The 117,761-nt window shown below is 39.6% G+C and overlaps 4 protein-coding genes across 7 annotated transcripts in view; 1 reads left to right on the forward strand and 3 right to left on the reverse strand.

Moving 5' to 3' along the window:
• Positions 1-1,886: 1,886 nt before the first annotated feature.
• Positions 1,887-13,393, reverse strand: pdpn (podoplanin). Of its 2 annotated transcripts, XM_008414777.3 has the most exons (5): positions 12,971-13,393; positions 6,536-6,949; positions 6,316-6,424; positions 5,216-5,264; positions 1,887-4,530 (listed from the first exon to the last, which is right to left on the reverse strand). In XM_008414777.3, exons 1-5 carry the CDS (start codon positions 13,032-13,034, stop codon positions 4,474-4,476), a joined length of 693 nt encoding a protein of 230 aa, XP_008412999.2. In that variant the 5' UTR covers positions 13,035-13,393; the 3' UTR covers positions 1,887-4,473. The 2 variants fall into 2 exon arrangements, with proteins under 2 accessions (XP_008412999.2, XP_008413001.2); XM_008414779.3 differs by lacking the exon at positions 5,216-5,264 and having other exon boundaries at positions 12,971-13,391.
• Positions 13,394-14,425: 1,032 nt separating this feature from the next.
• On the reverse strand, positions 14,426-88,492 carry LOC103467996 (forkhead box protein J3). Of its 2 annotated transcripts, XM_008414780.3 has the most exons (13): positions 88,054-88,491; positions 73,920-74,055; positions 73,144-73,628; positions 48,848-48,922; positions 43,860-43,943; positions 37,891-37,992; positions 34,111-34,269; positions 30,108-30,312; positions 27,381-27,617; positions 22,424-22,525; positions 19,130-19,381; positions 18,054-18,155; positions 14,426-17,164 (listed from the first exon to the last, which is right to left on the reverse strand). In XM_008414780.3, exons 3-13 carry the CDS (start codon positions 73,507-73,509, stop codon positions 17,046-17,048), a joined length of 1,803 nt encoding a protein of 600 aa, XP_008413002.2. In that variant the 5' UTR covers positions 73,510-73,628; positions 73,920-74,055; positions 88,054-88,491; the 3' UTR covers positions 14,426-17,045. The 2 variants fall into 2 exon arrangements, with proteins under 2 accessions (XP_008413002.2, XP_081465014.1); XM_081608888.1 differs by lacking the exon at positions 73,920-74,055 and having other exon boundaries at positions 88,054-88,492.
• A 9,114-nt stretch (positions 88,493-97,606) lies between these two features.
• Positions 97,607-113,163, forward strand: rimkla (ribosomal modification protein rimK-like family member A). The gene is made up of 5 exons (XM_008414781.3): positions 97,607-98,429; positions 105,619-105,849; positions 107,437-107,523; positions 108,572-108,775; positions 110,606-113,163. The coding sequence occupies exons 1-5, from the start codon at positions 98,267-98,269 to the stop codon at positions 111,124-111,126; spliced, it is 1,206 nt and encodes a 401-aa protein (XP_008413003.1). The 5' UTR covers positions 97,607-98,266; the 3' UTR covers positions 111,127-113,163.
• Positions 113,164-116,366: 3,203 nt separating this feature from the next.
• Positions 116,367-117,761, reverse strand: part of zmynd12 (zinc finger, MYND-type containing 12) — an 8,400-nt gene continuing 7,005 nt past the window's right edge. For both annotated transcript variants that reach the window (XM_008414783.3, XM_008414782.3), the window contains exon 8: positions 116,367-116,633. In XM_008414783.3, the coding sequence (XP_008413005.1) occupies positions 116,578-116,633 (56 nt within the window). In that variant the 3' untranslated portion in view covers positions 116,367-116,577. The remainder of the gene's footprint in view (positions 116,634-117,761) is intronic.

Raw genomic sequence — 117,761 nt, forward strand, 5'->3', positions numbered from 1 at the left:
CCAGGTTCCCAGTTCTCCCCTTTCCCAAGTCTGCTCTCGGTCTCACTCAAAGGTGCTAGCAACACTTTTTGTCGTTATAACCCAAACTCCTGCAAAACTCCTGCATGTTATCCAAGCATGCGGGTGAACATGGACTACGACTGCAGAGCTCGAGTCAACCCACGACAGTCTTGCTGCCAATTCTGTGGGATGAGCTTCAGCAGCAGATTGAGAACAAGTTACTGGTAAACAGTATGTCAAAAGCTTCTGCTTGTGAACAATGTCGAGTCTTATTGCGTTCTCCTGGCAACTGACACAAACATTGGTTTTATTTTTTGATAGGGGAACTGAATTGTGGGCGTGTTCTCAAGCTGCTCCTGACAAGATTAGCTGTAGACTGAATGAGCCCATTGCCCTTTTGAGCGCATCCCTGGTGGCAGCAGTTCAGTGTGGCACTTCCATGTTCTCTTTGCATTTTCCTTGTGCTTTCTTCACTCTCCCCATCTTCTTCCCACAGGTGGAAACATCCAGTGGCAACTCTTTATTACTACAGTCACTCATGACATGTCTGATATGGAAAAGTCTAAGCGAGACATTACCCATTCAAGCTTCGGCAGATTAGGTTCGTAAACAAACGCCTGCTTATCATCTACGCTATTCTCCTATTGTTTCACAATCTGTGCTTCGATTGTTCAGTTGGGATTAATTTTAGCCGAATGGGCATCAACTGAATTTTTCTGATGATTAGAAAAGCTTACTTTGGGTCCGAGTGTAATCCAGTACACAAACTGAACGATCATCTGATAAATCTTCCAATACCAGCTTAAGAGAAATAATCTCGCATATCTTTATACATCTGTGTACAAGACCTCGGGTGGGGTTCCTCCTTCCTCTCAGAGTATGTTTTAGTCACCTTTAGTTGAGTAAGAATGTGTCTCTGACTAATGTTATGTCACAAGTAGGCCTGTTTTTAGAGGTCATTAAAGATGATTTAGAACAATTGTGCAGTTAAGACCTTGTGGCTTGAATCTTTGTAAATTCCTCCGTTTGTGTGTTGTAATAGCTGCTTTCAGGCCTTTCGCCGACAAATGACTCTTAAAAGTTTTAGTGGGTCTTTTTCATCAGCAAAGCTTATAATTTAAATCTTTATTGGAACATGTTGTATGATGTGTGTGTGGATGTGAAAACACACGATGGAAGAAGGGCCCACCCAGGAAGTGACTCCACCCTGCAAGGACGCACAGAATCCCCCCGCGAGCCCCTCCTTGCCAAAGTGAGGAGAGAGCGAGCCGCGGCTCATGTAGTGTCTCCGTTTGCCCCCTCTCAAAAGCCTCCATTGTTCCCGGCAGTCAGCGCCCAGAGAGTGAGCTAAAGGGAGTTATGAAGCTCGCCAACGGGGCAGAGGCTGGGGCGGGGTGGGAGGTGTTGGGTTGGTGCCTAAAACCACACGGAGGACAGGGAGCCAGACATAGAGCATCTCTGTGCAACTCGCAGCCTACTGCTGGAGGTTTGCCTGAGCTTAACAGCACCGTATGAAAAACTCCACAACATGACGCAAAAAAACACACCTAACTGTCAGAGGCACCAACCGACCCGACGATCCCAAGTTGTAGGGCTTTCCATATTTGGTGCTGCTTGTTTGCCAGTTTGAAAAGGGTTTTGTTCTCGCTCCCTCTCGTTAATTTGAAGCGCTGCTTGAACTGGCCAATCGGAGAGAAGGCAGCTGGACGGAGCCCTGGGCAACTTGTTAACATTTGTATACTTCAGTTGGAAACAGAAAATAAGTGTCATGGGACCGTAACGGTCACAAGTATATAAGAGGGGAAGTACAGTGCTGGTCAACAAAGAGCTCAGTTGTGTCCATTTTTATGGCCGGTTTCTAATATAAATAGAGGGAGATGAGCAAGTTTTTTGTGAAATGTTTCCCATTTTATTGAAACTGTATGAACAAAAACGATGCTGCAATTAAATAAGAGGTTTGCATGAAACACATGGCACAAATGGACGACATCATGGCAAAGCAAAAGAAATGGATCATTGCAAACATTTGCAGTGTCTAACGTCTAAATCATCAAACATTCCTCCTCGTTCAGTGCACATATTAAACAAGTTTTAAAAACAGGCAGGGTAAGATAAGAGTATTTATACACCCAGTTAGCACAGTTACATTTGGAACAAAACATAAAAAAAAAGAAAAAAGCCTGCTTAACACTGAGCACTAAAGCTAAGTGCAGCTATGTAATGTTATCCTGTGTGTAATATGCAGTTAACAACTGGACGGCTGTTCTGGTAACATAAACAGAAGAATACGCTGTTAAGCTGATACTTTTATCACGTCTAGCAACCTACGGCAGCACGGAGACCCGAAGTAGAGCAGGGGCCAGCTGAAGAAGTCCATTCAAGACACACACTTCAAGGCACACTTCAAAACTTTGAAATACTCTGCGCTAGCGAGAGAATACCAGAAACAGTGGCACAAACCCTTCTGCTAAATTTCACAGATGTGTATCAGGTTTTAATGTGTCAGTGTTAAAGTGGGCAGAATGTAACGGTGCTCCTGCAAACGAGGGCTGCCGTTTCTGCTGCGCTCGTCCTGAAAGAGGACGCCCATGGTCTGGACTAGGTCTGCACGCTGTGCTTCGTGCAATTGGCCCGAGATGTCGGGTATTTTGGCCGCGTGGGGAACTGCTCTAACTTGTGCTCTAGAACTACTTCACTACAGTGCTGTGGAAAAGTATTTGCCCCATTACAGGTTTCTTCTGTTCTTGCTGGTTTTGTCACATTCAAATGTTTGATGTTTTTTAAAAAAAAATTATAGCAGACTGACATAAAGTGAGTAATTTCCAAAGATCAGTTGTCTTATGATCATTTTTTGTGTTTATTGAGGGGAAATAAACTATCCAAACCAACCCAGTCCTATGTACGCAAAAATATGATCACTAACCCTGGTAAATCACAACTTATGTGTGTTCTTTTGAAAACAGTTTAATTTTTCAAGCCACATCCAGGTCTGAATACAACCAGGGATATAGTATCAATAAATTGTTTAAATAAAACCTGCCTGACAACATATAGTAGGCTAAAAAGCAAGAAACATGACACAGTGGCGAACCTCTCCAGGAGTGGCTTCTCTACTAAAATTACTCCAAGAGGGCATCAGTGACTCCATCCAGGATGGCACAAAAGAACACAGAATAACATCCAAAGCACTGCAGACCTCACTTGCCTCAGTTAAGGTCAGAGTTCATGATTCAGCGATAGTAAAGAAAGTGGGCAAAAGTGTGTTTAATAGTAAAAACCACTGCTGAGCAAAATGAACAAAAGAGCCTGTTTGAGATTCCCCCCCCCAAAAACCATTTCCAAGATACCCAAAATTTTGGCTAAAATATTTTGTGGACTGCTGACCCCAAACGTTCTTTGATTGTATGTGTCTTCTCATATCTGGTAATAAACTAGCATAGCAATTCAGAAAAAACAAACAAGAAAACGATATACTGGAAGTTAAACTTGGTGGTGGAAGTGGGGTGGTCTGGCTACTTCAGAACCTGGATGACTGGCCGTAACTGAACTCAAGCAGCCTGGTTGAAGAAAGCATTTGAGCAAGTCTGCCTTTCAATGCCTAGTAAAAACAGAAAGGCTTTGGAGTGGCATTGTCAAAGTCTAGATTTAAAACCAATTTATGTGCAGTGGAATGACCATAGACAGCCTGCTTATGCTAAAGCAACCCTCCAACAGGGCTAAACTAAAACAATCCTACAACAAAATTTTTCTAGCAGCGACTAACTGCCATTTATTGCAACATTTAAGTGCAAAAAAAAAAAAAAACTATAATGGGGCATAATATTTTTGAGGCACTGTACAACACCATCCTATGATTGCCTGTTCATACTGTATACTGAATATTGTCAAATTCTAGCCTATGCAACTGCAAGAGAATGAGAAAGTTGCTCGCTCTATCCTATGTAGCGCCACTGAATTCAATATATTTACATACATCCTGTGGATTTGCAACAGTATTTTCTATTTCCTACCCTCCCGTCCCCCTTTTTGTATTTAATACATTTCTCCATTACGTTGATTTCTCAAAGTTCAACAGTAATTTTGCTTAGCTACTTCCCTTTAATGGAGGAGAGCAATGCCTTCTTCCTGGTGTCAGATAATTGTTTGTTTACTCAATCAACAAAATGCATTTAAAAAGCACAACAAAAGAATTTGCTGTCCCATTGTTTTTTTTTTCTCGTTCGCTTCAGGAACACGAGGGAAGAGAGAGTTTTTTTCCAGGGAGGTAAGCAGGGGAAAACGAAGATGTTGACTTGTGCACCCCCTCTTGTCTCACACACGTTACAGTACACACTGTATATACACACAACAACAAAACACTCGACCCTCGCTGCACCCCTTGGTTTGGCATCACTTCAAGTCCAGGTTAGATTAGTTTAGTTCTGGCATTGTGCTCGTTTTAATTATCAAACTCAAAAGTCACAGTTCAGTAGTTTAGGATTTCCAGAACTTTCCACGCTCCTGCTGCTTGGTTGACTTTTTCTTCAAGGGCTGCAGAGGACAGAAGGAAAGAAACAGAAAACAAAAAAACAAATCAGTAAGGGTTTTTAAATTGAACATTATCCTGCTGGACTCAGAGTATTTAAGCTTTCTGTTATTGGGACGTTAATTCGCTGCTGGTGGTAATTTGATTTTTTTTATTAGGCACATGTTGGGATAAATACGGATGGAGAAAAAAATAACAGCTGTAGATTTTAATAACAGATCGAAAGGGGTTACATAAGCTTTTAGTTTGCTTATTCCCTTTTAGTATATCTTACCATCAAGTTTTTGGAATGACAGTGAAGCAATCAGACAAAACTGAACCATTAGTCGCTGAAATAACAAACAAAAATGGCTGATTCCAACTCCCAGCTCCAGGCCCAGCAAACACAAATCTCCTGTTCCTAGGGATTAAATCAAGCTGCCATTATGAAACCTGCCCTCCTGATGACCACTGCTCATGTACACTGACACTGAGTCAACAAACAGAGTAATTTGGAGGCAAGAGAGAGTCACTTGTCACCATGAATGCCTAATTTTTACACCCTGAAGCACGGGACTGTGTGTCAGTAAAAGGAGCAGCTTTCACCGGAGTGTCAGGAGTGTTTTAATGGGGAGAAAATGTTTGTTACAATGAGAGTAAAAAGGGTAGGTGGAGGGTTCAAATCGTCAGAATTAAGTTGGAGAACTTTACAGAGACAACAACGCTGTCTTTTTTTGCAGGTTTTCTGCTCTTGGTAGACCTATGACAAACACACACACACACACACACACAAAAAAGACACTTACTACGATCCAATGCCATCATATTTTCATAATAGAATGTATGTTCTGTGGGAACACTGTCGTTTGGAAGAGATTTTGCTTATTTCTCCGAGGGAAGTAAGGCTTTCAAAATGGGTTCGAATACCTTTAGACCATTTATGGCTGCAACGCTGCAGTGCTGGGAATCCAATGTCAACTTATCACCACAGACCAACAAGTCCCATTACATCACTGTACATGATGTAATGGGACTGTGTAATTAATGACTAAAGGTTTGGCTCAACTTTTAGAGAAAGCAAGAAGTGATGACTCTGGGCACAACTTTGTTTGAACATTCGCAGTATTGTCAACAATTTATACTCTCAGAGCTGCACATGGCTTGCAGTGAAAGTAGGTTATGAAGATTTGAGCACATTTTGTCGAGTTCAGACGACAAACATTCAACTTTTTGTGGCTTCAAATGAAACAACACATGTATCCAGGCTTTTTGACACTGCCCCTAAAATACAGTGTAACCTGCTGCCTTCAGAGTCACCTAATTAGGTCATAATGCATTTAACTTTATTTCACTACAAATGTTCATTGTGAAACACTGTCATTGCAGCATTGTGCTTCTCTTTGTTAGAATCTGTTTCAAGATTCAAAATTGATGTTTAGATGTTCTCCATCTAATATGACATTGAAAAATGAAAAACATAACACTTTCTGTCTCTAGATTTCAAAATCTGGAAGAGACAGACTCTAAAAGACTAATAAGTGTCTCTTATTGGTAAGAGACAGACACTAAAAGACTTGCAGCTGTGAAGTATGAACTCAGTGGGGCTAGATTAAAATGCATCTAACATTTTGTTTGATTTTCATTTTCTTTCATTATCTTTGAAAATTGTGCACCATTTCCTTTCTATTACACCTTTATGTACTTCCTCCTGCATTAAAGTTTGGCATTCTAACATAATAAAAAAAAAATCGGAAACGTTCGACATGTAAAATTTAGCAAGACAGGTGATATACAGACGGAGATAGACTTACGAGTATTTGCCCATCCTCCTCAACACTGCGATCACCACAGCGATGACAATTACCACGGCCACGATGGCGCCAATCACAATTCCCACTATTTGTCCGGTGCTCAGGCCCTCTGGAAGACAATGGTTATTGTTTTGTTTTGTTTTTTTTCATCTACAAATCATCATTTTTACTATTATTGTTCTGGAAAAATTGCAGGCTATTGGACTGAGTCTTCAGTCACCTTCAGTTTCCACCGTTACGTCGCCACTGTCGGTCCCCGTAACTTCGTCCGCACTCGAGGTCGGATCAATCGGTGCTTCGGTCTCGTCATTGAAGGGGCTACTGGCCTCTTCAGAAGCTGTGGTTTGGAAACCGGGAGCTGCAGTGGTCTCGGGAGGAGGCGAGGCCGTCTCAGCGAAGGCTGAAGTGTGCATGGTGGGAGCTTCGGTTACTCCCACAGTAGTTGTATCGAGGATCTGATTTGATCCTGTAGTAGGGACGTCAGTGTCGGCCTCAGTTGCAGCCACCGGTTCAGCAGTACTGAGCGCTGCATCTTGAGGGGCAACTTGTGGGTCGGTGGGAGAAGGACCGGTGATGATTGTTGTTTCTGCTTCTTCTGTTACCAAAGAGGAGAATGAGGTGACTGTCGTAGGACCTGAGGGGAGCAATTATAAAAGATCTCAAATAAGTTATGCTGATTTTCAAACAAACATCCAATAATCTACATTTTCTCTGCCACAGAATACAAATCCACTTTATAAAGGGCTTTCTCTCTCCCAAATAAGTTTTATGCTTATCCCGCCTCCCACCCAGGGGCGCAACTACACATTATTCAGGTGGATGCGAAAACATAAATCGGTAAAGCTTGTAAAGAAAGGACACTGATGCTCTTTATTACAATATCTGGTTGTGGAAACCTCTTGGCATCACAAAGAGACAGTGAATCAGAATTTCAAATGATTCCAAGTCCCCCACAAACGCAAGCAGATGCATTGTACTCTCCCTTTTTGGACTGGTCCCACGGAGTGAGGTTGTTAAATCAAACTGACACTCGACAAAGAGGTTCTCCCGTTTGTTTAGAAGCGTGCCGCCAAAGGCTTATGCAGCATTTCTCATTACTATTGTCCCATCATTAGTGCACAGTTACCAAACCATTGAGTCTGCCACACCCAGTGACCTCATAAAATGTACATCCTCTCCCCCTCTCTCCATCCTGCCTTTAGATTCGCGTCTTTTCTCTGTGTAGGAGAATGCCACATCCTCTGTCTCATTTCCTGTGGAAGGAGCCGCAGTGTCAGGACGGCACGGGAAGGCTTGTTAACCCTGAGCTGCAAGCCCACTTCAGACCTGATGCAACATCTAAGAACGCGGGAACTTATAATTTGGTTTTTCCAAGTCCTACGTAGTACATTTTGGGCAGTTATCAAAATGTGAGGACACATGCTTGATACTTTCATAAACGAGAAAGCCCAAATTTGTCAATCATGTCAAGAAAATGTCACATTTAATCCTCTCTTGAATAATTGGCATCTAAAATTAAGCATTTTTAGAGCCTACACGTCTGTCTGTGCTGCTGATTGACTTGTAAATATTTAAGAAAATAAACATGTATTTATCCTCCCGCTGACTGTGGGCCAGCCTAATTTCATTGCAGTCATTCCCCACCAGTAGCGCTTGCTTCATCTCCCCAAGGTCTATATCCTTCCAGCCACAACTGAAAGTTTAGCCTGAATAGTACCACTTGAAAATTAAGGAGCCAGCCTTCAGCGGGGCACCAAAATTACAGCCTGCAATCAACTTTCCACTGACAAAGAGTTGGCGTACAAACTACTCCTTCTCTACTGGAAAAGTGAAATCTGCTGGTTAGAAATCCTCCTATGCCCCAAAACTTTATTTCTACCGAGAGCCAAAAAAAGTCTTTTTTTAAGCTCAGCCACTGTCATTAATGTCCGTCCATTTCCACTTTATTAGACTTCTATTAAATACGTGAGATGATAACGAATCCTTTCAAAAAAACCAAAAATAACCCTGGATGGCCTTCGCTGCCTTCATTATGACCAGGCCATTATGACCAGGCGGGCGAAATATAACAAAACATTTGTTCCCGCTGCCTCCGACCACTGAACGGGGGGGCGGAGGGGCTTCAATCTGTTTGTTTGGACCGTCTGTAAATGATGATAAAATGGTCTGTGAGTAGAGTACAGAGTACGGCTACACACTATGTGTAATCACCTCCCCTAAACTCCTCTAACAATTGTTTCATTATGTGCTCAGTTCCCACAATTAGCTCGGAGTAGTATTTCCTCCCCACAAAAATAACCCTTCTGGGTTAATGCAGCTGCATTAGTGAGCAACTCTGGTGAAATCTGCGCCCCCCCCCCTCTTTTAATCTGCTCCATCTCTCTCCCTCCGTGACCATGCCACTCCCTGAGGAGAACAACAAACCGATCCCGGAGGATAAGTTTGTCAGGGCCAAAAACTTTTGAAAGCACTGAATCATTGTACGTAGGGGTGGAGATAGGAAGGTCGGACAGATTGAAATCGCGAGGGTGGGTGGGATCTTCCTTGGGTATTCAGTGATTCAAAACTGAGAAGCTGGGGGGAACATGATGTCATGATGAATGCGGTCGGCTTTTTGGACATGTAGGGTATAATACTGAATCTGAACATCTAATCCAGAGCAGGTCCAGGCCTGGTACCAAAACCCCAGAGAAAAGGTTTGGACTCCTACCATCACATTTGAGCTAACCGTTGAAAGGGCGTGTTAATTTTGTCAGCTCCCAAGCGCACCCGAGTTTAAAACATTTCTGTAATAGTGCCGTCGTCATTGTTGTCTCAAAAATGCGAGTGCCACACTTTGGGTAGTTAATAAGATTTGATTTGATTCCAGGTTAGCGATAAGAAACTATCCCCCAATCTGACATTCATGCTTGAAAACCAGTTGTGTCTTTTTGAGGCCGACAAGGCTGCGAAAGGACTCCAAATATACACCCTTTATCCTATATCACATCGATCTGACCACACACATATACACACTCACTTGCCTCCAATTCAGCATCAAGCAAGCTTGAAACAGCATCTAACTGCCTGAAATGTTAGCAGATGCCCTTTTGTTAGAGTTTGAGAATGCCTGCATGCCTGTTGGTTACAGTTGGCTCCACATGATTCAATCAAGGGGTTACATGTGGCCTTCGGTGATGTGTGATGTACGGTGAACAGCTTTTTTTTGGAAGAGGAATTGCATTAGCAGCTGCTGAGGTTCCGGTTGGCCGAACGTCCACAGCGAAGATGCATGGAAAGTGGTTTGATTGTAGGAAGAGACGGCGGAAGCAGAGCTGTTGGCTTTTAGCTTAGAGTTTTATCTTTTTAAACATCTGACCTCAGTCTATTGTGACACATGCCGGATTGGGAAGTGTTGGAGTAGAATGGAATAGAAATTCATTTATTGTCCCACAATGGGGAAATATCTGTCCATCAACAGCAAAATGACTTTACCAAAACTTAATGTTATGGAAAAGATTAAATTCTCTAGATTCCACATGAAACATTGACATTTTCAGATAGTTTTTTGTGTCAACTGTGAAGATGCTAGAATCATTTTTAAAATGGGAACTTTGTAAAAAGAAAAAATGTTAATGCTGTCTGATACACAGGGAGAAAAGACGTCATTAAATACTAAACAACTAATCTTGGCTAGAAAAGAATATTTGCCAAAATGTCCCTCATCCTTCCTACCTTATATATTGAAGTACTAGATCTGAAATTTTAATTGACCAGTTTGTAGCATCAACTCAAAGCTTAATAAAAACCAAAGATGAGAAATCCACTGCAAATCTCTGAATGGTTCATCTCCACTTGGTGCTGTGGTGAATGTCTGATTTAAAGTCACACACACACACGCACACGCACACACACACACACACACACACACACACACACACACACACACACACACACACACACACACACACACACACACACACACACACACACACGCACACACACACACACACACACAAATAAAAAACAATGTTCAAGATATATATTTTTTATATATTCTGACAGGAACTCGCAATAAATTATGCATCTGAATCTAAACCTATATCCAGTACTGACCACAGTTTATTAGGAGGAAAGACATAAGCTTGTGTGTAAATATGACAAAAGGTAAAAAAAATTTTTTTTTACTACAAACCAGTCTGGTTCATGACTTCGGTTGACATGCATCAAGTGCTGCAGATAGACAGAGACGGTAAAAAAGGCTGTGTGAAGACAGAGAGCCGCGCTTTCTGCCTGACAAAAATAAAACCTCTTTCATGGGAGTTATTGTGCGAAGCAGGTACACAACAACACGCAGGGTGAGACGAGAACAAAGGGAGTAGCAGCTTCCATCACAATCAGCTGCCACAGCGGGCCTCTGTTTACGCATGTCTGTACGTTCTAATTCACAGCTTAGTGTGGGAGGGAGAGACGATGTGAGGGGAGTGAGAGACCATGTCCACCTTTGGGGTGCGGAATGTGTCAAGACGCTAAAGGAGGGAACCGAGAGAGACACTCTGCTCATCTGGCAGAACTCCCCCACAAAACCAGCAGGCGATATCGCTGGTGATAATGCTACCCTGTGCTATGTAGAGGTTTGAAACCTGAGTTCAGGGGGGAATATTTGCAGACAGCGTTATCACTAACTCCACACAAAGAGTGTCCAAATGCCTGATGTTTTTCTTTTTTTAACTCTGATAAAGAGACAGAGCAGGGCCCATCTGGACTTCATCACCGGGGGGGGGGCAGATACTGGCATCACAACGAGTTATTCATTATTCTCATGGCCTGCAGGTTCGATCGCTGCACCCCTAAAAGTCTGTTCCCAAATTTCTTCTGCAACGTTCTTCTCCTAAACTCCTAATCTTTCTAACCTTTGGTTGCACGTAGCTACCGATTTCTTTTGTCAGCGGCTTCTCATTTACGTGCATTCTCAAGGCACACGATGCTATCCTTACAGAGGTTTGCACACTTCTCCGCCTCAGCTCTCAGCTCCGTTTGTGGATTTCCTCTCAGGTCTGAGAGAGGCTGCTGCAGACTCAGGACGTCAGCGCTAAAACAGCCTCTCTGCCTCCTATTCCTAAAACAGATGTTTCTCTCTCTCTCTCTCACTGTGGAAAATTTCAAAAGCATGACTGTGTCGTTTTTGCTTCTTCAAAATGAGACTCATGAGCTGACATGAAAATATGCGTGCAGCTCATATATTTATGTTTCGCCATTACTGGTTTGGTTTCTCATATTTAAGAGCGTGATGTTAAGTTTGACCCACTTTTGAGTAGCCAGATGTGATCGGGGTGTTACTGGGCCAGCAAGGCAAGGCAGACAAAACTCATTAGCAGCGAGAACAGGGGTGGGGGAATGAATGGAAGGAAGCTTTTACAGGATTCCTGACCCTTGTAAACTTAGCAGATAAGATGGAGAAAAACGTGCCCACTTCCATTTGTTTTTTTGAAACGTAAAGACACTTTCTGAAGTTGAAATATATATAAATTTCCCTTGTTAAGGGTTAAACTCATCAGACTGGTAGGGTTGTAAAAAGGAGGGGAGCTGTTACGAGGCAGGGGGGTGAGGCATGACAGGGGGATTTTAAGCAGCTAAAGCTTTGACACCCCAACCAAAGATGGGTAGACGCCAAGGGGGTTGGCGAGTCCAACAGTTTACCAACACACAGGGACGGATAGGGCGCGTCTCCTGCTCCCTCTCCCTTCCACATGACCCTCTTAAATATAGAGGCTCTCTCTATTAATACCGAAAGCAGCCCGGCCCTTCCCTACCGTTGGTGCCGGCTGTTTCTTATGGGTACTTTTCTTTCTTAAAGGCAAAGATACGAACCTAGGAGATCAAGAGATGAATGATACTCCTATTTAGGAATGAGAAAGGGGGATTGGAGTCAAAATGAAAAGTTGCAAAAAATATATATACATATAGAAAGAAAGTGTAGGACAGCATTTTGGAGAAATATGTACAGTGTACGTTACAATTTACATTGCCTCCACCCCCCACCCAACCTTCTTCCTTGCCTACTTGCGTATGAGAAGTGTTTTGGGACGCTTCCAAAGGATATTCCCTTTCTTCTCTTTAGCTGTGCCAAGAGTTTACAGACATGAGGCAGCTGAGCTCCCGCTATTACATCATTTTTTTCCCTCTCATGGCAGAAAATCAAACTCTTCCTGTTGTCTGGACTCAGCACCAGTGGCAGACGATAATATGAAAACAGATCAGGAGTATAACAAAGGCAGGAGAGGTGGTTGTTAAAAAAATAAATCTGTATTTCTCATGGAAAGCTATTGCTCAATAAAAAAAACAAAGGGAGAGAGAAAAAAAAAGGAAAACCGCTAGAACCAGTTACAGACAATGGTTGCCAGACTAAAATTTTGCAGTAATTTTGAAATAAAAATTATTTTAAAAAAAATATTTCAAGATTTCAATATAAAAAAATCAACAAAAAAACATGTCAGATTAATTTCTTATCAAAAAACTTTTTGCTTCCATCTCAAGCCACCGTTTTCATTGTTGTTGTTAGATCAGCACAGGTTAAAGCAGACAAAGAGTGGAGTATGCAGGGCACATGGAGGCAGAGGCACACAGGGGGGACAGAGTGTGCTAACGGCAGGACTGTGATAAAGAGTACACTTACTTGCACGTGTGAAGGAGCAGAGAGGGCCGGCCAGGGCCAGGAGGAGCAGCAGCTGAACTTTCATTGTGGTGGGAAATTCTTCTAAGCACTTTTTCTCCTGCCAAAAACCGTTGGGAGACTCAAATCAGAGAGATCTTGTACAGTTCAGGGTTGTACACCGGAATGAGAGAGGATAAGGGACCAACCTCCAAAAAAAAAAAAAAAAGGGTGAAGAAATTTTTAAAATTTTTTTTAAAATAGTTAAAGAAAAAGATCAGGATTTAAAAAAAAGTGGCCTGAGAATTAGGCAAAATGGATACAAATCTGTACAGGACAGGATGTGGAGAGGATAGAAGAGGAGCTCTGGCCACTTTGAGGAAGTGTAAGACGGGAGAGGGAGGGAATGGCACACAGCATGAGTGAGAAAAGATGGTGAATAAACTGAGCGGGGAGGAGGTGGGTGGTTGGGTTGGTGGTAGGGCGGGCAGTTTGGGGAGCAGGTTGTGCTGGGAGGAGGCTCCTCTGAGTAAGGACTGTAAGGTGGCTAATGCGGTCCAGCCCTGAATGAGGCTCTGCAACTCAGGCCAGCAAAGCCTGCGGCGGTATCAGTAGCTTGCACACATTCACGCGTGGAAGCGTTCACACGTTAAACAGATAAATAGCTGATATCAAGACATGACAGAAACTGAATGAACGTGCTGTAAAAAAAAAAAACAATGAATTTAGTTTTTAAGCAAGTTTAGGAATGAATGAAAAAAAAAAACTATAAACTTAACTTCAGGCAGCAAGAGTTTTACCTTAAGTCTGAATCCTTCGTTAATTGTCTAAATAAGAATAGTAATAAATTAAGCATATATAAATCAGCTGCATTGATAGCTTAAAGTGTAGCTCTTTTTCTTGAAAAGATAAGATTAGCAGCAGGGGTTTTAAGGACCTGAACCCAATGAAAGGCACCTTTAAGAGCAGTTTCAACACTGTGTGACTTTTACACAACGAAGCACGGGTGGTCTGTCGAGTTTACATGCAACCGAAAACTAGATGTTGCTCGGCACTTGGCTGACACCTATTGGAGAACAAGCTACAAGTGTGGATGAAAGCAAGGTGACAAGCACTTCTTACAAAAAAAGAAAGAAACTTGGTTGTTCCTTAGGTTTCGTTTCACCACCAAAAATATATCTTAACATATCTACAGTTCAGCTCAAAATTATTAATATCCCAGGCAGATTTAGATTTGAAATTATTCTTATTCCCTAGAGAAGTTGCTTCTGATACAAAAGCTGCCACACATCTGGGGGAAAAAAAGTGTAAAAGGAGTGTTAATTCTAAAAACAGCAATATATCCGTTTACTTTATCAACTGTGACGAACTGAAAGTGTTGAAAGGCCTCCGTCCCATCACCCTAATCTACTGCAGGCCTTTGGCTCAAAGTCCAAAGACGGAATAATGGTGGAATGACGGCAGCAGACGCAGGATTGGTGCAGTAAAAATGGCTTGTGACATTTTAATAAACACTTAACATATTTTAACCGCCATACACTGAATATTTTTGGACACACAGCTTGCCAATCCCAATTTTTTTCTTTTCTAGATCACTTCTTTACAGTATACTGAATTTATGTACATGATGCAAATCCAGAAGGACGCGTAACAAAATACCGTCTCCATTTGCAGCTTCCTTTGCTTTTCAGTCTGTGTTTTTCAAGGGCAAAAACAGAGGATTAACACAGTTATTTACAAAGACGACAACATACAAACAGAGAAGATATACATATGCTGGTCACTGTAACACAGCACTGAATGGCAATAAGGAGCATTTCCCTTTTTTTTTTGTTGTTGTTGTCCATACAATGATTGTTTTGTGACCGCCTAATTAATAATCGAGCTCCTCTGAAACAAATTACACTTTAAGTTTCAATATTTCGCAGAAGGAAATATAAGCTCAAAATGTTACTACAAAGAAATTCCTTTATTTTTTAGTGTATTTTTTTAGCCTTATGAAGCTGTACACTAATGAAAATCGGAGACGATAGAGAACTGTACACAGACAAAAGAAACATCACAATGAACAAACCAGAGCATTTTGTCTCTTCTTTTTAGTTCTGCAAAAAGAAAAAAAAACATCTTTCTTTTATTAAGTAGATGCTCTCAGAGTTAGTGTTGTGCAAAACCTGCTATTTCTTTTTCCCTAATTCAGGCATCACAAATGATCAGTCGACTCCTTCAGTCTGCTCAGAAACTCTGCACAGTTTTCCCTCAGAAATATAGAGGCTCCACCTGGTAAATTATACATCTAAAACTGGGCACCAATCTTAGGGAAGTCCAAGTCTGGCCTGCAACTTGCTTCCCAATTTGATAAGTTGCTGCTCTCTCACCTGCCGCAAACCTCGCTCCACAACGATAATGAACTCTTCAGCATATGGAGATGACCATTTCCCGTTAGCCGAAACTAAACGGGACCTAAACACATGGCACAGAGTCGAACCGACGCAGACCCCACAGAGACCTGACACTAACACCTGTCCTGGGTGACCAGGTCGCTCTCAAATGACCCTAAACAGACGTGTGGACGAGCTCAGGACACGCTGCACTCAGGTAGGATGTGAGTTCCCTCTGTAGTGTTTGTTTTTGGCAAAAATGGGTAAAAAGGTCTAAAATAAATTTATATTGTATAGCTGTACCAAAGTCTCATTAAAAAAAACAAACAAAAAAAAAAAACAACTTAATTCTAGGTGGGGGAATAAAAAACCAAGTGAAGTATTTTTTTTTTCACAGAATCCTATAAATAAATAAATACATATAAATAAATAGTATAAATACAATTTCAATACAAGAAATGCAGGTAAGGCATTTTTTTCTAACTTATAAGCATGATCATAGCCACAATATACTTTTAATTAGAGGGGTATAGATGTACACATTACTGAACTCCCTGCTCCATGATGGTAGACAGGTTCTATTTGAAGTATTTCTTGATCTGCTCTACATTTGAAATTCAACTCAGCTTTCCCGTTAATCCTGTTAAACAGTGTTAATTCATATTCAATGAAGGCAACAATTAAGTTTTTCACAAATGCCCAGATTGGTTTTTACTCTGGCTGTCTCTGTCTGACACAAAAATTGCTTTGATTATTCAAATTGCATTTTTTTTTTTTTTTTAAAAGACAAAAACTGAAATCTTTAAGGAAATTTAGATTTTTTTGAAGCACTATATAAATGACGTTGGTCCATCTCGTGATATATTTGACTAATAAGAGTGAAAACTTAAAACTGAGACCAAACCAGCCAGGATACATGTTAGTGCCAGGTCAGAGGAGGGACATTTTCATTCAGAAACGACACAAAAGTGGAGAAGGGCGTGAGCATTTCACCCTGAGAGCATGAAAACCGAGCACACCAGATTATTATACAAAATAAATTTTTAGAAACAAATATGTCTGAAAAAGGCAGAGAAAATATCCCAGAAGATTGTATTGTGGCGCATGAAAAGTATTCCTGTTTTGACCAGTAGATGGCGCTCCACTCAATCACATTTTCCTGCATCTTCTTTTGTTCAGATCCACAGCAGCATAAAGAGAGGCCCGGTAAAAGGGCAAAAGAAATGTTTACACCAAGAAAAAAGTTGAAATATCTGAACATGCTCGTTGTGTTTGCAAGAAATATGATTCATGTGCAGCATTTTGCTGCAGGCTTAGAGTTTTCTGTCCATTTCTTTTATCAGCGAGAACTGTAACATGACATCAGCTGTTGCAGGAAACGCGTCTGAGGGAAAAGAAAAATGAAAATACACAGAGGATTTGACAATACTTTGGCGACCTGTGACTCTTTAAACATTGTGTTTACAACTTGGCACTGCCCCACACAATAAAAGTCTGTCCTGTCATTTTTTTTTTTTCCAATAATGATTGTCTTTTGGACCCCACAGCCACTTGTATTAGAAAAAAAGGCCAACAAGATTTTAGAAAATTACTTTCCATTACTTCCTGGATTGTCGTCCGTTTCTTCACTTCGGTGAACAGAGGAGGTTGTCCACCACAAAACTCACATCAGCATTGTCCCGCCGGGTCTCTTTTCTCATATTTTGACTCACAGTTCAGCTTTAGACAATGGAGTCCCAGTCAAAGTCATCCTGGATGTCCTCGGCAGCGAGGATGCGTCTCACCTGAAAGTGCCCCGCAGGCAGAGTGTGCTGCTGCTGGCTCAGCTGGCTGTGATGACCTGTGTGTGGAGAAAAACATCACTAACTCAGGACTACTTGTGTGTCAGCGGGAATTTAGATTGGATGAAGTTAATTACATATTAGGGGTTTCCTGTTTGGCTACTTGAGCTCTTTCTAATATATCAACAACACCGAGACACTTAGGAAACAGTGTGCTTTTATAAGAAGTACTGGAAAAACACTGTCAACATGATTGGTCAGTATTATTAAATTATTTGACAATTAATACAATGCGAGTGACAATGTGTAGACGTCATCAATTTCTGAGAAAAAAGTGATTTTCATCTTTTTTGTTAAAATAACAAAACTAGTTGAAGTCATGAATAAACCACCCCATGTTTTAATAGCAATTTGGAGAATTTAAAATGGTAAACTTTGCGTTTGAATTCAGCTTGCTTGCACAGTAAATACAAGTTGTTTTGGGATGTGGGGCTTAGGGGGGAACTCACCTCTGGTTAACATTCCGGTTTTATTTCACACACTTTATTATTGGTTTCGGCCAGTTAGATGAAAGCTTGAAAGGAACACGCCTGAATCCTGCCCTGTGTCAAACGCTCACCTATATCTGATCGAGAGCTGGCGGAGAAAACTTTTGCTCCTCTTGTAAATGCTACAAGAGGAGAAAAGAGAATTCTCCACACCTTCAAGAAGCAAAATTTCTACAGAGCAAAACACAGTAGGGCTGCTTATTCCCTTTTTAGCCACAAAAACGTAACCGTTTTGTTCCATGTACTTAAACATCACCGAGCCGGTTTTGTTCGTCTCATGAGACCAACAAGAAAATGACTTTTTAATGAGACGAGCGTCTTTACACGTGTTCGAAAAGCCAACACTTTGCTGCATTATCACGCCTTTAACAAGTTTCTCCCGTCCCACCGGAAGAGTCACCTGTCATGCTGGGCGCCGTGTTGCTCATTGGAGGCATGTGAGGGTATCCTGGTGGGCCCATCAGAGAAGAAATGTTCTGTCTCGAGTCCATGTACATGTTCCCTGCGAGAGAACAGACAAAAGGGCAATGACTAACTGTCAGATTAGTGTACCAACTTTCACACATTCGTCTCTGCAGAACACAAGCTGTTACCGCGCGTAGTACACAACTGCACTGCCGTCTTATGCTGGATGAGTAGTACCAAATCTCTGGTGAAAACAAGTCGCCTCACCTCCACGTCTACTAGAGTCGCCTTGAAACTGAAAACCGCTATAATTTCTTTGCAAATGTACAATGTTAAGTGGCGACAATTGCTCACTGAGCAAAGAGAGAAAAGGATTTAGCTTCAAGGCTCGACAGCAAGCACATGAAGAGATGCCCCTGAGCGTTATGCTGAATGCATACTGTTGGGGGCTGAAATTAAATAGGTGGTAATGATTGAAGGTGCATTTTTAATAAGGTTTGAAGGTACAAGTGTATTCTCCTCTAAAACTGATTACACTTATCTCTCTGATGATTTACAAGGGACATAAAGAAATATGCTTCAGTGGGTGGAAACATTCACATGAATCTCCAGAACGTTTCCATTCCAACATATGTCTTTTAGAGGTAGTGCTGAGCCAATTCATAGGGCACTTTAACAACAGCATGACTAAAACAACACAAAATGTGTTCCAATTTATTTCTTTTAATGCATTAAAACGATGTATAAAGACATGTTTGACAGAGATAAAATTGTAATTTGCAACAACAAGCAATAAACCAAAGACCTTATTAAGATAAAGGATGATGCAGATCTTGTTTCAGATGTTTTTTTTCCTGTTTTTTCATTGCTGACATTAAAAAACAGGAAAATGTCTTATGTCCATTTTACTCATATTTATTTGTATTTTCCTTTCTACCTCTCATTTTACTTTTACATTTCGACATTCTCCCAACTACCCTGTACACTGACTAGTGAACTCACCTCCACACACACACAAAATGATAACGTTATTCACTGAGTGTTTGTAGAAACGTGGCTGTGCAAACCAACCTGTTCCAATGTGTTGGTTGTGTTGCCCGTGCTGATTGTGGTGGCTGGGCTTCGGGTGCATGGGAGCAGGGTGCTGCGTTGCTGACGGCGCTGCTGGGTGTTGGACCTGAGGTTGCGGGTGGGTCGCGCTCTGAGGTGGGATGACCCCTGTGGCTGTGAAGAACTGGTTGATTGAAGAACACAGATCAGCCATCTGAGTAGCATCGAGGGTCCAGTTGTTGAGTTCGGCTTGCCTCATGGTCTCCTTCAGAGCTGATAGAGGAAAAGAAAAAAAAATGGAATTGACTTTGATGTCCTGAACACAGGAGTACCTCAAGGTTGTGTGCTTGGCCCAGCCCTTTTAGAACAAAACGTGCATCTGTGAAAACAACGGGATCCAGTTTAGGTTCAACATCTGCATAGTGGGTTTTAGACAAAAACCTGATTCTAAGCAAACAGGGAGGTTTTTCTAGATTGAGAAAGTCTAATTATATCATACAACCCACATTCTTCATCGCTGCGTTAGGTGACAAGATTTGGTTCCACCAGTCTCCTAGGAACTCACAAACCTACATGAACACTTAAGACTTTGAACATTTCCAGCCTAGTGAAGAGAGTCAAGCAGTGAATTTTCTTTCTGAGGAAATGAAAACAGGTTGGTCTATCCTCAGAGCTGCATACAAATTTAATAGGAACACAAAAGGGAACATCCTCTGGCAGAGCAGCAAAGTATGGCTCGCACAGGCTGGCCTGCAGATAACAGAGGAGACCTCTTTCAGGTGCTCAAATCTGCCCAAAATGTTGTAGGATCTCCACTTTGGAGCAGCCCATGGGTCAACCACCTGCAGCAGAAGGCGAAGTTGATCGGTGTGAACTAGACTCACCTGGGTCACTTTCTGTTTGTTCTCCTTCCATCAGGAAAAAAGCCCCGGCAACTCAAAAAAGATGAGGAGAAGCTTTATTTTACAGAGAATTGTGGCCTCCAAGAAAACATATAGTGAGTTTGACCTCCTGTTATGATCACATGGTTTTGGAACTTGGTTTTTGTTTGTTTCTGGTTTCATCGTATCCTGGTTCTTTTACTTTGATTTTGCCTTTGTTCGATCCTCTGTGTATTTAGATCTTAGTTTATTATTTATTGTGCATTTAGGTTTCTTTGATTAGTGTTTCTTCCTGTTACCGTTTTTGTTGGTTTCAGGGTTGAGCTCTACTTTCTCTTTTCCTCTCGCTCTAGTCATGTTTTCCGTGTTTATTACTTTCTCCGTTGTTCTGGTTCATCCACTCCCAGTTCTTCCAGCGATTATCTTTGTAAGATCTTTATGTTCTTTCATCAAAACTTCTCACTGTCCATAAAATTCTCAGCGCCCGAGTCTTCAACAAACTCATTTTCAGGTTTTTGAGGTGTATGAAAGTATTATTTTTGACATGCATCCCTTACAATTCAACCAACAACAATTTTCTCAAACGCCTCTGTCACGGAAGAGAAAATATATATTTTAGCTTAAAAAAAAGCTGAACATATATGCATAATCCTTCCACTAATACTTTACTAAAACAAGCTTTGATATAATTTAAGCATTCAGTCATTCCCACCTATAAGCGGAAGCTTAGGAGACAGAGCCTTCTCTGTTTGAAAACTTATTTTTACTCATTGGCCTTCAACCCAACTGAGACTTGAGATTTGTCACTTTATTTTTATGCTTTCTTTTATCCTGTTTATTTTGCTGATGTTCAGCGCTTTCTTTCAGCTATGGCTAGTGTTAAAGAGCTTCATAAATAAAGTTTATGATGACGAAAGCCATAGATTGTAGGCAGGTTTATAATGGCTCCAAAAAATATATCATTGTACAAATGTACCAATCAGGGGAAGTGTACAAAAAAGGAACCAGAGCCAAACTGTGTATTTGGAGAAACCATGGGACCACAGCAGCAAACAACAGATGATTTCTTTTCTTCATAATTGATCAAAAACATGAGATGGCAGATAGTAGCAAGGGTCCAACAGTAATACTGAAGAAGCTGCAGCAATTCCAACACACACTGGTTATGAATTATGTGTCTTCTGACATATTTCTGGACTAAATGGAAAAAATACTCTTCTCTTCCGATGGCGTTCATATGCTATCCATTTTCTGTGTTATGACTGATCCATACATTTTGTTTCATCAACCAAAAAGCCCAGTGGAAGCTTCAGAAACTTTAATTCGCTAAAGAAAAAGATCTAGTTCGATTGTTCTTCAGTTGTGTACATCATCACCATGAAGTTATGTTGGACTCAAAGAAGAAAGTAACTGAGAAAAGACAAACATCTCAACAACCCTTCCCATGTTGATGCAAATGCTCTTCAAACTTTCATTTAGAAACAGATTTTGTTTTAGTTTAATCATAGAAGTGTCAGTTTGACTAAATATAAAAATACCTAAAGTAAATCGCTGTGAATGCACAGTGAGAGATTAACCAAGCTAATAACACCTGACCCACCGTCCCCTCATCACATAACTGTTGACAGGTGAACAAAACACACAACTAGAGCTAAACCCAAAGTGTCTAATTTTCTATTTCAAAATATATAAGCAGCAAATAAAACATAGTAGAAAATACCTTCCCTAGTCAAATTTATGCACCTTGTAGCAACAGAAAAACAGGAGCTCTGTCCCTGATCCTCGGAAGCACGATGCAGAAAGTGAAGGATTGCGTTACGCCGGTGTGAGGGAGGTCAAGCATTGCGGAAACAGAGAGCTAGCAGCAGCCCGTATGCTGCAGGACCGGCCTTCTTCATCAGTCCTGTGTGGATGTTTGTTGGCTTTGTGCACTGACCGTGATAACAGGCTGTTACTGAGCTGGGACCTAATTGGATTATTCACATTATACAATTGAGAGGGGAGGGGGGCTGAGGGTGGGTGTGAGACAGCCTGTGATGGTGTGTGTGTGTGTGTGTGTGTGTGTGTGTGTGTGTGTGTGTGTGTGTGTGTGTGCGTGTGTGCGTGTGTGTGTGTGTGTGTGCGTGTGTGCGTGCGTGCGTGTGCGCGTGTGTGTGTGCGTGTGTGTGTGTGTGGGGGTGCGTGTGTGGGGGGTGCGTGTGAGGGGGTGCGCGTGTGTGTGTGTGTGGTGTGTGAGCTACAGCCAAAACAAGTGGCAACCTCACTGATGCAGGATAATGACTTTTATTAAGACAGTGTTATAACTATCTCGGTTATTATTACACTGTGTCTGAAGGGTGAAGTTACATAAAGGTGGAAACTTAATGGTCTAATCAAAGTAATCGATTGAAATGATCAGAATTGGGAAATAGTGATGTTCATGCGTGCGTGTTACCTTGAAACGGAGAGAGATCCACGTCAGCCCAGTTGTAGCTGGTTGCGATGCGGCAGCTCTCTTTCAGCCAGTCCAGGTTTGGGTACCAGTCGGATGACATGCCTGTTGAAACGCCAAGCAGAGACACAAACCTTCAGCCACGTTTCTGATTACTGGACTAATGTTCGGCATTTTAAGTGTTCCGACTCTGAGCTCAGAGTTTATGAGAGTCACTCCAAAATATAGATTTTCTGCTTCTGCTTTCAGCTCTTCCAACACAAAATATGACTTCCAAGCTCCAAACTGCATTTAAGTAATAACCTCAGACTCAAGGATAGACTCCCATGTGTAAACATATGTGACAAGCTGAGAGGCATTAATGGAGAATATCTAAAAAAAAAAGAAAAGAAAAAAATGACACTATGGACATTGGTAGTTATAATATTTTCATTTCAAACTTAGGTTTTACCGTTTCCAGAAGTGCTGTTATATTTAAGCTCACGATTATTTATATGACTGGAAGTTAATGACAAATTCATCTGTAACTCAATTTGTAAATAAATATATATGCAGCTTTTTTTGCTTAACCTGCGGTGATGTGTTCATTATATGCATCTTTTTTCATTTTTTACCGAAAATAGACATATTTTTCTACAGTGTTCAGGTCCTTAATGGATGACTACGGACAGACGGAAAAAGCTGTACAACTGTACTTTGACTTTTTCGGTCAAATACATTGATCATTATTCATTGGCAGTGTTTCTTAATCCGTTTACAAAACTTTCATTGATAATAATGGAACAATCAGAAAGTGACATTTGTTATCCAAAAATAATTTTTTTAATAAATTTGAATTCATTTTCCTGAAATTAAAATGATCTATTCTAGGTCAACAAAATCTTAAAACTGGAGCCAAAATGAAGTCTAAAATCAAGTGAACTAATTTCTGTTTAAATAACAAAATGTGTTAGCAAATCAAAATGAAAAATTAAAACATTTAGAAGGGAAAAAAACTCTCTGTCTATATTGTAAACAGCCACAAGGTGGTATGAGTTCACACAGGAACATTTGAGATGAAAACAAATAAATGGGAATGCAAATGCAGAATATTTTGCCGTCATCACACTCCAATTAAATAGCAGAATATCTCCAAGCCACGATAGAGTGGATGTTTTCATTCATCTACAGCTTAAAGAGGAAAACTGACCGAGACACAAAAATGCCTGAAAAGCCCTACTGCTGCCCTGAGAGCTCAGTTGCAGAGAGACAAAGAAGAAGAAAAACTAGACAGGAAATAAGAGCGAGAAAATCCATGAGCAAAAAAAAAACTGTTTGTACAAGCCCAGCTACACAATATGAAATGCAGTACTATGGGAGCATCATAGGAAAATATATAAATATAAATGCAATAATTCTGTGCAGAGACAATGTTGTGTCAGGTGAATTGCTCTACAACACAGTGGATGGGGGAAGTAGATGATGTAGAATCACTGTTTTAAAACGGTGAACGGGAAATCTTCACCTTTAGGTGTTTTTGGGAAGCAGTAATAAAGCCCCTACACATGCAATATCTTCTACAGTGCCTGAATACCTTTCACCAGAAAATACAATGTGTTTATTTTATGTGATGGAGCATCATAAATAGTGAATAATTGTGAAGTTGTTGGAAAAGATCACAAAGTTACCAAAACTTCTGTACATCTAACTCTAGAAAGTGTTTTGTTTGTTAGCTTGTTTTTATGGGTATGTTTCCTTCATGTTCCTGTTTTTTTTTTTGTAAAACAGATGAGGTTCAGTCTGATTAGATGAAGCGTGATCAAATTTCGGCGTCCATATCAAAGGGCTTTCGCAGAGTCTAACAAGCTTTCTTGCCAGATTGCCTGACATTTGTTACATTCATCTTTCTGTTAGGTCTGAGCAGCGTCTCGGTCCCTGCTGAGGAAAAGCCCTCCCCACATCATGACTCTGCAATCACCACAATTAGGATTACAAGTTCATGGTGTTGTGCAATGTTTTCCACCAGAAGGCTTTTTGACTGGCCCTGCAACAGACTGGCAACCTGTCCAGGGTGACCCCGCCTCTCGTCCGGAACGTTAGCTGGAGATGGGCACCAGCAACCCTCCTGACCCCACTGAGGGACAAGGGTGTACAGAGGATGGATGGATGGATGGATGGATGGATGGATGGATGGATGGATGGATGGATGGATGGATGGATGGATGGATGGATGGATGGATGGATGGATGGATGGATGGATGGATGGATGGATGGATGGATGGATGGATGGATGGATGGCTGGCTGGCTGTTGGCAAAATGTCTCGGTGTCACCTGACTATAGCACCTTCTTTGACACGTTGTCCCCTACAAGGCTTGTAGCAAACTGCAAATAAGACTTTTGTTCAACAATGGCTTTCTTCTTGCTACTCCAGCATAAGGGAGTAGCAAGTAGCACAATCCTCTTTGTACTCCTCCATGACCCTAGGCGCCAATGCAGAACCATCTGAATTTATATCAGCATTATTAAAACAAGATTTATAAGTTCACAAAATGCTTTAAGTTCAACTCAAACCACTTTGGAAAAAACAATTTATACTTCAACTTTTTCAGGCCGTCATGTGATCCTGTCCAGAGTGTTCCTGGGTCTTTATGATGCCGCTTCTTCACAAATGTCCTCGAACATAACATCTAAGGCTTTCACAGAGCAGCTGAATTCATATTGAGATGAAATTATACGAAGGTGTTCTTTCCCCCCCCCCAATTATGTGACCTCTGAGTGCCGCTGGTTTTGTCAGAGTGAAGCATAATTCGTGCTTCTTTGTCCGCCCTACTGTCCCCGTCGACTGAAAAGTCTGCACGCTGTAATTTTCATTACCTGTACCTGCCGACATCCATGTCCATCCTGTCCAGACTTTTGTGTCTGCGTTGGATGTTTTTGCCGACACCGGAAAAAAAAAATAGCCTCAGACAGAGGGTGGCACTAAACACAAGGCGAATGCATGAAAGCTGCTCAGATCAAACAGAGGAGAAAAACAACAATGATGCTTGTCTAAGAAAACATATATGAGTGAGTTGTTGTTTTGTCAGTGTGAATAATTTATCTCACAAGTACAAAATTTGCACTGATGGCTCTTTTTTTTTATTTTTTTATTTTCCTGTAAGTATGCAAGTGCATTTTTGAGACGACTCATCATGTTGGCCAAGACTTTAACAAATATGAAGCCATGCAACCCCACGTGGCTTGCCTTTAAAGTGGACTGATACCTGCCACACTTTTCAGACTTGTATCCTCTTCACAACTATGCACGACATTCTGTTGGTCTAACACATTAAAACAGCAGAAACGTCTTAATTGTGACATTACTTGTAATGTTTAAAGCTCTTGAGTAACATGTCAAAAGCAGCTGAATGCAGATTATTATACTGGATTCAACGGGATTATTATATTTTGGTTCTGATGCTTGTATTTCCTGTCTTGACAACATATACAATGAACACAATCCTCGGTCCGTAGGAGGGTGTTTTGCATTTTCACCAAAATCAAACTTCCAGAGAGTCATCTCAGATTGGTGAGCTACCTCAAACTGATGGTCAAAATACTGCAACATGCTTGAGCAGAGATTTTCCACTTCCATCGCTGTGGGTTTTCGTAAAAAAAATTGACCTCACAAAGCATCGTGTGTAAACAGAGCATCCTGAACTATTCCAAGGAAAACCACAACATAAGGAGTCTTTTATCACCTCCAAACAGATGGAGGTGTGTGTTTTCTTAATGATACATTCCTGGGTCGAGGCTTTGTGTCTTATTTGACAAGGTTATAACAACTACCAGATGAATGATTTAAAAAGAAAAAAACACTGGTGGGAATGTTTTCACAAAGGAGAAAACAGTCTACAAAAAACAGCTGAAACTGTGAAAATATTAAGCGAAAAAGAATGAGAAAAAGATGGTGAACATTTTTAGAATAGCACCAAATTATATAATAAAGGAGAATAATGTCAAACAACTGAAGAACACTGAATTAGCTTTTATAAAGTAAATTAAAGTACAGTTGAAGTAAATAGAAACACCAACCTGAAACATTTCAGTATATTTAAAATCAAGAAATTCGCCTTGAAAAAATTTCAGCAAATTTGCATCTTTAATGAGACGCTGATGGCCTGATTTATATTTATATATTTATATATTTTTTACATTTGACACCATTATGTCAATACCTAAAAAGCTCCAAAAAGGCATCCAGAAGAAAATTGTGAGATACCTTGATTTCAGATTTCAAAAATATTTCAGTTAAAATTAAAACACAAGAAATCTGCTGTTGTCAAAACTGACTGAGAAAATATTTAGGAGAGGAAAACCAGGACTGTCCTGCAACTAATTCATCTAAGCTCTTTGCATTCTGTGAGTATAAATTAAAATTAATCTCACGCATATGGGCATCTGCAAAGAAAATATTCAAAAACATAAAAAGAAAATCTCTGAAACACAGCTTACAAAACCATGTCAGAAAATTGAAAACTTGCTTAAGAATACTGTAAATAAAACCTTCCGCTTGCTGCAGTCCCCGAGGACAGAGATTCACTCATATTTTACGCCAAACATTCATAAATATGTTGATTTTTTTCCCCCCACATTTATAAGAAAAGAAAATCATTTCCAAGCTATGATTGGTTGAAAATGATTGAAATAACTTACATGAAAGTGCAATGGTACCTTTGACTTCAGAAGCCTCATATCTGTGCAACATCATTCAGCTTCCAAGTTTGCACTCAAGTGCTTCATTTCTGTGTCAACTGCAATATATTTGACATAATTTTCTCTTTCTTTTTTTTTTTTTTAACAAATTGTACAATTCTGCACAGTTAATGCTTCTTTTACTTTATCCCTGCATTGACGTGCGCCGTTTTCTTTTAACACCACACTTCCTTGTTCCCTAATGACAGTAAAATGAAAGCCGGAACAGGCGGCTATGTTCTCACCTGGAGCCTGGACAGCATGACTCTGGTGGGAGAGAGAGTTGTGTGGCCGGTGCTGGCCGTGCTGCCCGTGCACCTGGTGCCTGTGAGGGGACAGGTGAGGGTGGTGGGCGTGGTGCGACGCCTGGCCGTGGTTGTGTTGGTGGTGGTGGCCGACGCTGCCTCCTGCACCCGGAGAGTGCTGGTAGGAGCAGGCCGTCCGGGCCTGCTGGCTGGAGTCGTTTGGCATGCTCATCAAACCTGACACGATCAAGAGAAAGACCGGGATTGTGAGCTGACTGAGAGGGTTCAACTCTTACACTGTAAAAATACATTTTCTCTTAAGCATACGTCTAAAGACAAATGGACTAGATTTTATTTTGGACAGTCAGATTAAAGTTTTGTTACCTTTCACTTCACATTCATACCCTACTACCATTAAACAATATTCATAAAATGTAAGTTTGTGACTGTAATGCAAAATTAATTAAACAATTTCAAGGTTGTTTTTTTTTTGGAAGACACTGTATAAATGCACAATTACTGATTTTTTTTTTTTTTTTTATGATGATGATGATGATGATTAGTTCTTGAAAACAGCACCTAAACCTAAACAGCAGAAACAAATATAAACTATCCCAGGCTTGTAGCCTTATTAAGAAGGGGAAAACAATTTTTACATCTTCTCAAGACTGGCGCCTTGAGAATCTTACTTCTCAGAGACTTTAATTACTGACAGTATTGTACAGTGCAGCCTCTACCACCATAATGAGGTCACGCCAGTGGCCCTCTTGATGTTCCTGCTCATAATCTCCTTCAAACGCACACAGCCTTCCACATCAGCTTATTGATTCTATCGTTCCAGGGCAGTTCTAAGCTGAGATTCCTACAAAAAGTAGCCGCTGGAAAAAAAACACTAAACTGGTTTGTTTTTCAGAATGTATTTCGGTTGCCTTGGACGTCCCCGTGTTCACTTTGCTTTAGATGCATTTAAAACTTAGTCAAAGGTGAAATACCCAAGACAATGTGGAACTACTTTCTGTCAGATGCTTTATTCTTAAAAAAAAAAAAAAAAAAAACATAGCAAAAACTTCACCTTTTCTTCAGCTGTAGCTTTAAAACTTATCACTCAGTTTCAGAAATGACCTGCATGGAGATGACAGTTTCAAAACCAGTTGTAATTTAGAAGCTCACCAAGTCCATCTATACGTTAGTCATTGTGTAAGTGATTTTTTCAACTTCTTTAAACTATCCATTTACAGTAGAAGGGTTTTTGAAGAACGTCTTTGACACGCTGTGCCTTGAAAAAGTATTCATACTAGTCACAAAGTGGTGCATAACAGTGAAATGAAAAAGATAGCTTTAAAAAAAAACTGTGTGTATAAATATGCATTTATAATCATTGCACCCGTTACTCTGATACTCCACGAGTAAAATGTTGCACAATAAAGTTAAATTAAACATCAAAACATGTGGGAGAAAGGTTCCTGTGCTCAGATGAAATGTTCTGGCCACAATGCAAATAAATATTTGTGGAGGAAAAGTAACACTGAACATCACCGTCAGGACAACATCCCCACTCTGAAACATGGCGATGGCAGTAGCATGCTGTGGGGATAGTTTCCTTTAATAGGGAAGATTTTCACAGTTTCAAAGAATTACTCCATTCATCTTTTACTTTGCTAATGTGCTCTACCTTGGTTTGTGTGTCAAATAAAATAAAATACACAATTGTTTGAGAAAAAGTCAAGGGGTATGAATGCTGAAAAGCTCTCGGAGTCGAAGTTAATTTTTTTATCGTTCTCTTAAGTTTGTTGAATTATTCAATTTATTTATTTATTTTTTTTAACTAAGACAGATGTTATTTGTTGTATATTTTTGACATAGTAAGTCAGATATTAACAAATTCACTCCACAGTTATCTCTTAAATCATTTATAGTCATACCATATTTCACATTCTGCACTGTAGCAAAGTTGTTGTTCTTTTTTTTTTTCTCCGTTTTTTTTTATTTATTTTTTTTATCGGCTGGTATTTTCATTGTCTTATTTTATGTGCTTGCGATCACCCCTGACCACTCGCTGCTGGGGACCCAGTCAGACGGTGAGTCCAGACAGCAGTTTTGCAGAACTCAACAGAGCGCATCAATCTCCCTCAGTTACAACTTCCTGAATGTGTGCGGGGGAGGGGGAAGGGGAATGGGGGAAGTAAGTAAGAGGAGGAAGGTGATAGAGGGGTGGCAGGACGGCGTGAAGGAAGGAAGAGAGGAGGGGGGTCCAACAGGGAGAGCGCCTTGTGACCTGAAAGCTTCAGGAAGCAATTAGTGAGATGCTTCACAAACTTTAGAACCAATCTAATTAGCTGCTATCAAAGCCGAACTCCTTCCACTGCTCTGCTAAAGATGTGTTTTTCCTCCTGTTGAATTCTTCCTCTTAATTGCCTTTACTCGTTTGACTGTGCGAGCCATAAAATGCAGATATGCGGAACAACAGATTGTTTGTTTATTTAAATACAACAGAGTAGGAGTAGCGAGTGGTGGAGGTTAATACTGGAACGCCCGCTATGAAAGCAATGTTAAATTGTCTGAATTTCAATGCGAGTTAAAGCGTGCCAGTTAATTATGAGCATGAGGGCTGACAGAGGTTTCCGGTTGTTTCGCTCTCTCACACACACACACACACACACACACATCAAGTATTGTGTATTGTTGGACAGGCTGGCATCAACAACCCGCAGTGAGGCCGACACCCACCTTGTTGTGAAAAGGACTGCTCAAAGACGCACTTGTACAGGCTGCGGAAAGAAGCGCTGAGGTCCTCAAAGTCGGAGAAGCAGAGCTGCTTGTCCCGCGATTCCGGGACAGGTAAACCGTACTGGGGCTGCTGGGGCGGAGGTGGAGCCTGGGCCGACTGCTGCAGGCTCAAGGACTGAGACGAAGGCTCTGAGTGACTGCTCACCTTTAGAAAGACAAAGACAGATGTGAACGAAGTGTTCTTTAAAAAAAAAAAAAAAAAAAAAAAGAGGGGGAGGAAAAAGAAATCTGTGGATATAGTAAATATTTAAACGCTGACAAAATCTTCTGGAAGTCGGATCAGATTTCGTACAACTGAAGTGATACAAAAACAAAGTTGCTGTAGGTGAAGGGAAAATAAACAAAGTGTTCCAGACACAAAAACATTTGTTGTAGTGAAGAGATATTGTGGTTTAAAAAGACCACAGACACACAGCCGCCACTATTCAGTCACATTTAGGTTTTGCATCATCAGTAATCATTTACTCGTACTGTCAAACAAAAAGGGAAATGGCTAATAATATTAACATTAAAAACACTGACACTATTACTTACAATAATAAGATACTGAACTAGTTTGCATTTTTGCAATGATATTCAGATTTTTTTTCTTCTTTTTTTAATGGAAGAAGTGTTTCAGACTTGAAATATATCCATCAATGTCCCTCTAATTGAAATGTAAACTAATATCAAGACTTTCCTTAACGGTTAAAAGTAAAAGTAGACTTGGTCTATGAAACCTTTTGGCTGACAGAAATATTTTTGATCCTAATCCTTAAGCAGGAACACTTAGTCTGATTTGAAGGTATTTGGTTTTTATGGGCAGTGTTTGGCTGAAAATTGTTACTTGCACCAGTGTGAAAATTCTGGCCAATATCCATATCTGATAAATGTCCTGCAACCCTGTGCTGCGTCACCATCACTACCCAAACCAAGTACTCTGCCCTCCTGAAACACATGCACAAATACCTACAAAATGTGAAGAGACATTAATTGTTAGTATTATTACCCGAGTCTTTCTTCTAAAACCAACTGATGTGTTAAAACATGACTGACATTGGCCAATATTGGTGTTGTATCAGTTATGTTGTGCATCCCTGGTTATTTCTCTGTAAATGGTTTCCAGCTAAACATTTTAAATTCTGAATTTCAAAGTTGTTTATCTGAACGTTAGGTTGCACAGCGGCAAAACTTTTTCACCAGAATTCAGTATTTCTGCTGCTTGGGTAACACAAAATATATTTTTATTTTAAATAATTGAAACGCATGTTTTATTTTAAATAATTCTGCTGCGAATTTCTTGAGGCGCACATTTAAACTGCATCACAGTTTTCCGTCTTTCACCGGGTCATGCAGGTGAGGCCCATTGTCATTTTGACTGGGAGAAACGCTGTGCAAACCAGAAATGCAAAACTATGTAAAAATCCAGTTTATTTTAGAATAATAAAAAAAAACACACACTCACACACACATTTTACTGCGTCTTGCAAATGTCCTTTTATGACTTGTTTTTTAATTCTGCAGTTCACAATGACGATCAAACTTAATTTAATTTTGCCAAATGAAATAGAAAACCAATCATTTTCTTTTCTCCATAAATACACAGAAAAAAAACAAAAAAAAACGAAGCACGGCGCTTCCAATTTTTCTCATTTCGCGGCTGCGGCTCGTCTTCCTCCATCCTCAATCATCTCATCCCAGCTGTCATCCTCCTCGCCATCCAGCCGGTGAACACAAGCAATTTGCTGTGATCAGTGTGCCTCTGCCAATATGAGCCAACTTTCCATGACGCCATCACCCACACATCTACCTGCACACCCGGTAATGGGAGCCTCTCGGTAAACTCCGCTGGCGTGTGTGTGTGTGTGTGTGTGTGCGATCTCTGCCAACGGTGCCACCGGTAATCACTGTCAGTCAGGAGGATGTCACCTGCACCAGGTAATGAGACAGAACTAACCCCGATCCTCGGCGGACTAGACCGCAAATGAGGTCTGAAAGGATGGAGGAGCGGGAAGAGCGGAGGGGCGAGGGGCGGCCGAGGTGATGAAGGCAGAAGGAAAACAAAAGATGGCCTGCAGAAATGGGAGGTTAACGAGATGAGATTGCGCTGACCTTTTTGCTAATGCAGGTGGGAGGTAGCAGGAGAAAAGTGATTGATGGTAAAAAGGTGAGCAGCTGTTACAAAAGAGAAGCAATAAAGAGCAGTGGTGTTCCTGCTCAGCTGTAAACCCGTATCAAATGTTGTTGAACAAAGCAGTCTTTAATGCCGCGCTGCTAAATTTAACAGGACAGGCAGGAAGAGAATCGAAATTTGTCTCTGTGCTGCAGCAAAACAGAGTAAGAGCCTGACCCAAAAAAAAAAAAAAGACACACAAAACTGTAAAATACACTCAATACACATAATCTGCATCATTTAACTAGGAGATAATGACAAATTACTTGTGTATGTAAAAAAAAGAAAAAAGAACAATTTAGCAAATTTAGCAAATCAAGAAAAACTTAATCTACCACATGAATCTTCAGATTGTTCCATAAAAACAGATGTGTTATAACACTTTAGTAAGATGCCACACAGTGCCTGGCACATCTGATGGCATTCTTCCAAGCTGAAACGGACTAAATGATCTAGTCTTCATAAAAAAAAGGGTAAAAATGTCATGTAAAAAAAAAAAAAAACAATGTGGCTTTTATTTCTTTTTGCCGTGGTATCAACTGCGACCCTGAAGCTGAGGTTCAAACTGAATCGTGATTTATGTGTGGTGTTACACATTTCTATGTGAAGTGGGGTGATGATCTTCTAAAACAGTTTTTTTTATTTTATTTATTTATTTTTTCCAGAAGCTCTGACTGTGGAATAAATCCATACTGCTGCAAAGAAGACACTATTAGAAAGTATATAGCTGAAAAGAAAGCAACACTTGGTTTTGGTCCACACAGCTGACCAAAGCGCTAAGTGGTTGGAAATGTCCGCTGATTTGAAAAGCTGCTGAAATATCTGGACGGAGACATCCCTGACCAGATGTCTGAAATGTTTCGGCATTACAAGGCCATTTCGAAAAACGCCACGAAATCCGCATTTCTTAGCTTGCAAGATAATTTATTCTTTTATCGTTGCCTGCGTTTTAAATAGGTCAAATCTAGAGGGGTCAGGCACCATTTAAATACATCAGAGACGGCCCAGGTACGTTTCTTCCTCACCTGCTGTTTTATTTTTGCATGACAGGAGTGAGCCTCCTTCAAAGCGTCCTATTATTTCTCACAGATTTAAAATGCATTTTGTTGTGTTCAGCCCTGAGGGGTGTAGCGAGGCTGCGCCAACACCAGCGAAAGTCTGCTGCAAAACAAAAAAACTCAATTTACAGGGTAAATAATATTGCGTGTGATGGCTGCGTTCAACGAGACAAACGCATGCGCTTGTACTTTCACCTGCATCGCTGCTGAAATGCCTTCATACACAATGATTTTTTTTTTCCCTCTCAAAATTGTTTTTGCTAAACATGAAAATTTTATTTTGCACTCGGTATGTCTCCAATGTAAGACTTTTGAAAACAAATGCAAGTTGTCCACTCAAGAAATCCCATAAAAGTGAATTGAAAAAAAAAAACCAAACAAACCAAAAAAACAATCTGTTTGGCTTCGAACTTCAACGTCAAACACGAAGGGAGCGTTTCAGGAGTTAGCTGCGGATCCAACGCACACATCGTTAGCTGCTAAGGTGCAGCAGACACCTGCAGCACCTGCTGAATCACCAAGATGATGTCAGAATCAAGGAGGTCACAGAGGGACAGGTTTAATACAGGTCGCATAAAATTCCCCAGAGGTCGATGATGACAAACCAGATGAGAGGTGAGAGAAAACGTTGGCCCAGCTAAGGCATCTTTTTAATAAGACACACTCTGCGATAGGCGGACGTCCTCCTGCAACACTCACAACACTCGCAGGCATAACAAAGACGAGCTCTTACTGGTGTGTAGCTGTGCACGTTGCTGCCGCTGCTGACAGCGGGGTTCAGGCTGTTAAGGCTGACAGACGCCAAACTCTGCTCTGAAAGACTGCTGCTCAGGCTGCCACCCAGACTCCCAGGACTCTCGCCGCCTTCTGCTTCAGGGTTGTACAGAGCAACCTAAACACAACAAAGACAGCAAGGTTTCGCCTACTTCACTCATTGTTTTTAGGGTTTTTTGCTAAATCGACATCAAAGGGGCTGCACAGTGGTGCAGTTGTTAGAGCTGTTGCCTTGCAGCAAGAAGGTTCCGGGTTCGAATCCCAGCCCCGGTCTTTCTGCATGGAGTTTGCATGTTCTCCCTTTGCATGCGTGGGTTTTCTCCGGGTACTCCGGTTTCCTCCCACAGTCCAAAAATATGACTGTCAGGTTAATTGGTCTCTCTAAATTGCCCCTAGGTGTGAGTGTGTGTGTGCATGGTTGTGTGTCTCTGTGTTGCCCTGCGACAGACTGGCGACCTGTCCAGGGTGACCCCGCTTCTCATCCGGAATGTTAGCTGGAGAGGCACCAGCAACCATCCTGACCCCACTAAGGGACAAGGGTGTAAGGAAAATGGATGGATGGATGGACATCAAAGTGAGGGGAGGAGCTTAAACTTTTTTTTTTTTAATTAACACCTTAATTAACACCTAGTTAACATTTGTAATCCAGATAATTTTGTCTTTGCTCCGACTAAATAACAGTTAACTGGAACCACAACATTCACTCCTTGTGTCAACAGTATCATTTAGTAGTGGAAATTTTATGAAGGGCATACTAAAATTAGTCTTTTCTACAGCCTGCATATGTAGAATTATTGCTCATTTTATCAGTCTAATTTCTTTAGTGCCACTCAGAAGTGGCTAAATAGGCACATTTAGGCAGAAAAAGATACTCTATAGTGATAGGAAGCCAAATTTGAACAAAATATGAACCAAAAGCCACCAACACTATGAAATATGGTAGTAGCAGCATCATGCTGTGGATACGCTTTTCTTCAGTAGAGAAAAGGAAGTCAGTTAAAGTTGATGGGAAGATGGATGGTGCTAAAGACAAGAGCGATCAAAAATGAAAACTTGGAGCTGGGTCTCCCAATGGTACACAGACCCTAAGAAGTGCAGCCAGAGCTACAATCAAATTGCATTGCGATGGTCTAGTCAAAGCTCAGACCTAAATCCAATAGAAAATCTGGGCAAGACTTGATGCATAAGCTTTTTAGCAGACAATAGTGTGCAAAGTTTGAGACATAACTCCAAATACTTGTAGCACTAACTGAACCAAGAGGTGGTTCTAAGATGTACCGACTCAAATAATGTACAGTAAATGCATGCTCCTCTTTACAAATCTAGATTTGTTGGAAAAATGTCCTTCCACTTCACAATTCTGCACTTCCTTCTTTTGGTCCATCACATGAATTCCCAGTGCAACTCACTGCAGCTAAAGTTCACAGGATAATATTTTTGCAAGGCTCAGAGTCAAAGTAAAAACAGAAATTAAAGCATTAGTCAGTGCAATTTGTCTTATCCCTGCATCAACAGACAACTGCGGTGCCACAATTTTCATTAAAAAAATATAAATAAAAAAAGCACAAGAGGAAAAACCTAACCCAGAGAACTCCCTGTGTAGTGAAAGGAGCTGCACAGCGTAATGTCTCGTGTTGACACATCACAAAGCTTTTTAAAAAGCGGTGCCTCAGAATTATGTTGAATCATGTTTCTCTTGTTTTATTTGACTGTCAGGACTTGCGAGGCAGAGCGTCAGGTTTACCTCCGGGCTACGTTTAATTGTAAAGACAAATGTGAAAGCATAGCCTTCGGGTGAGACAACAGTAAAAGCTCTCTGGGGCAGCGCTCTACCCTGTGGAAAATCTAGTGGTAAGAAAAACAACAAAAAGAAAAAAAAAAAAAAAGCATTTCTGAGAAGTTTTCCCAGTTTTAGTGGGTGTGGAGAAATCTGCAGTGAAAGAAGATTTAATTCTCCTTACTGTGACATTGTCGCAACAGGGAAAACATTTTGCAGACTCGAAGACATTTACGGTTTGCACAGAAATACAGAACATGTGTTACGAAGCACATTTGTAGGTTGCAGTTTTTGATGCAACACAGCTTCAAGTGAAGATATTAGAGTAAAAGAAAAAACCAAAAAAACAATCCAATGTGCTAATAACAGCATACCAAGTATCTGATTAAGAAAACTGTTTTTCACTTTTCCCATGCTTTTCTGTCAAGTTTCAGAAATGCCTTTTAAAAAGCAATTACATCTTTTGAGCATAGCAGAAAATTAGTGAGAAAACATGTAAGACACGAGGCTCTGACACGCTGCTGCGCCTGCAGGACGCCACCTGTCTGGACGTGGGCGGATATCATTGACGTTGGCATCTGCATCATTATCGTCAAGGTCTTCCTCGCCCTGCTCTGAATCATTGTTTCAAAATGTAAAGTGATGTCTCAAAAGAGATGCGTTTGAGCTTCTGCTGGAGTTACACAGCGAGCGGAAGCTGACATGTTTAACGTAAATTGTGAAAAGTACATGTTGATTAAAATTGCTCAGAAACAGCTACTGTCGATATTATAATAATTCGAATCAAGGCTTTCTTGTTCCTTCCTCGAATGAAATGTATAATAAACTGGACATTTATTTTGAGTATCAATCAATATATTTGATTCCCAGTAGGTAACTTTAATAAAAAAATTAAAATTTTTTTTTACATATTTGTTAGAAACCGTCACTATAATTTCACAGTGTGTGGTATGATTCAGATCATCTGTGAAAAAAACTGAGCTCCACCGCCATCTCCCTCAGGTCCGACTGCCATCTGCAGAAATACACTGCTCAGTCAGAAACAACCAATCAGAGCCAAGAGGAGGGCCTTAGTGCTGTCAATCAAATATACACACAATGTGTAATCAAACCACAGTGTTTTCATCATCTAACATTACATTTGATACATTTTTTCCCAATTTCAGTAAATCAATTTTGCTTAATTTGCTTAATGCCAGAATAATGGGCAAATAAACTTTTTACTAAATGTTTAATACTCTCTACACAGTTAGAGGTTTGATTTGAACACTTCATTCAAAAGCACAGACAAGGAATCTGTGTCCTTCCTGAACAGTAAAATCCTACAGTATTTACATTTGCTTATAAATGTTTGAACGGATGAACACAGCATCTGAACATTTCACCCAAAGGATGAAACGGACCTAAAGTCCACAGTTCTCTCTCTCTCTAGATTGATTTCTGTTACTTCTTTCATCACATCACACAAGATTTCAATGTGTTTGATGCCTTTCTTTAAAATACATCCACAACTGGGCTTAAAACTAACCCATGTTGAATTGAGAGATCAAAAGGCCAGTAGGACACAACATCAACGTCTCAGCTTTTTAATTTTCTTAGTTAAAAGAAACTAAGTTTCTTATAGTATAAAAAACTGATTTTTATACTATAAATAGATACGTTTTTAAAAAAATAATAATAATCGACAACCTGAAAAAGACATGAAGTTTGAAAATAAAGAGTGAGGAACAGGAAGTACTAAATATTTACCGTTTTAAATTACCACATTGACTGAGCATTGGCCAACGTACAGTGAAAGTTTTCTTTGAGCAAAATTAAAACTGATTTCTTAGTTTAGATAAGAACCTAAACCAGTAGCATGCTGGGCATTTTAAGAACGTTTTCCATAATTATTCATAACTGGCTGTCTTGCAACAACAAAACCAACCAGTTTCCTTAAATCTGGACTGGATCTGGTCCTACCTTGTTATTTGCTGCACTGATGGCCAGAGTTGGGGATGCGCCTCCTGACATGATGCAGTCCATTCTCAGGGACTCCGACTCCAGGCTGTAAGGGGTTGATGCCTGCAAGCAAAGTGCAAATGACAACAGACACGGATATTATTAGACTTTATAGTCCAAGCTGAAGAGGAAATGCATAATTACATTGGTATACACCAAGTTACCTCAGAGCGTTTCCTACACACCCAAGTTACTCAATGTACTCTGTGTTTATGTATCAAAGAAACATTTTCTCTAGTCTTGTCAAATATCTGAAGTACGTGTGTCATTTTTAAAAGTGGAATATACGAGTAAAAATCTGTGGAGTGAAATTATGGAACAAATTAGACGTTCAGTTTCAGCAAATTAATAATATTCTACAGTCTAAAAGCGCACATAGGAAATATGTTCAATAAGATTAAAGATGAAGCCATGTATTCTGTATTTAAAATCTATTGGTTAGATTTAATAAATTTAAACATACACATTGCTGTAATATTTCTTCAGAGGTCGTATTCATTTATCTAACTGTCATTTATTAGACAATGGCATACTTACTACAGATATCCACATGATAATTCAATTCAAAATCAAAAATACTTTATTAATTAAAAAGGGAAATTAAATCAAGTTTATTTTTTACTTAGTTTATTATTAAAGTTAATTTATTATGTTTATACTGTTTTCTGCTCCTTTTGAAACTGATTTTTGCACATTTTTTCATTATTATTATTTTCTCTTCTTTTTTTCTTTATTAACTTTATTTTTTGTTGTCTATTGAGTAATGAAATAAACTTGCATGCATTCATTCATTTATTCATTCATTCATTGAGTAATAGAAAATGGTCAAGAAAAAAACTGTTTTGCACACTCTGCTCAAATAACAGTCAGCCTGGGCCCTTCACATTAAGTTTATTATATTACTCTGTGAATATCTTCTCTTTAAGGATTAATTAAGTACTATGCAATTTAAGAACACATTTATTTCCTCAGCAGCAGAAGAGCCTCTTCCAGAAGTCCTGCACAAAACCTTTAAACATTGTTTTTAAGTATCTATGAATGTTCGAATACAAATAATTAAATTCATTTATCTGGTATTTGTTTATTCTGCTGTAATTGCCTGCTGTTTGTGGCATAAAGAAACCCAAAAACATTTAACATAAGGAAAAGGCTCAATACACTAACATAGATCGGTGAATTGGAACACAACATGTGAAAATGGTCAAATATGAAGGCAAATAAACAAACAGGGCGTTGCTTTTTTGTTTCTTCTACATTGTGTTTGCACATATTTCCACTGTGCTGATGTTTTCACACATTGTTTTTTTTAATCATGCTCGTATAGATGCATGATTATTAAGTCTCCTGCAGTTGAGAAGAAACACTCTTTTACTCTCACTAGAATCACCTAAAAACACTTTGTTTTACATGGAAACATGCATTACTCCATTTATCTCTACTGTGCGTTACATTTTAAACAATATTTTCGTATATCCATATCACAGCTAATGACAATATTACATTTTAAAGTACATACCAACCTGAACGAATAACATGCAGATAGTATTAAGGAATATTACAAGTAAGACAATTTGAGATGAAAAAGTTCAAAATGCATATATCCATGTACTGTGCACACATATAAATGATACACAAACTTAATACATACTTACTGTTAATTATAACCAACATTTACTAATAAGCGAGCCTGGATAAATTCCTGTGGCAAAAATAAATAACTAAATGAATGAATAAATCCAGCAGAGTGGAGCCCATAATGTTACACTTCCTGAATTCCTTTTCTCCTCATTTAGATTCACTAGAAATCTAAATCCGGCTCACTCGCACTGATTGGGGATACCCAGAGGATTTTGGCAATGAGATGAGAAATTAAATGTGACAAAGGTTATGAAGAAATTTCTGTCCGCTTCAAGTTCATGATTCTTTCACGAGCCTCCCCTGATTCACCCCCGACGCTCCGGGCTGAGAACCGCGTGAACAAGTCGGCGCGCGTCTCGCGTAAATTGCCGGACACTTAGGCAGACTGGGAAGTGGACACATCACTTGCACTTGGTAAGATGAATCAAGCCGTCCTCATGAATTATTTACACATTTCAGGCGTATTCTGCAACGTTTCGTTTGCCGCCGTCTTCCCTGCGAGACGAAGCAGGGGCACAGCTCTATGAGATACAAGAAGCTACTCATGGATTGATTTTGGGGCAACACTGATGCCCCAAAAATGTAAAAAAAAAAAAAAAAAAAAAAAAAGGGAAAAAATTTGTCTTTTTTTCTCCTTGTTTGACTTTTTTTAAGGTTCAAGGCTGGCTTGGCTGACTTCCCAAACTGCTTACAGTAAGAGGATTGGTTGGTAACAATGCAATCTTTAATTTATGATAAACTCCCAGACAAACGGGTTGCCGGTTCCCCCGACGGAAGCTCTTAGAAAAATACCAACAAAGAGGAGACGGGGGGGTGGAGAGGAAAAAAAAAAGGAGGTTGGTGGAAGAAAGCGGGAAGACAGAAAGAATAGGTAGATAATTGAGCGGTGACAGACAGGCAGACGGAAAGGTATACACGAAATGAAAGGGCCGTAAATATCCTCACCGCAGCTAACAGCACAATGGATTTATGAGGCTGACGATTAGCCTCGCTGCCAACTTAAAACTCTTTACAAGCACACAGCCCAGGTGCAACTAAACACACCCCAATGAAAACACGAAGACATATTTAGTCCACCCACCTCCCCATCTCCCTTCCCCCCCTCAGACAGTAATGCCGCCATAAATCTCCACACTTGTAACCTCCCATTTTCTCCTTAGCCCATGTGACAGCCCACGGTGTGTCTGCCAGCGGTGCAAGTGAGGCATGAGAAAAGGGGTCGAAGGGCCCATCCATGTAAGACGAGATGACAAGGCTCTGAATTAATTAATGTTTGTAATAAAAAAAAAAAAATCATTGGTGAAGAAAATATGTCTAACGGCAGCCCCAGGGCCTTCTGTGGTAATTAACTGGAACACAAGCCCGGAATACTCTCTCCTCTCTCCAGCTCCTCTTTACTTCTTTTCCCCTCCTCGCAGCTCCGCTTTTTCCTCAACATTCTGTCTACCTTGACGTCTGTTTCTCTTTTCTGCATCCTTCCTTCCAAACTTCTCTCCTGCTTCTTTTCAGGCAACACTTTCTCTCTCTCTCTCTCTCCAGTCTTCCCCAAGTGAGCAACAGTGATTGTGCACTTTGCCGCTCCACGCCTGCCTGAGCTTTTCCCCGAGACTGAATGGGGGGATGGCAGGGGAGAGGGTAAGGCAGCGCCATGGACCAGGAGGTAGAGAGGAGAGTGGCAGGAAAACGGCGAGATAATGATTATGTTGCAACAAGCAGTGACAAGAGATGTTGGATAATAGGTAGAAAGGCAACCGTGATGAACGTCACAACACGGTCGGGTGTACGTTCAGAAAATCTCGCTGGAGTCTAGTGGAGTAAAAACAAGAGAATTACCTGCACAGTGAAGCTGGAGCTCCTGGAAATTAGATGTTTTGATGTAAATCATACGCAGTTAGGTAGAGCTGGTGACTTAAGCACACGTCTAAACAGTGTGAAGTTTTCGGAAGATCAGAACCGTACATTTTTATACATCATAAACTAAGTAAAACCACTATTTTCCAATGGTTAAATATTTGAACTGAATGGGAGCTGCTGAGAGGCGGAGTGTTGCAGGTAGAGTTCAGTAAAACTTTGAGTCATGCATTCCTTCTGTCCTTCAACACACACAGACATGCATCACTCCTGCTCAATATTGACTGTTTTGCACTTTGATGTCTGGTTAATCTTTGTTAAATAGACATTTTTACTGATCTGGAGAGATTCATTACACACAGAGTTAAATATTTTATGTGTTATGGCTTTCAGGTAAAGGAAACCTGAAAATTCAGTGTCTCAGAGGATTAGAAATATTACATTACACCAATCAAAAATGGATGTTTTAAGCATAAATGTCAGACTATTGAGAGGTATGTTCATTTCTATGAACTCAATACTTGGTTGCGGTTCCTCTTGGATGAATTAGTGCATCAATGCACCGTGGCACAGAGCCGATCAACTTGTGGCACTGCATAGGGGCAATGGTCAGATTGCTTCTCTGTTGGGCATTGCGTCTCATCTTCTTCACAACAACAGCCCACAGATTCTTTTTTAGGGGGTTAAAGGTCAGGGAAGTTTGCTGGTCTATCAAGAACAGGAACAACATGGTCAATAAACCATTTTTGGTGGCTTTGGCAGTGTGGACACATGACACGTCCTGCTGGAAAATAAAATCAGCATCTCCATACGGCTTGGCAGCAGAGGGAAGCATAAAAAGCTCCAGAGTTTCCAGGTAGACGATTGCATTGACCGTAGACTTTATAAAAAACACAGTGGACCAACACCAGCAGACGAGTTGGCACCTCAACCATCACTGATTGTTTCAAAAACACACTGGACATCAAGCAACATGGATTCTGTTCATCCGCTCTCTTCTCCAAAACCCTGGGATCTTGATTTCCAAATGAAATGCAGAATTTACTGTCATCTGAAAACAGGACTCCGTACCGTACTGCGCAAAAGTCCAGTTCCTTTTGTCCGGAGCTCAGGTAAGAATTTGTCTCTGGTTCAAGAGTGGCTTGATGCTGGGAATGTGACATTTGTAGTCCATGTCTAGTATCCGTCTGGATTTGATTTGATATTCAAATCCAGAATATCAATGAATATCAGCCTCTTACGGCTGCCGTTTTTCCCATTGCTGGTGCATCTTTTCCAAGTTCACTTCTTCCTTCCACTCACTGTTTTGTGGATATACTTGGATACAGAACTTTGTGAACAACCATCTTCTTCAGCAACCAGCTTCTTGGCTCACCCTCCTTCTGACTGATGTCTTCTGGACATCTGTCAAGTCAGCAGTTTTTCCCATGATTGCGTAGCTTTCTGTCCCAAAACAGTGAGAGACTAAAGAACCACGTGTTTTGAGTTAATTAGCTGATGAGGGTGTGACACCACAAGATTTTTTATTTTTTTTTACAGCATTTTAGGTTTTCATTTTCTATAACCATCACTCTAAGTGGGATGATTCAATATAATATGCGAGTTTCACTTTCTGAGATGGCTGACAAATATTTCGCTTTTACACAATATTCTAGTTTTTTGAAATGTACTATAAGGTGTCTGTTTGGTCTGAATGCGTTTTTTTTTTTTATCTAATTGCTTATGAGTATGCAAACCAAGTACTGAAGAAACAGAAACTTCATGCACAGTTTGTTGCACTAGAGCAGAAACAACAGAGGATTGTATAAGGGGTTTGTATGAGACCTGCAACTCATGGCGGAGCTACCCCGGCACCGCTTTGGTATTCAGATCTGCAGGGTTAATGACTGAACACCCAGCCGCATTCTGCCGAGCCGATGCTGGGTTACGTATATTTATAGCCTCCTCTGCTGTCAATCAGTGTTTTCAAAACCAATCTTCATTCCTGCGCCTGCATTCTCTCATCTTCCCTGTAACTTTTCTTCCCTGCTCCTCCTGTGAGATGCTGGAGAAGGCGCCCAACGAGCCTCTGGTGAACATCAGGGAGCACATATGTGCACAGCGTTGTTTAATCATGACTATGATTTGGTTCAGTTTAAATGAACCACACATGAAGCAGGTGAGTTTTTTTTTTTTTTCCATAAGCAAGTGGGGGTTTTAGATTTCTGCCCACATGAAGGGGTCAATGTAAGCCAAACCGTTTAGATCAGTAGCGGCGCTGCTAGTTTTGCTGCTTGGAATTTTAAAAATTGTTGGGGTTTTTTTAATATCTCTGCAGCAGCATCGCAAGAGTTCATCTTTTGTTGTCCTCATGTGCCCTCACCGAGTGTTTTGAATGCATTCCCGGGAATTATTCTCTGTGGCAACAAACTAAAGATTCTGGTCGGTCGGTCAAATCGTACCCGTTCTCCAGAACGTGGTCTCTTTTTCGGCCTGCTGGGCACAGAGTCCTCTTTAGGGTTGGTGTCTATCGCCCAGTAGGAGCCCTGAAAAGCAACCACAAAAAAAAACACACAGGTCAGCATTCAGGTTTTTACAAGCTTTTAGACTTCAGGTAAAGCTTTCATTTTTACCTTTTTACTTTCCCTTTTAAAGCAGAAGCAGTCTATGGAAATCTGGAGAGGGACGCTTCTTCCAGCTAAGAACAGGATTTTCACTCACTATTCTGTCAGTAGATTATATTTGGGGTCATGTGAATTATTTATAAGTAGTTGGGAGTATTCTGCAGCTGCAGACAGTAGTCACATTGGGGAAGCAGATAGGGTTTATCAGCAGATATCTAATATTAAGTTATAAATTTTTTTTTTTTTTAAAGCCTGCATTGTGAGTGCAACCAAAGCTGAGCTATTCCCAAGGCGGCCTTGAAATAATATCCTCAACTGGTCCTCATTTTCTTTGAGGTTTCTTCCCAAGAAGGGTTGTTGATGCATTTCTGCTTGCAGGCATTCTGACCAGAAGCACCACCATGGAAGACGCCATTTTGAAATGTTTTATTCCCAATCTCTCTGTTTTGGTCACTACCAACAGCTTAATAATAATAATAATAATAATAATAATAATAATAATAATAATAGCAACAATAAAAAAGCAGTTTTTTTGCCACATTAAAGACCAATGTGTCAGTTTATCACTCTGTTCAGGACCATGACCACAGTACACTTTTAGCCTTTACGAAGATGTGTAAAGTTTAATCAACGTTACGAACTTTTCCACTGCATTTACACATCAAGAGACACCTTCGGCTTTTCATCAGTCACTTTTACAAGCTGTTCATATGTGAGGCATGGTTTTATTTTCTTTATCTGTTCAACATCTTCTGGTAAAGAAGCAGGATTCTCAGGAGCCCTGTTCATATTGTTTTAAAGCGGAGTGTTTGTGGTGGATTATGGCACTCAACCCACCGGCACTCAACCCTAATTTTGGCTGTTTGAGATTTCTCTTCAAGAACTTTTGCAGAAAAAGTTAACCAAAGTTGTGTCATACTCTGTTTACCGTATATGGCGCCTTCAGAGACAAAGAAAAAGTTCAAACCAATCATGGCCAATCAAGCTGAAAATGATCTTATTCTGGTACACGAGAAATTTCTAGCCACATCTCTATGAAAAAAATAAAATAAAATACAGAAATCATCCTTTTAAACGTTTGCGTTATTTGCACAACTTTAATTTTCCTACATTAGTTGCACATCTTTAGATAATGTTCCCATCTATTTTAAATACATCTAAAGCATCTGCTTCTATTTTGAGCACAGTTCCCCTCTTTTGATCTTTTACAGCCACAGTTTTCCACATAAAATTCACTTAACCCTTTTAATACACAATGTTAAAACATTGCCGTTAAATTAACATCTATGGTTGAAAACGCTTGAGTATTTTTTTGTTGGTTGAGGCTACCACAGTTATTTCTATTTGATAGCCAGAATAATATGAGACTTTACTTTCTTCACTTTCTTTAACTTTAAGAGTTTACATGCATTTAACTTATTCTTTTTTTCCCCCCAAAGTTATTGGGTATTCTTCAACCAGGCCTGATCCAAGTCTAATTTTCTACAAGACCGACCTCAGGTTTTTGTGACGGCCTCTTGAAATGTTAAGTTTGTTGTTCTAAATGCACGGTCTTTGGCGGTGCGCTTTGGGTAATTATCCATTTGCTACCGAGCTTTAGCTTTTTTGGCTGAGACGTTGCTTAGCTGGGTTTTATGTTCTTGGACTCGCAAGCTTTTAATTTCCCCTTAAAATGTCACAATCGTCAAATGTAATCAAACAATTCAATTTCAGCTTCATTAAACCACACGATGCATCCAGAAATAAACGCCTTTGCGAAAAAAAAAAAGATATATATATATACTGCTCAAAAAAATAAAGGGAACACTTCAGTGTTCACTTAAATGTTAAAGTGTTCCCTTTATTTTTTTGAGCAGTGTATATATATATATATATATATATATATATATATATATATATTTGGATTTTATGCGGCTTTTGGAGTAATGACCTTTTTCGATTCATTTCCCTGCACCATTCTCTTCACATCTTCACAAGGTCTTTTCTTATTGTCTTGGGGTTGATATGAACATTTTGTACCAAATCACATCCAGAATCTGTCTTCCCCCTAAACAGTATAAACATCAAATGGCCTTTACACTTGCAACAGATTGTAGGAAAAGATGAACATTGCAACATTTGAGTTGTGGCTCAAAGTACAACAACAGTTGGGACCCCATTAACCTCAAATTTTGTAAGTTAACCTATCAAAAGCCTACAAAGTCATGACATCATCATCTTGACTTCCTTGAACCGTTTACATCCGTTTGAATCTTCTGGACATAAAGTTACAAAACCTCTAAAATGTTCTCCCTCTCACTATTCTGGTACTTGGCACGCAGAAATAATTTTATAGATTTGAACTTACCTAAAACGTGAACATTTTTAGTGAGAAATAGCAATGCTGTTTTTGTTTTTCTAAAGCATGTCAATATCTCATCTTAACTGCGCAATGAGGGATAACATTTTGCCTTTTCATAGGTCCTTAATTTCCTCCTGGTTTCAGTTTGTGCAACATATTTCCTCCTCCCTCACCAGGAGAGCTGAAGCTGTAGGATAAATCTAAGAGGTTCTTCTTGGCCACACGTAGACGCAGCTCGGCTCCAACCCGCCTCCACCCTCCTCGCCGCCCTCATATTTCTTTCCTCTTCTCCTCCCCTTGTCTCTCAGTCCCACATCACTGAGCTGTACACAGCCAATTAACGTTAGCACATGCATGATTTAGCTTCACCCCTCTCTCTGCGGCTTCAAGCAGAACATGTACATTCAACTTCTCCACACACAGATGACCCCCTCACACACACACACACACCCTCTACCCTCCGTTCCCGGTGCCGAGGTATCGACCGCTTCGATCTTGGTAGTAAATTAAGGTGCTGCTCAGGTCCAAGTCAGGCTAATCAGGAGGGGAGCCACTCTCTTTGTGTCTTTCCAGACTATAGGCCTCCACTCAAGCTGAAGGATTTCCTCTGAATTATTTAAAGCTTCTTCCCCCCTAATTCATTTTTCAATGGCTCCAAAATCCCCACAGTCAGAAGAAACTCCTTCCACCAGCCCTCCTCCCCAAAACGAAATGAGCAGAGTTTTGAGAGTTCATTGAAAAGTTTTGGCTTTTTAGTTTTTTTTTTCTTTCTCTCTCTCTCTATAAAAGTTGTAGGTCAGCTCTTGCATTAATCCTGCGAAGGGTGGAAGTTTGAACATTTGAGCGTTTATTAAAAAATAATGTAAAGGCAAGCTTCAGTGATCAACCTTAATTATATACTCTCCCTCCCCGTCACCCCCCATCTGAGCCCAAGTCTTTCGATTCAGCACAAACAAGGACTTGACAAATTGTTGTTATCAAACTGCCGCTGCAGAAGTGGCTGTGGTAAAAAAAAAAAAAAAAAAGTAGTCTGCCTCGTAACCACAACAGCAGGAGCAGCAGGAGCAGCAAGAGCAGCAGCGCCAGGCGTGAAACATATCTAAAGCTTCCTGTGATTGTGTCCAGGAGAGAAAAGTCAGAGAAGAGAACTCTAATAAAGCATAACAGATGCATGAAAGGCCTTGGATATGAAGGTGTGTACCTACATATACTTATTATTCATTACTCCCCGTGCCACATTATTACTCGGCAGAATCAATATTGGAGGAGAAGCAGAACACAGAGAAAACCGCATTAGGCATTCACCACAGCTGGTTATGGAGTCACAAACTGCTTTTAAGTGCACAGGGCATGTGTGTGTGGGGGGGGTGTGTGTGTGTGTGTGTGCGTGTGCGGGGGAATGTGCGTGTGTGTGTGCCTGTGGGTATTCCTATGTAAAATGTAGGCAGAAATTTTTTCGGGGTCGCTGTCCATTTTTCTCCACCGAAAGTCAAAATTCCATATTTATTCGCATAAATATGGAAGTTCCCAATTTTGTTTAAGCTAATTTTTATGAATAAATCAAAAAGTTTGGTATGGATTCATTTCAGAAATTTCAAATGTAGTTCAGATTTGGATGGATAGATGGAAATTAGTTTTCTACTCAGAAAAAGTTCAACATTTCAAATACAATGCAATATTTACTGTCCCTCAGTGCTTCAGTATGTATATTATATTTGAACATACTCCATTCGTTTTTTCCATCCTCATCAACAAGACTAAATTGGTAAAAGCCTCCGTATAGAGCTCTTGTTTAATTAGCCTCATCATAAATATCACAGATCTGATTCTTCCATATGTTTCAGACAAAGTTCTGATGGTTCCAAGAATTTCTAAAAGTAGAATGGCAAGCAGATTTTTTTTTTTTTTTAAGTTATCAGGCTGGTCTCCTGTCAAACCAACTCAGTTTTCTTTGTGAGGCAGACCAGGTTCGAAGCTTTCTTTTTTGACAAAGTTTTTAGTTACAGTGGCTTATGAAAATCCTCTGCAACTTTCTGTAGCTATGCTGATATGGGCCAAGGACACCGGCGAACATACTGGCCAATTGTCTTCACTCTGCCGCTTCCTACTACTCTCCAATTGTGCATTATCTAGAATAATTGATGTTTCATTATCTCCGTTTTTGCTCTTTACAGAAGTTACTTGTGACCCAAAGTAATAAATTAGAACATCAAATATGAGCCTGAATTTAAATCTGACTGAATGATTGAACTGATCTAATTACACACAGTAAATTGGATTTGTCTTAAAAAAAAAAAAAAAGTTTCTTGAAATTACGCATGTTTTTAATTGAATGCAATTGAATTTATTTTTCCAGACTTAGCCCTGTTTGTACCACATTTAAGATCATTTCCCAAAATGTACTTCTTTTTCTTTTTCAATTACACAATGAACCGAATTCAACAGGACCTTTTAAGTCACATCATGCTGGTCTGACCATACTTACTTTCCCAGGGTCGTCTTTGGAGCGAGGCACTTTGAGAAAACACTTGTTCAATGACAAGTTGTGTCGGATAGAATTCTGTAGGAAAAAAAGAGAGAAAAGAAATAAATGACAAAGTGGTAAATTAACATCAACTGCACCTTTTTAGTGCTGATAACTTTGTGCTTTTAGAGTTTTGGTGGTTCTACCAGGAGACGGGCACATAGTTACTTTGACTTGATCAAGAGTCTTAATTTGTCATATTTTTTATGCTGTCATATTTCTTGCTTATAGATTCACAAGAAAGATTTGAAATCAAGAATGCTTTTGCAAATGCACTTGTTTTCTCAACTTAGGACCTTCAAAAATGTCCAAGATGGCGCAGGCGTAAGATCCTGATCCTGATCGTTTCCATCATTTCCCACTGCAAACCATCTTGGCTGCACTCAAAGTGGAGCAATATAGGCTGCCATTATTCAATCAGGGAGTTTTGCTAACCCAATTTGAGCATTTTCATTATCAAATTTATTACCGCAGAGTCCAAACAAACAGCTATTTGAAAACCCATATGTCATTTATAATTTGATTGCTTTTCAGCAGCCGACAAAAACAAGCAACAATAATAAAGTCAAAAATATTTGGACAGTTGAAACAATTTTCTGGAGTCAGTATAAAAGTTAGTTTTTGTTGTTTTTGTTTTTTTAAATTAGCCCTCACATCTTCCAGTGTTCCTCTTTTCATTTAATTTTTTCTAAGTAATCAAAATATCACTTAGGGAAATCTAGCGAGACTGTAAAGAAGAAAAACTTGTTTGCATTATTAGAAATGTAAGTTGGTCAAAGGAAACCCAGCAGTTAAAAGGCAGCTTTACAGTATAAGGACACATGCTAATGAGCATCAGAGAGCTAAAGCATGATTCACTGCTGTATTTCGAGACAATGTGGGTATTAAACACTTCTGATGGAGCTGAGTCAGAGAGCACTGCAAGGTCAAATGAGTCTTCTTATGTTGCGCATCTAGTTGCAATGAAAAAAGGCATAGCTTATGATTATGCAATGTAATACCAGGCCATGAAAGGCACACACACACACACACACAGAGATAAAGCTCTTACAAACACAAGTTACACAGGACCAAATAAAAGAAATTAATCAGCTTATAAATTTGAGAAACTACATATTCATTTTCAACACGACACAAGGCTCATATAGAGATTTTAGTCGTGTGTTTTTGCTTGATGCAAAATGACAAGTCACACAAAGGTGAAATCCAAGCAATTACTGCAGCAAAATGAAAACAGCTGGACTGTCGCAAACTGAATTAGATTCGTCTCCCGGACACATCTGAAACATATACTTGAAAAGGGGGAAGCTAAAACGCAAACTGCCACAGATAATTGACAAGCAAATACAATACCGGAGCCACGATTTGCAGTAATTGTGAGGCTGGACGCTTATATGATTTTCCAGTCTCGGGCGATACCTGGGTTTGAATGCGTTCTTTGAATACGCGAGGAGCTGTGGTAAAAGTAAAGCTTCGATCTCACTGGAATTATTGCAGCTTCTGCTTATTAAGTGTGCGTGTGTGTGTGTGTGTGTGTGCGTGTGTGTGTGTGTGCAGTGATGAGAGCGAGCTGATACTTCTGTTGGTGAGATCTCATAATATGTGAATTTTTGCGCGTGCGCGTGGGAGGAATGAGAGGAGAAAGGGAAAGGCAGAAGACCAGAGAGGGGGGCCAACAACAGTATACACTAACCTGACATGAACCTGTTCTCCCTTCAGGCTTCTGTTCTCCACTCATCTGCTGCTGCTAATTAATACCACTGGGGAGGAGGGGAGAAGATAGACGGATCGGAGGAGGGTTTTCTCTTTTTTTTTTCCTTCTCCATCTCCCTTGTTCTTCCGGCTCTACACAAGCCTTGTCTCTCCGGCAAAACCCATCTTCTCCCCGAGTCCGCAGCATATCGTAGCAGCCTGGTCCGCCTTTGCTTTGCCCCAAACCTCCCGAAGAAATGCTTCACCAGTTTTTGCTTTACTTGACAGGTCGCTGGCCGTCCATCAAGGAAAAGCGTGGCAATCAGGTGACTGAAAAAGGCAAACAGGAATTTTCTCTGCTCTTCCCACAGCCGCTGCAAACCCCCCATCTCCCAAAAAAAATTATATATACTATATATATATATATATCTCACGGACGGTGCCGCTTGATCAATCACAGAAAGTCCCTTCATTTCAGCAGCAAGCTTGACTTTGCTAACTTCTACCAACTTCTTTTTATGTTTTTATTTTTGTTGTTTATTTATGCACTATTTTTATAACCCAAGCAGTTTATGCACACCTGTGCACGTCTTGCAGCGTCTGCACAATCTTGTGTGTTTCAGACTTTGCACACTCTGGCATTTTCTTGTATGCTTGTCCTTTATCTTCGATGGTACTTAAGAAAAATTTCAACATTTTTTTTTTTAAATCACTCGAGCCAACAATAAAAAAAATCTCTTAGCGGCTTAAATTCAGTCCGTATAATGTCCCTAAAAGTTTTGGGGGAAAATTATTCCCACTGCGTGGAATCAAAAGTGGGGCCCCTGATGGGTCAACAGAGTTTAAAGTGATGATTTTTAGAGCCATTTCCTGGATTCAGCAGCGAGAGCAGCCATTTGAAAATCAGGCCCCAGTTTACACCTGAAGGAGTCTCTGGATAAAACGCCGAGCTCCCCGTGGGCTCATTGATGTGTGTGACATAACGCAACCCTGCTTCAAACATAACAAAAAGGTACCGGCTTCGTCTGGATGCATTAAAATGGTCAAACTGCAACGGAAACAGCTTCTATTCAGCAGACGAGGAGAAAAGAAAGAAGATCTCACAGCACAAATACTTGATATTGGTTTCCTTTTGAAAAAATAAAAGATGACTCGGAAGTCTTTGCTTTTTAATGTTTGAGTATGGACTTCCTCGCTTCGTGTGATTGCCTTTATGTGATTGGGCTCACAACTGCTGACGTCGTCGGTCGATTCGTCTTCAACAGTGTTTGTTGATTTGATGACATTTCAAATAACTTTGGTGGATAGCTTAAAACAGCCATAGATAACAGATAATGTCCAGCCCCAACAAAAAAAATCCTTTTACATATTTTAAATGAACAGCAAGTAGATGTCTGGAGACGACAGACATCGCCCACTATCAGTATGTCTTGCTCCCTCCCGAAGACAAACGAACTTTAATATTGCAAACACTTAACACAGGAACCGGAAGACATTTTAAATATCCAATATAAAACACAACAAAAGAAAAACAATAAATAAGACGGAACCGCTTACAACCAAAACCATAAATGAAATGTTTCAGAATGTAAAAAAAAAAAAAAAAAAAGCATATTAATCATCAGAATCAAGCTCATTTTAATTTATTTAGAGATTAATTGAATAATTGATTATTGGGACAGGCTTAATTGCCCCAGTGTATTATAAGCCTGGCGGGCCACCAGGCTTTACTTGTGCCCCCACCAGGCTAAGCATTGATTATTTATTTAAGTCTCTTTAAAATGTTTGCATTTTTTAAGACTTTATAGTTGATGTTCAGGTATTAATCTTTCAATCTTTCAATAATACATCATTATCAAGTGATATTTTAAAATTTCCCGTCAATTTTTAAAAGAATTTAACTCAAAAACACGACAGGCTGCAGGCTGAATGACCGCCCTCGCACCCAACCACTGGGCTTAGCAGGTTTTCTGGGGGAAACCTTGCAATATTTAAAATTTACTTCAATATAAATATACATTTCCTCTTTAATTATGTCCATAAAAATAACATACCCACTTTTTAGTTTTTCCTGCTGTTAGCTGCAAGAAACAAAACCATTCTTTATTACAGACAGACGCAAGGACATTAGGTGCTGCGCTTGCATGTGTGTGCGTGTGTATGTGTGTGTGTGTGAATGCATCTAATTATAAAAACATACATAAAACGATTCTCCTTCTACCTGGAAAGCATCAATCCGAGCCAGCTTGCTCGCACAGATTGCAAATGTACAGTTTGTGCGTCTAAATATAAACTGCATGAGTGAATGTCTTTTTTTCCCCCCCCTCATATTACAGAAACTATAATCTTTCAGTGAATGGGGATAGTCACCATCAATAAATGTACTGATTAGCAGTGCTGTGAAGTAAGATAATGAAATCCACCGCTGCATCCTCCTTCCACCCACTCCTTGCTCGGCTTGATTAATGAGCTTTCTGGGCCTCGCTGGGGCAACGCCATCACTGCCCAGCAGCTGATGGACCACACAAGCATTTGGCATTGTGTGTGAGCGTGTCTGAGTGTCTTTAAAACACACACAGGAAGGATAATGTGTAAGATCGGTGGGGGGAGGAGGGGATCTTGTAACTCTGCCATGAACTAAACTACATGAACACTTTCTCTTTTAATGTTTCCATGACATATGAAGCCGAACCATAAATGCATTTTTGTTGGACTGTTATCTGTAGATGAGAAAATACTTAGGATTCTTGTTCATTTCGTCCAAATAAAACTGATAGTGGTTTTTACGAAGACATAAAATTATACTGAGAATTAAGTGTAATAGCAGCAGGCAAACATAATTTCTGGGTTTTAATATCTTCCACACAGAAATAATCATTTGATAAAATATTTATATATTCATCATCAATAATCTACAGTATTTAGTTCTTAAAACAAATTAAACTGACATTAACTACTAATGTTACAAAGTCTATGAAATCTACGGGGATTTTAAATGATTAAACCAGCCTGCACTGCAACTACGGCTTCTGGATGTCTCTACTGTAGATTTAGGTAGATAGACGAAATCTTTACTAAGGCTCGTTTGTGAAGCAACTCAAGTTCAGTCGCACTGGAAGGAGAGCATCTGTGATCAGACAGTTTCAAGTCTTGACACAAATAATCAGTCATATTTAGGCCAGGACTTTGACAGAGCCATCCTAACACATGGATATATTTTATCTAAGCTACTCTACAGCAGCTCTGGTTGTTTGTTTGGGGCTGTTGTCCTGATGGAAGGTGGATCTCTGATCCAGTTTCGAGTCTTTTACAGAATCTAACAGCTTTCCTTCCAGGATTGTCCTGCATCCATCTCTGCCCACCTTCCCATCAACTCTGACCTGCTTTCACTTCCCTGATAAATAAAAAGCATCCACTCGGCATATATTGCTGCCACCTTCATGTTTTGCAATGGATTTGGTATTTTCAAGTTAATATAAAGTCAGTTTTATACCAGACATTGCAATTAACTTACTGGTAAAAAAAAAAAAAAAAAAAAAAAGTTACTCATCTGAGCATCTTCTTTCACATTGTCCACATGTCCCTTTTATGCCAACTGGAAAACTTTTTTTTTATAAAAAAAAAAAAAAAAAAGGTTTTCTTGCTAGTCTTAAATAAGGCTAAAAGTGTGGAGACTAGAAGTTGTCCTCTTAAAACACAGCAACCCTCACCACCACTCTTCTCAGAATTTTTGACGAACAAATTTTAGCAAGCATTAATTTTCCTCTCCATCACTTTGATGCAACCTGCAGCTCTAAAGCCACTTGTGGCTCTTTGGTCCCTCCACTGTGACTCTTACAAAACCAAAACGGAAATATTGCTTTTTATAGATCAACGAGAAATTGTCAGTAGGTTCTAATGCAAAATCTGCATATTATATCTACAACAGGCATTTAAACTAGCTTCAAACTATGCTACTTATCTTTCTTCATTTCCATATTTATAGAAAAGGCTCATCATTCTAATGTTTTTTTTTGCCTTTGTAATACAGGATTTATTGCAAAAGAATCCTCTTTTACAAAAAAGATTCTTTTGAAGCAGAATCTAATATATATTAGTTTAAATTTGGTAGCTTTCATAATAAAACCTTTGATGTAGTAAATCCTTTTATGCGGCTCTAGGAGAGTTGTATTTTGTAGCAACAGGGTCAAATGTGTTTCTTTGAATGGAAAATGTTGCTAGATTTTTGTTGGTCTACAGCAGACCTTGAGGGTGGATGTCAGGAAACTTTCACACCTGTCCCTGGTCCAAACACACCTGAATCAGTCATTCTGGATCACCTCCTCAGGATGCAGTGAACGTCTCCAGAGTCCTGCCAATGATCTCATTATCTGACTAAGTCAAGTTGAAGCACAGATGAAACTCAAAGTTGCAGGACACCAGCACTCGAGGCTAAGATTTGAAACCCCTTGGTCCACGGCGTAAAATCTCAATAAAATAAAGTTAATGGTAATAATATGACGACCCATAAAAAGGTCTAAGGGGTATGAATACTCGAGACAGACTGGAACAATTAGCTTTTTTACAAGTAGACATAAAATCTATTCTGTTTTATACTTTTAAAACCGAGTGTGTCAACCGGGATTAAGCACGTGCTGAAAACTCTCAGTTGTCTCATTCCCACAGGAAAAATGTCTAATAAATGTTTGGTTCTTAAGCGCTGGTACACATATTGTATCATTAAATAATGACTTTTGTCTGACTAAAATCGTGTATACGCAGACAAAAAAACGCACCTGCGCGCGTGTTCATTTTATAATCTCCTGTTTTCATCTACCGTTTCAGAGGCGGAAGATTTACAGTTCTGTTGCAGGAAAATAAGGTCAAATTTCCATTTTTAAACATTTATTACTTATGTCAGGCTCCGTGAGTGTACATATAATTTGCACATTTATCACGCCGAGGCTTAATATGGACTGCAACATCTTGAACTTGAAGAGGTTAGTTACGTAAAGCAGGCTTGATAACCGTGAATGACTTCTTGAAGAAATGCAACGTGATACGATGTGATGTGTGTGTAAAATATGTGTTAGTAGGTACAGCATGCCAAGGTCAAATCAGAGAGCAGTTTTCTGCAGTGTTGTTTGCGGCGGCACACCAAGGAAACGAGGAGAAGACTGACGTTATGTTAAGTTTGGCTGATTTGGGTCATGACGTCTGAGTTCAGCACATGAGAGAATGATTCCTCTGAAGTCATTTCAAAAAGGCTGACAGTAATAAATCAGAAGCTCAAAACAAAAAACTTGTAATATTATCCAAAACAATCAAACCTGAACACAAATGAAGGTTTCCCTCAGAACTTCTTGGACGTAGTTTGGGGACAATTTAAGCACAGTCAGATTATTTGTGTGAATGCAATGCATCCTGGAATCACTCGCTGACCTGATGTGGCTCTTCTTTGAGAAACAAAGCTGTTTTTAAATATGACGCTACTGTCAGGTAATTTAAAACAACTAAACAGCTATCGGATAAAACAATCCAAAGTTAAACAATTTCAATAATAAGATCTGTATTGTAATGTTTGTTTCACTCAGTTGTGGTGCAAAATATTCCCACGATGGCCATCAGTCAAATGCTGACTTGCATAATAAAGATCCATACTTAAACTGACAGTAAGCCATCATCTACTGCTGTTTATGGCTAAAAATCTTCAGTGTCTTAATGTTGACACTGAGCTTTGTTAAGTCGCACAAATGAATTAATTTGCTACTCCCGTATTGCGTGTGTTAGATCTGAAGGACGCACTATTAGGTAGTTTTGAAGGTGAACTAACTCGGGGGTTGTTTTTTTAGCTTAAGTGCCTGCAAACACAAAAACAAGCGACCCAGGTGAACCCCAACTGTGTCCAACCTTGAATAATACAGCGCAGCTGACTGAATGTATTTTGAGCACAGAACAATAGCAGTAGTTCCTAATGTTGAACACTGGTGTTTACAGTCCATGGTCACGACTATGTGTTCATTTGTATGCAAAAAGGGGTAAATGAGATCTGATCACTGGCAATGTTTTTAATGCCAATCTGAATGGTTGTACATGAGGCGTGTCTACCCGCATGTGAGTGACCAAAGAAAGATGTTAATACTAGGATGAACACTGGCTAAAGTGTCATTCCAAATCAGGAAAAAAAAAGTGGTTTATATATATATAAACAGTTTGGATGCACAGAGAAATGGACTATGGTTATAAGTTAGCTTGTTCGTCAAACAAGAGTAGCAGATCATGCTAATTGTTGAGACTTTTCTCAAGTACATTGTATATAGGATAAAGTTTCTGTCCTTCTTTATAACCCAAGCAATTAGAACGTTCTCTTCCACCATTTACACCTCGGACACACACAGCTCACAATGAGAAATGATTAATACGAGAACCATTTTTTTTTATATGTGTAAAATATTTTTGTCCCATTGCAGTAATTTCATTTAATTTAATCAGCTTGACTCCTACTATCTGGTAATACGATTCAGATATGTTAGAACAGGGATGCCCACAGCATCACAGGTTGTTCACCATGCTTACAGTAACACTTAGTATGAAAGTGCCTTATTACTGATTTCCACTTTTGTGTACCTCAAAGCCACCTGGACTGATGTAGAAAAGCTTAATCATTGTCTCCTTAGCAGATGGTTTCAGCAAACGTGTCTGTAGAGTTTAGTAAACTCCATATGTTTATGTTTGCAAAGCTAAAACAGGAAATACTTTTTTTTCTGGTTTCACTCTACACAAAGAAAAGCAGTTGGCATGTATCTAGCATTTAATGATTGCTTGGGAAAAATGATGACTTCGACAAGCAACCCTCCGCTGCAGTTCTCTTAGTTAGTTTTATAGATGTTTTTTTTTCCTGTGTGCGATTATGTTACTGTAATACAAATGAATTAATTTCAAGGATTTTTAATTGTCTTTACCAGGTGTGAAAAAATAACCGTCTTTCTCCCTAATTTAATTTCAATCATTTCACCACAAATTTAGAAGCAGAAGGGTAAAAAAAAAAAAAAAAAGAAAATCCAATTAATATTATATTTGCAGGTAAACTTTCAAACTGCTTGACAGCCATACAGATTATTTTACAGAAAAATAAAATGCTATTCAGGTTTTTTTTTTTCTTTTTTCTTTTCCCAGTATCTTGCAGATCTGTGACATTTACATTCATCTGATCTCCGGTCCCAGGACAGACATTGATCTTTAGGTTGAATCATCCATCAACAGATTTGCTGTTTAGGGAAGGGATGTCTTCTTCCGTATAAGGACGACGAACGATTAAAGCGACCAAAACTTTACAAGATGACATTTAAAGGATGTGAGGGATCAAAAATGTGGGTCCACTGTGGCGTTATGCGATGGATTGTGAGATTTAGAGGCTGGGATGAAAAACAGTTTCAGTGTACCTTGGTAAGCTGTAATAAACAGCCTGAAAGTTTTTTGTCGGTTTTTTTTTTTGAGCAAGGTAAAATATGAGCCTTTTGTGCCTGTGTGCATTGTGTAGAACCCTGAGAAATGTCTACTGATGTGTGTGTTTGCGGGGAGACCGGAGTCAAAGGCCAAAAGGTTTGCTGGCAGGAGTGTTGACCTGTGTCCACAGGCACACACACCCAGCAGTATTCAGGAGGGTCCAGTGCCCTACAGGTGTGTGCCGTGGTGTTAAAAATAAAATAAAAAGGTAACCCGTGTGCATCTGCAAACAGAAAAGAAACAAAAAGAAAAGGAAGAAATAGCACAAGAGAAAAAGAAGACTTTACTACCTTTCAGCTGAGCCATGCAGAGCATAAAGAAAGAGTAAGATGTGGTACAGTTTGAAGGCAAAGAGGAAAAAGAAGCCGAGGAGAAGGGAGGGTGCGCTAAAAAGAAACAGGGAGCAGGAGTCGGCTGGAGGAGGCAGTTCGGGGTACGTGCGCATACGGACAGGTGTCTTAGATGTGAGAGCCTCCGGAGTTCTGAGCATCATTGAAATGCCGCCTTATTATATCCTGATGCTGACAGAGTGACAGACGCTCGGTGAGCATGCAGGGCTGAATACAAGACGGTATTTTAAACCCCATCTTATACATATTCATTTCATTTGATAGGCCCTTCCCCCACACTCTACTTTTCCTCACACACGTCGACTATGAGGGAAAGGTGAATTTCCTAACGGTGTGTGTGTGCCTGAAAAACGCGTATCTGTAGGCTGGATTTCTGCGTTTTGTTTGTATGCCTGAGCACGTTAGCAGACACGGTGTTGGTCAAAAGTTTACATACGTGCCACGTCAGCCTGATGTCATATAAACCGAGAAAGTAATCACAGCTAGCATGGAATTTTAATTTTGGCACCAAGTGATCATAAAAAAACAACATCATCCTCCATATGTGGTGTCAGGTGTTGTTCTGAAAAGTCAGGAAAAGTGGGAAGAGGACGAGGGGGGAAGCAGCAGGATAACCCCTGGTTTTGAATTAATGGATGGTGTGTGGAAATACTTTAGATTCTAAAACAAAGACGTGGACTGAAAATACATGATTTGTAAGGTTTGCAACTCGGCGGTGCCTGCACCAATCAGCAGCGCAACACATCTGAGCAGCTACATCAAATTTAAACTTGTGAGTCATTAAGTTACTGGAATTCAACATATTTAGACAAAAAGTAGGTCATGAATCCCAATTCTGTTTCTTGAGAAAGAGTGCACTTGATTGTTTTTTTTTTCCTGTGGTCCCACAGTAAAGGGAGTTGCATAAGAAGGTGCCCCACACTTTTTCTAGATCTTTACTTATAATATTGTTGAAAACTAAATATAATTTTCTATAATTATGAGCTACATTGTGCTTATGTGATCCATAAAATCTGAGAGCAGAGCGATACACTGTTGTTCTAACCCACTTAAACCCAGTATATAACTGAACACGGAACCATTAAGACAGCCTGCCTTGTTTGTTAATGAAAGCTTTTACTTTATGAGTCACTTGTATGTTTTTTTTTTTCTTCTTATGATGCATGTAGAGTGAAAAAAATAGAGGTAAAAGAGACTTACTAAATAGAAAACATGAATAATAAATACAATATGGGATTCAGAGGGAGCAGCGCTTATGAATAAAGGTATTTTTTGCCAATTTGGGACTGGCTCTAGAAGGAAATTGGCTTTCACATCACATTCCTTCAAGCCACAAACTTTTATTGTGAAATAAATACAATGGCTAAAATAAGAACAGACCCTCAAAACCATAAAAACAAGACATTGAAAAGGCAGAGAAATATAGTTAATGAAATGCAGTGCATTAGCTGCAATTGCATGTGTATTGTTTACACGACACTTAGATCTTGAGAGCAAAAACCTCGGCTATAGTCCGTGCGATAGCAAATGACAAAATCAGATAAACCTGGTAAGTGTATCCTGAACATCCTTCCTGCGTCAAATTAGCAGGATTTCTAATTTTGCAACTGATATAGAAAGACAAATGCTCGCAGTTGTAATTCCACTGACGTGTTTCAGAAATAACACAGATCGAACTAGGTCACGGTGGCACACTTCCTGTTGCTGTGTTGCTGTTGTGTCAGCCATCGGACTGCGGTGAAGTGACAGTCTCTGTCAGAGGCTTTCCGGGAGAGAAGGTGTGCAAGCAGGACGCGCAGGAAGGAACGCTCGGGCTGCACTTCATGCGAATCCGAATAAAATCCACCGACAGCCTTTTGTTTTTTTCAGTTTATTCGAGATCTGATGGACTGCCGTTTACGCTAGATGGTTTCTATAGTTATGTAGACGCATAAAGTCACGGTTGGCAATTTCTCCAATTACTCCAGTGCGACTTATGTCGTTTTTCTCTTCACCACACACTTTTCGACTGATGCGACTTATACTCCGGAGTGGCTTATAGTCAAGCTGTGCTGATTTCATACCTGTATTTTTGGCAAAAAAGTAAAAAGAAAGTTATTTTCTACACAATGTCAAGTCATACCCAACTTGGGAAGGTTTTGTCCAACTCGTGAGGGATTGTCTGCATTTTAACACTGATGCACACACAAGACACTGATTTTTATAGTAAAAAAAAAAAAAAAAAAAAGTCCAAAACTGTGATGTTTGTTTTTAAATGAGTCAAACCCTGTTTCATAGTGAGTCATTTCCACACCTTTGTTCCAAACTTCAATAATCACTGACAAAAAAGAAGCAGCATAAATACATTTAGGCCCTAAGAATAAATCAGAATTGACTATGAGCATCAGATGTAGATAAAAGCTTCAAAGAAACCAGAGGTCAAAAATTGGCCCGCGATGCTCTGTCTGATCTGTGCATCTCTACTAAAAACCAACAAAAAATGCCCACAAAACACTTTGGATAGACTGTCAAAAAATAAAGGAACATAAAGGAATGAATGACGACCCAGTGGGCTGTATGTCTTATTCTCAGACAGAGTCGAGTACCGAGTAAATGTGATTTTAAGACGGCTGATTAACGTCTCGCTCCCACCTCTCGCGTCCTCCTGTGATATAAATGTCAATAAAGCCAATAAGAGATCAGCTTGTCGTCATCAATTTAAAGGCAGCTCAACCAGCACAAGGGTTTCTGTTTGCATGTCTCATTTTTTTTCAAACATCTTTTTTGGGTGTGGAACATCAGTTGTTTGAGGACAACTAAAAAGAAAAAAAAACTCTCCGAATGTAAAAGAAAATAAATAAATAACCTAAAATAAACCCCAAGACCATTTTGTTCTTCTATAAGGAGCACCATAAATGTTTTACAGCGCAGATCTTCATTCACTCGAGTGGGCTTGTTCTGCTGAACCAGATAAACATCTTGCCTCCGTCGAAATGTTTTTACGAGACGTTCCGATGTTAGTTGGGGCCTGACAAACGACAGACTCATGTCAGGCAGGACGTAAAGCCTATAACAAGCAAAATAAGCTCATTCTGTGGCATAATTGTTGCATTCCACAGTGCTAGGGAAACCAGCCTTAAGCCTGTTATTAGCCATATGGAGAGTGCTGTGGGCCTGGCTGGTTGGAGAGCGGAACACAGTGCTGGGCGCGTGCCAAACGCTCGAGGAGATAGCGAGAGAAATTCCTCGCTTTTAATTAAGAATTTAATACCGACACTGGTTCTAGTGATTAGTACATAATTAAAAGCTCCTACCGTGGATTCTCACACAAGCATAATTAATGGCTGCATTGATATACGCTGCGTTTTTATGTATATAGTGTACATACAGTTCAAAATTACTCATACCCCGGACGGATTCAAAGTTATTTTTATTGAGTCTGAGAAGCTTTTTATATGTCTTTACTGCTGTCTTAGTTGTAAATCTCTGAGGTTGGAAAGCCTCTTTGCCGTCAGCCTAATCTTTACTACCACAGATTCTGTATTAGATTTAATTCAGGCCCCTCAAAAACGTGGATATTTTTGCCAACCGTTTTTTTCACAAATTTAGCAGCCTGTTTTTCTGAAATTGTCCTGAAATTGTATAGATGCAGACTGAGATTGAGAATTTTGACTTTGTCTTCTTTTTCACTTTGCTCCCACCACCAAGCCGAGTGTATAGATGATGTTCTTTGGGTTGAATGTTTCTCCTTTTTTATGTCAAACGACTGCTACATCATTGTGGCCAAACCTTCCTGTTCATATTATCAGACCTCCAAAAACAAGACCAGAAGTCGTCTTCTTTGCTCAGATGAGATTTTGCAAGGCGACCTGTCACTGAGCAGTAACTACGCATCTATATCCTTTTCAATCATGTTGGTAAAAGCAGAAGATTCCTTTATAAATTTAAACCTGCCAGGGGAATGAACAACACTGGGCTTAAACGTATAAGTATGTGTGAGCAGGAAGAGGCTGAAAATGTCTCTAAGGCTGAAAGTCCACATAAACAGCAGTTAAATTAAATGCAAAGCCCCATCCGTTTATGTTAAATGTCAATGTGGTGATTCCCGTGGCTTTTCTGAATACTGACTTAAAGAAAAACTGTGGAATAGTTTCACATTCCTCCTTCAGTTTCTAATAAATCAGACCCACTTTCTATTTATTAAATTTTTTACACACCAAGTCCGTCAAGCATTATTATTAAACCTGTGGCGGAATTAAAAAAGATTCAACTAAATGAGAGTTTATTGTAGTTTATCATTTTGATGTCTAGAAAAACAGCTTTTTTAAAAACTTTTTTTTAAGACATATCTTGAAGCCAACACAAATCCACTAGAAACTAGTCAATCACCATGGTAACCTGCCCTACTGGATACTTCTAATCATCAAAGATGTTTCGACATCATCAGAAACACACAAAAAAAATAACATTACATTTAATTTTATATTTGGATGAAAGAGAGTCTTATGATGTCAGGACTCTCGGTTTCCAACAACTTGTACAGCCGAATCCAAAGTGCAAATTTCATTATGAACAGAAACCCTTGCCTACCGTTTCCCTACAAAAGTTAATTGCTCCTTTTTTATATCTAAATGGTTACCGACTTGCTTGCCTCCATGCTGGTTTTGCAATAATTAGGTTGTGGGTTTTTTTATTGTTACTATAAATGGACATGTAAAGATGTAAATGTAAACGTCACCACACCTACAGTCAGTTCACAATAATTAAAACAGGGACATGAGGATCCCAGCTTGTCTTGTCAAAGAGCACACAGAGGAGGAGAGTGAAGAAAAATCTCCAAAAATCACCAAACACAAATATTGCTGGATATGTCTGTCCTACTAAATAACTCCATCTATGAAAACCTGAAACCAATTTTGGAAAAAAAATAGATTCCACACAAAAAATATATATGGTTGCCATACTTATTAATGGCAAAGAAAAATGTCATTGATCTCACATTTCAACAGGGATAACAACAGATAAGTCACCTTTAAAAGAACACGAGTGATGAGTTTTTTTGAAGAATTGTCCTGTGGGTTTGTTTGTTTTTTTTTTAAGACAGCAACTTCTCATGTTATAGATAGTATTTTTTTTCCAGTTGTTAAACAACTCAGGTTTTAGTGCTCGAGCGCAACCGTGAGACACAAAGGAGACAATGGACACCCACGCGAGGAATGAAAACACCTGAGCTTTACATTACTTCACCAGTCGATCACATCTAGACAGTTGCTTACCAATGGAGGCCGTGCAGGCAGCAAGAGAAGAAGCAGAGGCGCATCTACTGAAGGGACAGCGCAGAGTAGTCCAAGACAGAGCAGTGACTGCTTCAAACGGAGCGCTCCCTCTGCTTGTTATAAAGCAGACCACATGCATGTCACTTGAGGTTCTCTCATAGGACAATGTTAGGCTTGCGTTCTTGTATTATCATATTTAAATGGTAACATCTGGTGGAGCTGTGCGTGTTAATCGCTGAAACCTCGGAGGTGTGACAGGGAAGGGTTCTCTATGCGTTTTTCAATGTCTGCGACCTCTGTAATCATCAAAAGGCAAGTTTGCTGCTGAGAGAAAGTTAGCAGTTTTATCATCTATTGTCAAGCAAACCACAGACTGAGGAATGTTTCTGAACGCTGGAGTTCAAAACAACACTATATTTGAAATATTGTTTATTTATACAAGCATGGCAGAAAAAGCGGGGAGAGTACTGACTTTGTCAACTCCTGTGTGTTGATATATTTTTAAATGTAAAATTGATTTTACTTTGTACAAGTGAACTCCCGTACGAGTAGTTAATCAGCTAATCAAAGCTTTAAGAACATTAGCCTTAAAAATCCAAATCCATGCACAGGGCAGCATTCACACCAGCTTGACCCGCTGATTGTAACGTCCAAACGTTTTCTGACTTTGGCAGGATTTGTTGAGCTGCACAAGCCACTCAGGGCACTCCAGCTCTGCCCACGTAAGACTGTAATTGTAAAATTTGAATGGGTCCTCTGGGGGTCAAGACACAAAAGCCAAGTACACGAGCCACTAAATTTCACCTGTGTTCAGCCAGAGCATCCAACTGTGTGTCCTTGAAGAAACAGACCGATCCTTGACCCAAATTAAGGCTCTTACTGATAATGACAGCAGCTCCGATAACCATAGGTAATCATTAAAAGATTAAGGGAAAGTCTGAGAAAAATGTATTGATGGTTTTCGTTGTTACTGAAAGGGTAAGAGGATGTCACAAGAACTTTTTCCTTCAGTGGAACGATGGATCTTCAGGTTGTGCAAGGAAGTGAGGCTACTGCTGGCTATGACTGAAAGCTCTAGGCTGTGCAGTGGTTACTGAGTCTTTCGTCAGAAGGGGCAACAAAGTTCATCTTACAAAGAACTTCTTCCAGGAGAGCCAACATCCCCGTTTTCAAAACTCCTCCATGTTCACCTGATCTAAATCACATTAGAAACAAAACATTTGAGACAAGATGGAAAGAGACGTTTAGAAAAGCAGATGCCAGATCCAGACCATGGAGATCCTTCATGAAGCCATCGTCAACACTTCGAGCAATGACTGCAACACTCGCATCAAGAATGCCTGAACTAACTTCTAACTTCTTTTAGAGATGTGAAATATTGACTAAAGTCTTCTACACTGATCGTTACAGGGGGGTTTTCAAGATACTTTTATGAAAGCTTAATTTTTTATGCGAAAACAATAAAATTGAGTTTCTTGGTTTTTCAAAAAATGATTCCTAAAGTGTCATCGTGAACCCAGTATTGTCTCATGTTTCACTCCACCGCTAATATTAATACATTCTCTTCCACATGTGGACAGATGTGCGTTGATGTGGCCTTACGCACCTTTGTACTAAACCAAAATGATCAAAACAGGTGATGGAAATGAAGCATACGCTGAGTGTTGACTGCCGAGGCTCTCAGCTGTAAAGCTCACATACAGCAGTAAGAGTGGTGACCCTGAATAAATTGCTTAGTAATGATTCATATCAGGTGATTGTCTGTGATACGCAGTGGTCAGCCAAAGGGCAAAGGCCTCTGTGGCACGGCTGCCCTTCACAGCCTCACATTAGGCTTTGTTAATTTGCACGCAATTAGCTTGGCTGCATGAGAGGCTGCCTGAAGCCTCGGGGTTTCAGAGAGACCGATTTAGTCAGCACCGACTGCACAAGTCTGGACTGTGTTTTGTATGTGCTGCATACATGGCTCACATTTCATTTTGGTCTAAAATTCCTAAATATTCCTTCATAAAGGTGAAGTCAAAATTTTTACTATGAATTTATCATAACAGCAGGCTAATACAAGAAAGGAGGACACAAAGGATGAAGGAGGGGAACCAAGGAAGGAAACTCACATGCAGCAGTAAGAAAGAAATGAAGAAGGAGGAATGGATGGAGGCCACAAGACGGGATGCAACGAAGTTAGGTAGGAAGGGAGATGAAATGCAACATTTGGACACTAGAAAGGAAAGGATGAAGAAAGGGTAAAGTGAAGTAAATAGGAGGACTAGTAGTAGGCAAACAAGCTGCAAGAAAGGAAACATGGATAGAAGGAAAAGAAAAGATAGGAAGGGAGAAGTGAAACAAGGGAGGAGGGCAGAATAAGAAAAGGAATGGAAGGAAATAAGATGGATGCAAGTAAGGAAAGAATCGACAAAGAGAACAAATGAAAGAACAAAGGAAGGATCAAATTAATGAAATGAAATGAAGGACAGAACATTTGAGAACAAGAAAGAAAGAGGGGAGCGGAAAGGAAGAAGGAAAGGAATCAGTGAATGAAGGATAGCAAAAAGGAAATATAAATAAAACAGAGGAGGACAGAAAGAATGACACCACAACAAAAAAGGCAAAGAGAGAAAGAAGAGTGGGAGAAAAGACTAAATAAAGGCAAAAGGAAGGAAGGACTCAAAAGACAGGAACCAGGATACAAGACAATTAGAAAAAAGAACAGTGGCACTCATGACCATTTCTTAAATGACTTGCAGAATGCTGATATCAAGTTCCAGACTTTTGCAGACATCGTCATACCCACATATAGAAATTACAATTTAAACATCTCAATGTCTTTTTAAGCTTTCAGATTATCAGCGTAATTTTCATCATTCAACTCAGTTGATTATCTGAAAAATGCATCACAACATGAACCCAAAATAATCTGTGGTCAGAATTGAATCAGATTTAGAACAGAATAAAGTGGAGTAATTGAAGAACTACCTCTTTTTTTTCAAACTATGTGAATAGCACCTACATTGCAGACTTCAAGAGCTTTTCTTCCTCTTGCTTTTAACCACAACCCAACAGAAACAGAGTCTTGCAGTGAACAGGGCCCATATTACTGCCTCATTTTCCTGTCATCCTGTATAACAACACAAGACGACAGAGCGGAAAGGAAATTACAGAAGAGACATTGCATATCAGGAAGGACAGGATAAACGGAAGATCCACAACCATCCAATCTATCTTTTTGTTAAACACGGCTAACTTTTATTATCAACCTCTTCAGCTGCCTTCATCTGTTAAATATATAAATATGCATCTTTGTTTTCTAAAGTAATACATGCTTACATGCATTCAGAGTTTATATTATGATCAGTTTTAATTAAGAAATGGGTTTTTTTTTTATTAATTTAAAATGTTTCATTCATGCCACCATTTCAGTGGGCAGTTTGAGAAATCTTTACACACGCTTTGATAAATCACTCGTCCATTTGTTATCTGTGAGCATCTTATCAGTTCAGGTAAACAACCAGGATATAAATTACTGTCCCTGACATATTCATATTTAAAAATCCAGGTAGAAAAAGCAATTCGTCATTTAGAAAGTTGACCGTTTAGAAAGCTAACCGCGGCCTCAGGTGGAAATCATGAAGGAGTTCTGCTGTCATGTTTCCCACCAACCACTTTAAAACAGGCAGCCCCAAATCACAGAAGGAAAATACGTTTTCCAGTTTCCCAATTGGGACTTTATTATTAACGCAAATATTGATGGTCATGAAAATATTTCTGAAAAAGTTTTAATCTCTTTATAGTTGTCCTTCACTTGCTGTAAAAGCCAGCACAATCGACAGACACCAGTTAATCATTTGTTGTTTTAAACTCCACATTATCTATCAATCTCCCTCTTCTTGGTCTTTCATTTCACTTCTAAAGGAAACTTTGCCGTAAACTAAACACCATCATCAGCTTTCTAAATGGAGATTAAAGGTAAATGGTTAGAGTAAACTTTTAGTCTGTTATTGAACTAAAGAAAAACAGTGACCGATCAACTGATAGGTAGCTCAAACTGTAGAAAAATCCCAGAAAATAATAATGTCCCGTTTCTTAAATATGTAAAAACGTGTATGCTTTCAACCAGCCATACACCTAACACAGACTGACGGCAGAAGCCAACAGTTTGAAATCTAGGCCAAAATATCTACGTTTTGAAATCTGGTGACAGTGGTGAGTATAGAAAAGGGTGCTGCTGATAAAGGAAGCTAAATTATATTGAAAATACTTTTTTTTTTTTTAAACCACAGGATGAATAATGTAAACCTCAGAACTTATAGTTTGACATAACATAGTCTCAATAAAATGTTGAAGTAATACCCTCCACTTACTTATCGTAGAATAAAACAAAATCGAAATTGCAGGACATTATTTTATTTTCAGATGCCTCACCCCAACAAGCTGGCGGCAAAAGGACAAAGACAGAAAATGGGAAACCTGCAGTGAACGTTGGTGTCCCACTGAGTGCTCATTATAAGCTGTGGTCAAGGTGGCCTCAAGAGTGGACCGACACGTGGACCAGATAGGGATGTTTTGGTTTTTTAAGAGAGGGGACTGGGGGGGGCAGGACATGTACGAGCACAAAAGCAGGGAGTGAGAGCGAGGCTGGTAGAGATAACATAGAGGAGATAAAAACGTTCCAGAGATACTAAATAACACCGGTATGACGCATTCTGATGCAACGCCGTTTCCAGTCATAGCCCTCTTCCAGCTTACTCCCATGCTTTAAGGAAAACATTGGAAAAAAAGAATAAGAAATGGTACGCGTAACGCTAGATGTTTTAAGAAGATTCAACAAGGTCCAAAAGCAAATCGTTTATGCATGCACGCTCGAGCTGAAGCTTCTCGTCAATACTTCTCACATCAAAAAAAAAAAAAAAAAAGAGTTCTCTCCATATTCATTTTTTCTTGCCAAAGAACCCAAAACTCTCGTGACCTGGAGAGGCTGAACGAGTACAAGAGAAAGATATCCGCTTTCACTTTTGATACATCTGAAAGTGAGATCGTGTGGGTAAATGCAACCCGTTCAACACGGCAGTCGTATGCGTTCGTGTGGTGGAGTCGGTGCATGCATGTTGTCCTGGTTTAAACTCTGCCATTCCTGCACTCTCACATTATCATACAGAGCAGACGGAGTGCGTGTGCTGGGTAGTAAACCTCTCCGCTGCTCTCTAACAGCAAACCCCCAACACACACACACACACACACACCTCTCTTCCTCCTCCCATCTCATCTCCCGTCGAGCTCCCTGCGTGTAATCTGCAGACTGCACACGTACGCTGCCTACCTGAGCGGGAGTCTCTCTCTGGGTCCACAGATTCGTGTGTGTGTGTGTGTGTGTGAGCGTACGTGCACGCGCGGCGGCAGGCGAACGGAGACAAGACAATCTGGACGCATTGTATATGCAAAGTGTTTCCTGAAAGCACGAGAGTTTGCCTCAAGTCTAAATTCAGAAGAAAAAGCACAAAAAAAAAAAAAGAGTCTGCACTTGACACAGGTGGATATGTCAACCAACAATATCTGTAGAATCTGTCAATAAGACAATCTTTGAGTCTGGATCCCACTGTGTGCAGCAGACAGCAATCACCTTAACCGGAATGATCTGGGCTTATGTAACGTTCCCTGTGACGGCCGACACAAAACAAGCCCTGCTGGGATGGGTTAGGTCACCCAGAAAGCAATGGTCTAAAGCAGGGGTGTCAAACTCCAGTCCTCGAGGGCCGGTGTCCTGCAACTTTTAGAAGTTCCTCTGCTGCACCACACCTGAATAGAATAATGAGGTCATTAGCAAGGCTCTGGAGAACTGAGGAGGTAATTAAGCCATTTGATTCAGGTGTTTTGTACCTGTGGCACATCTAAAAACTGCAGGACAGCGGCCCTTCAGGACTGGAGTTTGACACCCCTGGTCTAAAGCCTTTCTGTACAAACTAATATAATGTACTTTGATCAATGCTTAAGAGAAGCTTCAGAAGCTATTCAGACACATTCAGCTTGTTTACATTAGGTTTGGTTACAACTTCCAAATCCAGGTGGGTTTATGCCACACGTGTCAAACTGAGAGCCTGGGGGCCCAAAGGTCATGTGGCCCCTCTAGACTCAAAATTACAACAAGAACTCTCTCCAGTTTTTCACAAATGTGCAAAATTCACACAAATTCAACAGATCCCAACATTTTTCAGATTTTACTGACATTTTCTCTCTCACATTTGGCCAAAAAACATTGGGTTTAAATGACTGCTGCCCTGATGTCAAGTTATAGTCTGTGATCGATACAGCTAATAATAAAAAGCCACATTTAACATCACACATTAGCGCAGCAAATATTGTAAAAAATTGTTTCCAAATATTCCTAAATTAATCACGGAATTCTGAATGGACTGCTCAGTGTGAAAAGATGTTTGATATTATTTCATTTTAAGAAACGCTGACTGAATGCTGAAACAGCTATTTATTGATATTTTAGCAATTTAATGGGTTTTGTCTATACATTCTGGGACAACCGACTCTTTTAAGAACATTCAGATTTTTTATATGACCCAAAATGAAGATGAGTTTGACGCACCTGGTTTATGCGGCAGACCAACACAGAATTGTACAAATGGAAAGTGGAAGAAAAATTATTTGTGGATCTCAACAATTTCTACAAATAATGATCTGATCAGATTCACAGATAAATTTAGGTCTGGACTTTCACCAAGTCATTCTGACACACAAAAACGCTTTGATCTGTACCGCTCTTTTGCAGCCCTGGCTGTAGTGAGTGAATCTCTACTTCATCTGGTTTCACTGGACTTTATTCAGCCCCCTTTTACTAAAGTAAATGAAATGCATGCCGCACCTTTCAGATGTTTGTTTGAGAATAAAAAATTGAAAGCCATATATCATTTTCTTTTCTCATGAACTGTAAATTAGCTGCACTGAAATTTGTGGCTTTAACATGAGAAAATGTGACAAATATTGAAGGCCCTGGAAGTTTCTAAAAGACAAATTCAAGGACAAGCCAAAGATTTGCTTTTTACAGATGAATGCCAAACTTTTTAATTAATTAGAATCTATCTTGGTAAAAAAAGAAAAAAAAAACACAAAGTCAAAATGTTTGCCCTGCTGCTTTTCTGATTTATTCAATAGATTGTAAGTATTGTACCTGGCTTATTAAAAAGCGGCATAGCTCTGCAATGCCAGACCGAGAAGAATATCTCAGTGCCACTGGTGTGTTAATGATCTTAACAGGATTCAGTCACACACATACACAATCAATGCATATCATGCTGTAATTATGGGGTACAATAATATGCTGGCGCTCCAGTACAACCAGCAGAATGCATTCATGAGTAGCGGTAAGAAAAAGCCAAAAATTGTCTTGGTAACCTTTATCACCTCTCTGGAGACAAAAAAGAAAAACTAATTGATTGAATCTATGTGCAGGTGAAGGAACTCTGCCAGCAAAAAGCCCGGGCTTGGATCATAACCTTTTTGTCTCCGTTTCTGGCATGCATCTATGTTCAGGGAACGGTGCGTTCAAGATTACAGACAGGGAACAAACACGAGTTTGTGAACGCAAAAGAGAAGAAGAGACGAGAGGAGTGACTGACGGGGAGGGCTGAGGGAGGAGGAGGAGGAGGGGAGGGGAGGAGGTTTGGTGGAGTGCAAGTGCTCAGGAGATGAAGATGGAAAGTGAAAGGGAAGAGAAATAATGAGAGAAGAGGAAAAACGTTCCCACTCTCAGAGAGATGAATTGGTGCATAGTTTGCAGACAGCCTTTTCAGTGCATCAGTCGAAGGACTATATCCATCCCCTTCTTCACTAATAAGCCACAGAATCCCCAAGACACAACCACGGGGATCTATTCATTTGTCTCCAATAACAGCGGCACCTTTCTGCTCGTATTAGCCAGGATTTGCATTGCTACATTTGCATAAGGATTTAATAATGTCCCCTGAATGAGACAAAATGCTCCTGTCAATCATTCTCAGTTCACTAAAAGGTTTCCGTGCTGTTTAAGGCAACAGCGGGATCAGGCGGTGCGTGGCACCCCGAGCACCATCAGTATGAGTTTCATAGGATATGATGCAATCGGTAGCCAATATTAATTCCTCTTGTTGAGTCAGACATGCTTAAATGTTAGCAAATAAAAAAACAGAAAATGTTAGAGAGGAATTAAAATAATTCAACTCATCCTATATTTCATATTTATGGTATATAAAACATCAACACTTGAGAGAAATGTGAAACACGCCTTAAGCAAACGGCCCTTAGTTTTCAATGTTTTTGGGAACGTTTTAGAGCTTCAAGCTGCAGAAATGGACGCTGTTCTTCTATGGCTGCTAGGAACTGCAGGAATGCTGTGCAGGGCTGCGAGGTTTTCCTGCCGAGAACATCAAAGAGGACCATAGGGTCAGATACATAACAGTAACGGTGATCTTAGAGAGTTGGCAATGAGATAAAAACCACAAGCTGTAAGTACTGCCTCTTATGGAGAAAGACAGTGGATGCCAAGATCAAAGCAATATTTAGATAGGTTAGCTCGTGATTAGACCATCAGCAAAAGTGTGAAGAAGAAGACAAAAATACAAATGTCCAGACCGAAACTTTAGGAGCAATCGGGTATAGAATAATACACCAAATAAACTCTACAAAGGTATTAATGGAAGCGTGAAAAAACACACAGAACAGGCACAACCAAATGTGACAAAACCAGAGAAGGAAGAAAGAATAGTCACATATAATCTGCAAAATAAAGATCCTTTATAATGCAGTTTCCCTACATATGAACTGAATATCATGAGATTGTTGGAAACTATGACGTACTGGCCAACTTTAAAAAACACGCTTACCAACACTTTCACCACGAACCCCGAGGATGTAGTTTTATTTTATATTGTGTTTTTTCAAGATGGAAAAGGTAAACAATGCCAAAGAGAACAAGTAGAAATATTATTTTAGCTGAGTACCACTTTAGCCATGCTGAGTACTTTCATCTTTTCAGCAGTGCTGCAAGTGAGAAAGACAGCTGCTTTTCAGTGGGGCAATATTGACATTAGTGCCCCCTGCTGGTATAAGAGTTTTAGACTGGAATGCCACAGACTACAGAAACTTTTATTTTTTTTCAAAAACACTGAAAAGAGAGAGACAGAGAGCGAGAGAGAGAGAGAGAGCAAACAGGTCAAGACTCATTGCAGCATAACCTACATGGATATTAGAAAATTCAGAGCTGCACAACATCAGCAGAGCATTGCAAACTTTCATAAACAATATTGTGAAGCAAAACTATAATTCAAAGTTCAGCACATCCTGAAAAGCACCACTCAGCAATATTCAAATGGCTCGGATGATTGCCTTCATAGGAGTTGATGATCAGTGTTATGGTTGCTATATTAGTATATTATACCCAAACAAAAAAAAACAAAAAACCTCTAAATGTGGAGTTGCCCGTCTTGTCCTCTCTTACCTTCCAGCCGCTGCCCGCCTCTCTGTAGTAAGGAAAGTTGTCGCAGATCCACTGGTAGATCTCACTTAGCGTCATCCGTTTCCGCGGAGAACCGTTGATGGCGAAGGTGATGAGGCTGGCATAGCTGTAGGGGGGTTTGCCGTCTCTGTGCTGCGCCGCTTCCTCTTGGTCCAGTGTGGTTCCTGGATCCAGATGCACAATCTTCTTCCCCAGGCCGTGCCCGTGATGGTGCATGTGGTGGTGGTGGTGGTGATGCCCAAGGTGACTGTGGTGGTGTCCCATGTCTGCCTTCTGGATGGCTGCCCTCATGCCGAGCTGAGGAAGCCAGTCCATGGACGTGAGGCTGCTCTCCAGCTCAGAGGTCATGGTGCTCGATGCTCCAGAGGGTCAAGAGAAAGAAGGAGAGGGGCTTCGGCGACGTGGCGTACGGAGGGATCTTCTGCTGGCTCACTGAATGGGTTCCGTGCTGCAGTCTTGGCTCAAGCCTAGGGAAGAACAGGAGGTTTATTTACTATGCCTATTCATCTTCCTTAGCTGGAGCAGAAAACAGACTTGGCAGAGACACATGGATGTCAACTTGTACATTATTTTCCACATTCGGTCTAGCGTTGTATAGCAGAAAACAAAATATTTTGGCACTTTCATCACTTCGCCTTCAGCACCGCACATAAATATGTGAGAGAGGGATATTAAAAACTGTTTATCATATTGTTTCCATTAATTATACATTAAGTAGGACAGTAGTTCGGGGGCTTGGAATGAGATAAGTGTCTTACTCTTCCCATTTCCTTCCATCTTTCTTTTGGCCAAAGCATCTGGGGAAGTCAGCGCTGTGAAAGGTAAAGTCCTCCCCTTGTGCATGTTCACAAAATCTTCATCTGGTGACCGTGACGGCGGCTGATGCTGCTGCGGCTGCAATGTACAAACACAAAAACCACACAAGACGGTGAGCCTGCGCTGCCAGACGGCCCTCATAAGATATTAATATCGCACAACCGTTCAACTGGCCTTGGCATCTGTCCAGCCTGATTAAAACCACCTCTTTCTCTCTCTCTCTCTCTCTTCCTCTCTATGTTGTGTCTGTCTGGATTGGCTTAAAGTACATCCCGTCCAAGGTGGAAACAGCAATTGGATCTGCACAGTGACTAAAAGCTGGGGAATTGTTTTCACAAGTGTCTGCCAAAGGGGGATGTTGGAGTGGGGGGCAGCTCAGGAGGAATTCCAACCCTCCAGAGGAGCTGAAAGGCTCGTCCCCTTTCCTCTGTCTAACCCACCAACACACATCTCCCTCTCTCTCTCCATCTCTCTCACGCACATACACGTTTTCATTTTCTTGCTTGACGTGCCTCTCTCTCTCTCTCTCTCTCTCTCTCCCAACAAGTCCGTGCCCACCTCTCTGTCCCACTCAGTCTCTCAGAACCCTGTCAGACGCAAGCAATAAAAACATATGCTAAATAACCCTCAGCCTCTTATTATTGTAGCTTTAAGCAGAACACTCACCCCAAAAATATTTCCTGAGTCAAACTTAGCAACAACCCTTATTAAGGGTTTTACAAATAATTTTGCCGTGAGTCATAGCTAAAAAAAAAATAATAATAATAATAATATTGTCCATGCGTGGTTGTTTTGTACCGTAGTTTACCTCAGTTGGACTGAAAATCCCAAGTTAGTCTTCAGAGAAAATGCTTTGATTTAACCAATATAAACCACTTTGGTGGGTAACAATGAACAACAGCATCTAATGCTGTACAAATAATTTCACAGCATGTTAAATAATTCCCATTTAATTCAATCAAAATTAAGTCTAACATATTAATTTTTAAACGTACAAATTTGTAAATAAAACAAGTTGTTTCATGTTCAACAATTGACCATGAAACAACTTTTGCAGTCTTTTTGGTAACAAATCCAACCTAAACATCCTCATTAGACTTTAACTGAAGGTTTTTGTTGATTTATTGTGTCCAGCAGAGAATATTAAAACTACACATTTAGAAAGGTTTTAATATTAACAAATATAGCAATTTTGGTAGGGAAAATAGCTGTTGGGAAAATTTCTCTGAGCAGGAATTTTGTATCAAGTTTTGCCACAATAATACGGGATTTGTTTTTTCTTTTAAAAATCTAAAAGCATACATTTTATATGCAAGAGCAAGATTTATTTTCTTACATGTTATAATGTCCTTACCCTCAAAGTCTTCTCTCACGCAAAAGAAGTAGCTCTTGCTTACAGATATGTTTTTTGTACAGATATCCTCTGCTCCCGTTTAAATCCTGCTCCACTCGCTCAAACTCTCAGGGAAAAAAAAAACTGTACTTTCAGCTCTGCTCTCTTTGCTCAGGGATACCTCTGGAGTGAACTCTTATGAGCAAAACAGGCACACCAAAAGGAAGACAGTGATGTTACAAAAAAATAAATAAAAATCAAGCCCTCGTTCTTTGACTGCAGCTGTTACCAGGAAGAATTTCCACTTTGCTTCAAGAGAGCAAAGAAAATCTGCAAGCAGAGAAAACAATGATGTGCAGGGTTCAAACAGAAGAACATATTTGTGTAAGAGGCCATAAACATGCTAATCAGGGTTAGCAATTCTGTAAGCAAAATTTTTTTTAAAGTAATTTTGAGAGAGAGCAGAGCTATACGAGAGTGATAAAGGAAGTTGAGCCATTACGTTGAAAAAGTATGCTCTTATTTTTTGAAGCTATTCGATTTTATGAAAGCAACAGTAAAGATGCTTGTTAAGGGATATGATGCCGCCATTACTTCCAACTCAGAAAGTAAAATAACTACAGGCTGCCTTAAAAGTTGCCGGAAGTCAGTAAATAATGTTATTACCTAATTGGATAATTGGATGAGTGCATTTGACTGCAATTAATGCTGTGGCAGAAAGGAGTATTGAAATAGGATATACGAAAAGACTTAGTAAAAAATACCCTAAGTATGTGTTTACACAACCAAGTGAACTTTCTTCTGTTGCATCTGGTTTTCTGTGATGTCACAACTCCAACCTTAAGTTTTATCGGGGCTTAGAACAGACTTGCATTCATATTTTACTTTATATGATTTGTTTCATCTCATTGTTTAGTTATTTTTTTCTGGCTTGTATTTTTGACCTAATTGTTCAGTTAGTCACATTAAAACAAAAGTTCCTCGTTCATTTTAAAAATTAACTTCATCCAACTAAAACAATCTTATTAGGAGCGTAACAAAGTTCACAAATTTGAATTTGGAAATCCAAGCTAAAATCTACCCAAGTTAAACAACTAATCACTGTTGAGCTAACTTTATTGCTTAAACTTCAACAGTTCATTTTAACAGTGTGCATTCAGCAGGTTACCAAGTAAAAGAAAATATAATAATAATTTAAGGCCAGTAAAGAGTTAACAGTCTTGGCATGGAATTAACATCTAAATCACAAAATAATAAAATGGAAAAAAAACATCTAAACTTTCATCCCAATCCTATGCGCTAACCTTCATGTGTCCTTCAACAACAAAGAGCCCAATGGCCCACGCATCCTCTATTCATGCAGTAAATGATAAAGGTGTGAGAGCTTCAAAAAGCCTGCCAACAAAGATAAAACACATTGGTTTCGCTCCACCTTTCCCCATGGAGAGCCCTAATATACCAACATGAAGAAGAAGAGGGGAAATGCCCAGCATCTGAAAAGTATCTTGCTTTAATTACATGAAGGGAAAAAAATAAAAAAATAAAAAACATGTGTAGCAGCAGAAATCATAACGCTAAACAAGTCAGGCAGAGGGACTATGCTGAAAAAGGAACCAAGAAAAACTCAATAAGGCTTCTTCTCCTTCAGGCCTCTCCACTACGCAAGAAGTATATCCAAACATATTTTTTTCTTTTTTTCCCAAATCCCAAGAAGCCGTCTTAATTAGTGTGCCTTCCTTTCTTTCTTTTTTTTTTTTTTCCTAAGGATCTAATGTCGGTGGGTAGGTGGGATTTGGGTGGTGACACACAAGACACGGTACAACAAGTGCTTATTTTCCTCTCATTACGAGGAGGCTCGAACTGCAAATCAGCCTGCCACAAGCCCCGACCTGCTGTGCTGCCGCTGCTGCTGTTGTTGAGAAGTTGCGGAGCGTGGGATGCCTACGCGGTCGCACATTGTGATGCTTCGCACCGCTAGCCTGTTGAGGTGTTGAGATGATGAGTAATAGCATAGACCAGCGAAGGAAAAAGGGGATATGACTTTGCTTATGAGTACAGGGACCCTGCTGGGTGGGTAGACACAACCAATTACCTTGTCGACTCCGACAACTGGTCCCACCGTGACTAATCTAACCTCAACGCTACACCTTTTATGTCTGACATCGGTCAGGTTTTGTATCAGCATGGTTCTACAGGAACATGACCGCTGCAGAGAAGACATGTCTTAGTGCTACAGCAACTGTATTTAGTTTTGACAAATGACTAATGAAATATGTTTTAAAGTGATAACAGGTAGAGAAAATAGTTTTTTAAAGATTTTCTTCACCTTCACAGATTTTGTTGATAGAATCAATTGATGATTCCTTTTATGTAACCAAATTAAATCAATATATCTATAGATGCCATCTGAAAACCCGTCTATCCACAGTTAATTTTCTTCACCTGCCCAATCCTTGCAGGTGCCCACCTCCAGCAGTCAGTGGGTGGGAGGCAGGGTATGCCCGCTAATCACAAAGCAACACAGATGGACAAACATGCACTCACACCTGATGAAAATCTAGAACGAACAAATTCACCACTGGAATTGAGGAAGGAAGCTGGAGTGCCTGAAGAAAATCCACATGAGCACAAAGAGACCACAAAGACTTCACAAGGTGTTAGCAAGCAAAACAGTGCTAGCAGCTGTTCGCCAGTGCATAAGTTAGAATACCCTTTAAAAGCTTCCACACAACCAAAGACTTGAATGTACCCTGAGATTATATGTGATAGAGTAACACAAAGTAGCACATTTTACAAAGAAAAATTTGTACAGTGCAACATGTGTTTGTTTTCAGAGCTCTTAATTCTGATACCCCTAAATAAAATTCAAGGCGACCAACTAATAAATCGAGTTTATCTGATTGGTAATTTAATCTCCGTTTAAATAAAGCTGTTTGGTGAAGGCCTGGAGAGTGTTAGTGACCAAACAGTAGAGAGAAAGGAACATTTCAGACAGGTCAGGAATAAGGGTGTAGGGAAGTTTAAAGCAGTGTTGGGTAATAAAACAATATTCTAAACTCAATCCATCATAAGAATAATGAAAAGGATATGTCCTATTTGCAAATCTGCGATGACTTGGTCATCCATCTAAACTGAGAGGCTAGGTAAGTCTATAAAAAAGCCAAAAGGGCCTTAGTTTCCCTGGAGGAGCTGCAGAAAGTTCAGAGGAAAGAAGTGGTTGACAGCACAAGGATCAGCTATCCATTCCACAAACCTGATCTTTACCAAAGACCAGCAAAGAAGAAAGATTAAAGAAGCCATGTTTGGTTTTCAGGCCGCATGTGAAATTATCTGTGTGCAGGGTAACAGTGCACCATGAACAAATCACAGTTAAATACAGCTGTGGCAGGTGTTAGGATGCTTTTCTGCAGCAAAGACCAAGGAAACTGTTTGGAGTTGAAGTGAAGATGGATGGAGCCAAATATAGGATAATCCTGGAAGAAAACCTGTTAAGATACAGCAAAAAAATAATTACATTGGACCCTGGGATTACCTTTCAACAACCCTAAACATACAACCAAAGGTATGATGGAATGGTTTAGCTTAGAGCTGCACAATGCATCAAATCATAGTTTGAACTGCAATTTCAGTATGTGCAATACTGCATGTACAAAAACTTCTTGGATGCAATATTTAGTAGGCTGTGACATTTCAGGAGCAATGCAATAAAACTTTCACTTTCACTGCCTTTCACGCCCACACCTGACACAAATCTTAGTGGCCAAGACGCTCGCGTCACAGTTCATGCCGGAGTGCTGGAGTCACGGCAAAAAAAGAAAAGTGAGGAAAGTGTGAGTGAATTGCAACTGATATCATCAACATAAAATTCAACAATAGCATTGTAATTTCATGCCATCGTCATCTTGTGGCGCACAAGTTTTAGCCCAAGCCTCTGCTGTTTTAGAATGGCCCGGTCAAAGCCTAGAGCCTAAATCAAGTTGAGAATCTGTGGTAAAAAGTGAAAAATGCTGTTTGCAGATGTTCTCCATCCAAAGTGACTGAGCTTCAGCTAATTTTGCAAACAGGGAGGGGCAAAGATTTTCACCTCTAGATGTACAAAGCTAGTAGTGACATACTCGAAAAGATTTGCAGCTCTAATTAGAGCAAAATGTAGTTTTACATAGTTCTGACTCAAATGTGTGACACAAATTTGGGATTTGTTATCTAAAAAAACTGCACTTTTAATAAAGAGCAGCAACCAAATGCATATGTGCTTTGGTACATAATGCAAGCAATCAACTTCAGTATTTATTAGCTAAAAACCTTCTTGACTTAATTGCAGCCTCACTTTTTAGGAAAACCCCTAACCATAAATGTAAGTCATACATATTTATCTGGGTATAGGCATAGAAATATTGAGTGGAGGATGCCTTGGCAGCAATTACACTGATGCATTTAAATGAGCAGTGTGAATAGTTGTATTAGTTCAACAGAAATAGGAATAAGTAGAGATTAAGATCACAGTAAAATATGATGATTTCAGAGGGCTACGACCAACTAAATTAAAAGAAACACAAGAAGTAAACTTTTTCCAGCTTGACTTGATGGAGTTCATAGAAGAAATTACACACGTCGGGTTTTTTTTAACAAAAAAAAGAGGATATAGTCATTTAAAAGCAAAAAATAAAATCGTTCTTTCCTCTTCTCTGAAAATAATGTAATAATATACCACTCTGTGTGCTGTGGATAGCGCTTTGATGACTGTCCCTTTAAAAGAGCTGAGGATGAGTGTGTGCGTGTGTGTGTGTGTGTGTGATTGAATGTATTCACCCATTAGATTTTGTAGCTGTTATGCACTCACTCAGCTGTATGCATCACTAACAGCCAACAGTCTCCCGCTGCTAGCAGGCTTTTAGACTGAGAGAGGGGGCTTTACAGTTCTGCATTTTAATAGCGAACTTTCAATGGAGTGACGGGGGATGGGTGAGAAAGGGGAGGGTGGCGGCGAGGGATGGGGAGCTAAAGGAAAGAGGCATCAAAATATTTTCAGTGGAAAATGAAGAAATGACAAAATACCCACCCGGAGCGCGCGGAGCAGAGGGGGTTTCTGGAAAGGACTTCTTTCTGGCAAGAGCAGGGCTAATGTGTCAAAGAAACTCTGTAGGCATTTTGAGCGCTGACATGTCTAGAAGTGTGGGCCATTCAAAGGAGAGAGGAAAAGGTCCAAAAAGCCACATTGAACATCTTAATTACTTTCTGCTCTGGCAAAACATAACCCTGAAAAGGTTCATTTATGAGATATCAAGGCAAATCAGCTGCCCCCAGCGTGGCTGCTCGCGCGCCACTAAATGGAGCTAGGTTAAGCAATTATCATTTGATACGCGAAACCTGGAGAGGCGTCAATGCAAGGCACTACTTCAAAGTCGGCAGCCTTCAACAGACTGGTCAGGCTAACCCGTCTCTGAAAGGGAATAAAGAGATGATTAATACAGAGGCTCATATTTTATTGGTGATGGAAAACTTTCATTAGCTGGCTGATGTCGACCAAGTTCAGCCGTCAACGTCTTCATTCAATGTCGCGGTTCTTTCATGTATACCAGAAAATCCTACTGAGATAAGGTTAAAAAATTTGGCATCTAAGGAATTCAATCAGTAACTGACTCTCACTAGCCCTAGAATGAAATATTTACCCGTTAAGCCCACACAGAACGCAACACCTAAAAAAAAAACACGCGCCGCGGTAGGAGTTAGCGACCCGCAAGTCTTACAGCAACCAAAATGTGGGGAGGGGGAAAAAAAAAAAAAGCTATCAGAATTTGAGATTCTGACAACGGCGGAGTTAAAAAGGCATATTTTGTCATAAATAATACATAAGAGTGCAACATTCAGCAAACTCCCCCAGCGAAAGGTCCCAAGAGAGACAGAGATGGGATGCTGTTTGTGAACTGGCGCTTTGCACACACTAAAGGAGGCTATAGCGCGGCGCCACCGCAACTCAAGCTACATTCCCACATCCCAGCCCTATTCAGCGAGGACTAGTCCTCTTTAAAAATTCATTAATTTACAGCAAAAATAGATTAAAGCACCCAACTGTACCACCCTACAAAAAAAAATAAAAAAAATAAAAAGTTTGGCTTGTGAATAGCATAAATAATGGAAGCCAGCATCCTAAACCTCGAGGCCCAGGCTTGCAGGGATAGCTCGGGTTTTGTTGCGCTTAATAATAGAGAGTCATTTACATTTTTTAGAAGTTTTTACAGCTTTTTGATGCTTGTTTGTAATTGCATTGTTTTACATGCAAATTGGCCAACAATTGTTACTCATTAAAACATGAAGCAGTAAGAGTGCAACGCTCTCTGCCTGTGCGGGACATCGGGTTCACAATGGAAGCTCTTGTCGCTGGCAGCGCAGTGGCTGAGTTCAATCCAAATAGCAGCCCTCTAAAGGTGATCATCCCCCCCACTCCCCCTATCTTATCTCTCACATCTTTCTTTTTGAAATCACAGCGACGCTTTTGCAAACTGAATCAAAGAGGATTTTGACAAGATAAAAGGATTTGCTGCATTAGAATTCAAATTATGTGTACTTTCCTGGGGACATGACAAAAATCACAGTGACTGGGAGCACTCAGGGAACTTAAAGGTACTTGAAAAGAGAGAACGCCTGCTCTAATGTGTCGTCAAATTCATCAGTTTAGAGCTCGGTGGCACGGGAGTCTGTTATGTTGGGGAATTAGTGCCTTGCTAAAGTATTGGTACCTCTAAAACTTTTCCACATTTTGTCATGTTTGAGCCACAAAACATAATGTAGCTGGTTGAGATTTTATGCGGTAGATCAACACAAAGAGGCTCATAGTTAGGGGGGGCAATGGGAGGAAAACGACACGGAGTTTTCAGGATTTTAAATAAAAAATTTGAACAGTGTGCATTTGTATTCTAAATATTTCCTATGAATATTTCCTCCAGTTCAAAACACAGCTGTTCAGTTTTGTGTAAAAGAAAACAATATACCAATGCTGCACATCAGCGTAAAGCCCTCACGGTGAAGAAGGCAGCATCATGCCGTTGGGCTGCATCACCTCAGCAGGGAAACAAAAGTTGCTGAGATTGTATGGAAAGGCATACGGAGCTAAACACAGGGAAATAAATGATGTTTACCAGGACAAATTCTCAAAACACACAGCAATTCATTTAAACCCGAGATTCTGTGGAAAAACCTGGAAACCGATGCTCACAAACGCTCTCCATTCAGTCAGTTTGGCATCATCTGTACATTTTGTAATGTGGCATGTATTTGTATTTAGCTTAATAGAAAATCAATTTCCTCCAATATAACAATCATGTTCTACTGTCACATAAAATCCCACTGAAATAAATTGGATTTTGTGGTTAAAATATGACAAAATGCGACCACGAATGCTATTGCAAGATGCTGCATATTGATTACATACAAGTAAATGCCCTGACATGAAGTTCCTACAGTATTTTAAATTTCTCTGCACTGACATACCTGAAACAATGCTGAATCAATCACCAGTGGCGATGTGCTATTTAGAGGCAGATTGGAGGGGCTTCCAGCTGAAACTGCTCCTCATATAATAACCGCAACCCTACCATTTTCAAGCAGCGCAGTTAACCCACAGCATCTTTTTTTTTTTTTCGTGATGAGGACCAGGCAGCTTCTTGTCAACAACAGATCGTGGGTGTATGTGTTTGCTAAAAGCATGTTGTTCCTCATTTGGAGACTCGGCTCTTTTCAAGGCAAATCACAGACAGACACTCACCGTATCATAGCATGAGTAAAAAAAAAAAAAGCTAAAAGTTAGTGCTGCAGTTATACTGAAGGTTTTTCTGCACAGCATGTCAGAGATTACTTATGGGCTGTAAAAAAAAAAAAAAAAAAAATGAAAGAAAAAGCTTTGAATGATACACGCTAATGCAGCTCACGCTGAGTTTTTCAATAAAACAGACTCGGTGTGAACACCAAGCAGACACCAGGGTGCAAGGATTGTGTTTCAATTCTATATGTTCTGAAGTGTAATTTATTTTTCGAGCACTTCAAAAGAGTAAATATGTATTAAAAACATGAGTCTATAACTTGTTCACGAATACAATCTGATCTGTAGAACTTAGCTTGGTGTCAGGGTTCCTATACATTTTATTTATTTATTTATTTTTTTTCAAAAATGTTTATAGGTGTGCATCTGTTGTTTTTATGCCATTCCAGACATTTAAAGGAAATATCTACCTGGGAAATGTGAATGCAGTAGATAGATGTGTGTTACTAGAGTCGTGAAACAAAATGAGGATGCAAATGGATGCTGACCTGGCAGGATGGTAAAAAGCTATTTCACCACATCAGGGCCAGTATTATATTGACTATTAATATTATAAGCTCCAAGCCTTTTTCTGACCATTTTTAAACTTGTATAAACAGAGTAAATTAAATATTTAAGTATTTGACCCACCAATTATTAAACAGAGCAGATCCAAAGAAAACAAAACTGTCCAAATCCGATCTCTGGATGAATAATTGGTGCACCTCTTAAAAAATATGTGTGCTTCAGCAATTTCTATTGATATCGACTGATATAAAGTTCTTTGACACCAAGAAAGCAGAAAATAGCTCTTATTTGATTATTGAACATGTATTAAATATCTATAAATCTCTAAACTTAAGCAACTTAAGAGTGACACAGCAAATTAAAGTTAAAATGTGTCATTTAAATATCAACTAATGTAAAAACCACTACATTTGCAGTAAACTTGCACCAGTCGGCCAATAAACTAGTTTTCTGTGATCTGTGAATATCCAGCAAATTCCTGAAAAGTCTGAATTACTTTCCTTCACACATGCATCAATTCCATGTACTACTATGTATTCTTTTTTAGCTTAAAGATCAGATAAAGATTAAAGACATATGCTATGATGCATAAATAGAAAAAAAATGTAATTCCTTCATTTTCTGTTGGATTAAACAGAAAATGTTTCTGTTTAATCCATGTGCTGCAAGTTCTTTGTACTTTTACTTTGTACATTTTTTAATGTTTCATATGTTAAAGGCCTTAGAATAAAAAATTAAACCCAACGGTCAGACCTCAAAGAAGACCAGTAATCAGAATTGACCAGCAAAAGCTTAATCTGTGCATCTCTAAGTTTTAGAAATGTTACCTTCTCGAAAAAATGTTGGGGGAAGGGGGAGTATTAAACTTAAAAGATTTTAATACTCAGAATTTATCTAGGCCTGGAAAAGAATAATGGCAAATTCATTACTCTTCTGTAGCATTGCACGGTGGGTTTAGTATTATACTGCAAATCCACCATGTTTTAACTTTCAGTATAAAGAAGGGAACGACACTGAATGTGAAGCTGCACAAAAATAACACAGATCATCATTAAAATGCAGGGGAAAGAAGGAAAAATCTGACACAAGAGCTGGATAAAAAAAAAAATTATTATTACCATTATATGGAGATCATCTTTTTCTAAGAAGCTACCATGCTTAAGACTACCCAAATATAAACCCTCATTCAACTTTCAGAAAGTCATTACTTGAGTCACTTCTTTCTCCATTGCGTTTGCTAACATTGACAATAATTACAATGACCTTTCCGACGATAAAAACACAAATCACTAAAAAAAATAAATAAAGTAAAAAAAAAAAAAACACACTGCAACGGTTCCTTCTCTTCGCGTTTCATGAGATTCCGCGTAACATTTTAATGAGGCATTTAGGAGGTCTATGAGTGATGTACTGAGAAGAGCCTACAATGGCAATCAGCAGTGAGTGTGGCAGCTGTTCAGCAATTAAAAAGCCAAATTGCCCTCAATCAACACCATTTACAAGCACAAGTAAATCTCTGAGCAAATAATGATGAGAGAAATCTGTTCAGACAGCTCTCATCTTGATAGGAATCAGAGATGCATCCAAATCAGAAGCAAAGCAAAGCAAAAAAAATAAAAAAAAAACACTGTCTGTCACAAACACACAGTAACATCTCATACTGTCTGTTTATTTTTAGGGAGCTGGACAGTACTGACTGGCTGTCTGAACAGCAGCAAGAAGAAACGTGGTGATATCTTAAAGCCCACTTTCATTTTAGAGCTATAGGCTCACAACTGAAAAAAGAAGTTGCTGTCGTTGTAACATATGTGAATAATAACACTAAATGTTTGACTAAATTACAGAACTTTTCTCTGCAGCAACAGAAATGTTGTGTTGTTCACCTAAATTCACCAAAAGCCCTGGGGCTGTAGATTTTTTTGATTGCAAAGTAGAAGCAACAAGCTGTAAAACCTCTAGATATCGAAAAGATTATCTCTTTTACATAACTGTGACTATTTTTCTACTTTACCTATTTTGTGCCTTATTATCACTATTTATGGTTACCATATGTTAAACTCTGTATCTTGTCGTTCTATGGTACTTAACAGGCATGACCAGCTAAGTGGTACCAAGGTGTACCGAGGCGTTAAAAAGTACAACTATCACAAAAATGTTGAACTATTCTGATAGTGGTTCAAGGTCTTTTTAAAGGGGGTATATAAATATATGCCCAAACATTTACTCTCACAAAGCACCGCCTATTTCCACTCAGCTCCTTCAGACTAGCAGCAGGAATTAGCAAACACACGCTGGAATTGCACGTCTGCTGAGTTTATTGCGTTTCTCAGTGCAACACTTCTAACGGCTTAAAGGAGAAACGTTACTGTGATGAAGACAAAGTGCCATCTTTAAGGAGCTCCTTAAAGAGACAGAAGCCAATTTCAAGGCGTCAAATTATGAAGGCAAATTTTCTATTGAGTTATGTTTGAAGGTGACATAGTTACTTAATTGTGCTATAAAAAGAGACTATATGCCAGGAAAATATATATTCTCATCCTTTTAATGGGACGAGTGGAGCTCTCCCACTGACCAATGCTGCTAACTTCTTGTCAGCTGGCTAAAAAAAACAAGAGCACAGCATGTTCCCGTTAACTTCCGTGAAGTGTTTTGAAATATTTCAGAAGGCAGACAATAATGGTGTGAAAACTAAAGGATTCCCCACCTTTCACTCTTATTAAGCTATTGCTATTTTCTGAAATGCAGTGGGGGGGAAAAACTACAAGCATCATGTCTATTAAGTAGCTCACTGCAGGTTCTACCTGAGCAGATAGCCCGACTAATTAACCAGCTAGTATCAACTATTTATGTCTGTGTTGACTTATAAAAAGCAAAACAAAAGAAGGATTAGAAAATCTTGAGCAACAGGCACTTGAAACCTAAATTTGAAAATTTAAATAAATGTTAAAATAATGTTGGATTATTTTAATAACAGTAGGGATAGTTGGTCCTTTTCCATCTTTAAACAAAAACAATTAAATCATGTTAGACATTAGATATTTTCCCAAGTATTATAATGCAGTGACACTTGTACATTTTTACTTAAGGGGTTCAAACAGTGAGAATCCCACTGGCCAATGCATGTGATACAACATATTTTGACAATAAATGTTGATGTGGTATTATTTAACATGATTATTTTCAGTTGAACTAACTGTGATGCAAATTGGACTTTTAACTTTTCAATATTCTTCATTACAGTATTAAACTGAATACAGCAAACCTGGCAATAGCGAGATATATGCAGCAAACCAACCTGTAAATCAACACAAAGTTAACTGAAAACCTACATCTCACATTCAAAATGCAAACTTAGAAGGTTAAGTCATTCAAACAGCCGATATGATTTTGGTTACTGTGTTTTGTCCTTGCAGCAAGAAGAAAGATGTTGAGTCTTTATAACACTTTCGGATTTTAGTTTATGGTTTCATTTTGGAAAAGAAGTTTCTGTCTTTGTAGCTCTACAAGTCATACTATTACGCATATTTGGACAAATGTTATACTGTTATTCTATAAAATTATCTAAATTTTAGTCATTACACTGAGAAAAAAAAACTTAGATGCACCACTTTCTGCCATAAGTTGCTAAAAAAATGTCTCCTAATTTGTTTTCCATTTGATGAATCTTTACTCTCAGATGTTCTAGATCCTTTTGATGAACATACTAAACTTACACTGATTTTTAAGTTACATGAAATCAGATCATTCGGAAATGTATTCAGACACTAATCCGACTTAATATTATTGAACACAGAAAACCTGTAATTTAGCATGATGCATATAAGTATTTAGGGTGAGGGGGGGATTCATATTTAGAAAGATTCTAAAACTAATTTGCATACGTGAATGAGACCTCACTATTCGTCCTTTTTTCATTATGCAGACTTCATAGATAAAGTTAAGTCTCTTCCATGCATCTGGGCTGACTGACTCGGCTGCCTTGCCGATTCTTTGGGACACATCAGTGTGCAGCTTCGCTCAGTCTCGCCTCTGAGGTTGCCTCGCTTTCTGGTCTCGCTGTGAACGTCTCTACAGCTGTAGATACTCACTGCTCCAAACACATTTCACCGCTTGAAAATCTGTGCGACACCGAGTGGCTACAACTTTGTTTTAACAGCATCTCTTCTGACGGTCTCATTGAGTCAATGTCACGAAGGTGAGATGCTGTTAAACTTGCAGAAGTTGGGACTTATCAACAACAGCAACAACAAAAAAGCAAGCAATAAACATATCCAGTACCTGCAGGCATGCATACTGTCACAGGCAGTCAACTTGTCACGGCCTGCCTTTAAAAGTAAAACCATTACCGCTTCACAATATGTCATTACAAATCACATGCCTTCATGACCAACATCCAAAAATTCCTGCGCAGGCTACTTACCGTGAGGTATAAAACTGAACCGGCTTAGATCTCTTATGATTTTTTTTTTTTTTTTTTACATATTCCAGACGCCGCAGATTGTGCACTTGAAAATTCCCCCCTTCCGAAGACAAAAGCTCCAGCGGTATCTTTGTGCTGTCACTCGGGTTTGCAGGCTCGACGCTCCGGCTGGCGGAGTCAGACTGAACTGACCGGGCTGTTTGTGGTCACTCGACGCTCCTGACGGAAACACTGCGACCCGCTGTTGGCGTTTGAGCTCAGCGGCAGCAGCGGCGGCGGCGGCAGAAGATCCCGGCTCTCTGAGCGCTCCGTGCTCCGCTGATAAGCCACCGGAACTACTTCCAACGCCAGCCGGAGCACATTGAAGATGAATTCATGCACCACAACAGGGGGAAATATGAATTCACATTCATTTAACTAGTCCCCAGCTCTGACATTAATGAGATTCGACAAGAAATTTAACTGAATGTAAACTATTTTAAAATGAGTACTTTTTGCACCATATACTTTTTTATTTAAAAAAGCGCTATAATAAGGAGTGCCGTTTATTTATATAATTTATGGCAATAATTTCAGCGACTTCGTTCCTTTAAAATGAAAAACTAAATGAAAAACTGAAAGCATCCAGATTTCAAAGATACACAATTGCTCTAGACAAAGAACCATTATAATATTACTGATGTACTCATCGCATAGGAAAAGCAAGCTTGCCGTGTATAACTAAGTTACTCTGATACATTGCGGCTTGATGGTAAACGACCAATCTATCCTAGTCTAGTCCTTACTTCTAATTTGACCACTGAACACAGGGTGGAGTCTGATGTGAAGTAACAGCGCACCCAACTGGTGAGGACTATGTTGGAACTGACTTCCTCGTACCATTTCTTAATTGTCATAATTCCATTATAATATAAGTGCACTGAGTCTAATCTTTTTAGTGGGTTAACTTTCTGTGACACTCAGCACCAGTTGTTCATGTAAATTCAACCTTCAGTTGACCCATTAAGGATGCCAGGGTTGTTTTAACTGTGCTCACCTTAAAACCTAAAAATGTTACCTGATTGTGTTTGAAAGAAACATATGAAAAAATATGAAAAACAAATTACCCAAAATGTGCCTGAACTTTTGCTCACGTCTGACACCTCAGATGTCATTTCTTGGAGATTATTGGAGACAAACGAGCTGGCTGAGAAAACTAACTGCCTGAAATAGAAATACGATCGATAGATTGGGTGGTGTTTGTGTGTAGTTCCTTGGAGTTCAGTCTTGATTTTAGGACCAAAACCACTGACTTCTGTCTTTTGTGCATTTAATTGGAAGAAATGCATTTACTACTGACCCGTCTTGACAATTGACAGCCTGGACATACTGACTCAGTAACTGACACGGACAATGGTCAACTGATGACAGAAATCTGAAGTTTTATGTCATCAGTTTAGGTATTGTTACAGATGTTGTAGAACTTTGTTTATCAGGCCTAGATGGATCATGTGGGTATTTCTGATACTTTGTACACTGACTCAGTAACTGTAGTGTAGTGGTCAGATGGGTGACACAAGACCTTTAAGTTGCATGTTATCAGCATTGAGGCTGTTTACCTGATTTTATTTGTGTGTGTCTTTATTTTTTTAGTTTACAAGGTGGAACCTCCACTGTACACAACAATGACAGAAATACACACAGTCCATCACAATTAGGAGTTGGTTCCTCAGCAGACAGGCACGTAGTTTGATAATGAGATCCTTTTTTCTAACTCTGCCACTTTGTCCTGGAACAAATAGCATCCGAACCAATGTTGTTCATCTTTTTGGTATTTTATCCTGCTTTTATTTAAAGACTGCGGTTTATTTGAAGACATACTTTGCATGTCTCATAAATATCAGGTCTAATTCAAGAAAGCCACCAAAGCGACTGTAATACCGCAAACTGAAATAAAACTAAGGTCGTAAAAAGCCAAATCACTCAGTCTCAGTTATTGTCTACAAAAACCTTCCTGATAAGCCTTAGGTTTTGAAATGTCAGATGAAGGTCGAGCTCTAGGATTGTCTGAACCACAAGATACTACAGATGTGTATGGAATAAATACAGAAAACTTCTCTCAAAAACATACAGGAGTTTATTAACTGCAAGAATTCAACCGTGCAGTTAGACCCTTCGATCAACAAACTCAATAAGCTAGTGAGGAAAAACATGATGATGAAACTACAAGTAGAGGTAAAAACAGTAAAATTATATTTTTTTTAAATAGACAAAATTAGAACCAGTAAAATGATGCCACAGTTCAGTATAAATTGTGAATAGTTAGAAACAAGATTTATTTTATAAGGAATTCAAAGTGTGATAGTTTAGCTCAATTATAAATCAATAACCTTACCAGTCAGAGTTGGTCGTTGATGGCAACATAAGGAAACCTGTAATTCCAATGTTCTTTCTGCAGAAATCTGGAAAAAAAAGGACCAAGGTTTATTCTTTCTACCAGGCACAATTACTGGATGCACAACAGTCACCTGTATTTTTGTGGATACTCAGCTCTTGGGAAATGGAGCAGCCTTCCTCTGCCCACAGAGGCAGGATTAAAGATGAGTGTGCTCCGTCCTCTCCAATGTAACTGCGCTACAGAAAGAGGGTTTCAAAGGTTCCCATGATATCACAGAGTTTCCTTCCTGAAACATCTCTTCCTACTGCTGGGAATAAGGAGGGTTAGGTCAATGTATTGTTGAGTCAATTGATATTGCAACTTCATGTATTCAGTCCTTCAGCTGGAGGTCCAACATAAATTCTCTATTTTGCCAAATACATTTTTCACTAATGATACTTGACAATATTAACTACAATCTGTAACTTTATGGCAAGCTGAAATAACGCTAAATTGGACATCAAGTAGCATATTTATTTAGAGCATCTTTCGAAAACAAATAACTCCATAAACGATTTTCTCTCTCGATTTCTCACACACACACACAGTTTGTGCACTAGTTTAGCACGTTAATTCTTTCTTACTCTGTAGATTGATGTTATGATGTATAAAAATCAAGTCTTGTAATTATTTCCTATATAGGTTTAGTGTGTCCACTTTTTTTGTTACTCTTTCCCCAGACACCATTTAATGTGTAAAGATGTGTCTCTAATAATTTTTTTAATTATCTTTATTAGTATTAATTTTTATTGTTAATTTCATGAACCAATTATTAATCTAGTGTTTTCTGACTGCATCACAGTTTAAGTTTAGGCTATCCCCCCTGCCTTCACTCACATACACACTCACCTGCCCTCCTCCCTACATGAAATATCCCTCTCAGTAAACATTTTTGGCCACTTTTTACTAGACTGACAGGAGATAATCCAACCTCTTCATCCTCCAATGAATCCCCCTGAATCGCTAACTCTCCCGCCTTCTCTGGCCCTAAAACCCGCTGCAGCACTTGAAGTTTGCGTGACAAACGTATGACTAAGTTTGCCAGATTTTTCTGCGTCCACTTAGAGGCTTTTTAGCCTGGCAGATGTTCTCCCATGAAGATGCCCAGCAATCAGGTGGTGTCCATTACCTATCATCTTCTTTGAACAAGTGTACCCACAAATTCCAGGTCTCTCTGTAGCTCTCCACAAGTTGCCCCTGGCTCTCTTGGACAACTCTTTTGATACATTTCACTCTTCTGTGAGGATCTGTCAATTTATTTTTTTATATATATTTCTGGTGCAATGATGTTCTATTCACATTCAGATTTTGGCCCCAGCAGTGCTTCGAGGTTTAGAAATGTTTTTGTAACTGATGCTACCATTAAGTTTTCAACAATAAGTTTGCATAAGTCTTAAGAGTGTTAATTAGCTTTGAGATGTTGAACCTTAAATACCAAGTTAGTAATGAGAGACCTTTTAGTAGGCCATCAGTTAGGCCTGAACCAGCTGACTTTAATTTGCACTAAGTGGCAGGACTACTTTATAATTACTAATATATTTCAGCTGCTACTGTGACCTTTTATGCCTTTTTGCGTCTCTATTTTCTCTGACACTCCATCTTTTTGTGCATCACTTAATTTTAGGACCTCCACTGTTTGATTCCTTAACATGCACGGACTACATGGATTGTTACTGACATCTGGTGGCAATTTTGTGTCAGTGGCATCTTCAGAAATTATATCTAAATAAGCATTTATGATGTGTTTAATAGTTTTTATCTACTTTATCTACTCTGTGCTTGCTTTCCAGCAGAAAATTAAAGATTGTTCGTTGAAACCAAACTGTATTTTGAACTATTCATAGCCTCACCCACCTTGACAAAAAAAACTTCAGCTTCACGTGAAAAATGTAACCTTACAACGCAGCTAGCAACATGTTTCACTGTGTGTATGGTGTTCTTTTAGTGATTTGCAGGGCTGTTTTTGTCCCATGCAAAATCCTTGGAAGTCAGAGTACTATTATTTGAAGCTTGGTTTTATTGTCCTTAATACATTTTCCAACAAGATTTTTCTTTTAGGACAGAATATTTTCTTTGGGAGAAAATGTACAGTCTTTTAACCCTACTCCAAACACGTAAAGCCAATTGTCATCACATGTAGAGCACAACCAGTAACTCCTTTAATGCTTGTCTCGACATCTTGACAACTTGTTTGCCCAGATTTAGTCTTGTCTAATTGCAATTGTCTATGTTATGCATTTACAATTGCATAGCATTTGTCACTGCACTGCAGAGCATGCATTTGTGAGCAATGGAATGAGATGCCTTGCTCATCTGTGGAGTTATGACTGTTACCTTTAAAGTCCTGGGTTCAAATCCCACCTGGGCATTTCTGTTTGAATCTTTGTATATTGAGAACCTTTTGATAATTTGTAACATCTCTACAAACAGCAGCTTTAGGCCGAAGATTCAAATGTTACAAATAAATCAAACTAGAACAGCTGAGCTTTTTTCATTGATGGCAGGTAAGTGAACAGAAAAAATACTGAATGCTGTGCATTCAGTATGCAGTAGGTTATTTCCAGATGGTGACTCAACAAAGCTCTACTTTAAGGCAGTGCACACCATTGCAACAAGGCTTTTGCAGCATTTGCATCTCTTGCACCTTCCCCCTCCCCAAACAGATTTATTTGTTTTTCAGTGTCATTATTCACAAGGTCAAATTGAAAGAGTTTTTCGGTTATTTATCATGGTCTGATAAATAGACGGTATTTAAACCAGGGTATGTTTATATTTGAGAGTCACTGTAAGAAAGAGGAAAAATGTAGTAGACTTCTTTCATCCAGCGGACAAAACGCAATTTCACATTTCTGTGACCATGTTGCCAACGCTTTTGTAAATCCATGCAAGTGATTATATACAATTCTTTACTTTTTCCTACATTTTCACCTGCCTATATCATGTTGATCAGAATGTATAATATGCGATTTTGTTATATAGTCTCAACCCCCACAACATTTAAGCATAGGTTTGTCGTATAAGTCCTTGCATACAAAATGTATGTAGTACACATTCACACATTTTAACGTATGAGCAAGATGTCATACATCAAAACAGAGTTTCCGTTAAGACTTTTTTATTTATCTAAAACTGAGATTTTCCAATGTAAAAATATGTGAAGCGTTAGATCAACCAATGCAACAAATTTTCTGAGATAGATAGATAGATAGATAGATAGATAGATAGATAGATAGATAGATAGATAGATAGATAGATAGATAGATAGATAGATAGATAGATAGATAGATAGATAGATAGATAGATAGATAGATAGATAGATAGATAGATAGATAGATAGATAGATAGAGACAAAGTGTAATTTATCGATCTGCCACTAGAGGTCCCTGTAGGCAAGGGAAATGAACTACATGTGTTCACAAGTAATGAAACTAGTAAATAACTACGTTTAAAAAATGAAAAAGTCACATTTTTTACAAATTAAAAGATTAATATGATTAATATATAGATCGCTAACACCGCCAAACACTTCTTTAACAAAATATTATAGGCTATTTCCATTTGTTTCATATTATTTTACTTTTAAACAAACTCTTGTACATTTGAGAGCAGTCTTGGACAATAAAGCTGATTCCGATGTGTATTAAATATAAGGAAACACTTGTTAGTGGGATTTTTTTTTTTTTTACAACGTCATCTAACGTGTCATTTTATAGCGCAAAGCTGGTTAACAGCTGCACGAACCACGTCAGCATCAAGTGAGCTGACACGATTCCTGAACGATGAGCTCTACTTCAACCAGCTGTTAGCGAACATTTCCTCACAATTGTTTATGTTCTGAATCTGATAAAACAAGGGGAAAGACCAGGTTTATTTTAAAACTGTAGTCGAGTATGCTTGACTGCGGGATGCTAAAAGGAGCATGTCCTGTCACAGCCTCTTCTAACTATTGCTGCTGAAGGGGCAGCAGCGGACCGGTTCGACCCGGTTTGATCCTGTTTAGTCTACGGCACTGCAACGTGTAGCGTGGATAATGCAGCAAAGTAGACCGAAACATGGTAGCTATTTCTGTGAGGGAGAAAAGATACAAAAAGACCGTAGCTTTTGTAACATCTCTACAAATAGCAGCTTGTAGAGAGGCAACTATTAAATAAATATTACTTTTTAATATAAAACCGGAACATATAATGAAAAAATCCACCATAACCTAGCGCAAATATATACTGCAAATAACGTGTTATTTGCAAAATACTACACTTAAATATAACTACTTTAAGATTTTGACATGCATTTATTGTGTAATGCTTTTGTGGTCACGATGATGCCAGGAGACTGGAGGGAGTAAATCTCGCGATACTGCTGTGAATTCGCAGTGCTGCCCAGACATGGCACAGAAGGTTAATGAGGTCTTTTTCCGTTCATGTAGTTGCTGTTCAAATCTAGCTGCCATGCAATGTTTGAAAGCAAGTTTCTCTCTCAAATAAATGTGATTTTGTGTTCATATTTCATGTCTATTCAATTGTTATTTTCACAAATATACACTATGAGAAGGTCCAACAGAAAAAATAGTAAAATACTTGCCACACGTGGGTTGTGCCATGTGTGTCAAGCTGAAGCAGTGCACTCCTGATACGTTTAACTAAAAGAAGAAAAAAAAAACATAGTCCAAATACCACTTATTTATGACCAGTGCAATTATCTGTCTTTTCCCACTTTTTGTTTTTATGCAATTGTTTATGAGCAATGTTCAGCCTATAGTCTCTTTAGAGAAGTGCCCCTAAATAACAAAAATAATTCCTATTGGAAATGAAGTGTAAAGATAAGAGATGTGGCCATAAAATTCCACTTGGTGATTTTGTAAAATTTCTTTGGCTGGCAGAAGAACTAGTCCATGCATTTCTATAAGATTGGGTAACTGCAACAATTTATCATCAAGAAACTCCAAAAAAAAAAAAAAAAAAACTGTAAGAAGCCATAAATTCATGCAAAACGCATTAATTGATGGCAAGAGAGAATAAGAACTAAAAGAAGAAATCATATTTCTTCCATTATAGCATATTTTCACTGGCTCACCGGTCAAATCCAGTATACAATTTCAAATTCTCCATCTTACATTTAAATACCCAAATGCTTTAATAACTCAATACGGCCCCACAGATTTTCAGTCAAATTAAACTCTGGACTGTGGGTAGTCCATTCCAAAACATGAATTTTCTGGCCATTCTGATGTTGATTTTTATATTTAGACTGCTATTAAATAATGGGAGGTCTTCCAACCTTTGACATGGAGCTTATCACCAAAGACAAATGTTCAAAACCCCAGCGGAAACATGCAAAAACATGGTCAGCATGAACAGTGGTTCAGATGGTAGCACTGCTGCTTTGCAGCAAGGTCCTGGGTTCAAATCCATGCCACATAGGGTCTTTGAGCATGAAGTTTAAATGTTCTCCCTGTTCATGGGTGGGTTCTCTCAAGGTACTCCAGCTTCCTCCCACAGTCCAAAATGCATAACGATCGGTAGGTCAATTGAATACTCTAAATTGCCCTTATGTATGAGTTTGTTCATGGCTGTGTGTCTTTGTGTTGGACTGATGACTTGTCCAGGGTTTCCGCCGCCTTTTGCCCAGTAACCACTGACGATAGGCAACAGGACTCCTGCAACCCCGCAACACTAAGCAGATAGACAATTGATGAATGATTTTTAAAGTTATATTTTTTATATTTGTCATGGAAGAAATTACTTTAACAAGAGTCTGGATGAAAAGAAATAAGACATTTATTAAAACCTTGCAAAGTGAGAACAGAAATACAGAGTCAAAGGAGTCTGTCAAGTCTGCTCTGACCAACAGTGGATCTGGCTTCACTGTTCATGCTGTTCAAGTCACTCTTCAGAGGAGAGAGACTTAATTGGACTAAAGGTGCGAATCCCTGATTGTGATGTACCAGGGATTCTGTGGAGCCCAACTCAGATGGTCTTGCCATTTGTCTATTGTTAAGGATAGGGGATTGTTCTTTCATGCTAAAGAGGGCAGATACGTTCTACGATGGGGAAGTAACACTTAGATAGTCTCCAGGATCAAGGAGCTCTCCCCTGCTGTTACATGACACTGTAGTCGTTTATGTAAGAGCAGCTTGACCAATCTCATGTTAAGACTACGTAGAAATACCTAAAGCAGAAGAGGGGTGAGGAGCACATTATAAAATTTTCCATAACAATATTATATCTGGTTAATGAATTGTAAGCCTGCATCCTGGAAGTGAATCAAAATGTGGTTCAGCAAAGAGTTATGCATTCTATGCAACCAGATTATTGCAGCTCTTTTATGTTTTGTATTCCCCCTCCCGGCAGATTTGCTGAGTAATACAAGATAAATCTCATAAATAAATAATGCACAAAGCCCAAGAAATCTGCCATTTTAATAAGGGTGTATAGACTTTTTATATACACCACACTGGAGCTGTTTGTCTTCTAAAGTGCCTCAAAATGACATTTGTTGTGGACTGGGGTTATTTGACAACTGAACAGCTTCCGAGTAATACCCTGTGTAGGATACTGGTGTTATTAAAAAGTTAATTTAAATATATGCATGCAATGTCCTGCTTTTATAGATATTTCCCTATCCAGTGCAGTAACCAAGTAGTTCGTCTCCACAAAAAGAGGGAAGGGAGGGAGAAGTGGGTCAGTGGTATAATTTCTCCCAGTCGACACATCTGTCCCTAGATGGCGTTGGTAAACAATAGCCATAATCAAAATGCAACTTATTTTTTAAATAAACCACCTTTTGCCTCCTGAAATTAAAACATAACATTAGAAAAGGCGCCAGGTTGTGGTATTTCTGGCATGTAATGACCTTAGCTCATTTCCGGCGCTTTGGGGAGACAACGCCGTGGTTAGCCAAAAGCTCCTCACAGGGCTGGTCTGAACCGGTTCGGAGAATGCGCGGTCTCGTGCGCCCTGCAGACGTCTCGCAGTGCTTCTCGCTGCATTCCGCGCGCCACCAATAGTCTCGACCCTCCTGTTCTCCCCCACTCATTACGTTTTCTCTTCCCTCATTGGTTCAAGTGATCGAGACTCGCCCACCTTTTCCGGCTGCTGCGTGGACACCGAGACTCTACACGAGTTGTGATTGGCCATCTACCGTCCGAGCCTTTGTTTTGGGGCTGGGCACGAGACGCGGAGGAGTGGAGTTGTAAACTAAAGCGCGTGCACTTTTCAGCACCAATACCGCGTGGATAGCAGCCAAACGGACCAGATAGATAGTTGTTGCATCGGTTAGCTTGTTTCAGTTTAGCTGTTTTGATAGTCGCTGTAGCGTTGAAAAAGAAACTTTTTTTTTGTAGCGGTTTCGACTCCTCAGCCGGGAACCCGAAGCGGCGAGGCTCTAGCTTTGTTTGCCTCGGTGGCAGGAAAGCTGCGTCTCGGTTGAAAGGGAGGCGAAAACACCCTCATTTTCTTCGTCTCTGTCTCGAACTAGTTTCTTTCTTTTTTCTCTCTCTGTCTTGGAGTTCGACGATCCAATCCACGACCAGACTAAATGGCCGGAAGCAACGGAAAACAAAGGTGATATACTGAACAGCTTTCACCCGAGCCGGTTCGGTCCAGACAGCGGTTGAGCAAGTGGTCTTGTTTTTAAGCCACATTTCCAGCCAGCTCTCACCGCTCGCCTCCATTGTGAGAGCATCTCTGCCGCCCGAATCTCGCGCTCCCACCACACACCTGCCTGCCACCCCCCCACCACCTTTCTTCACTCCACGGCGTATTTTTCAGCTGTTTCGCTAGCAAATCCACACTACAAACAATGTGCTCTCGGGTTTGGTTCGTGACCGACCGGCGTATCAGCCAGGAGTACCCTCAGGTCCAGATCCTCCGGGCTCTGAAGGAGCGCTGCGCCGACGAGGATGTTGAATTCCGCTACCTACTCATGGATCAGATCGTGCTGACGATCAGCCAAGGGCAACTAGGCAAGTATCGCTGAGCTAACTCATGTTTGATCAAAAAATATGATGATTATGCGTTTTGATACGGATCGCTACGTGTTTACGTTTTTTGCTCGAACTTAAAGGCGGATGGTTATTGTTTTGGCGATCAGACCGGTGCCAAGTAGGGCTTGCCCGGTCTGCCTTCTAGTGAGGAAGAGGAGCAGCACAGCAGTGACCGCCTAACCCACTTTCAAGCTAGACTGCCTGCTGATTGACGGAAGAGATGACGCTTGATTTAATTCTGCTGAATGTGCTGCATTTCCCGCTCATATAAGCTAATCAGCTGGATATGTTCAAACATATATTTGATACGTACAAGGTAGTCCATGCGTGGGAAATGTAGCTTTGGTTATTTTTATTTTTTTTTTACGTCACTCTGTTTTTTTTTTTTTTGTTGAGTTTTGCATTTGCTGAAATATAGTCTTCTTAATTCAAACAATTAGATCAGATGTATAATCAGGGAATGCACCTTATCTCAATGCAGATAGCATCACCATATGTTGATATTTTCAGGGCTTTTGCTCATAATTCATTTCAGTTAGTGTGCACAGCTAAAGTTAATCAACAACAAATGTCATCTCAAGGACTTTTCAAGATAACCGGCTCCAGTTCATTGTATTGAAATGTAGCCAGTCCAGTACAATCTGGACAGATTCAAATTTAGTACAGTCTAATTTGATCCTAGCTAAAATGTATCAAACTGAAACACAGTTTTGGAAGCGCTTTGGTAAAGGAGCAGTCAGGACTATATTTTGACTGTCAATTGTTGTTGATCACTGACTGGTATGTCTGCATTGCCAACGTGGAGTCTGCATCTGGGATCAAAACATTTCATATGCAGCAGAAGGCCTTGGTAGACTGATAGTGCCAAGGAGCAACTTTAAAATAAACAGATTCACATGGAATTTGTGAGTATGGTGTGAAGTGGGGCTGGGCCACTGGATGAGAGGTGTTAGGGTCTAAATTAGCACATAAATGCTGTAGTTTGAAATTAGCAGAGGGTGAATAGACGGGAGAAAATGCAGGATGGGTTGGGATGGGTCTCACACATCGTCCTGCCGAACGAGCTTGTTGCATTTGTCAGCCATGTTGACGATTTGTGCATGCAATTACCAAGCATCTTTAAAACTGGAAAGAGAGGCAGACACAAAGCAATCTGACCCAACAACCAGGCTAATCTGTTACTAAATAGGAATGCTTAAATGTCCTGAATACCCATTGAGAGATCACATGGGTTAACTCATGTTTTCTAGGTGGATCGCTGTCTAGATCTGTGGCTTAGCGGGATGCTCACGAACAGGGTTCTTAGTTTGGCTGGTAATCCATACTGGCTTTAAGTGTTCGTACAAATGTCTCTTGAGCCTTCCGTTGACATCACAGATTAAGAGCAAGTGGACAGATTGTCTGTGACGAAGGCTTCTTACATGGGAAGTCACAAAATGCATGTGTTACATGAATGGGCTAACTATGGATCCTATAGATCCCCTATTTAAACCTAGATTGGGGGGAAAAAAGGACTTTTTGGATTCTACGGCACTGCATGAAAATACACGTGGATTGGGATGCAAAACTAGAGCAAAGGGCACAATTAACAAAGATATATCAGTGTTATAAATTAGACAGGACCAGCTTACAATCCAAGTCTGGCCCAGCTTAATGGTTTCAGTGTGTCTGTAGATGGAAGCATCTCTAATAGCGGCAACACTAGTTGTTTTTGATGACGAATAACCTCAACTGGCATAAAACAGCTGAACCCAGCAGCCCAGTCTGCGAGCAGCATTTCACATCCCATGATTGGATATATTTAAAGCCCTGACATGAATGGTTTTCATAAGCCTCTGTGTTCCTGGTGCGTGGCAGTGGGCGTAGCATTACCCGCTGATGATAAATGCAGCATGTTTGTGCCAGTGAACATGGAAGACTGAGATACTGTGAACTTTGTTCACCACCGGAAGCGCCAGTAGTGTTATGAAAATAATGCTTTATTTTTCAGGAAGTATTGTCTCAACTTGTAACAACTATGACATAGAAGGTTAACACCGAGTATTTGTTGCTTGAATTATTTATTCATTTTTTTACATGTTCAGTCTATTCAAAAAGATGTTACGTTTAAGTTACTTAGTGTTGTCTCATTGCAGAGCTGTGATCTGCCCTATTTTATTGACCAAGTTGCAAATGTAGTCCAGTTTGCTGAGGATAACATTGAGCCCAAAAAGGATCAATTTGCATTTTACTGCTTTTCGCAAATAAGCTCCTATCTTGTTGTTTTTCTTATTTAGATATAAAATAAATGTTCTCAGAAACCACACATTTCCATATTTAGGCTTAAACTAAACTAAGCTAAATATATACTTGTACTTGTCAGTTTGTATATTTAATTGGTTATGATGACATCAGAAAGGCAGCGTAGTCTGCCAAATCACCGTTAACTGAAAGTCTCGCTGCTGAAAAGGATCACACTATTTACCCTCTGATCATATGATCCAAGTTTGACCAAGCATTTAGATAAGGAATTTGTATGGTTGCAAGTAGCCAATAGAGCAATGTTTGCTTAATGATTACTAGACTTAAAGCCTTTGAACTTTATATTTTCTAATGCAAAAGTAATTGCTTAAGCTGGAATGCGAGTAATTTGTGATGTTTCTGTACAACCAGCCACGTTACAATGTAATAAAGCTTACATTACAGGCCAAAAATTTACAATACTCTTTTTTTTTTTAACACTAAGTTCTTCTGTAAGTTAGTCTGCTAACACAAGTCCATATTTACTTAATAGTCTACTCAATCTCCCTCTAAGTTGTATTGATTATTAATACCGGATGTACAAAATTACAGCGTGAAAAAGGAAATGAATTTCCGTTATCTTAAACAACAGAGCTGCAAAGGCGTAAGCCAGTACAAAGTATCACAGCATTAATGAAAAAAATATATATCTAGAACAAAAAAACCTGTTTACTGATCTAAATTACTTTTATTTGAAGCAAAAAAAAAGATGAAATTGTTCTTACCACTTTTAAAAATTTTAAACATCTTGATTAATATAGCTATAATGTTACTGGTAACATTTATATACTATCTCAATTTTTCACAAACTTCAAATAAAAACCTATAGGATGAAAAAAATTTATAGAATGGACACTTTCTAAATGTAGAAATGATTTTTAAATAAACAAGGCTATCCAGGATATTTGACCTCATTCTGTTCTTTATAGAGTAATGCCGGTGTAACAAGCTGATATTATCAGGCTAGTAAGTCAGGCCTGCAGGAGCAGTCGGCTACTCCTTGCTTTACACTGGTAGGTTTCATGTTGCCATATGTTTTTAACAATAGTGGGTACCGCTCTTTGTCTTCTTGTAAGTGATTGAAATGCATTCATTAATAAACAGCTGAGAGGTTCAGTAAAAATGTACCAGAGTTTGCCTTCAGGCTAGCTTTTTATTAGCAAGCCCTGATGTAAAACTGCATCTATAGGATATAACTTTGAGAAGCAATATCACAATAATTAAACATTATAGATTACAAAGATTAAATGATGACTAAACGTAAGCAAAAATATGTGCATGATGAATTTGTCATGAAAAATATCCAACGATAACAGCTGCGATTCTCCAAAAAACGTTGCCTTTTTGTTTGGACGCAAAATGTCCAGATTCAGAATGTCATTTATGTGACGCTTGAAACAAATATTAACCAAACATTGTCTTTCTGAATGGGATTATGCATTCTCTGGCAGCTCCTCAAAACACTTTAGTTAGTGCAACACTTACTCTGGCATTTCACTAAAAGTGCTCGAAGGCATAAGGTAACAATTTTTCAGCAGACCTGTTTTGACATTGAGCTTCTTGCTGTTACTTGACACCAGTGATCAGTTCATGCTTTGTACAAGTATAAAACGTATCCTAATCTGTCATTTATTAAAGCAGTCGGTTACAGTAGGTGTTACTACATCAAAATATCACAATTTGAAAGCGTTACAACCTCTTTAGTGTAGCGTGGCATTTAGTAATTAATATTCTTCCCGGCTCCTTTGGTCTTGTGCAACTCATAACTAATTTTTAGTCACATTTTATAGTCATCTACTGTGTCTTCAGTGCCTTAATTTAAATTATGCAAGTATTAAAACAATCCATGGATTTCTTTAATTTAGTCTGGTCTCATGTTTGCTGCTGGTATGAAGATATATATACATATGTAGCAGCTAAAACAGGCAGCTGTTTAGTTTGCTATCAAACCAAAGAAAAAGCGTCTAATAAGCTTAAGTCAGACTGGACCGTGAATTTTACAGTGCTTTCAGGATGGACATGACTGACCAGCCAGACACACTGGAACAGCGTTTGTCTGTCTGCTTTGTGACGTTACAGCGGCATGTATAGAATGCCTGCTATTCTTTAAAGCTTTGTTGGTCAGGATGGAAATGGGACGAACCTACACAGGCCGTTGAATAAAGTGGAAACGGTTTGATTGGCGGGACCAACAATAAAGCACAGGCCTCTTGGTTTTTAATACAAACCGACTGCATTTCCTAGAACACTACTGTGTTCTCGAATCATTATTCAACTAAATTGCAAAGTTTTTTTGTTTTTTTTTATGACGGTCACATGACAGACAGCAAAAAGCACACACACACTCGTGCTGATGAATAGGGCTGATTCATCCGGCTTGCTCATTGGTCTCTGTTTGGTCCCCCTGGAGACGGAGACGAGCGCTGTGAATACTGTCTGTCAAAAACCATGAGAGCACATCCCCTGACACTTCCCACTGTAACAGCACTCATGGTGCCTGCAAAAACCACCAGTGTGTGCGAGAGTGCTGAATGGAGAGAGGCAATGAATCCTCCCGCTTCTTTGCCGAGATCGTCAAGAGGAAGAGGACGAGGAGAAAATGGGAGGGGCGGGGATCTTTTCATGGCTTTTTCATGCTCTTCTATTTTAATGCGACGCATTCCCTCCTAACACTGCCCTACTGTTGGCTTTCAAGGCATTCCTGACTGGTGTTTATTTTATCTTTAATCACTTCCTCTTTTTACCTGTTTACACAAAACGATATGTACAAAAATAAATCCACGCTCAAATTCATCTGCCCACATGTCAGCTTCTCTTGACCTCTAATGATCTCCGCATGTTTTGTCTCGTCTCTCTGAAAAGCCTGCAGCTCGGAAGAGGGCTAAAACTCGCATCATAGTGAATGCATTGTGCAAATGTGTCTTCTTCTCCTCCTGTCGTCTGGACTCGAAGAACTTGCAAATACGCACATCTTCGTTCCAATCGTCCAAACGAGTTGTTGTGATCACAGGCTGAAAAATCTTTCTGCGTGCCAACTAAAAAAAAAAAAACAAAAACAATAATTTTCCAATGAAATTCTGCCAAACTGTGGTCCATGGCCGATGAATATGCCATCTGTGCTGCAAATATCATAGCAGTCCACTCATGTGATTCTGTTGTGAGGCTTCAGAAGGGTGTTAGCGCTAGAAGGAAGCTTACAGGTGCTTTTTGAGCCAAATCTGTGGAGTTTCTGTTTCGCCAGCAATATACTTCGCAGGATTGTGTACTCCCCCCTTGTCAATTCATTCCGCCCTGAATTGAAACGGCTGATCAGTAACCAATTCAGATGTGCTCAGATAGCCTTTTGTTCCACAGCTCGAATTTGCATGAGAAAAAAAAGTGGTGTCAGGCTGAAGCATTGGAAGCCAAGGTCGATTTGACTTTCAATAAAGCAGAGCTAAACATTTTAGATCCTGGTCACCATTGGCATTAAGACGGTATTTGACTGTTAAACTACGGGGTGCCGTTTGTCAAATTGCACAGACATAAACTAACAGCAATAATTTGTGTTGTTTAGCTGGTCATAAGAGAAAAAAAATGGGAATTGATATTTTCACCATGTTAATCATTTGTTTATAAATGTCACAGTTTCAAACTAAATATTTAATGAGCGATCTAAATATTTAATTTGCCAACAAAATATTTATTTAGCTTCAATTTAAATACTTAGCTCAAAAACATTATTTAGCCAACTAAGCATTCAGTTAGCCAACTAAATATTTGCTTGCTAACTATTTATCTTGCTAAATATCTAAACTAAATATCTTGCTAACCAAATATTAGTTTGGAGCTAATTATTTAGCTGGTAAACTAACTATTTGATTCTCTAAATAAATACTTATCTTGTTAACCTAAATATTTAGTGTAAAACTAAATACGTAGCTTGCTAACACATTTTTTAGTCTAGAGCTAAATATTTAGCTTCAAACTGTGACATTAATAGATAAATGAATAACATGGTGAAAATAATTTTTAAAAATTATTTAAAATTGTTTTTGTTTGTTTTTCGATAAGCTAAATAACCAAAATTATTGCTGCTAAGTGTTTCACTGTGATTATAGTCCAATATATCATGGATATTTTTATTTGAGTGCATATTTTAAAATCAAGACAAGCAATCCTGGGATTTCAGCAGTTCAGAGGCACACTGAGTCCACAGAATAGTGAATCCATTATATCACTAAAGATGTTTAGTTCTTGCTCAATGAGCTGCATATTGCAGTACAACTAAGGCAGGAGGGACTTTCAGAACATGCATCATCGGGTTGTGCATGTTTCGCTGCAGTCCCTGCATGCCTCTGCTTGCTGCACTAACCTGCACTGACCAACTCACTCCTACTCATATGATAACTGGGGCTGGATGCGTTTTTCCAAAGGTGGAGTCGGCTGTTTTTTTGGGGTTTTTTCGTGTGCCAGACATCCAAGCCCATGAACATTTTTTCCAGACTTTATATGTGACCAGGAAAATAAAGGTGTAAATACAGCTGCATGGCCTTTTGACGTCTAAACACAGAAAACAAGTCATGCATTTTGCTCACACCTGTAGTTTCTAGATAACAGAGGGTCAAACGGCAACAAAAACCGAAGATGTTGAGCAGATTGTGCAGTTTGATGTTTTCTGCTTCGTGTGTTTTCCAGCTGGTGATGTGCTCTGTTGTGATAAAAATGGGAAAAGCACAAAAACCTAAGAGTTCTTGCATATTTATTGGCTTGAGTTAAACAACTTTTTTATTTAAACCTTTGAACAATCATCGAGCCACTGTAAACATCAATATTCACCCGATTCTTGATTAATATTAGTCATTTCTTAACCGTTATTCATCAACCCTTCCTCCTGATCCTCCTCCAGGTCTGCGGGTGGAGCAGGAATTGGTAACATCTTATCCTCAAGTGGTGCTAGTGCGAGTCCCCACGCCCTGGGTGCAGTCGGACAGTGACATTACCGTGCTGCGCCACCTGGAGAAGATGGGCTGCCGGCTGATCAACCGGCCCCAGGCCATACTCAACTGTGTCAACAAATTCTGGACCTTTCAGGAACTGGCTGGCCATGGGGTCCCTCTTCCCGACACCTACTCTTACGGTATAAAAATGTTTTGTTTTTTTTAGACCTTCTTTAATGACAACAACAAGCAAAGCAAGGTTCTGTACATTTTTACAACTTCCCACAATGAGAACAAACATTATGGTGACCATGTTCTGAACCTGAAATCTATTAAAGAAACAAATTGCACAAGAGTTGTGGAAAAAAGTATGAAATGCGTCTTTAGATAAAACCTGGTTTAGATAAAACCAGGGTTTCTTGTAAGAAGTTGTAAAAATTCAGCAAACATGATATGAAGCTTCTCCTTCTGCTTCATTATGAAACCTTGTATTTTTATTGTACATTGCTTTGAGAAAGTAATCACACCGCTTAAATTTTTGTCACAGTATTAAATGACCAACACAAGCTTGTTTGTATGTTATTGGGCTTTAATCTAATAGACTATAGATACAAAGTGCTGATTATGGGGAAAAACCAACACTGTAGAGCTGTGAAACATGGCAGAAGCAGCATCATGCTGCGGGAAGCTTTTCTTTGGATTTTTCTGATTTTGAATTGTGAAACATTGAGAAAACCGTGTATGAACGGTTGTGGAAGGCATTTTAAAAGCCTGCGTAGGCATTTCCTGCTTAAACAAAAACCTAACAATTAAAGTTTTGATAAATGAAAAGAAGACGAGGAGTACAGCAGAGCCTCTCGTGTTTATTTATTGTGCTTTGTGGATTTTTCTAACAGTGCACATTTCTTTGTGTTTAAAAAAAAAAAAACTTCTTTACTGTGGTTTTCATGAGAGCAGAAAAGGAAGGATAGCGACAGCGGGGGGAAAAAAAGAATGAGCGGGGGCTGTTTGGCCTACATTCCATGTGTTTCTGAGCACAGTAGGCCAGGCGATGCATGCAGAGCAGCTGGAGAGCTTATGTAACCAGCCACCCCACCAGCACCTCCCCATGCCCTTTCATTTTCCAAAATAAAGCATGCAATTGCTTTGCTGCTTCTACCAGTGACTACCATAGCAGCTCACCGGTTGATTTGTTATCTGCTATCTCCCTCCACGCTTTCAGGCACTTTTTTTTTTTGTTCTAGTCTGAGTGAAAACACATGTGATTTAGCACACCAGGAAAGAGCCAAGTCACAGGGTTGTTTGCATCTGCTGCTTTGACTGCATGCCAGGTAAGTGCAGGCAAGAGAAGGAAGACTCTGAGACCGCATCAGGGGTGGGAAATGAGAAAACGTTCATTTATGTAACCTGTTTTTTTTTGGGGGGGGTTTTTGTATTCCCTCCCCAATTCAAAACAGGAAGCCGAAGCATATCGCAAAACAAGCCACCATTATAAATCACTGTCAGTTATGCTTGGCTGCCTTACATGACATGCATCGGTCAGTGACTCTGCTCCTCTGTTCTGCAAACCAAGGCAACAGATTCAAGCACAGGCAGCACTCCTACAGCATCGCTGTTTTGAGTAACTCTTGTTTCCATGGCAACATGCTTCTCCCCGCCACCCCCCCTGCTCGTCCTGCCAGATTGGCTGTGATGTGTGAACCATGTCACAGGAGGAAGAGCAGCTCCTAATGTGCTTTAATGTGTGGTTGTGGATGCGTGTGTGTGTGTGGATGGGCATTTCTCAGGGGGGCACGATAACTTCCGTAAGATGATCGACGAGGCAGAGCCACTGGGATACCCGGTGGTGGTGAAGAACGCACGTGGCCACAGAGGTAAGGCGATGCGGCCATTACTTTCCTGTCATTCACCCAGGTCACCACAACACACTCCAAATTGTCCACATGAAGGGGATTTTAGCCCACCCTGACATGAAATTCATTGACAGAGTGTTAAATGATTACCACTCCGCCGCTGCCACAAACACAAAACCCAGTCTTGTAAAGACGGGTTAATAATCTGTGTTTCTAGTTAACAAACGAGCGCTCCGTTTCATCATTTTCCCTGAGTTCATAAGGGGCTTGAGCCATTAATATACCGTCTCAAAGACAAAGCGCCCGTTCTTAATGAAGAACCATTAGCTGATTTCTATTCATAGCTATTGCTTTGTTAGAGGCTCGATGAAGAAATGACCGTGGTATTCGGTAGCCGAGGCTTCCATCACGTAGCGTTGTTCTCCTGGACGGCTGCTACTGCTGAACCATAACTGTGACATGTTTTACGGTTGTTTGTTGTCTCCTTATTAGCTGACCATTGCAGTGGTTGAAACCCAGCTTCCTTCAGATACTAAGGCCTGCAAATAAATGTCTAGTTTGCGTATTATTTGTTAGCATTAGACAGATATAAAATGTCCAAACCAAAATGTAATCTCATTTTGGGGGGTTAATTCAAAATTTATAATAATTGTGTCACAACACCAGTAATCTGACTTGTATCGAGGCCTCTTCCCAATATATTCTGATAATAACACTGAGTAATTACCATTTTTGGACACATGATCCCACAGCTATAAAGTGCTGATCGCTGGAACAGCTCAGAGGTCCAGTAAAGAGGCAGAGCTAATTAAAACGGGCATCTTCTATGCTGTGTGAGAAGAGGCTCTGAGAGTCCTGTCAGCACTTTGAGACATGGGAGTTGCTCATCAGAGAGCAGCTGCTTGTAAGCAAAATAGCCGCTCAGCCTGAACTCGCATTTCATAATGAACCGCTCCTGCAAATATATGAACATTTATTTAACTTTAACAAGTCTGTGTGTGACGTTAGCCTGAAGAGTTGCTCATTTTTCCTTTCTTCTCCTCATTTAGTCTCTCCTTCCTTCTCTTAGGCAAGGCTGTGTTCCTGGCACGCGACAAACACCACCTGACGGATCTGTGTCACTTGATCCGCCATGATACCCCCTACCTGTTTCAGGAGTACGTGAAGGAGTCTCACGGCCGCGACGTGCGAGTGGTGCTGGTGGGCGGCCGCGTCATTGGCTCCATGCTGCGCTGCTCCACCGACGGACGCATGCAGAGCAACTGCTCCCTGGGTAGGGAAACAGCTCGGAGGCACCGATCACACGCGTTTAATTACCCCGCACGCCTCGCTACCTCATCCGTACAGTTGGCCGCCCTGCTTCGTTTCGACTGTTCTTTAATTTGCCAGACTTCTGTGTTTTCATTGCGGTGGCTTTTATAGCATACAGTGTCAGAGAGAAGCTGAAATACACTCAAGGAAGTAATTTTTGTGCCTTTTTGGGAGGCATTTCTTATGTCACTATAAGAAATATTTGAAATTGTCTCTTTTTAAAAAAATAATTCCTTAATCCACACTGAATAAAAACTATACACACATTCAAATATTCAAGCACTCTTTAAGTATTGGAATAAGTGTCTCCTAGCATGTTGCAGAGAAACCACACACTTCTGTAGCTATTTCATTTTCATATTCATTTGTTGCAATTTCATTATTTTGCATGTATTTGATTGCTTATAGTACCTCTACCATAAAGAGTTTACTTTCAAAGGGCTCTAAACTATTGTGCAACATTAGAGCATTTGTACTTTTGTAGAGGTATATAGATATGTAAATACTACTCTTATTTATGCTGTTTTATTATGTCTTTTATTTACTGGCATTTGTGTTTGTGCTGATAGAGCCTCACTTTCCCCCATTGGGACCAGTAAGGGAACATTTTTCCTGCCACAGAACTGGCTTGTACATATAGCCCCTGGATTTCCAAAGAGGTTCAGGTCAGGCCATTCCAGAAGCAAAGTTAGCTTCTGTTGCTAAAGTTAGCAGTGTTGCTAATGCACAGTATTCACTCTCAAAATTAGTGTTTAATGAGTGTTTGGAACCAGTGTCTTTGTAGAACAGCTGATTCTGTCCAAGTATTAACCATCGCCCTCAAATGAAAAGACATTGGTTGGAAACTCCATCTTAAAATACGTCTACAGCTGCCCACATGCATTAGTCAAATATCTCCTCAAGAAAATTTTAACGGAAACAAAACTGATCTGTTTTTCCACAATGACCAAAGTGTGCTATGAGTAGACTTGAAACCTGAAAACAATGTGCCAGATCTCAGGTACTTTCGTTTTTTTGTTTTTTTTTATTTTGAAGGTCTGTTTTAATGTGATAATCCTGGTGCTTTGCTAAAAGTGAATAGAAAAATGGAGGTTTAAATTATTGAACATCTCCTCAAAAACAGCCAACCAGAATAAAGTCAAAACCTTTCTCATTGCTACAAACTCTACAAAAGGTGTTTATCAGAACATTTGTCTGTGTGTATGTATCTGTGTACCCAGTCGTAGCTGTAAAGAGCCATGGAAACAGATGGTTAGAGTGCATTTACTAAATGTGCATAATATAATAATAAAACAAGACGAGTGTAGTCAAGCTTCTCACCAGCTCTGTCATTAGGTAAATAATTTACGTCCTGATTTCATCTGTGAAAAGCTTCCTCCTACTCTAAGCTTTCACTCCACTTCTGCTGCCGCCAGTGAATGGGAGGCAACATTTCAGACTGTATCCCTCCAAATGTGTGGCAGTGCAGAATCAACACTTGTGTTTAATTCACCCTTAGAACTTAAAGTGACACAGCACTCAAGTTGATGAGGCTGATTTCCAATGTCAGCGCATGAGTCCTGCTGCTAGCCTGCATGAAGATGTGATGCTCTGTGACATAATTAGGTCATCGGTTGGCAGACCATTTATGTAGCAGAACAAAAAGGAGGTCCGTTTTTCAGTTATAGCTTTCATTTAAATATTTCATGTTCTTTATGCATCCCACATGGTTTTCTACTACATCGATGGCAATCAGTTTTGTTTGTTTATTCGTTGTACCCACTGACCTGGCCTGGTGTCTCTGACCGTTTAGGTGGCGTGGGGATGATGTGCCCCCTGAGCGAGCAGGGCAAGCAGCTGGCCATCGAGGTGTCCAACATCCTGGGCATGGACGTGTGCGGCGTCGACCTCCTGCAGCTCAACGACGGCTCGTTTGTGGTCTGCGAGGCCAACGCCAACGTGGGCTTCATCGCCTTCGACCAGGCCTGCGGGATCGACGTGGCGGGGATTATCGCTGACTTTGCCCTCTCCACGCTTCCCAGCCGCCTGACTCGGAAGATGTCGCTGCTGTCCGTCGTGTCCAGCACCAGCGAGACCAGCAGCGAGCCCGAGGTGTGCATGGTGAACGCGGGCGGAGGCTCCCTGCCGGAGGCCGTCTGCAACATGAGCGTGGGCTCGTCTTCTAGCGAAAGCGACCCCGAGCTGGCCGAGCCTTCGCAGTCGTCGCCTCGCCGCTCGCCGGCCTCCGCCCTGTCCGACCTCCCCGATCTCCCCGACGCAGCGTACAACTTCAACAACCTCCTGGCCAATGAGATCAAGCTATTGACTGAGTGAGAATCGAACAAATTCGCATACACGCCACAGTCACACGCACACACACACGTACAGCACATACACTTGTACGAGCATTCGTTTAAAATAAAGAAGAAACAAACAACTACGCACATATCACTCTGAAGCAGATGTTCATGACATAAAAAACAGCTGAGAGAAACAGATTACACATTCTGACACAGCAGAGACAAACATCTAAACTGGAGCCTTCTCCTGTTGAGCAAATAGATCTACGGCTGCTCCCCTGACTCTCCTTTCTTTGCATTTTTTTCAAATCCCACGGAGGCATGTAAAATCAGTGTATGTTGTCAACTTATCACAAAGGCATACAGCATCTGAGATAACTGCCAAAACTGACCTCTTCGATTCTGGTGTATATTTGTTTTTATGTTGGGATGGGTGAAGAATTTTATTAAATGCCATGTTTTTAACCCTCCTCACAATGCAAAAAAAAAAAAAAATGCAAATAAAGGTTCTCCTGGTGTGGCAAAGTTTGGTTGATGGCGGGCAAAATGAAGTATTTTTAGGTTGATTGTACCCTGATGCTAGGCATATCGTTCTGTCGGTTCCTATTTAGCAGTGAAGCGCTCCTGAAAATGACAGATAACAAGACGGAGACCAAACTGCATGTGTGCAAACTTTTACGTCAGAAAGTAGTCGTCCTGTTCTGCTAAAACTCATACATCGAGATGATTTCACAACATTTTTCAGTTTACATTTTAGATTGTGTGTTGGATTACCAGAAGCAGCAGCAGCTATCTGCTTTTTTAAAATAATAATAATTAAAAAAAACTCACGAAATGCCTAGCACTTTATTAAAAACAGCTTTGTCTTTTTCTCTCCTGGACGACATTTTTAGGAAGGATGAGAGCATATTTAAGTCGTGTCATCACCTGAAAGCAAAATATACCTCAGAACAGAGATGTCTCACTGCCATAGGACATCACAGACACATACGGAACATATCAGCTTAGGCCCTAACACCTAACAGACCTGGTGTTCCTTCCTTTCATGTCTAGGACCTAAAATATAACTGTGTGTTACGTTTATGTTATGTTAGTTTTTTTTTTTTTTTTTTTTAGTTTTTTTTTTTTTTTTTTTGTAAATATTAGAGATAGCGAAATTTAACGTCATGACTTATTAGTATGCAGCTGATGAAACTGGAACAGCCGGACAGAGCGAAAAAAAAAAAAGGCCAACGTTGCTGTTTATTTTTTTTATTTTATTTTATAAGCTACTGTGGACAAACTAGATTGTACAGACCTGTGACTTTAAAAGGCTCCAAAGCTACAATTTGGTTAAAACAGTCGTGGATCCAGTTAGTTCACAGTCATGTTAACTCTAGATTTTTATTGTTCTCATAAATCCTCTGTTAGTTGTTGAAGAAAATCAACCCACCTTGTAAAGAAAAAGGAAAAAAAAAAAAAGGAAATATATTTTTAAAATTGTCTTTAACAAAATGTTATCCCCCCCCCCCCCTTGTAGAGTAAAGAAAAATCCAGAGATTTCAGCAACCAAAACTTTACCATTTGCAGCTTTTATTCCTCTGGATTTACCTTCTATGTACCTTATAGGAGAGGAATAAGGCAGGAGACAGTATTGTCCATTACTTGGGAATATTATCAGGCCAACTTTGATCAAAAGCACAAGTAAAAATCCCGAATCGTCCACATAGTCGTCTTTTTAGGCTTGCAACCCTTTCTGTTGAACACAACTCAGGGAAGCAGCCTGGATCTCAGTCCTGACCCTTCCAACAAAGGTATGGAGTATCCATCCAAGCTTAAAACATGTCATAAACATAACACATACTTACACGTAGACCAAAACAACGAGAAAAAAAAAACAAAACAACAATGAAAAAAAGGTTGTAAACTACAGTATGACATGTGGTGTATACCATGGTTAACATGCACTTTTTTCCTTGCTTGTTTCATAATTGTTCCATGTTTTCTTCCTAATTTATGGGATTTTTGAAGAAGAAAAAAAAAGTGGTTTGTGTGCACTAATATTGTCTCAATAAAGTGAAACCTCTGTGAAGCTTGTTTTTTTTTTCCCCCCATTTTCCTTTGTCGTGGGCCAAACTTTCCTGTCTGGGGTCAAACATCGTCCTGCTGGAGGGTTCGGCATGGTAACCGGAGGGGTGAGGGGTGGAGAAAGGGCAGCTTTTATTTTAATCTCTCGTGTCGGGTGATCGCAGTGGCTCCACACCGTTTACAACACTACTGTGATGTTGTTTGGTATCTACATGATCAAAACGATCAAAAGCTGTGAAATCTGTTCATGTCTACATTGGTAACGCGCGAGGACGGTGAGCGTGGCCGGCAACATCCCGAACACTTTGCTGGGTGGACTGTAACATTCCCCGTCTTGTCTTTGACTCTGCATTAAAGCTTGTATTTGTACATCTTGTACATCAGTGAAGATCCCAGGCATAAATAGCCATCGACAGGAAAGAAACACTTGTTCGTCTCACGCAGATCCTGTTGTGCGATGATTAATTTATATCATGACAGAACACATCTCGTCAGCATGACCCTGCTAGCTCCGATAGTGCGGTCAAATTGTCTAACTCTGATTTTTAGGGTGAGAGCAGAATCATAAGCTGTTTTCAGCCATGCCTGGTCTTTATAAGTCAGCTGCCATGATGAAGAAATTCAGTAAATGAGAAAAATGTCAGGAGTAAAAGTCTGTGGATGAGCTTGTTTAACTGTGTGGGAAGCTGTGAACTGCTGTTTAAAAAGGTTACTATTACATTACCAATTCTATCCACAATAACTATTTGCTCATGAAACTGAAAAGGGAAATTAGAATTATTCAAGTTTTTGTCTGAACAAAAATGTAAATGCCAAAAACGGAAATCTTCTTTTTTTTTTTTTTGTTTTTTTTGTTTTTGTAGGTCAGTACAGTTAACACTAATAGAGAACATAGCAAAGAATGTTTTGACAAAGAATCGTATCTAAACGTTTTAGTTGCTGAAAGATTTTCAGCATACTTTTGTTTGCAAGATCTAAACTACATTGGAGCTTACGTGACTCACTGCAGCTCTCCGCTCATGATACATAAACTATTTACTAGGGAGTTCAAGATTGCTAAGATGGAAAATATGACTGCGGTTGCATAGAAACTGTCTTAGCAAATGTCATTGACCTTTTTTCTTTTTGTTTCTGGCACAAGATTGTTGTTCACAAATGTCCAAAATCATGTAAATACAGATCCCGCTCTTTTTTTTTTTCTTTTTTTTTTTGATTAAAAATAAAGAGTCATTATTCAAACCAACGAAAATGTGCTCTTTTGCTTTTTATTACATGCTTTTAGATGTCATTTCATCTAAATGAAATGGTATGATTGTCATTTCTGTCTGGTTTTCCTGTTTTTGTCCTATTTAGATATTTCAGATCATCAAAAAAAATGATCAGATAAAGGTAAGCTAAATATGAACACAATTTTAAAAGGTCATTTACGACAGAAAAAAGTAACCCCTATCACCTTAGTGTTTGGTAAAAGAAAAAAAAGCCCAATAAGCTTAATAACTTAGTTTTGCAACAACTGCCATCAAGTATTTCCAGAACTGAAAGTGTTTTACATCACTGTTGAGAAAGTTTAAGATTCTTCTGCGTAACCTGGGTGCGCTTGAGCTGAAGGCCGCAAACTTACTATAGAGAGGAGCTGAATTTGTGGCTCCATCAGGTTGTGATGATTCATGACAAGCAAACTATGAAATCCCCACCATCCTGTTTGGCTGTAATTATAATCTTATTTTGTAAGGATGTAGGGAAAGGCACACAGTCCAAAGAGTTTCACTTCAGTCCAGATTAATTTCCCAAAATATATCAAAAGGTTTGTTTTTGTCCCCCTGCAACTGTGATTTGCTGGCTTTCCTTTGATAAAAAAAAGGCTCAACTCTTTGTATTTGAGTACACTTAAAGGCATTCTAGAAACAGGAAATCTAACCACAAATTTCAAATAACCAAAATCTTAAAATGTTTGCCATTCCTTGCTTGTTTTCAATCTCTTCATTCCGAACAGTTATTTCTATTTTGAAATTTCCTAAAGAGAGAGGAAAAGTAAAACAAGTCTTAACAAAAGAAGGGCGTCTCAGGGAAATACGTTATCCATTTCTTCAAGATGTTTTCGCATTTTGATTGCTGAAGTACCATTGAGGAAGTGATATTTCCCATCACAAATAAATCATAGACAATATAATACCATTCACTTTTATTTATAATTTCTTATTTAAAGCCATTTGTTTTTAATTGCTTTTCTTTCTGTTCCAAATACAGTTGCTATTGTTGTAAAAATCTACTGCCAGATAGTAATTATGTTTGGACAAGCCCAAAATAAATGTTACTGATTGGCTTCCTGTGAACAACACAACCTTCCAGCGTCTGGAAAAATCCCATTTGGTGGCTTTGCTGAATCAGTGCAACATAATACCTAATGAAACATTTCCACTATAATACTCTCCACTAAAATCCATTGTTTCTTCCAGGTCTCTCCTGAAAGGCGGGTGTTGGATTCCCTGTCCCATTTCTTTTGTTTTATGTAAGTGGTTTTCATTACTTTCAATCACAGGAAGTCTTTGATGGAGTCTCGAGGTCACCTACGATTGGATTCTGTCTTGTGAGCACTAATGAATACTTTTAATAGATTGTTCTCAAATGCCTTTTTGACTTTGTGATGCCTGGTTATAGAAGTTAAGCCGTCCGCTATAATTACTATCCATGTTCATAAAATCCAGAACAGTATCTTTACTTCCTCTGTAATAGCATAACCTTTTCCAAATTGGTATCACTTTGTCACTTTGTTCCTCGTTCATTCTTGAATTTTTCTTGGATTCCAGCATAACGTGTAGCTTAAATGAGATCTCGTATCAACACTTTCAGTTTGTAGTAAAGCGACCTCTCGGTAGTTCATGTCGGACAGAAATCAGACCTTGGTGAGGCGGCTGAAACTGATCCAGAAAAGGGTTGAACACAGTTTATTTGTGATGTAAGAACGGTTTCACATAGGGAAATGTTACTTTGGATCATTTTTGTTTTCTTAATACGAAATTAAGCATTTAAAAACTGATTTTTTTTTTTATTTATTCCGGTTGGTTTTTTTTCCCCTAATACTAACATTTATGTAATGACCTTAAACATTTAAGCATCGCCAAGAAAAAAAAAAGAAGAAAAAAAGGCATATTTCTTCACAGAACTGTATGTACAATATATTTACAAACCACATAAAATAACCAATGATAACTGCATCATGAATAATTTTATTTGCTAGCTGCTCGTCTGTTCTCTGTATCCACACGTGAATGGACGGTGAGGCTAAACACAGACGGAGCAGACCTTAAGAGAAGAACAGAAGAGGCAGGACAGGAGTGTTGACTAATCAGAACCAGGTTGTGGTTCGGTCTGCAGACTCTCCACCTGCTGCAGCAGCTCCTGGATGGGTTCTGTCAGTTTATGTTTTGGTATCTGCAGGCTGGCCTGCAGGGCTGTGCTGCCAAAATCCTGAGTCTGGCACGGAAACAAACACAAGCCCAGCAGCTGTCAGAGTCTCTCAGGAGAGCAAAGCTGACTTATATAATGATGTCACTGAAACTGGACGGCACATCCAGCCTCATTTAACCCACTTTTTATACCCTAATGACAACCTGGTATGCCTGGCTCTTTTATACCTGTAATCAAGTAGATGTTACTGGTTATAAGATTATGTCTGAATTATGAAATACACAAGGATCACCACACTAGCTGTAGCATGAATTGCAGGAGAAAGTGGGTCACACAACAAGAGAACGTTCATGAGCACAAAAGGCATTTTCAGAAATATTAGAGTAAGGATATTGTTTTTTGAGAGCCAAGTCAATGTCACGACCTTAATCCGACAGGAATGTAGTAGAACATTCCAGAGTTCAGTTGGTGGTGGGCGGAGGCTTGGCGGTGCCACCTAAAATGTTTCTTTTTTAACTCAAAAACAGTCAATGTAGCATCGGAAGTATATTTTGTTTGTTTAAAACGTTGAAGGTGATATTAATAAGGCATCGTAAATGGTGGCTTGCAAAAATATTCATACCCCTTAGTGGTGTCCGAAAGGTGCAATATTGCAGTAAAACAAAGTCGGATTTGTGTAGAAAAGAACAAATTGTTGTAGAACATTCCTTTGCAGAAGCAAAGCAAAGATAATCTGCCACAATCAAAATTAAGAAAGATTTTTTTTAAATTAATACTTCATCATTTTTGTTAAATGTTCTGAGAAAGAAAAATTTATATATATATATATATATATATATATATATATATATATATATATATATATATATATATATATATATATATATATATATATGCATGTCTTCAGCATAGACAGGGGACTACAACAGATTTGAGATTGATCGTCATGGTTATGTGCTGCTTTGTTCTAGTCTATAGTGTGCAATCCTAAGAAAACAATTAGGATTGCAGGTGTAAATTGACAAACGTATGTATGGGTAATGAAAATTTGGATAAAAAGTGTTCAGTCAGCAGAATCGTGTATAAAAGCATAGTATAAATTCAGAATGACATTTCCTTTTTTGAGGAAGATATTATCTCCATAGTTAACCAAATTTTACCTTTGTAAAATATGCGTGGCAAAAAGTGGTAAAA

Source organism: Poecilia reticulata, chromosome 7 (genome assembly GCF_904066995.2).
Source record: "Poecilia reticulata chromosome 7, P_reticulata-male-v2, whole genome shotgun sequence".
Classification (NCBI taxonomy): Eukaryota; Metazoa; Chordata; class Actinopteri; order Cyprinodontiformes; family Poeciliidae; genus Poecilia; species Poecilia reticulata.

Coding starts and splice junctions, on each gene's coding strand:
- rimkla (XM_008414781.3), top strand. CDS start 98,267: ATGTGCTCTCGGGTTTGGTTCGTGACCGACCGGCGTATCAGCCAGGAG. Junction 98,430..105,618: donor GATCAGCCAAGGGCAACTAG/GCAAGTATCGCT, acceptor ATCCTCCTCCAG/GTCTGCGGGTGGAGCAGGAA. Junction 107,524..108,571: donor GAACGCACGTGGCCACAGAG/GTAAGGCGATGC, acceptor TCCTTCTCTTAG/GCAAGGCTGTGTTCCTGGCA.
- LOC103467996 (XM_081608888.1), bottom strand. CDS start 73,509: ATGACCTCTGAGCTGGAGAGCAGCCTCACGTCCATGGACTGGCTTCCT. Junction 30,313..34,110: donor ACGTGCACAGCTACACACCA/GTAAGAGCTCGT, acceptor GTCTTTCTAAAG/GTGAGCAGTCACTCAGAGCC. Junction 17,165..18,053: donor CACGGCGCCCAGCATGACAG/GTGACTCTTCCG, acceptor CTCCACACACAG/GTCATCACAGCCAGCTGAGC.
- pdpn (XM_008414777.3), bottom strand. CDS start 13,034: ATGAAAGTTCAGCTGCTGCTCCTCCTGGCCCTGGCCGGCCCTCTCTGC. Junction 6,950..12,970: donor CTGCTCCTTCACACGTGCAA/GTAAGTGTACTC, acceptor TGCTCCCCTCAG/GTCCTACGACAGTCACCTCA. Junction 6,425..6,535: donor CGTAACGGTGGAAACTGAAG/GTGACTGAAGAC, acceptor ATTGTCTTCCAG/AGGGCCTGAGCACCGGACAA.